At 35.9% G+C, this 144,179-nt stretch overlaps 1 protein-coding gene across 2 annotated transcripts; it reads right to left on the bottom strand.

Moving 5' to 3' along the window:
• Window positions 1-50,350: 50,350 nt before the first annotated feature.
• CDH7 (cadherin 7) lies at window positions 50,351-140,600 on the bottom strand. 2 transcript variants are annotated; one of them, XM_064657502.1, is made up of 12 exons: window positions 140,515-140,600; window positions 131,307-131,702; window positions 100,243-100,537; window positions 92,823-92,942; window positions 90,062-90,229; window positions 88,642-88,829; window positions 75,215-75,468; window positions 71,357-71,493; window positions 69,337-69,458; window positions 67,852-67,969; window positions 65,585-65,836; window positions 50,351-57,096 (listed from the first exon to the last, which is right to left on the bottom strand). In XM_064657502.1, the coding sequence occupies exons 2-12, from the start codon at window positions 131,514-131,516 to the stop codon at window positions 56,603-56,605; spliced, it is 2,358 nt and encodes a 785-aa protein (XP_064513572.1). In that variant the 5' UTR covers window positions 131,517-131,702; window positions 140,515-140,600; the 3' UTR covers window positions 50,351-56,602. The 2 variants fall into 2 exon arrangements, with proteins under 2 accessions (XP_064513572.1, XP_064513581.1); XM_064657511.1 differs by lacking the exon at window positions 65,585-65,836.
• Window positions 140,601-144,179: the final 3,579 nt, after the last annotated feature.

Here is a 144,179-nt window from a genome sequence, read left to right as displayed (position 1 = left end):
GACATAGGTCAGCATACTATAAATATACAGTCCATTTATATCAGCTGATGAATGATGTGGCTTGTTCACTGGAGTTGTGACATTTTATGCCAGTTAGGTAAAACAATCTAAAAGCAAAGAGTGTCTATAAACAGCTCTGCCAGTTAGCTGAGCTGGAATATATAAAGTAGGCAAACAGGAAAATTGTGAGACCCTCAGGTTTTTTTTAAAAAATGAAAATATCCCATAGCTCACAATAGAACAGCAAAAATGAAATCTTTCTTGGGGAAATCCAGTGGACATTATCTTAATTTTCTTCCTTAGATTCTAATAGTAGAAGCATTTTCTCAAGGCTTTGGCTTTTGCAAACCAAGAGCTAAATACAGAGGCAGAGTTATACTCAGTTCAATTGTAGAATGATAGAGTATGCCTGACCTAAGTCAAAATTCATTTCATTTCTGTTGACAATACTCAATTCAAAATGTCTAAAGAGTAAAAAATAATGAAAATAGAAATAAAAATATTTGCAAAGCATTTGGCCAAAATTATATCAAACGTCCCCTTTTAATTGCCTGGCAATTTGGGCTTTTAGTGTACTTTAGAATGGAAAATTACTTCATTCAAGACCAATATGAATAATTCTTTTTCACATAATTGATTAAACTTGTTCTAACTTGTGCTTCAACCTTTCATCTGCCATCAAAATCCTATCCAAGATATTCTAAAAAAGGACATTAATTTGCATAGATGTTCTCTGAGTTGTTCTCTGACTAAGATGAATTTGAATGCCATTCAGGAGAATTTGGTGCTTTGTAAATTCTGGATCATATAGGATTTTATGTTATAAAATCGGAGTAATCTCAGGTAATTTAGACTGATATAGGCTCTCCAAATAGAATTTGAAGTAACTACATATTTTTAATGTATGCTGTATATAGAAAGTTATACAAGGGAATTCTGGTATATGCTGTGTGACTTAAAGCAAAGAAGAATGTTTAATGTACATTTAGCGATCCCTTATTTTCTAGCCCAGCCTCAGAGACACTGGAATATTTGAATTATCATATGACTGGCATCACAAATAGGCACAGAGAAATTGTTTTGTTTTGGGCCTAATAGCTGAATTTTCTGGGCTTGGGATGCTCACCTCACTGTCTGGGACTAACAGAGTCTCAGGCCTGTTCCCTCTGTCAAGCATTATATATTATATACCACTCACAAGAGTATTAGGACATATTCTTGTAACTGCCTATATTAACGTCCCTTGTGTGGTAATATATATTTTAAATACACTTTAAAGGAGCACTGGTATTAAAGTATATCCATTATTTCATATTTTTTAAAATGCATTGCTCTTACTACTGTTTTAATGTCCAGGATTAATTAAATTTTCACTACACAGTAGTTCTCCTCCAACAGGAAGAGCACAACTCCCTTTGCTAGATATTTGCTGGATCTTATTAGTTGTTATGTTATGCTAACATTTCTTCCTCATTTAGTTTCCTTTTTTTGCCTGATTTTTTGTAGGTATGGTCTGGATTTTTTTGGTTTTGTTTGATTTATTCTCACTGATTAATTTCCAACTGTTTCCATATTTCATATGTCATCGATATTTCTGATAGTTGCCTTCAGAGATTACATTTTTTGTATTTTTTCTTATTAATGCCTCTCTCCTAGATATTGCTATGCTTTTTTCTCCTTCTTTTTGCAAAAGTTTAAACTTTTTAATCCTTAATTTAGAGACCATTTGAAATACAAGTATGTCTAAAACTTAGTTAAAACATAAAAAGTATAGGAATTTTATTTCCTTTCTCCCAAATCTCAAAAATAATTTTAATTTTTTGAGAATATCCTGCTGAGTTTATATGTGTTAATTTTTCCTTAATAGCTTTTAAAAATCAAAAAGAGGGTTTTTTATATGGATTTCATATAAATTCTGTACTTCTGGGTTTTACTTGATTTTCCCCTTAAATTCACACTATATAAATGCGGAGAATGTTGAAATTAATGCTACAATGAAATGCACTGTGGTGTTTTCCTAAGAAAGATAATTTAAAATTTGAATTAATATTTTAATGTTTTATACCAACACCTTACTGTCTATGAAAACCAAAAGTAAGCCATCGTTATCAAAGAAATTTTCCTGATATTTTGGAAGAATTTAGCACTAAGTTTGTATCCCTCTTTAGCCCTTCTATTTTAGGAATCGGAGTGCAATCTTCAACTATTGTTAAGTGGTAAAGATACTCTATTACCATAGAAACAAAACAAAAGGAAAGAGCACCAACATCAGCAACAAAAACTGGCATCAGTTTTAAAATATTACTGCTTATATGTACTCTGAAATAATCAGATGACCCAGTGCTTGAAATCCTGCTGGAGTTATCTCATGTATCTGCTACTTTTCCATGTACTTTTACCTTTCGCAGGGAACAAAAAGAACAATAAATTTTCTTACTCTGCTACACATTCCAGTCTAATGATGAACATCTCTATGGAGGGAAAGGAGGTGAAAAGTGGCCTGAAAAATTGAAGGCAGAGAGAAAACTTATGAAACTGTAAACAAAATAGAGGGGGGAAAAGAGACTTAGCAGTGGTTTCATAGTCTGAAAAAAAAATTAAGCACCAAAACCCCACCTACAGTTATAGAGAGAGAGAGGAAAAAAAGGATAAAGGCATGACTGCTTTTTTTCAGTAGACCTCTACAAACAGGGCGATCCTTTTAACATTTGAATCTTTCTTCTTCTGCCTTTATATTTCAACCAAAGTTGCAATAGCCTAACAAGCTCCCCACACAAACTGAGCCAAATACTTAGGCTGACTTTTCAAAAAATCTCCAAACAGGAATAAATTCTTGTTGTCACCAGAAGGTACAGTTTTGCATCCTCCACTTGCATAGATTGCACAGATCTGGTGATCAGCTGATCCCTTTTTCAGTTGCTTTAGGCTATGTTGTACCAGAAAGTTAGTTTAATGATAATTGGGTTTTTTTGGAATTACTTGGCTGGGTCATTTTTTACTGCAGGGTCAGATAAGCAAAACCATCTGACTGGGAAAGTCAAATGGAACAAGAGAGAGAAGGGGTTATGATGTAAGTTTTGAGCCATTATGTCATCTTAGCCATCTCAAAGATGCTTGTATTTCCACATTTTCCCTGTTCCATGAAAGTAATAACAGCTTTGAAACAAATGAGGATGCAAAAGCTTATAGTGTATGTATGTTGACCACTGAGTTACGAGGAGCAAGGCTTTTAAATCTGTGATCTTCCCAGTTGTCAGGTCATCGTGTCAAACAGAACGTGGCACTGCCTTTTACCCTGCTGCCACCTGCGCTGGACCTTCTCTGGGTGAAGGCTAGCAGAGGGGTGGTACCTACTGCTTGAACAATGATAATCATGCCAATTAGAGCACTTAAATGAATTCCTGATAATCATTAAGAGGACCGTATAAGAAGAATGTGCTAAAAGTATGTCAGTAGACAGATACAAGGGTAATAGGCCTATAATAAAAGAAGGTAAAATGTAAATATTATGTAGGCCAAATCTGTGATTTTGATTGTAAAGGGGGAGAAAATTCCCTCTAAAACACAGAGGTGGGAGAATGTTAAGACACTGTAAGCAGTATTCTGCAATTGCTCAGTCTTTGAGTACAGACTGAATCAAGCAATCAGTGGGAGTTTAGAATGAACATGCATCTTTGCACAAAATCTGAATGAACGAGAGACTTGAGATTTGGGAAATATGATCAACTGAATGACACTTGCTGAACTGGGATTCTACACATTTTTCCTGAAGACAACACTGCTGAGCTATTCTCAGGGATAAAATGATTTTATTTATATCCAGCCCGAACCCCTTTTTTTTTAATTTATGCTCATTGTCTCTTCAGCCTACCTAGGTCCCTCTAAATAGCAGCCCTGCCTCTGAGTATTTTGACATATCCCTTGAGACCCTCAATAATTTTCTCTATTATAGGTACATATCATCCCAGTCAGGCAGAATTTGGATTCATGTTTCCTGTCCATAATTTTCAGATGTTTCACACAACATGAATATAGATATTTCTCTAATCTGTAAAATATTCAAATCTCTGTTAACATCACCACCACCTTTCCCTTGAATGAGACCTTCCCTCACAAATGTGTTAAGATTTAATTATTTTTTTCTTTATCTGTAGATTCCATCAACAGGGTGACAACCTGAAAGTTGGAGGACCAATGCAGGAGCCCAGTATTAAAAGTTATTGACTTTCTGAAGTAACCAACTCTCTTCCAGCTGTTTTGGGCCAACTTGTCAGGTTTGCAAAGTTCTAATTAGGACATGACTTCAAATTTCACCTCAATCATTGTTTGCAAACACTTCTTTCTCTCTGGTATATTTACACAAATTATAAAGCCTTAGTTGAACAAAAATCTTTTGTTCCCCCCACCAACAAAGGGAGAGTCATGCTTGCAATTTTTTCTCCATGCTTTAAACTCAAAGGTTAAAATACAATGTTTAAATGGTGACAGAAAAGTCTCAATGAAGAAATTGGGGTCTTTGACCTCAATCTCTGCTGCTTGGAGTGGGAGGGGGAAGAATCACTCTGTGTTTGCTAGCTGAACTACAGTAACCTGCACCTGACAATTTAACCTATTAGGTTTTGAGCATTTTTCAGATCAGACCAAAAACATCAAAGTCTGAGTAAATAACATTGCAGTAAATAGTATCTCATTTAAAACTAAAACCAAGAAAAAACCCAAATATTTAATTACATAATGAAGCACATTGGCTGTGCAAGATTACATATAATGTACATTTTTAATAATTTACTCTCCTACCGCCTAGATGAGTCTCATATTATTTCCATATTAGATTTGGGTTCAGCTTGTAGGTGGTCATAGGAGATCAGGCAGGGTAGTTATTGATATCAGAGGAGTAGACAAGTTAGAACAAGATGAGAGGAAGAAATGATTACGTCAGAGTCAAGAGTAAAATAAAAGTAAAATTCATTGCCTTTGACATTTAAAATTCCATTAAAAATGTGGAAAGGGTTTGACTTTTTTAATACTATCGTTCAGTCTTTGTTTTCTGAAGTATAAGTGACAAAGACCCTGAAGTAAATTCATAACCATAAGACAAGTTTTCTTTACTAATATACTAAATTATGTATTTCTAGAAAGAAAATTGCATAATCTATGCCTAGTTTTGCAGCTCAACTTGATAAATTATGAATCAGAAAAAGGGGAAGAAGGACAGGTATTTATTAATAGCTAGCTTTTCTTCCAGATACACTGAAATACATCAAAATATATGTGTATTTTTTTTTCCAGAAAAAAATGTTAATTTAAAGATGGTTATTTCAACAAACAGCTTCTAAGTTTTTTGAATCCTTGGTTTAGATACATTTCCTTTATAAACCTTCATGGCACCTTTAAAATGAAATTTGGCTACTGAGTTAGACAAACAGTAATTCCTATAGCAAACCTGTTGAAATTCTGCTGTGCATCTACAAGAAGTAAAGGTAAATCTGTAAAAAAGACAATTATGTAATTTAGTCTCTTTTGTGCAGCTTTTCTTAGTAAGGGCAAAATAAAACACATATTATGATACCATAAGAAGTTATATTTGATCACTACTAAATCATGCTTCAAGGCTTTCTATGGGTCTAGGTAAGAATTTGTACATATATGGAAGGGATGTCTTTTTTCATTCTAGCATTTCTTCAAAATTGTAACTGAAGTTTTCTGTTACAAGTCTCTTTGCAGGGAATTCAAGTTTCACCATTTTTGTTTCCAACAGTTCATTTGTGCTTCCTGCACAGCTGGAGGTCAATAGGAGGAGACACAACAGATTATGAGACAAGAAAGAACTGTTGGAACTTGTTGGAGGAGGGCACCTTAAGAAAGTTCTGTTACTGAAGTAACTGGAAAATCAATACCACCGGCAAAAATTAATTTTTTTTAATGTTGTACGGCTATTGGTTGTGTAAGTTAGTATTTTTCATTACGTTTCCAAATTAAAACTTGCTTGAAGTATTGGTACATTAGGAATAACATTCCTCACTCTTGTGCCTTAAAAATGCTTTCACTGTTCTGCTTATCTCCTTTGCTTATATAAAAGAGTTATTTTGCACTTTCAATGTCTTTATGCCATCCTGGAAATAGATCTTTTGGAGTCATCCTCTTAAAAAAAAAAAAAAAAAAGCAAAACCAGTGCATTACATTTTTTAATTATTTTCTAGCTTCAATCATAATTAGCAAGTAATCTGCATGAACGCTTCCTTTACTCTAAAATTCTTTTATAATGCAGTCACATATTCTTCAAGGTTATATATGGGACTTGCAAAATGTGGTATCATGGGTTTTATTTAACAAATGAAAACAGAGAGGGGTCACAGTTCAAATAAAGTTAGACAAATATTAATATGATCACCATTTGTTTCATTGTACTGTTTTTCAGGAAGGGAGAAGCAGAAAGGACAGCACAAAGAGGACTAGAATAGAGTTGAAGATGACCAAAATAGGTAAGGTAGGCAAAGTTTTAAAACAATGTTTTGAGAGAGAAGGGAAATGGAACACATCAATTGGAAGAATATGAAAACAGAATGAAAGAGTTATGCAACATATAGGAAAAACATGTGAGAAGGAGGAAAGCAAATATGAAAGGCAGAAAGAAAGGGAAGAAAGGAGAAACTTTAAAATAAGACTAGGATGGTAGAAGAGGTCTGTAAAAGGACTATAAAAAATACATTGAAAAACAGTTCTTTTACTTCTAGACTGTACACTGTATAGGATCATAGGATCATATTTTTCAGTCAAAATTCCCCAAAATTCTTGTTTTTTTTTTACAAATTACTTTTTTTTCATTTCCCAAAACTCACTTATGAGCACTAATGTGGTTCATCTAATTAATCATGTTAGTCACTGACGATAGTAATATGTCTTAGAAGGTATGACAATACGCCTTTCCATTGAGTAAAAGGCAAAAAGAAAATAATCTATTCTGTATTACAGGCAGCAACATATGAGATATAGGTTGTTCTACAAGGAGTCATTCAAGATATGAAATGCAAATTCAAAAGTTCACACCTCAGGGCTTATCTGTGGCATGATTTTACTTTAGCTGTGCTATTAGACTATAGAAATGAGTATAATTTGAAGCTTAGCATCCTAGAACATTTAGGAGAGATGGGTTTGTTTGCATCATTTTTTACTGTTAGACAAATCTGTCTTCAAAGAGATAGGATTTCCTCAAATTTAAAAATTAAAAAAACAAACAACCCAAACCAGAATTTGAATATGAAGGGGCAATCTGAGATGTAAAGAGTAGTACTATAATATTGTATGATTACTACCTGTACTAGTGTATGATTACTGAGTAATCTATGCTTCAATATCTCATTTTTTTAAGTATTGTGAACCTTTGCTTATACCAACAGTGGTCAATGTTTTCTCACTAGTTAAATGCTTACTTATATTTTAATACGTTCTACCCACCACCAATGGAGATATTTTTTCATGGTTTCTTTTCCTGTGCTTTTGTATGATGAATGATGATTTACATATATAGGTGAAGGTAGGAGGAATAAAATAGCTAGACAAAAACACTGAGACTATGAATCACACATATTAACAAAAGAATTGATTAACCCAGTCAAATTCTCTGTAGGCATCTTTTATTTCACCAGGTGCAATATACTGTCTAAGCAACTGATGAAGACTGTCAGCTCTATAGAGAGTAGCCAGCATTGTCTGTTTTACACAGTATAATCCCTCAAAGGTTGGCAGAGAGAATTATTTGATGAAGCCAGGTAAGTTCATCAGAATCCTTGCATGCATTCCAGATGGCATAAACCATCACACTGATACGTAATTTGTTCTTCTCATGTTCCTCTTTGACAAAAGAAGCTCAAAAAAAAGGACATTTTTTGCACCACAAGATTTCCCCAATGAGTAAAGATCTATGGATTGCACTCATGTACTAATTAAAGATGTTTAATTAACAATGAGAATCTGGAAATAAGAAGCAACCAAACTGAACTTAAATAAATGCCAACGGCTTGATAAATAAATAGAGGTTTTTAAACTAGGTGCACAGGAAATTAAATTTGGGGATTAAACTAAGGACTTCGCTTTAAACAGAAGTTTAATTCAGGAGGTGAAGGAAATAACAGTGAACTTGGCTGAGCATTTCGAAGACCAGAAGAGAAGTAAAAATTTGACAGTCTCAAGACCTTAATGAACTACTACTAGATCATGAAGGATTCAGTTATGGGGGAGACTGAGAAATGCTGGGATACAAAGTTTTATGTATCTCTACTTAAAAGAAGATAAAAGTATTATATGAAGAACCTCTGAATGAATAATTGTTACAGAAAAGAATGATTCAATCATTGTCACAGAAAAAAAAACTTTAAAAGACACAGCAAAATAAAAAGAACTGATTAGCAGAGCCTGTTTAGAAGCCTCCCTCATAAAAAAAAAAGTGAGACTGAAAACATGAGTTCAAAAACTATAGAAGCAAGTAAAAAGTGTTTGAGACATAAATATAAAAAAAATAAGAAAAGAACAAATAGGATCACGAAAAAAATTAAGTAAAATAAAGGATTAAAAATACTTATATTAAAGATAATAGAATATAATTCGAAGAGTCAGAATCAAATGATACTTTGTATTCAGTATTCAGAAGAAATATATACAAAATATAAAACTTATTGCAAGTATTTAACATAAATCTGTCCAATTGTGGTCGAGGTCTGTTAGGGGGACTGTTCCAAATTTATAAAATGTGAAAAGTAATCCATGAAACTAAAGGCACATTAGTTTAACATTAACCATATATCAAGCTTTAGAAAGGATTTCAAAGACTAGAATAATTAAAGACACAGATGTAAATGGAAAGTAGAATAAAATGCAATATGGGTTTATCAAAGAGTGTTACCTCTAGATTAATGGAATAATTTTTCTTTTGTAAGACAATCATATTTTAAGCTAAGAGCTCCATTTACATGGAATTAAAAACTCTGCCATATAGGAAGATAACATGCAACAGATCTCAAGAACTCAAAAAATTCATAAGGTCAAGAGGTAACATTAAGAAAGAAAGTTACAGATTGCTATAAAATCCTAATGAATATTTCTTAATATATTGTTTTTAATATGATATAAATAAGTAGAATGAGTAGATGAAATGCAATCAAGAAACAGCAACAACAGGGGTGTTTATCTAATACAAAAAGAAGTCTGGGATACCATCAGGGAAAAGCAATGTAAGAAAAAATCTTGAAATGGAATAGAATGAAAATTAATTTTAACAGTATAAAGCAACCCTGGGGAATAACAGAAGTTTTATCTTTAAACTCTTCATCCGGAAAGGACCATAGAAGAAAAAGGTACAGCCTTGCTAGCTGAATATACATGTCTAAAATACACTAACCTGATGCATGCAATATATGTTTGTTTTTTTACATGCAAAACATGTTTGTAGGTTGCTGAATTAATTTTCATGGAGATAGAAACTGTCTAGTTATATGATATTATGTGATGTGCTATAGAAGACTCCTTCTGGACTCTTTTACATAGTACAGGTTATCTAAGACAGATGTTCAAGAAAGTTGATTTTCCAGAACTGTTAAGCAAAGGGCTGTACTGTCATAAGAACAAAGTACACCCATAAAAAAGGTCTGAAGAAAATTAGGCTGGGAATCAGAAGGTTTACAGCTTATTGAGACTGTGGACAAAAGTATTTTCAGCAAGGTTGGCAATACTCTGATATTTAAAATTTAATCTAGAAAAACAAACATATATGAAACAATACTTGATTTAAAGAAGAAATGGAACTGGAAGATCAGAAGATCCCCTGCAGTCCTATGGTCTTGTTTGCTCAATAGTTTCACATGAGGCTTTTCTCCAACTGTTTGTCTTGCTAAAACTTTTACCGGTGTTAACTCCGAATCATCTCTTTCCTATATTTCTTATATCTGTTTTATAAGCAAAGTGAGTGGGTTATTAAAGGGTATAATCCTCTACCATAATTCTGTTTTCCAAGACATGTTCTAAATTAAATTCATTATTTCATGTGAGCATCCTCATGGGATTACTGAATGCAGTGAAACACATCCATTTTTATCTATTCGAAGCGCTGGCAGTGTGTCTGCAATGAAGTAAAGAACTCCAATATTATACTCTTGACCTGAGTGGTAATATACTTACTGGATGAAATATTCAGAAATTTTATTATTCAACTTGAATTTAGCATTGCAAATGAAATGTAGCAGTTAAAAGTTTTCAAACTCATCATTTCTGAATGCAAGTTAACAGTTGTTCCTTACCAGTGTCACTCTAAAATACAGAGAATGAGTCTACTGAATATTGACTATTCTCAATCAGAAATCAATCTTATTCCAGTTTTACTCATTGATTCCTGACCCATGCCTGTGTTTGCATTATTCTGAATACATTAAATGTCCCTCTTATCTAACAAATTAATATTACTTATAGAAAATTATCTAGATGTGCTTGAATATAGTGGTATTGGCCTGATAACCTTCAGTTACTAACCATCTAAGATGTAATTCTTCCCTGTCATAGCAGAGCAATCTATAATTTAAAAGAATTTTTTTTCTCTTTCAGGAGTTGCAACTTCCAGTCATTGTATCCTCCAAAACAAAGCTCATAGGGACAGAGACGCGTAGCTAACAAATCAAGTTATAGGAATCATTGGTTCAAACCTTCTCTGGCGCTGCTAAAATACATCATGAAGTCACATCTGTTCAGATAGCTAAACAAGACTTTTACTGGACAGAAATCAAGAAGGAGACAATAAAGAGATCAAAGGAAGAAATTGCATTACTAAAGGCATAAACATGCTGCGAAAAGAAGAGGGGTACTCAAGGCAGGGCAGCAAGGGTAGAACTCAAGGTTCACAACCCATAACACTGATTAAATTAATGATATTGACATTATTTGGATGTCAAAGCAGATGACAAGCAGAGAGAAAGCATTTCCGAGATTTTCCAGAAAAATTTAAATGAGATTATGATTAATTTGTAGTTTTCATCTACAGGGGTGAAAATCATATGTTTTTATGTGTCTGACTGATGATCATACATGAGACAGCTTATGTGGCTTTGTTGCTATTTTTTTTCAATAGAAAAAACTGCAATCAAGTTTGTAGCAGTAAAAAATCTCATAAAAATTATATATAAAATATATATTATATATATATATATATTATGAAACTAGAAATCTGTTTCTTATTATGATTTGGGGTTCCTCAATCTGGAAGCCCTTATACTCTCTTGGAGAGGATGAAGCAAGCCATTTGCATTGAGAAAGGAATGTGTCACTTCCTTGCTCAATCAATTTTGCTTAAACATTAGCAAAAAAATAGAATTGTTCACTGTACAATGAATATTTGATAGGCAGTTCTACTTTTACTGAACCCTAAGTGGAAATGAACTAGTGAGGAAGAAAATGATCAGATTTTACATATCTAAATTATATCATCAAAGTGCCCCTTTCTGCACAACCCATTTGATTCTAAGTTTGAAAAAAAAAAAAAGTTAATGAGCTTAAGTACTATCTGAAATATGTGAACATTATGAAAAGTGTCTTAAATTTATATCCGGAATTTCACAGTCATTTGGTATTTTCTTTCCAAAACAATCACATTGACATTAAGAACTTCTTTCCTTATTTAATAGACTAAAAGTTAATAATAAAAGTTAGTTACCATGCAGAGGCTGTCATGTTACTACCTAACACACTGCTGGGATTTCAGCAAGCCAATACATCTCCCACTGAATATATCAAGAACAGGAAATTTTTATATATTCAAATGCATCATTCCCTCTCACTGCCATAAATTGCTTTGTAGGGTTTTGTTATTTTTACAAAATTAAAATTCCCAACTCTCTTAGCACAAATGTTTACTTTTTTTTCTTTATTAAAATGCTTTACGAGAATGACAGAATGATACAGTTAATTATTTTATATCAATAAGCCAGAACAAAACATATGACAACATCATGTGCAAGTGAATATTCATCCGGAAACAGGGAAAATCTCTTGTGTTCTTTGGTTACAGTGAGGGTGCTGTTTCCCAACTTATTTTCATATAAAATCAAAATTAATAAATAAGTGTAGAATATAGTGCAACTATATATAGATTTTTATTGGGAAAAGGATTGTCAATCCCTCCTCAGTATATAATTTTATTTTTTAAAAATAACTCAAATATTTTTCCTTTCTACGTTGAGTTAAATTGTATTTTCCAGTACACGTTCTTCCAGTATGAAAATCACTTCCAGTGATATGACTCAGAATGATATTAACCATGTTTCTACTATATTTTGAATAGATGACAGTGTGAAAACTTAAATGATGTCAGAGAAATTAGTTCATTCTACTTTCAAGATATGTAAAATATCCAAGGTTACGATTTTATTTCTAACAGGAGACTTGTCTGCATATATTCAGTGTCACAAGGCAAGAACCATTTCCATGAAATAACAAAATAATTCTCAAAATAGATATGGGAATAAATCTCTAGATCGTGCAAGAGGAAGCAAGAGATCATTGCAACATCCACAGTAACACGTGGGAACTAACATTGCAATCTAGTTATCACAAACAACAGCTCAAGACAATATTGCCTTCCAGAAGGAGATCACCCCTGTTTAGCTAAGATGAGGTAATTAAAAAATTCCTATCTACAAATGAATAAGGCCCTTTTGACAGTGTTTTCAAATATATTTTGCATCTTAAAACTGCTAATACAGTTGAAGGCTACTTGGGAATTTTAATGAGCATTTGTTCTACTGTCAAGCATTAATCCAATCCTGGTTTAAGGAAAAACATTTTATTTATATTACAATAAAGTAAAAATGTCTATACTACTAGTTACAGGGCTCAGCATGAAACTTTAAAATGGAGAAAACAGTAGTTTCCATCTAAAACTTCTTTAAATATTTCTAATGAATCGCCAAGAATATGTTTAACGTTTCATGGGACTTTTTTTCCCCAAATCCAAATTACTAGAAATAATAATAATGGAACTAATTAAAACATTTCAGAATCATCATTGAGATTAATCAATTTGTCAAACCTATGTTTTCCACATGAAGTTTGTTTTAATATGACTAAATATTTATATTTTTAAATAATATTTATTTGATAATTTTATATTTAGTTTCCAACATTCAATTTCAAAGTTTATTGTAAATAAAATACAGTCATTAATACAAAGGGGAATAAAATTTAAAAAATTTTAAAAACAATGTCGTAACAAAACTGAATTACTGAGTTTAAATTGCAGTTATTTGAATTTGAATTTTTTATTTTGATTATGGACCCACACAATAATACAAAATAATCACCAAAACTACAAACAAATTGTAAGGGTAGGAAAAAGAACTTTCCAAGAGCAACTGTGTATACTCCAACAAATTTACTATGCTACTCAAATTCTTCCTACACTTCCTTTCATTAAAAAATTGATACATTTTTAGCTTATGTTCAGCAACATATTTTGTCACAAAATATATGACCAGAAGTGAGGAGTCTCCATATTGAAACATAATAATCAACATCTCTATAGCAGTCATTAATTTTCGTTAATCTATAAGAAACAGTACAAACCCTCTCACATCAGAAGTCACAAATAATTTTTACAGCATACTGAAGCCTCAAACACAGTAGCATGGGAGACAGAACTCACAAAAACATGTGTCATGCTATAGAAATCACAAAATTTGTCAGGAATGCATTAAAGCCAATTTTTCCACATGTTTGAAGCTATTGCCGAATACTATGTCAGTTATTTCAAAACTAATAAATAATATAGATGGAGAAGAATACTTTCAACAGTACTTATTCCATCCAGAAAAAATTCTTGCTGTTCCTAAATAAAGCTCAGTTCTGGCTGTCTAAGCAAAATATAGAAATGAAAGGTCCCAAATATTTTTAATGTAATATAACTTGCATCCTTGATGTTCCACTTTAGCTATGAGGAAGATATGATGTTCCTGGATAAATGAAAAAAAAAAGAAGTAGAGAGAAGGAATAGCCTTGGGGGAAAAAGATTATTAAGTGTTGTCTTAAATGCAAACAGTTGTAGCCCTGAAGCAGCCTTAAGAAATTCCATGCATACCATGTAACTGTTTTGCTGTTTTATGAGTAACTATAAAATTTTTTTAATTTTTAAAATGTCATATTGTAGTAGTTTGCAGTTCTTCTTCTTCTTAAAGAACAAGTTTAATATTCCACTCTGGTGGTGTTTTAACTTTGCTTAAGCAGAAAATCACTTGTGCAAAAATCCATTCTTTCTTATTTCTTATAGAAAATGAATGTTGGTTGTCCTTTAATATGTACCTCGGGTGTTGAAAGCCATGGATGTATAGTTCATAACACACAAGTAACACTCTTCATGTAATTAAATGTATAAATAATTAATGGCTTTATACCAATTAGCTTGAGATTTCGTGACTGGAGATGGCCTCATTATTTATGAATGCAATGGGTATTAAATATTTCTAGGAGACAGCAATTTGTTTAAATATTTTTGTATGTTTTTTAAATCTGAGCATTTTAATGATACCTTTTTTTGCGGTGACAAATCTGAAGTCATTTAGAAGACATTGAAGAGGTTGGTGCTTCTGGGCAGAATTTTTAAGTTGGAGTAGGATGGAATAGACTTCATCATGTCTATTAGCCTGTCATGGGGAGAAATGTCACAGCCCACTCTCCCTTACAGAGCTAGTGCTTTGTGCATACATAACTAAAGTATAAAAACATTTCAACTGTTATAATTGCAGTTGTGAAATGCAGTCCTCTGATGCATGGCCACCTCTCTCAATGGTGGGAAGCAGGACATCTGTGGATATAGGTTCAGAGTAGAATAACAGACCTGAGGATCAGTGACATTAAAAAAACTGAGATGTTATTTTAATTTCAAAATATTTAGTTTAACTTAATCTACCTTGACTTTATACAGGTTTTAAAAATTTCACATTCACCCCCTACTTAATAACATGACTCATAATATGTAATTATTGTTTTCCTTCAACATCCCACTTTAGGAAAGCCTCATAGCAATCACTGACTTTACATAACAGTCTGATTTGATTTTGTAATCTCATTACAGGAGACATTCCTTCTTTATGTTCTCTTATGTTCCGTATTTCTTCATGCATAGCACAGTGCCACGCTGTGCATTGAAAGATACTAGGTAAACTATAATTACATTTCAGAATTTCATTTTTGGCAACAAATGTGGTTGGAGCTACATTTTGTCATGCTTTTAAACATATCTGGATGAAATCCCTGGAAAACACTTGTGACTGAAGCTGATTAAGAACATAATTTTCCAAATGTTGGAATTAAAAGCAAAAAATGAAAAGTGGAAGATAGTATGTTTCTTTTTATTGCATTCCTAAGTATAAAATCAGCATGTAATATGTAGCAGTTGTCATAATTTTGCCACATCTCTGAGCAGGAGATATAACAAACAGCAAATAGCAAATATAACTTGTAGATATTAGAAATGGTATCTGCATTTTTTTGAAGGGCGTGAAGACTGCTGCTAGGCTTAAAAAAATGGTACTTTTTATGTCTATTACATTACAAATAAGGTAATTTGGTCACTAGAAAAAGTGAGTAATGTCAGCCACTAAATTTTATCCCATTTACTCAGCCTTGGAGTCAATTGTCTTAACTACAATAATTGCCTTGCATATATCAGCAAATGTTGACTTTATTAATAGTAATTATTAAAAAAACCCAAACCAAAATTCTCATTCACTTTGTATAATAACTTCCTTAACTTTGTGTTATCAGTAGAAGATGAGCCTAAAGCAAATGTAAAATGCTACTGAAACAAGAAGTTAGTGTTTTATGTTCACTTCTCAATAATTTGCCATAGTGCAACACAAATGTCACAAGATAAAATACGAAGATGAAACAAAAGCAAACAGGAAAATCCCAATTCTTTACAAACTCACTATGATCGACCCTTCCACTCTGTATGAACTCCATTCTAAAGCCTTCCCTCTAGCAAAAGCTATAGTACCTTAAAATAAGGGAGTTTTAGAAATAGCTGGGAAATTAATGGCACATCCTTCTGTTCTCCTGCAACACTGAGAAGGAGCCTGCATTGGGCACACAGTTGGAACCTCTGTGATCTCAGCCATACCAGTTGCAGCAGCTCCTGCTAGCTGACTTCAACCCATAGCTGACAATTTGGATTGTCCAAGTCACAGCTTTTGATTCAGATATTATTCCAGAAGCAAAGGCTGGAGGTGTCATTCCTTCCCCATTTTTTTACGACCTTTGCTACCCAGGAAGTGACACAAAGTTGCTCTCATCAAGCTTTATATTTCATTTATTTTCTCTCTCTACCACTAATTCAAGTAATTTTTGTTGTTTCACTCCACTTACTCCCCTGGATGTTACAAGTACAAATGAAAGAAATCTTCTGATCTCATACTGTTGTGAAAAGCTAGTTGATTCAAACAGAAAGTAGAGAAAAATAACAATACCCAGTACAGTATGAAACATGCTACAAATGAATACAATTATTACAAATCATAGGCGTCTGAGAGCGCAGAATACATTTAGTAAAATCACAGAACAATTCGGTCAGAAAGGGCTTCTGGAAGTCATCTACTCTGATTCTTTGCTTAAAGCAAATATATTCAGGTTTCTCAGACTTCTGTCCAGCTGAGCTCTGAACATCCCCAAAGTTGGAGACAAAAACTGTATAGGTCCCTGTTTCAAAATTTGACTTCCCTAAAAGTAAAATAAACAAGGAAACTAATAAATAAATTCTTTCTAATACACACTTGGAATTTCCCACATTTCAGTTTCTGTCCATGATCTTTTGTCCTATCATTTTGCACTTTGAGAAGAGTTTGCCCTGCTTCTGTCTGTGCCCATAGCTGAAGTAGTTGCTGCCTATAACCATCTCCCAAAACTATCTGTTTTTCTGGCTAAACAGGCACTTCTCTCAGAGTTTCCTTACATGCCACATGTTTCAGCTCTCTGACCAGCTTTGTGGCACTCCACTGGGCTCATTTCAGTACATAAATGTCTTTTTCCTAGTGGGGAGCCCAAAACTGGAGAGAGTTTCTCAGATAACATTCCCAAATGAAACATTATGTACATTTAATTAATTTAATAATTCAAATTCATGGAACTAAAAATAATCTTGAAATGCTTTCACTTTGGATTTGAAAAGTGTAATGTTTCCAGCATTGTAGACGTCAAAGCAATTTCACTGGCTGATTCAGCTTCAATTTTGGCACAATCAGCAGACTGGCATCTTGAGCACTTAGAACTCAACCAGCATATGAAGAAAGAACAGCTTGTTAAGCAAAGAGAATTCAAGGGCAAACAAGGTCTGGTGAGGCAAGAAACATTTTAAGATTGATACTGAACCTTCATGGATAACACTAGAGTGAGCTGAAAAAGCTAAAAAATGTGCTGAGCCATCTCAATTCTAATGTTTATGTATGTGGAAAATAATTTGTCCTTAGTGGCACTAGAAGACCAATAAGAAACTTATAATTAAAGATATTCCTGGTCTAGCAAAATTACATTTTTGATTTAGACACATAAAAACATATATACAGAAAAACTCACATGGCTAAATGTACAGGCACAATGATCAGAGGGCTGGAACACTTCTCCCATGAAGACAGGTCAAAAGTTGGAATTGTTCAGTCTGACGAGACCTTACTTCAGCCTTTCAATATATAAAGGAAGATTATAAGAAAGCTGAAGAAAGACTTTTTAACAGGGTCTGTACTGACAGGAGAAGGGGCAATGGTTTTAAACTAAAAGAGGGTAAATTTAGATTGTACATAAGGAAAAAATTTTTTACGATAAAGGGTGATGAGACACTGAAACACGTCACCCAGAGAAGTTGTGGATGTCCCCTCATTGGAAGCACATGAGGTCAGCCTGGATGGAGCTTTCAGCAATCTGGTCTAGTAGAAGAGGTCCCTGCCCATGGCAGGAGCATTGGAATTCAATGATGTTTAAGGTCCCTTTAAAACCAAACCATTCTATGATTTTATAAAATGCCGGTATCTTGTTTGAATTTAAATCATGGCAGATATAGCAGGGAACAAGTATACTAGGCAAGTATAATAATTAGTGTTAAACATTTATTATATATTACTGCTCATTGTCATATATATATCAGGTGTTCTTTGTCCTTGTCATCAGCGTGTTCCTAATCCTGGGTATTGTTAGTTCACCACTAATTAAAAACTTTTTGATAAAGTGCCAACATCAGTGGAATAATTTGATTTCTTTCAGTGTTGTTTTTATTTAGCTAATCCATCTAGTGCTACTGGACATATGAAAGACAGTAGGACAATAATGAGTTTATATGATATTTAAAAAGACAAAGAAATCAGTTTTTGTTTGTTTTTTTCTTTTTTTTTTGGATAGCAATGAAAGCCTGGAGTACTCAGTTAAACCAGAGTGGCTAAAGGCAGCAGACAACCAAAAAAGAATGGAAGACTTATAACAAAACCCCTGGGATACCTGAATACATGTTGGACATTGCGCAGAAAGGCAAAATACAAACTCTTGTTGTATACCAAGATTTAAACCACTGTGAATCACTGAATCTGAGAAAAATCACCTCCAATGACAACCTCTAAAACTGGCCTGGAAATCCTGTTGTTAAATAGCTAGAAAAGATGGGACTTGAAAACGTGCCTTGTTTTATTGGGGATTGTATTAGATAATTTCAGTTCCTTTCAAATGATTATTTTCTTCAGTAGGATTGCCCAAAAATAAAGTAGCATATACAAGTCAGATGATTAAATATGCTTAACAATCCTAACAATACAAGCAAAGCAAAATAAAACACACCTTCAAAAGTCATACTGAATTAAAAAAAAAAATTGACACTTGTTTAAATTCCTTCCATAATACTGCTAGCGTGAAATATCTTAACCAAACATTTTGCTACCTATCAAATATGTCAGTGAAAATATATTTTGAAATAGTAATAACATGACAGGGCAGGGGATTTTTAATGCATCATTTTTCTTTTCAAGTTTAAGAAAAGTGACAAACAAATAATTTTGAACTGTGGGAGCAAAGGGAAGAATAAACTGGATGCTAAACAAAAGGAAACATTATATTACAGTCTTTGTAAAGATTAGATCTGTAGAGTTAGAGATTATGAAATTTTTTGGTTTTGGAGTGAAATAAAAGTGAAATTGTTCAATAAAAAACTGTCTCAGCAAACGGAGAATGCCTATCCACAAAAAACCCACAATTCAAGCCCAGTAAATTCTGTTGTGCGTCTACGGATGTACAGATGTAGGTATCCTTTGAGAAGAAAGACCTCATACCTCCTCTATTTCTGATTTTGTTCTACATTCAGGGTAAAATTATCAAGATTTCTTAGAATTAAAGGAGATGTTTCTGGTGGTACACAGAAATATCCAAATCATGAGAGCAGGTGGAACTGTATGGTTTGTCTCTTTTTAGTCTTAGACTTTAAACTGTCACTGTGGTTAACATGCAGGTAGCTCCAGACAGTTTTACCTCATTCAGTGATTACAAAGTGGTTTGAAAAAAAGGAAAATGACCCAACAGAAAGGCTATGTAGAAAGCAATCTTTGAAAACATAAAAAGGTTCTGCCTGATTCATAAAGGTCATTTAGATTCAAGTGCTTTAAATAAATGGATTAGCATAAATGGATTAGTTAGTCAAGTTTTGCACACTACTTTGAAGATATATAGGCTTCATACTTGTTCCTAAATAGACTTCATAAGTCATACAGAAAATATTGTTCTCTGAGTCTGTTGACTAATTCCATTCCTGGGTACTGAATAATTTGATTTAGGTATAATGTGAATTGTGTGTCTGTGTGCCTAACTGCACGTGTTTGTTTGTATGTTATGACCATATATTTATATAAATCTTGTGATTTATTCTTAACATCTTTAGTTATTGTTTTCTTCATCTGCTTAAGCTTTCTAACATATAACACTACATAAATATTTAAATTAATAAACACATCTTTAGTAATTGTAAGATTCATTTTTATGATGCTTTCAATTTGCATGAATCAACTGGTTAGCTGGAAACATCCAATTCCTTGCACATAGTGGAATTGTTTTGTATTAGTCAAAGATACTGTACTAATGTAATAACGTAATGAAAAAGGATGAGACACTTCAATAAGATTATAGATATACTTGTAGAATTCTGATTACCTCAATGTCTTCTGCATAAAAGGAGCAGAGTTCCCAAGTTCCTAAAACTGAGACCAAATGAGGACTATTTACTACCTCATGTGTTGTGAAGTTTCTTAGAAGATGTTCTTGCAAAATTTTTTAGCTTATTTGATCCTCCTCTGTAGTAAAGCTTTTCAATAGCAAGAGCATATTTAGTAGACAATCTTTAAGCAATTCATTCTCTGTGTATCCAATTTTCATTTCACGCTTTGTATGCCATTTACTTTGACCTTGTAAACTAATGGTAATAAATGCCACAGTCCTCTTTGAAAGCATCATATTTCAGGACATACTCTCTAAGAGCATTTCTCAGAACATTACCAGTACATTATGAGACATATTCTTATGCCTCTATTAGCCATAACAGAGAAGGGAGTGAAATTGGACCCTGGGGAACAATTTAACCATTGTCTTGTGCCAAGACAAACCAGAGTTATAATGGTGAGCTAACACCTCACATGTCCGTAGAACTTCAGGGTTCATGCTGAAGGGACAAGGTATCTTGGAGACAATAATGTGACACTCTGCAAGAATGCAAATACTGTTACATCAGTGACAATGGCTGAAGATTTATAAGTTATACCTTCATTCTGTTACCTGAATTGAATTCACTTCTGCATAATACCCCTGTAGATATTTTTTAATCATATATTATGAGTGTGCCTCATTCTGATGATATGCTACAGCGATCAATCATCAGTGTGCTGCTGCTCTGATGAGCAGTTGCTTCAGCATGCCATTGAATCTGTCATGCAAATGATGTATTAATAAGGCATACTGATGGTGTGCTCTGCAAAAGATGGCACTGGCTGGAAAACAAAGGGTTCAGGAATATATTCAGTAAGATTGCAAGGTAAAAAGTCAGTCAGCACATAGCATGCTAGGAGCTGCTTTCCCAACCACATTATAGAATCTTATTTTTCCAAACTATTTGTGGTGTTACTTTTTTGTAAGCCTAACTTGCAGGAAAGATGCAGGAGAAATCACTTTGGAAAAGTACTATTTCAGCTGAGATAAGACAATCAGTATAGAAACAACTGCTCGCCTTTTATCAAGCATGAGGTTTTAATTTCACTTTACAAAGAACGGGGCACAAGAGAAAGTACAGAAACACATGAATTTTGTTCTATGATATAGCTAAAGAAAAAGGAGTAGAAAGCTACTTTGATAGATATGAATTTTACAAACAGATTTAACGTTTTACATGAGTAATAATCACAAGAGCAAATCTGTTACTGTGACCCTAAAATTGTGCCCATGATATAAGTAATACCATAAGAAATCTTATAAAGAGTGATCACATCTCCATCCATATCCTTTATTTTAATCTAGATGGAATAGAAGAAAATAGTGCAACAATAAGAGAAATCTGTGATCTTTCTAAGCACTTTGCTAAGTATTAAATTGTGATGACAGTTTGAAGGCCATAGAATTTTTCCATTTTTATCTTCTCTCAGCTTTCTTACTTGAAAAAGTAAATCTTTGAATAAGAGATACATTTGAATTCTAAACATTTTGGAATATTTTCCAAGAGACCATACCAGTAAAATCATACCTTAAAGCAATAAACCAAATTTAAAGAAATCATAAATATTCCTCCAAAATTCCTGAAACTTAAATTAGAAGTATTTTATTTGATTTGGTTTAGAACTATGCAGGAATTTTAAGTAACCAAAGATTATGTGAAAGAATATTTCATCAGTCTAGACTTTGCAATTCAGTTTTCCAGCAGACAATGAAACAGACGTTAACTTAGAGTGGACACAAATCTGGTATTTTGTCAAAAAAGTATTTAGTATTATACAGGTGTAACATATTATGGGTAAAAAGCACTTATTTTGGATTACATATAATACAGGATTGAAAAATGGTGCTAAGATTTGTTCATAATTTTACATCTAATAGTACAAGAATTGTACTATACTATGTAGTTGCAAATACGATAATTTTTTTTCCAACTGCCAGCATTTGAAATGCATTTAGTAACTCATATGTAAAAATAATTGTCATTATTTTCTCCAATGAATATTGCCTGCTAGTGAAAGCTATATGTTTGTTCTGGTACTTACCTTCCTTTTTTCTTATATTGTTTATTTTGTTTCTTGATTAATTTTTCTGCCAATTTGACCATTTATAGAAAAGACAGATGACTAACAGTCTAACATGAAAAACCTGTGTGTCCAGCTGTTGTTGTTGTTTATAGCTTCAAATTACATCTTTTCAGTGCAGCAGCAGAACTAAATACAGACAAAATTAAAAAGAGAAAAAAGTAAACTAAAACAAATCCTTGACCCCAAACACTAATGTGCTAACGTAATGTTTGCAACATGTTTAGATTATTAAAATAATTGTTTTTTCTGTTGTTGGAATGCGCTTTCCTAAAAATTTTAAACACACTCTGTCTGAATGCTGAACACATTTTTTTGGAAGTAACTAAGTTTGACTATTTTTAAGTTTCTCTGAAAGAAATCAATATCAAGGTACAACAAAGAAAAGCCTGAAGGAAAAATTGGCTTTGCCTGGCCGTAGGCTAGGTAGGTCACTGGTGAATATTTAAAAATGAAAACTACCTTTGTAATGTATGATTCCATGGAAAACTTATTAATTCATAATACTGATCTTCAGCCAATTCTTTTAAAGACCTCTCTGTCATTTTACCTTTTTTTCCCTGACAAGTAACACTTAAAATATTTTATTGACATTATAGCACAAAAACTAGAATATGCATGACAATTTCTTCCCAATGCAAATATTTACTATTTCCATCAAATCTAATACAGTAAATCAAAAGGAATATTAATTATCAGAGGCAACAGAATACCAGCACTGAGAATAATTTAAAATCTAAAATATAGAGAGAATCTGAAACCAGCTTTATAAGGAAATGGTCTTGTACAAATTAAAATGTGAATTTCTTACTTGAAGGATGTAAAAGAATGCTTTGTCAATTTTAAATTTTTGTTCAATTTTTTTTTACTGAGTTTTTAATCTAGGCAATAATTTTCTGGGAATAATTTCACTTTTGACAAATCGTTTACTGTCAGAAACATTTCAGTGAAAAATTTCCAGTCAATCAATCAATCAATCAGTCACTTCATAAGCTCTCTTCTAAATGCTAGCATCTAATTTCCCCATAATACTGTGACCGTCAAAAAAGTGTCTGGTTTCTCTCTTTAGATAAAGAGCATTTTTTTTTAAGAAAATTTTCAAGATTAGATGAAGAATCTCTGAAAGAAGATCATTTGCTCATTTTTCGCAACTTTCAGACTCCATCTAAGATTTGGATTGTTCTTGTCCTTGTGACAAGATCCCCATGAAATTTCTGCGTAAAAAAATTCTACTGTCAGTGATATTTGCCTCTTAACATAATTTCTGGATGGATGCCTACGAATTCTTTCTAATTCCTGAAGGTTTATGTAGTAGTTCTGAGAGCACTCTGATTTCCCAGTCCCTGAAACAGAATTCCCAAAACTCCCTCTTCAAAAAGACCTGATGTCTTTGTCCCATCTCTCCTTCCTGTACAAGAAAGTAGGAAAAAAGATCAAAAAGTACAAGTTGTAAACATTGCCTTAGTGATGTAATCATCAGCAGAGAGTTGATCTTTTTCTAAAACTGAATTCAGTGTGAATATTTCTATTTTCCTGTAAGCCGATGAAACGAGTACTTGAAGGATCAGAACTAGTGTGTAGCCTTGTTCCAACTGTAACAAGAAGTACAAAAACATTTTGGAAAAGATCAACAGCTTCTCACCACCAAATGTATACTCATGTAGGCATTAAATGCTTCTCCAGCTTTCCTACTCACTCTTGAAAGCATTCTGAGTCACTGTTAAGATTTTTTTTACGAGTTTTGCACTCGAGAAAAAGTACAACTATGAAGGAAAAAAAAAAAGGAAATATTTTTCAATAGTATTTTAGGAAGTAATTAAAATATTTGGAATTGTTCAGATCAGTACATAAAGAAAGCAGAGCGAGAACTACAAAATCACTGAGTTCATTTTCTTACAATATTCCGAAGTATGGGGAGAAAAATGCCTAATTTCTTAGAGTCAAGTTCAAAAATACTCCTAAAAAGGACATTGAAAATTATGTCTGAAAAAATAGTGTCATTTTGAACACTGTTGGCATAAAATTCTTTATATAGCTTAAACTCTGAGACTCTTGACTATTTTTTTTCTTCATTGATATGTTTGGAGGCACAGTGGATCTGGATAATATTCTGTAAACAGCTTAGACATCAGGACTGTTTACCTATAACTGTCAATGCAAGCCACAGCTATCCAAATCAAAGGCATTTCCTAAGTGTAGCAGAAACTGGTGGCTGTTACTGAAGTCTGTTTGTGGCTAATTAAAAATGTCACCAAATCAGACAAACCCACAGACACTTTCAGTTATGATCAACTTATATTTTCTAACAGAAAATTTGACATTTGAATAATTTCAAAGATTCTCATATTTTGCCACTGATTTTATCCCTAAGATTCATGTTTTCTCATACAGTAGAAAGTATTTTGGGAAAACAAACAAACAAAAAGTAAAAGATAATAACTAAAGAGTCTGATGCAGTGAATGATTAGGAAGTGTAAATCATACACAAAGGTCCTGCACAAAACTCCCAGAAATTAGTCAGGGGATACTTCCCATCTTCTCTTTGCAAAACTCAGGCCAACATAGAAAACATGTCATGCCTTCATTATAAATACTAGTTCATCAACAGTTAATATCACACTGAATGGAACAGTTTGCTCCTCATCTTACCCCGGAAATTTCACTAGTATCTATTCAAACACAATGAAGATAAACCATTTCCTATACAGTGAAGAAAGGGACACTAATCTTAAGAAATTATGTCTCTGAGTTCCTTATTTGAAGGATTTGACCTAATCATTCTTTCCTGTTTAGCCACCCTATATATGTGATTTGTAATGTATATTTAAGACAGTTTCCCCACAGGTAATTTCCATTTGATATAAATTAAGATATATACAGCAGATTATGTACTTTCAAATGCAATGGAATGTGATGTCTGTATGTGAGGTGTGATGACATTGGGGTTATATAGAAGATGCAAGCAATGTGGACACAAACTGAAAGCTAAATTAAAAGAAAATATCTTGTTTCCAACAAGTTTGTTGAAGAAGTCCTTGTGTTCAGATTGGCTAGTCTTTTTTAAAGGGCTTGAGTGGCTTCCATTCAATAGTCATTCTCAGCATATATATGAGTCAAGAATATGTGGGAAAGATTTTTAAATAGATTATTTTTTAATATAGATGAGACCAAAACATATTTGATAGGAGAAGCATTTCTTATTTGAAGGGGAAATAAAAAGACTTTCTCTGCTCAGTATTGTTTTAGTAAAATTTCTTATGTACATTAAAATTTTCAGCAGTTTTGATAAATGTAATAGTGACAATATTGAAGAAAGTTTTTAGAATGTCAGTTAACTGTAAAAGTCTCAAAAAAGTCAATCCATGGTCAAGCAGACTAACCTAGATACTCAGAAAGATTTATTCTTTGAATGAAAGCTTCCAAAATTAGAAAAATATTTTTTTATATTTATGAAACTAAACGATATTTATGAGTAATCACCGTGATACCATTTCAAGAAATCTTCAATTATTTTTTTCATGTTCTGCAAACCAAAAAATGTAAATATATGTGGATGAACACTTTTTCTCTATAATTGACATAACAAGGCAACAATAACTGTTAAAATATTTTTAAAGAACAACACAAATCAGCCTCCAATGAGCAAGATTCATATTTATTGAATGACCCCTTTACAGTATTAAATGAAACTAATCTTTGTATTATCTTAGAATGTGTGTCTTATGTACTCCTAAGAATATTTTAGATGTTGCTTCAATATAAAGTGGTTTCCATTTGGAGTGCACAAAGGAAGAGAAAAGGTTGCTGGAGACTGCTGATTCTATGGCAAACAATTTGTCTGTTTATTAAAATGTTTGTACTTATCTTTTAAAAAATACTTTACACAGAGAAAATATGAGAGGCATGGATTGCATGTCTGCAGAAAGAATATGTATAAATGCATTTTATAAGTGTAAAGGAATACGTAGGAATTTATTTTAAAGTTATATTACTCTTTCCTATACAATTATTCTCCTAATTTGAACCTAACTAAAACCAGAATCAAAACCTGATAATTCACATGCAGTCTCTTTGTCTCTCTCTCTTCATTCCTTCCTCTGTCTGTGTGTTTCCCCCTCCTCACTCTATTTCTCATAATTGGAACATGTTTGGCAATATTATGCTAATTAGTAGGCAATGAGACACTATAAGGCGCCTCCATGATAATCTGTAGTTCACATTTTATACTAAGTTTTCTATGAATATTCCCTGAAGTATAAACATATGATTCTATTTATCATACAATAAAATATTAATTTAAAAAAACCCCAAATCTCTTTAGCCTGCTCATATCCTCAGTGAAAAATACATTTCCTTTGATTGATCGCTACTGCAAGGCTGGAATTCAGGTTTCATTCTCTCTGTCTATGCTGATCTCCTTCCTTTTATACTCAGGTGAAGTTCAAACTATTAGCATGACACTGACAGAGATGCTGACACGAGGTGTTTGAAACAAAAGTTTTTGAATTATTAACGAAACTACAAGGACAAAATCAGATGATTCAATGGAAGTTGGGATCTTAAAAAGACCAATAATGGGTACTAAATTTTAATGAAGTTCCTAAGTAACACCAAAATGCACCATTTCATTTGCCATTAACCTTTTTGATATGCTGCTCTTTGGACTTCAACATCTTTTATACAGGGTGCCTCTTAATGACAAGGACAAGTGACTGTTCCATTCAAGCAAACATTCTTAACTGGAACATGGCAGAGGAGTTAAAATCAGTGTGGGCTAAATATGAAAGGTTATAGCAGCTTGAGAAGATATCACCAAGACAGAAAGAGTGAGGAGCTGTGCAGAAATAGATGGCGCTGGGCACCCCGGAAAAAAAAAATATCAAAAAAAATCACTGAAACAGAACAAATGCAACTTGAGAGATAATAAAAAGGTCTAAATGTCTTCTGGGAAGGAGTGCTGAGGAGGATCATTCTTAGAGCTTTTCATGCACAAATACACCTTATCCTGACAAGGAAGAGACCACACAATCTAACGTCTCTTGAAGCCTCGAGGCTGGGCACTAATCTCGCGCTGTGATGCAGGGCATGGGATATAGTATTGGTGGACTGCTCTCCTATTGAATGAGCCCAACTTGTTTAAATTTTTAAAGCAAAACTGTAGGCATTTTTATGAAATTTCATAAATGAAATTATAAAGGGTATTTCAACAGTTGGCATAAAAATGAAGAGGCTTCACTGACTGAAGTTTTTCTGAACAAAAAACACTTAAAGTTTCACCTGCTCTCAAAGAGATGTTTCATAGTCCTCTGAATCCTGGGAATTTTGTTGAGTTTATGATTTGGGGAACTTTTGGGATGTTACTTTTCTTCATGGGAAAGGCAAGAAAAAATAATGACAGACTAGTTAGAAATGTCTTACCTGATACTAACCTTTACTCTTCAAAAATGTATCCATTACAGGATAATTGCTTCTGTTCCTTCAAACTGTGGGCACATATATATACATATATTTTTCTCTACAATCAGCAGCCCCAGAAGCAGCTTATTTTCACTTCCTAATCACTGGATTCAAAAAATACCGTATCATCATATTAGGTTATCTTGTCCTTCAAAGAAGAACATTTTGTATTCATTCATTTTATATGTAGGTCACCAGCTCCCAAACCTTTTTATCTGTGGTCTTTGGGGAAAACTTGTAATGCTTACACCATTTTTTTAATACCCTCCAACTTGACAATTGTTATCATCATTCCTTTTTTATTCACCAATGGGGGTTGTAGGGTTTTTTTGTTATTTTGTTTGCTTTTTGGGTGATTTTGTGTGTGTGTGCAGGTGGGGGTATTCCCTTTTTCCGTTTTCTTAGATACAGATAAAGAAGAAAGCTATATTGGAACACTCTCTCAATAAACTGCTAAGAAATTATGTTCAATGTTTATTTTCTCTATTTCATTCAATAACTCCAGCTTTTCTGCCTTTGGAGAATCATAAACTTTTGACCTATACTGTTTATACACTTCATAGTCTTGTTGAGGGGTTTGAAAAACCGAGTAACTCAAAAGGAGAAAAGAAAATTTTCTACAGTACATGTGATTAAGAAGGATCTCAGTTATGACATGGATATAGATTCTTAATATGAATGAGGAGAAAAAAGACTAGCTAGGAAGAGAATCTCTGCTGGAGCTGTGTGGGGTCATTGAAAGTTAAATGACTATGAGACGCATTTGGAAACAGAAGGAATGATCAAAGTGTGTATTTCCTGAGGTCTCCTCTCCTCTGATTCCTTTTTTAATAGTAGATCCCATAGTGCACCTGGAGATGAGAAGCTGTCTACTTTGTATTAGTGTACATATGAATTAGTTTAAAATGTATGTATAAAATCAATGAAATAATCAACAATTAAAGGTTTTTTAAAGTTTTTTTTTTTCTTTCAGGAACACTGAATCAAAGGATTTACAATTTCTGACTAGAAAACTGAGTAAGCAATAAAGAAAGGGAATATGCTAAATGAGGAGAGGTTATGAGTCCAGAGGTTGAATAGAGGAGGGATTCAATCACAAATATGGATTTATCTCAGCTTATAATTATTACCCACTCTGTTCAAGATATCTCTTGAAAATGGTTTTAAAAAATTAATATCAACACTTGTTAAGTAGGGGAAATTTGATAGAAAATATGTAAAATTTTCTGCAGCAGACCTACCACTGTTAACACTTAAAGAAGGTGCTTTTAATCAATAGTCACTTATATAAATATCCCTTGCTGGAATTTACTACAGCACCTAGACACAGGAAATTTTATTACTATATTAAAAGCTGATGCTGTCTAATAACAACATTCATCTACCTCACATCACTTTCACAAGACATCAATATTTAAATCTCTGCATAGTGTTCCTTCTAATGTATATCATATGAGCCTTATCCCTTCAAGATCATAAGAAACCCTTCAATTTTGGTTCAGTGACTATGAGCATGAGAACTTCAAGGTGCTGTTAAGAAACAATGTGTCATTCACAGCTTCCACACATTTGGAAGGAACTGTTTTGCAAGACTAGAAATCTAAGCAAATATAACAACAAATATAAAAAAACCCTCTCTAAAACATGTCTCTAGTCAAATACAAGCTTCTATACTTTATAAAAATATATCTAATACTTTATAGATATATCAAATGAATAGTGATTTTCTAATGGTCTTAACAGGAGATCGGAATAGAAATAAATAAAATGTGATTTTTAAGAAGTCCAAGAGATGGTACTCTCTGCTCTCCGCATGTACATGCTACATCTTGAAATTGGAAAGTGAAAGTTATTGATAAAATTACTTGCAACACTTCCATTCAGCTTTATCATATTATTATTTTTTATTGCTTGCATCTAGAAAAAACAATAACCTTTCTTGTAACCCTCAGTAATTTAAAATATTTGTTTATTTTTTGAACCAAAAATGTCTCATTGTCGATACAATTATTTCATGTGATCATGTAGGAGGATGGTTATTTGGTAAAAGGATGGACACTTGCAAAAATAATGAAGGAATAAGGCAGTGCAAAAAAATAAGAGCATTTACAGTTTTGGGCTCCTACCTGTATTTACTCTCCCAAACAAGCAGCCTTCTTTGCAAAATCTTTGAATTCCAAAGATTTTACTGGGAAGTACAAGAAACTTATTAATCTTCATATTCACTGAAGATTAACATTAATCCCATACCTCTTACTGAAAACTAAACATGACATTGATGTCTACTAATTCCATATACAACAAGGGTTTCTTCATACTCAGCTCATCTGTAAGAACCTCTTCAATATTTATCTCTAAAAAAGGAAATGCCTTTTTTTCTTACATAGCTTTAGGAGTGCACCAACACATTCAATAGTTACCTGCCTTGTGTGATAGAATATGAAAACATACAAAATGAGATTACCTAACAGTCTTGTCTGAGGAAATTAATTAATGAGCTCTTTATGTCTTTATTTCCTCCTAACCTAATTCTGCCATATATTTTCTCCAATTTTAATACAAATTCAGAAAATAATCTTAAACTGATTTATTGGTGTGTCCCAAGAGCAGAAGTCAGTAATGTTCTTTCAGTATTGCTAGGGCTTCTAAGGACTTATGCGTTCAAGAGACACTTGATTGCTTGGCAAAGATAACTTTAAAAAGGACTTGAAAAGCTTGCAGATACATAAAGATGATGTGATGAAAGAGGAAATCTGGTGCAAAGCATACCTACTTCACTGCCTTCCTAGTTGCAATATCTTCAAAAGTATGAAGTTTCTACATCTAATGTGAAGTGAAAAGCACAAGAAAATGAATAGTTTGTTAAGAAAATTGTTGAGATGTCAGTTAGTTTCCAGAAGGATAACTTTTTGTGAAAGATTTAGTAAATAACAGCTCTCACTAGTAACTGATGAAACAGAGGTGACTGCTTACAGAACAGTAATGGCAGTATGAGGGGCAAAGGAAGAAATGTGGCAAAATGTACAAATAATACTGTTACTGGCAATCAGAAGAAGAAAAAAGTGGTAAATATACTAATTGTTGCTCAACTTCTCATACTCTTATATTACTTTAATAAGCAAATTAAACAATGTATCAGATTAAATACCAAATATAGGATGTAGTAGAATTTCAGTGAGTGATTTAAAACTTGAGATAAAAACAAATTAAAATGAACAAAGGTTATGAGGTTTTGAGAATGAACAGTAAAGTCACTACTGAAGAGAGATATGTCCTTACCAAGTTCATTATGATTCATAGAAGCATAGATAACTTTGGATTCAAAGGAAACTCTGAAGCTGACCTAGTCAAACCTTCTGCTGAAAGCAGGGCTAAATTCAAATTGAGATCAGGTTGCTCAGAATCTTGTCCCAATGAGTCTTGAAAAACTGTCAATAATGATAGCAGACAGACTGGGAAATTCCAAACATATAAACATGAATTTTGACAGCTTGAGCTAAAAAGCCAATATTTTAGCAAGTCTTATGTACTTATATATATTTATATTTTTTGTGAATTGAGGAAGGTTGAGTGCTTAGCCCACATTCACCAATCTGCTATACCTGTAATTCATCTTTAAAAGGGATTAGGTTAGCTTCAGCCTATACTGTGAAATAAAAAGTCTTGTGCCGTACAACTAGGTCTTGTAATGCTCAGAGTTATGCTGACAAGAGCAACTTTAAATGTGTCTGTACCTGGCACAATATACAAAAGAAATAGAAGCCCAGCAGCATACCAGCTGATTGGAGGAAATGCTCTGACTCAGAATGAAATTTCAAAAATAAATTAAAGGAATCAAAGGACAGGAGAAAGTAGTTTGCATTTTAAAAGTGAGGAAGACTTGATGATACAGCAAATATCCACTCGAGAAAATTCATTGCTCAAACATCTCAAAAAAGTAAGACGTAGAGGATAATCTATTGCTAAGGAACACTCCATGTTCTGATTCCAACACAGGCATAACATTAAAAATAGCAGCTGGAGAAGCTGGAGAAAGATACTGGCTATAGAAAAAAACCGAAAAAGAAAGAAATCTAAAAAAAAAAATAAAAATAAAAAAAAAAGTAAATTAGTGAATGAGGTGGTAGGATGAGCCCTGGCTGCCAGACTCTGCTGTTTCATGGCCCCCAGCTCCTACGGAGCCCTGACACCCTTCTGCAAAGAATCAGGAACGAAACTACAGATAATTTTCAACATGTTTTCAGCCCGTGTATGAACTTACTATAGTAATGTTATCAAAATTAAATAAACACTGAAGAGGAATAAGAAGATTAGAGTTCTTAATTGTTTTCAATTAATTTTAATTGCTGACATTTTAAGCAGCAATTCAGTTTCCCGAGTTCTCCCCTTCCCCCTCACTGGATGACATTGTGATTTCTGCTAGTTTTTTATTGCTTTAGGTTCCCTTAGTGCTGTTTGAAAAAGAAGAGCTTTAATAGGTGAAAAGCTTAAAATCCATTTTAGTCAAGTGGCTACATGGAGACAGGATAGCATTTGAAAGCTTAGCAGTTTATTTCGAGGAGAGAAGAGGGATAAAGGGAGGCAGCTCATCAGCAGTAGACTGAAATCCACCTTGCCAGTGTTGTGTATTTCTGATATATACAGCCGCTGACACCACATACACATCATGCACTATACAAAAACAGCCTTTGGAAGCATTTGGACTAATAAAAAAAAAGATGTTTTTCTGCCATAAAAAGGGGGTTAGTTGTTTTTCTTCTCTTTGGCTGCTGCTGTTGTTAAAATAGGACAAACATTTTAAGGTAAATCTTATTAGACAAGATGGAAGAAGACCAGCATCCAGAACTGACAATAAAAGGCATGTGGAGTTTTAGATATCATAATCCATTTATAAATATAGTCGTTTTCAGATGAATATTTCTTAAGATGCCTCTTGCAAACATTTGCAAAACTCCCTGCAGTTGTCAGCTAGATTGGTCCCACATACGTTTCTAAGTAAATGCTGACACCTTGCTCTTTTCTTAAATCCACAAGCCATTAATTACCGACAACTTGCCTTCTGCCTCTGAGGTAGCTTGGTGACTATAAGATCTATTCCAAGTTCAAAGTTAACCATCTTATGCTATGTCAGGGGTTTGCTGCTGCTTCTGCAGTTGTTTGCAGATAAATAATTGAAATGTTCCACCTATCTCATCTGAATCAATGTCTCTGTTTCATTCTACCTGTGCAGCTCCACACCACTGACAGACTTGTTGGTGCCACTGTTTCCAGCAATATAGTCTGCATAGGCATTTATTATGCACATTAGTCATCATGATCGAAAACTTTGATAATCTGTTTGTTTCCTGCCAAGATATACTGCTAAAAAAATTCCCTCTGTAACCCTCATGGTCAAAAATCACTAAATGATCAGGGATGGGTTCACTGAAAATGGCAATGAGTCATATTGATTTTCCTGAAAGGCAGAATTTTCCTGTATTATAAATAAATAATTAAACATTCCCATAACTTAATCCAGCATTTTAACAAATAAAAAATGTAATTCTTCTTCAACCAAATGTCCATATTTATAGAAAATGGTCACATATTGTACTTAGAGAAAAGTGCAGCTGGATATTCATGAGGCACCAGTTTTCTATAAATATAGAAATTTGATAATTATCACTGTTGTGCAGTACTAATGAGCACAGCTGGAGAATGCTGCTGCAGTTGTTTCTTTGGCTACAAAGCTAAATTTCAGATTTGCAGGTCCTCTCTAGTTTTCATCTGCTTCTTTATTCTACATGGAAAAAACCAGGTTAAGGACATCACACTAAATGTGTACCTGGTCCATACATCTGGCTGTCAATGGCAGGTTCCAAGGCAGTGGAAACGGAGTCAGTACGACTGCTTCTGTGCCTTTGGATCAAGCCATGGACATTATTCAGAACTGAATCACAGAAGTATCTAAGCAAAAGCTGAAACTGAAAGCAACAGCACTTCTCTCCCTCTCACCCCTCCACTGCCTCAAATTTCCTAGTTGTTACAATAAAAAACTGGAATTATCTGTTTAGCCTTGCATGCCTTCTTCCTACCTTTTTGTCTCTTTCCCTCTTTTTTATTGAGCAAATACCAGTGGTGTTTAAACTAATGGGCACTATGGAAGAATCCTAACTATGCAGTGATAAACAGCTAACCTGAACTAATATTTAGGAGGCTTTAATTACTTTGAAATTATTTAGACCCATGGGCACCAGGTGGCTAACAGTCCTAACTAAATGTGAGACATTCATATACAGACTTCATTTATAGCTTGTAGAGTTTGAACTACCTGACTCATTAGAAATTGTGTGGGGTTTTTTAACAAAAGAAAGTATTTAATTATTTTATTTTTACATCCTCTCACTTTACACTCCCAGAACTAGCATGGAACTTTTGTCTTTTGTCTACTTCCTCCAGCATGTTGCAATGTTCAAGAGGATCAGATAGCCCTCTTTTGGAGTCAAGCCTTCATGAGCTGATACAATTACCCCTAATATCAGAATTTACATTATCTATGCATCCCTCTTTAGAAACCAGATGTCCCCAAAAGCTGATTGGAAGAGTGACCTTTGTTGCCCCTTTGCACTGGCCTTCCAACCTGGCTTACTGTGCAGAGAAGAGCTGCATTTCACACTCTGAAAGCCACTGTACATGTATTTTATCTCACATATTTTTCTGGTTTTATAACAAAAAGGTAATTTTTTTCTCTCAAATCTATGCCTTTGATAATACACTTTCAGTTTTTCAGTTTTTCATTGATGGAGAAATCATGTAACCACCAAGTAAAACTAACCACTGAACCTCTACTTAATTCCACACGATTTTCAGGAGTTCTGCAAGATTTACGAAGTACCAAGAGCCAGACTGAATTGTATACTCCTGACAGAAGGCATCTTGTTTAATTTCTGTTAAGTGAGACATTTTTGAAACTTGTTCATAATCTGGCTGTGCTTCAGTTTTTGGCATTCTTTCTTCTAAACTTTTATATCTGCAAAGTACTATCCGTGAAACACATTTTAGGAACTACATCTTGATGAGTTATTTGGGTTGCTTGGGTATTTTTTTTGTTTTGTCTTATTTTGTTTTCAGTTCATGCAGAAGGAGAATATATGATGAAGTAGAAAATAAGAACAAAACAGAAATAGACAAAGTAGGAAGTAATGTCAGAACATGGTAGCAAAAGTGCAGAAAAACTTAGTGCAGGCCTTCTAGAAAGGAAAAGGATTTTATTAAAAACCAAACCAAATGAAAATAAATAAATAAATAAAAACTTTAAACAAAAAACCCCAACTATTTTTACTCACATTAATACTCAGACTCACATACTCACAGTCACCAAGATTTTTGTGCTTTACCATCCTCTTCAGCATGACCAATGTGCTTGCACAACAGTAGTTGGTCCCAGGATGACACAGATTCTAATGAACATGAGAAACTCATCACTACCTCAGTTTTTCTTAGGTTGATGACTACATGCCCATTTTGCCTATGTCTGTTGGAGTCTTCAGAGATTAATCTCTCCATCCTGGTTAACCCTATGAGCCTTCAGAATTTACTCAGTTATTTGCCTATTGATACGGATGTTCTGAAAATCAACACATAAGTGTGTGTGGGTCTTGATGTTCACCTGACAATCTATGTGCTGTCAGCACATGCTATTCTTCTGCTTTTTTTTCCATTGATTCTATAGCAGAAAAATCTTGTTCATTCTCCATTCACACCAATCTTAATGATTTTACTGCAGTTCCATACAAATGAAAGTGGTAGAACCAATTTCCTCTGTTTCTCTTGTGTCAACCAATACATTAAAGTCTTTTCTCAACATGTAACAGGATGGTTTTTGCAGTTTTTAAGCAAACTGTGCAAATCAGTAAGCACTACTGCCTGGTCAAATGTGGTAGCTGAGGAATAGGCATAAACTTGTAATGGTCCCTGGTTCTCTGATGAATAAACTAATCATTACCAAACAATATGAAGTCTCTGAAGTGCAGTATCTTTATACAGCAATAGGCAGATTGTTTTGAGGAAAACAAAGTCTGTCTGGGATAAAAGGCAAGAACAACATATATGCCTAGAGATGTGAAAGCACTTTCCATTCTCAATTTTCATCTGGGTAGTACAGACAAGGACGTGTCAGCTGCTGTCCTGGAACAGCAATTCTCAACTCAAGGCTGGGAAAGTTTTTTGAGAACCTTTCAGCACATCCCATACTTGCTAGGTTTCTTATATATGAATTTTTCACTTTTTATTACAGCACCTTTTATTACAGGGCCTGAACTATAGCCATTCTTAACATTCTTGTGAATATTAACTTCTTTATCTCATCTATGTCCTGACATCTCTCCAGATTTTCAAGGTTTCTTTGAATGACATCATCATCTTCTTACATAAAATGCTGATGTAGTATTAGAAATTCTTCACAAAAATATGCTGTCATTTCTCAAAAATATTAGCAAAACATGGATATTTTATATTTGCTGCAGTTTCATGTGAAATATGAGTAAAATGGGGGGGGAGGGGATAGGAGAAGATAAGTGATGGATGACTACTCTCCATTATAGTGCTGAAAAGTAGTTAGTATCTTCCTTACCTGTAGACTTCTACTTTTAATCTATGAATGAAAAATATAAGGATGAATGAGAAACAAAGAGTTAATCACATCTTCTAAAAACTTTTCCGGGACCACATACAATAACAAGCACACAAACCCCATTAAAATTGCAAACCTGCATTCCTTCACTGTAAACCTCCCTTTGAGTATGTGACAAATTGCCTAAGGTGCAGCAAGATGTACTCAAAGATTATAAAAGATTAACAAGTAGATGTTTCATATTAATTCCATGCATTGTTAGATATTTTATTGCACTAGTACTCTGAGCAAAGTACTACTAATAGGTACATTACAGCACCGAAAATTTATACAGAGGGAATCTAGTTTTCTAAAACTGTGTATAGGTTTTAGATAGGTCTTCTGCAGAGATGATCAAGTAGCAGTTTTTACAGGTATGCTACAAAAGTGTAATTTTAAATGGGTTTGAATGCACTGGTAATCCATTGGAAAATTTTATGCAGTTTGAATATTTTAACACTTGTCGGAATTAATAATTAAAAATTTATTAATGCTATTGCAAACACCGGGGAGAAAAGTGAAAACTCATATAAATGCTTGTGTTACTTATTATTCTGTATTTTCTCCCTTATATATTGAGCATAAGAAAAGAATCCTGGTCACTGTCTTTCTTGGTCTGATCCCACATTGCCTTAAGTAATCACTATCTTGTGTGCAAAGAAGTGTGAATATGATTAGAATAGTAGCATTTTACATGCAAACTGAAAAGCTATAAGAAATTACACAGGCTTCAGGCAGTAAAGATTTGGATTCCCTGCCTACATTTCATTGTACACTACTGGCTAGTACCCAGTTTTGCAAAGGTAAAAGATGCACAGAAGATTTATAGATGGTTGTTCTGTCAGGCAGTGAAACTTTAATCCCATTCTCCCTCTTGCTTCTCTTGTCTTTCTTATCAACTTATTTTTGTTCTTGTTTTTACTAACATACAGAAGGACAGATCAGTCTACAAGAAGCAGACATAGAGATTGCCTGAAGACTGCATTTATTTTCCTGGCAAACTTTCGCTAGTAATTATTAAAAAAACCTGTGTCAATGCAAAAAATCACCTAAAATAACTAACTCTTAGTGGTAGAAATGTTGTGGTTCTGAATGTCTTTCTGCACTGACTCATCCCTTGAAAGTTACACCTGCTTTGGGGAATTACTGTTCGGAAAGGCACATTGTGTTACCTCGGAAACAGCTGCGACTGCATGTGTATATTTAGATAGAAGGTATTTCACTTCCTTCACATTTCTGTCTGATATACCATTTACTTTTTATTTAAGCTGTTAATGCAGTCAGTCCTTTCTATCACATCTGCTCTCTTTTACTCTGAAGTCTACCCAGCTGCAGAAGATGGTCCTGTAAGGGTGCACCTTTGCTGACACTGCCACATTTCTGTTATATCCAAAATTTCTACAGGAGAAAGAGTAAAAGAATACTATTAACATATTTAGGACCAGAAAGATAAATTCTATGCACCATCTTTAGAGGATTCAATATTTCATTAAGACAGGTCAGCTAATAAAATCACACAAGGTGACTTCATTTCCTTTCATTTCACTTCCCAATTGAGAACAAGAGTATTTGTCTGTAAGACAGATGCTTGGCAGGAATGAGGTATAGCTAGGTAAGAAGGAGACTTAAATTATGGAATCTTATTTTTGTTACTGGAATTGAATTGTTGTGTGGCCTTGGGTAAGTCACTTAAATTTTCTGTGCCCTGATTCTTAGCTTCCCCTGTGCCAATACAGCTCTAATAGTTGGTTAAATGCTACTGAGCTTCAAAAAATACTTTGAATTCTTCACACACACCACACGATATAAATGTGAAATTTTAACACTGTGATTATTATTTTTGTTTTACACTGACCTTTCCCTAATTAGGGGAAAAAGTTGCATTACTGATTTAAAGGCAGTATGATTCTGCTGTCAGTGAACCTAGTATTATAAGGCATTCTGCTTTCTGTATATGAATTATATGTATTTTGTCAAGCTCTTATGTAAAAATTAGTGCTTCAAAACAGATAACAAAATAACCGAGAAGATATAACGTATAATTTTCTGCTACTTTTTTATCATGATAGAGTAGAGAAAGCAGTGAAGAAGAAAAAGATTAGGAAGAAAAAATAAATATGGTCATACCAGTCTGTTTCCATACTGGTCTACACTTGTTTATTTTTGCATATAAAAATAGTAAAACTGTTGATTGAAATTAGATTTACTCCTTCAGTAGTAAAATATGAACTTCTCTTTCCTTAATCTCAATTTACCATTTTTTTTCTATCTAACAAAACCTCTTTTTCTTTTTTCCCCGTTTCTCTTATGGAGTGCTGCACAGAAAAATACTGGAGGTGTCTTCTGAATTTCTTGCTCTTTTCTGTACAGTGATATATATAGAGCAGCATCATAGTCATGATAACCTAGTGATAAAGACTCCTGTGTGCAAATATCATGAGGCTATTCCTGCCAGGGTGAGCTGTCTTTTCCCTATTAACTACTGGAAAAATAGTCTGAGTGACATACAGTAGGGGAATGATAACAAGTAGTTTCAGACATTTAGTTCAGAAATGAGAGAAACTGGGAAAGGTGAGATAGTGTCAGTAAAGGGGAAAAAAACCCAAAACAAGTCAGTCAGAGTAACCTAACTAAAACCAGTGATTTTTTAGCTATATGCATTTGCAGTGTTTAAGACACTAACATCTAGAATTTTGTTCTTTACAATATCAAATTTATAAATTTCAGACTCAGAATTTCAGATCTCAAAGAACAAGAGTAAACAAAATGTGATATTACTTCTGCTATGAGGTAGGAAAAAAGAGTCAATAATAAATCTTAAACTCATAAATAAATGCAATTAAATAAAGAAATAGAGCTTGCAGGGGGAAAAAATCTATAGTAATAGAAGCCAGTGTTCACTAGTTATAGATTGAAAAGCATCTTCTTGGATAGGCACCAGAAAACCTTAACTCAAAGAACAACACTATGTTCTTTCAACCAACCAAAGACTTCAGTATTTCAACATCAGATCAAAAGCTACTAAAATGTACAGAAATATAGCTGAGAATATCAAGGACATTGACACTGTTCTAGATTACAGGAAGAATGTGAGCATTTGTTAGATGAAACCATATAAGTAAGGACACTGATAACACAAAAACAAATTTCAAATGCTTTCTGCAGGTCAGTCTGCAATGACTTCTTGACATTTAACTTCTGTATATTACCAAAAAACAGGGTTTGCATTTTTGATCAATGAATCATTTAAGTTTATTTTAACAGACTTCAAAAATTTAAATGAGTTGAATAGATATAATCTTTTATCACGAGAAATAGGATTGATGTATTTTTGTCTTACGTGATCTGTTTTTCTCTAATCTTTTCAATTTCAGTATTAAAGCCAAAATATTAGAAAGGCTACTCAAGGACTTATTTAGAAACATCTAATGGATTGTGATGACAGCATTATTCACGACCATCTCATATCCATACGGTGATGCATAGCATTGTCTCCTAAAGCAGATAATTTTTGTCCTTCTTATATTTTCACACTTATAAAGTAATCTTTCCTCAGCATCTGTTTTACTTTCTTTTCTAATGATTTCGTAGGGATTTGTCCATTGTCAGTCATCCGTATTGTCTTCTTGTGCATCTAATTCAGGTAAATTTCATCCTATCAGTTAAGTAATAGTATATAGAATATTTCGAGTAAGATCCTGACAATATGTTACAAAATGGGAGCAATATTTTCCTGTCTGTACTGAGAATTCCTTGCTTGATGCATTCCAGGATACCATTAGCATTTTCACAGCCATGTCACAGTCATCCTATTACTCACCAATTGTATTGGGTCTGGCTGAGTTGGAATTCATCTCCCCATAGTAGGCCTCACAGTGCTGCACTTTGCATTAGTAGCTAGAAGGGTGTTGATAACATACCAGTGTTTTGGCTACTGCTGAGCACAGCATCATCACTGTAACATTCCTTCCTCAATCGAGGGCAAGATCCTGGGAGGGGACACAAGTAGGCCAGCTGACCCAAACGGACCAAAGTGATATTCCATACCATATGACGTCAGTTCAGATACAAAAGCTGAGGCAAGGAGCAGGAAGGCAGGCATTCATTGTCTCCAATGGTTGCCTGCTGAGGAACCATCACACGTGCTGAAGCCCCGCTTCTCGGGAGTGGCCAACCATCACTGCTGCTGGGAAGTAGAGAATAAACCCTGCTATCTTTCGCTTCACTTCTGTGTGCTCAAGCTTTCCTTTGCTTTAATAAACTGCCTCATCTGTACCCACGAGTTGTTTTTCACCTTACTCTCTCCCCTGTCCAGCTGGGAAGGAGAGTGATAAAGTGGCTGGGTGGGCACCTGACATCGAGCCAAGGTCAACCCACCACACCAATGTATTCAAATTTTCCTTTCTTTTGCTGCACACAATGGATATGGTTTACATTTATAGGCTTAAATTCTCATTAATCATGTAATATATATACTTAGAATTTTTATTATTTAATTTAAATTTTTTTTCTTCTCTTCAGTTCACAAGTTCATCCACTCTTCCACTTACTGATCAGGTCTTCTTGAGTACGGATAATACTTTCCACTTTTTAACACCTGCACATCTCAGGCTACCCATTTATTTCCTGTGTAAAAGTCTCTAATGAAAATATTAAGCATATCTACCCCAAGAAAAATGACTGAGGAAAATCACTGTCTAATCTCGTCCCAGTCTGATCTGTTCAATGCAACTTTTGTCATGTTTCTGTTGCCTAGCTATTAATAATTTCTAATAAATGTAAGTCCACTTGAAATATAACTGAAAGGGAACTGTATGAAGTGCTTTTGTAGGTCTAGATATATTGGAATTGACTTGACTATGATGATTTATTGGATTAAATGCCAGAAAATACCCATACACATGTATTTACAAAAAAATATATATGGAGTGAACTTAGTGTGATAGATAATAATTTTGTAACTTACTAAAAGGTCTACAGAGTTCCATGGATTTGGTAATTTTTTCTCTGAAATGAAACAAGGCCATTATGCAGCACAGAGCCCTATTATGTACATAGATCTGATGTACATACAATGCTGTATTTTATTCTCTTCATTCAGAGAGTATTGCCATCATTCATTCATAGTACTGGACTTTCAATTTCAAGTGATGATTCTTTTAAGGAATAGATTCTTCAGGACAGAGACTAATGGAGTATCCTGATTATTTTAGAATATGAATTCTAAGTTTTGGTTCCATTTCAGATATCCTGGTTTCCGTTACCTACTTCCTTTTTATTGTTGTTTTTTGGGGTATTTTATTATCATAGGTTACCTTTACTTTCTGTATAGCAGTCACAGTAAAAAAAGGAATCTGAGGCAAAAATATTCCTTTGTAAACTGGAATAGACTAACCTTGATCTTTTCTCCTTTCTGAGCATGTCTCACTTTTCTTCTGTTTCCTATCATTGCTGACCCTTTTCTATTTTTATCTCTGTCACTGACAGTTGTAATTTTCTTTAAAAGACTCAGCTTAACTGTATTTTGACTATTTTCACTTTGTTTCTGTACTTCCTTGCAATTTCATGCTAGGCAAATTTATTATACAGTCTTTTTCCATACTTTATGCTTGTTTTCCTAATAATCTTTTGGATATATTTGAGGTTGTTTTGTGTTGGTTTTCTTTTCATTCAATAAGTCTTGTACTTCTTCCATATGAGTTATTGTGCCCTCCTGCTTTAAATTAAAGATCATGCTCAAATTTACCCTTTTTACAGAAAATAATTCTTTACCTGTTCCATTCAAATACTTCTGTTTCTCATTCAAGCCAATCAACACCATGAGTTAGAAGTAAGAAACTAAAAAGTCAGAGGCTAATTTTTGTCTTACATTTCAATACATCGGATTACTTTCTGTGGCTGACTATTATAAATATTCTTTCGGATCTAAAAGAAGGAATTTCCCTGTTTCATTTCAGTACTTCATAGATATATCTGCCCTCTCCCTGTACAAAAATATCTTGTCCCCCAGTTTTTATGATATCTATTTCACAGTACATGCCTAGAAAACTGTAGTGTTTCAGAATTATGTTACTTGTTACTTTCAGGATTTTACTGAGATTATTACATAGAGAACATCTACAATTTCTTACAGGTTAAAAGAAAAGAAAAATATGCAAGAAAAAAGGAAGACATTGGAACTTTGTCAAAAACTGGATTTAAATTCTATCTAAGTACATACCTCGTTTAATGATTCCTTATGACCTGATTTGAACATAACTGCTAGAAGTTTGAAAGTTGAGCATGGTAGCATATGAAATATAAGAATTTTTTTATGACTGACCTTAACTTGAATTATCTTTGCTTAGTCAACTATTTTCTTTTGTTTCCAGTGCTATAATAAAAATGCTGAATTAACAGTCCATTAACATCTAAAGCTTTCTTGATCTTGTTCTGTGATGGCTAATACAGCTTTTCTTCACTGGTGTGACTCAAAAAAATGTCCTGAAGGGAACATTTTGAAATCAGATGGAAAGAGAGAAGGTATTTTACTGTGTATGTTAATTCAGTACTTTTTGCCTTTATTGAGACTGCTGAAAAAGATGTTAAATTAATGGTCAGCAGTTATCTGAAGACTTATACTCTACAACCTAGTTTCAAAACACAATTCATTTGACATAGGCTCCCTGATGTAATGTCTTTCAAATATCATTGACCAGTAACGCCTTCCCACTCACAACTCAGTTTATATAGGCATGGGGTCTTACTAATTCGCTATTAACTTCCTGAGACATGAAGTCCAACATTTTACTCTACCCTTACCACAGTTTCTTGAATTTTTTTTCTTTTAGAATTCATAGAATACACAGGTAAAAGAAGAAAACATCAGTGTATTGCTTTTAAGTCTTTTGCCTGCCTTTTATAAAAATAGGAAAAATTCTGACCAGATGTAAACACTGGTAGAGAATTTTGTTGCAGGTTGCGCCTGGAAGGCATCACTACTAGAAACACTGATTATAAAACCCATTCCTGCAATCTAATTTTGCAACCCAAGTAGTGGGACTACCTGCTATATCTTAAGATAGATCTTTTAGAGACTGAGAGTTTGTATAACAAAATACATTTATTAAAGGAAGGAAGAATTAAAGGGGAATGAGGAGAAAAAAAATAACAGAAACATGGAAGGAGTATGATTGCAACAGAAGTCCATAAAATCATGTGACTAGTCATTTATTTTTCAAGCTACCATCATGGCTAACCTCCATAATACCAATGTACTACCACTACTAACTGACCTTTAAATTGTATGCTAATCTTATACTTTATGCATATTTTAGAAATAGGAGTAGCTTACATTTATTTTCTTGCAGACTATAATTTGTATTTTTAGTCTTACATTCAATTACATTTCCTGAAGTGCACTAAGTTTAATAATTCATACTTAACAGCTCTCTGATGAATACACTCAATTGTAAACATGATGTCTTGTTTCTAAACTGGTTAAAAGTTACATCCTTTTAGTCATGTACATCCTTTTAGTCAAGTTACATCATGTCATCTTGCACATACTCACACTTCTGCCTGTTGACTGTAAATAACACATCTCTATGTCCTTGGACAATATGTTTAAAAACCATTACATTTGCTCTCTGTCTTGTAATGTAAAGATCAGTAGGCTCTTCTTTATAGAAAAAAAATAATAAAAAAATAAAAAGAATAGAATGTGTCAGGAGCTATTACAATTTTGTCCTAAGCCCAGATAAATTGTTATTCTTCTAAAAACAAGGTACTCTGATTTCATACTTCAACTCATATTGTCAAAAGATTAGATATTATAAAGGAATAAATAGTAAAAAAAGCAGCTTTATTGATGTATGGTTCTTCAGTCAGCAGGTGGAGTGTGGTGGTTTAACCCTGGCGGGATGCCCACCAAAGGCACTCTATCACTCCGTAACTGGACAGGGGAGAGAAAATATAGCAAAAGGTTCATGAGTTGAGATTAAGGACAGGGATTCACTCACCAATTACTGCCGTGGGCAAAACAGACTTGACTTAGGTATATTAATTGAATTTATTACCAACAAAATCAGAGCAGGATAATGAGAAGTAAAACAAATCTTTAAAACACCTTCCCTGCACCCCTCCTTCCTTCCTGGGCTCTACCTCCTCCCCACAGTAGTGCAGGGAGAAAAGCAATGGGGATCCCTCTCACAGGAGAGAGTTCTCCATGAACTTCTCCAGTGTGAGTCCATTCCACAGGTAACAGTTCTTCACAAACTGCTCCAACTTTGGTCCCTTTCCACAGGACGTAATCCTTCAAGAACACGCTGCTTCAGACTGGGTCACTCACAGGATCATAAGTCCTATCAGGAAACCTGCTCTAGTGTGGGCTCCTCTTTCGATGGGTCTGCAGGTCCCTGCCAGGAGTCTGCTCCAGAACAGGCTTCCCATGGGTTCACAGCCCTCCTTTGGGCATCTGCCTGTTCTAGTGTGAGTCTCCTCCATGGGCTACACATAGATCTCTGCACCCATGTTGACTTCAATGGGTTGCAAGGGAACAGCCTTCCTTACCATGGTCTTCACCACGGGCTGCAGGGGAACCTCTGTTCCAGCACCTAGAGCACCTTCTAACCTTTCATCTTCACTGTCCTTGGTGTCTGCACAGTTGTTCCTGTCACATATTCTCACTCGTTCTTCTCAGAGCTCAGTTATATATGTGCAATAACTTTTTTCCTTCTTAAATATGTTATCACAGAGGTGTTGCTGCCATCTCTAAATGGCTCAGCCTTGGCCAGCAGCAGGTCTGTCTTGGAGCCAGCTGGCATTGGCTCTGCTGGACATGGAGGAAGCTTCCAGCAGATCCTCACAGAAGCCACCCCTCAAGTCACACCCCTGGCCTCAAAACCTGACCACATAAATCCAATACATGGGGGAAGAAGGCATGGATAATTAGAAATTTTAAAATACTTCATTTTGAACTACCAAAGATTCCCAAGAAAAATTAAGGAGGTTACCTAAAGAATTTAGCTTACACAGTTTTAATGGGAATTTTGCAGATAAAGTTTCATACAATGCTTTGGTTATCTGTAGATAAAAGACTCAATAAAATAAGTTGAAAAAAAACTTATGACCTTCCGTTCTGTTTCTAGGCCTTTAGAGTCCTTTAGCTGTCATTGGTCATGTGCCTAAATACCTTTGAAGATCTGAACCTGGTCTCATTCACTGAATATGATACTGTTCTCTGGGTCAATTCACTGCTGTACTAGGACAAAATAATTGCCATGATATTACACGAATTCTGAGCTACTGCAAGACGAATAAAACAGCTATTATAGTTACAAAGAGGTCGTCTTTGAGCTCTTTGAACTCACGTCTTCTCTTTCTCTGTGGTTGTTTTTTTTCTCTTAAATGTGGAAAGAAAACAATAGAACACATGTTCTGTGATATCCTATTTACTTTATAAAATAATTTTGCTGTCAGAGTATTGGCATCCTTTTCAACCCACTCAGTAAAAATATGAGCAGTCCAGATTTATTTGCCTGAATTTTGATGAATCATCTCACACAGATTACTTTTGGACAGCATGGTCACTTTTACAATGAATAATGTATTAATTTTTTTCCTGTATCAACTGGTTTATATTATTTCCATCTACCATCAAATTAAAGAGATAAAGTGATAGAGCAAAACCTGATTTTCTACTGAGGTTGATGAGAGCTTACCAGAGCTGCCTTCACTTCGATTTTCTAATAGAGCAGTGATTTTTGTTTTCTAACCTGATGATTCCTTAAACACATGGCAGATTAACTTTAGATATCATTAGGAGGTAGCCTGTTCAAGGCCATTAGCTTCTCCCACACTTTGCTTTGCCAATCAACTTGCTAGTGAGGGTCTTTAATTTCATGTTTCCAAAGGGAGGACAGATTTTTGAATTTACAAAGCCATTGTATTTTCTTATGATTGAATGGAAAACAGGATGAATTAATTATCCTTTCACAGATGGATCTTCCATGTCAACAAAGTTTTTGTTTATTAGCCTCAGTTTACCCATAAGGTTTTAAAGATACATGTTTTAGTTTAGGAGCAGATCTTAACCAGCTTTTGCTGTTGAAATAAGTTAGCTGAGGAGAAGGTACATTCTCAAAACCTCTCTGGTTACTTGCAAATACGACTTCTTTCATATTAAAATATCAATCAAGTATTTGTCTCTATCTACTTGCATACTCAATGGAAGGATGTTAAGTTTTCTGTTACCCCAGAGCAAAGTTTACTAGCCCTCCAATATATTTGTATGCCACTGTTTCACTGTGGATTTGCTAGAACACTTACTTCAGAGGCAGAATAACTAAGCTAATTAATTCAGTCTCTCTTTCTTTGAAACTCTATGGAACATAAAATGTATGAAACTAAAGAATGGGAAGCCTTTTAGTGTGCTTTTTTCCCCCTAGAATATTCCATCCCACTGGTATGAATATCATATTGCATTTGTATACCTTTCTAATGCAAAATCATTTTCAGACTTCGTTGTTGTTTCCTGATACTTCCTTGCAATCTCATATGCAGCACTGAAATTACATTGTTGATGTCATTGCCTCGGTAATGGTTTACTCCAGACTTATGCCAGGACTGAATTAAACAAACAAAAACCAAACACTAATTACATAAATGTTGCCGTACTATTTTCATTTTCCAAAATATTGAAAGTGCTCTGTTCCTCTTCAGGCATTTATACCAATAGATGACAAAGAGAGATAGATCAACTGGTGTCACAGAGTATATCACCAACAAAGCTGGGCAGATAACTTGATAGTCTCTTTGGTCTTGGAGTATCATTGCTTTTTGTAGTAAGAGTAACACTAGTACTGCGGCTCTGTTTATAAGCTTAATCAACATCCGTGACCATAGGTATGAAGCACCATATAGAGAGAATTCACAAGGATAAAATGTTCCTCAAGGAAATACCAACTAGAGAAAGAGATGAGTAGTGGATATACACAGGAAAGAACGAAGAATGAGACAGCAAGACATTGACATTCAGTGTAGGAAAAAGACTGGGTGTAAAGAGAAAACTGGAAAGTTATAGACACAGTTATAAAAGTATAGGAATTATAGGAGGAAACACAGCTGCTGCTCCCTGGATGGAATGCAGTCAATATGCCCAACTTCCCGCACACAATACATGATAAAGGGGGATGAAATGGAGAGTGGAGCAGAGTGGAGACACAGCAGCCAGGCTCTGTTGAAATCCTTGCAGAGGAGGGAACTCAGTCGTACTTTTTATCTGATAAGCCACATAGCAGCTTTTAACCAAGGGAGATAAAAGAAGATGTCTTGCTGTTGAACCAGAAACTGGTGAAATCACTCTCTTCAGAGGTAATACTGACACCCATCTCCATCCCATGGTTATCTCAGATGTAATCCTGATGTGCACCTCCAACCCAAAGTTACCTGCCTCCAAGGTACAATCACCCCTCATTGAGCATAATATATAGGTAGAGTCACTCAAGCTCTACCTAAACAAAAAGAAACATTATAAAAGTAAGTTAAGAATGAGGAGAAGTTAGGGAAGACTCCATTGTAACTTTTGGGATCAGCTGATCAGTCTGAACCAGTCTTCTCCCCCACAGGGATGCCTGTTGGGTAAGAACCATACTCTATGCATACTGAATTATTATTTCCAGTTAGCTTTTGTTAGGGATTAGAGCTTATCTGTATATTGCTTTGAATAAGTTTTTGCAGTCAGGTAGTATCACTCACAAACTTTGAACATTAACCTGTAACAGTTTTCTATTATATTAACAAACGGCTAATTCTGTAAACTGTTATTTGTGAGTCCTTCAAGGGCAGTAGCAGTCCCTGGTAGTGGGTAACATACTCACCTGTGGGGACCCGGAAGGGGTCACCCTTATACTATTGGTGTGCAAACAAGGTAGTTGAACTGCTCTCCAATCCAGTGGACTGCTCACTGGAGTGTCCCCATAACGGGACACTGACAGACTGATCAAGCACAAGGGTCGTAGCCTTCCTGAGGTGCTGACAGACTAACCAAGAACAAAGAGTCTGAGAAAATATCCCCTTTCCCGGGACATTCAGCATGGTCTACACATACCATCAGTCTTATCTATATTGTAGGTGAGGCCAAACTGCCAGACAGACTCAGCTTCGGTCTGTTATTTGCTTTACCTCTTCATGAATGCAAAATTCACCAGAAGGCAACATGAATCTCATGTTTTTTGTAGTTAACAAAGGCCAGACCAAAATAAGACAACTGTTAATACAGATTACAACAATTGGCTAAATTAGACCAATTGGAATGAATGCCAGTGAAAGATGCCTCCTGTGCTTTTATCTTGCTTTCAGTTGTAGTCAACTGGATTTTCATACACATTCACTACAGGTGTTAAATTTTAAAAGCTTGCCCTTTCCGTCTTCTCTGTGTATATCTACTTGTTCTCAGAAGGACAAGAAGTCTGGGTGCTGGTTACCTGCATTTATTTCCAAGGAACGGTGGTTTTTGAATATTGAAATAACCCCACATTTTACAGTAGCAATTTGAACTAAAAATCCCTTCATGAAAGTGCTTTGTCCAACAGCCAAGCTGTTCTACATCATTAATCTCTGAGTCCCAATATACCATATTGACCTGTGCTAAGCCACAGTTAAAAACATTTGTCATACATATTAATCTCCTTTTCATGATCAGCTGTTACTAAGTATCAATTTTTCCTATTATTTTATTTTGTTATCATAGAATAACTTACACTGAAAGATAAATCACAGTTCTACCTCAAAGCTAGTTTGTCAAAAATCTCTTTCCTAATTCTCAAGTTTTGACTTTGACACTGGCTTGTTCTCCATTCATCTTCTACATGTAGCTACTTCAAAAGATGTTGAATGTGTACCCAAAACATTAGCAAAAGCTTTAGAGTCATATATTACCTTTCAGAGGATAGAAGATAGAAGGGGAGACAAGAAGAGAAAGGGGAAGACAAAAATGATTATGTTTTTACTAACCTGTTATAAAAAATATTTTTTTTTTTATACTAGCTGAATTTTCACAATATCCTTGGAGCTAAATACGCCACACTTACTCATGTCTGTAGTTGTGTTTGATATGTCACAAACCACCAGAAACTGAAGGGGAAAAGACACAAATTTCTTATTAAGCTTATCACTTAGGTGTCTAATCTCTCCCCTTATTGCTTCTTTCTTTATACTTGAATAAGATGAGACCAGGTCAAGCACTGCAGACTGTCGGAAGATATTGTTCCACAGGATGGAAACATTATCAGCTCAGAGGAAATTGTATTCCAGTAGCATCTGGTAAAACATTATTTTTCACATGATTAGATCATGTATGAAACAATAAAAACACCTGAAAAAGCTTAATACTCTTACTCTCTCTGTCAGTTTGTTGCTACTGCCCCTCTCTATGTTAACAAAATCTCAAGCATCAGCATGACATTTTCCAAAACAAGATGATTATGGTTAATTTGGATTGTACCTACAGTCACAGAAATCGGTAAAGCTACACATAGTCACACAGTCTGAGGAAAGGTATAATAATTTAATTTTCACATCTTGGAAATTCTGTATGTTAATTTTAAGGAGAAACAGTTGTTTGTGTTTTGGTTTTGTTCTTTTTTTTCTCCAGAGAGTATTTTACCATATGTACTTCATCAAATGTAAATACACTCTCTGTATTTAGTGTGTGCACAGAAATGACCTTTACGTGCAAGAATACTATTTGTTACAGCAAGGTTATGGGGACTATGCTGATACTAAGTAAGTAGTTTATGCCAATAAAAACATCTTATTAAGCTACTTGCATTACCATTAAAAGAAGCAGATTGTGACTTCCAAAAAGGGAAAGTCGGTAGAAGAGATTGTGTAAAAAGAAAGGGTATCCAGTTCAAAGCAACAATCTCTCATCTTGATGCTGTAAGTGATCATTTATTTGTCTCTCCCAACAATGCATAAATCTTGACACCTCTTGAAAACCAGAGGGAGATCTGCCAAGTACTACAATATGATCAAAATTTCACCAAGTATTTTGTAGGTGCGTCAATAAACACTTCTTTCTCCACATAATTTCAAGAGTGTGATGATAATAATAAAGGCTGTTTTGATCATTAAGGAAATAGGGCATTGAAATTCAGACTGTCCATTCTTGTCAGACTCAAAAGGTCTAATGTGGTTTGAATATCTGGCTCAATATCACACTTATCTTAATTTACTAGCAGTCTCAAAGAGATGAAAAGCTATCAGTGTATTGAAAATAATAAGGTAGAGTAATAATTAAAACACTGCATAGAGGCATTTTGTACTTCTTCTGTTTTGCTGTTGTAATTTTTCCTTCTTTTTCTGTGCATCAAGACCATGATATAAATAAAAATGATGAAACTGAGTTACAGGTAAAAACCTTGATAATCCTATCTAATGTGATTTCATTAAATGTGTAAAAATTGCTGTAGTAGTGCCAGAAAAGGACCATATATTTTAAAGTTGTAAGATTAGATCCATGCCATGATTTGAATGGTGTTAATGGCAGCTTAACTATGGTGTTTGGGAGCTTGTGTTGAGAGAAAATGACAGATTAATTTCATTGCAGTATGTTGATCCTATGTTTATCTTTTTCTCCATAGCTTCTTGACATCAAAGAGAGAGAGCACCTCAGGACTTTCTTTTGTGCTATTAACAGTAAAGAAAAAGGGGTGGCTGGTACGGTTTTGACAAAAGAAAAACAAACGCAAAAAAAATCAATGAAAAAGGTCAACTCATTCAAACATAAGCATTTCAACAAGAATGACAATTTTAAAAATAACCAAACCCACAAACAAACAATATCCTCTCTCCTCCTCCCAAAAAAAAAAAAAAAAATTCCAAACCCCAACAACTTCACAGGTTTCAGGTAGCATGACCTAGGAGTCCAGACATAATCAGACAAGAATATTTGAATGGAATGACCTAGTAAATAGTCTTTTAGCCTTTGTGAAGAGGAGGAAAGATTCTAATTCCCTGCTGTGGCCAACTTAGACTCAACATGATTTTGCTTTGCTGTACAATGAAAAGAAATTCTGACATTGGCCACGATGGTGGTGAGTAGAAGGAGAAAATAAAATCCTTGACCTTTTTTCTAGTACCGATTCAGCATTCAGCTTGCTGTTATGCTGCACAATAGGTTTATGACCGTAGTTAATCAATCAAATATTAAACTCTATTTAACTTGACACCATTTCTAGGAATAGGAATTTCAATCTGATACCATTTATTATGACATAACACGTGGCTTTAAAAAATCATGGAAGTAACAGTCCTTGCAACGCTTCTAACAGCTTTTAAACTATTTTGGGTCATAATTTGAAACCAATTTCCTTTCATTGTGGGGGCAATCTTAAAAGTTTTGCCTGAGTCTAAACTATATTCTTCTATATCAGACATGGATGAAGATGGAAAAAGTTTTTGAAAGTAGGATTACTTTTTGTAGATATTTTCTGATTAAAAAAAGGTATTTTAAAAGAAATACTGTGGGGGTGGTATATTTAAATATACATATAATTTTAGGAAATATGTGTTAACATGAGATAAGATTTGTCTCTGTGAGACACCACTGTGGCTTCAAATGAGATTTTTTTCTGATTTCCAGAAAATTCTTATGCTATTTTTTCTTTTATTGTGTTTGATTAGATATATAAAGATTCACATAAAGATTTCAAGACAATCTTGTATCATGTAATGCTTCGGTAAATCAAGTTTTTTCAACCAATATATTTCTATATGCAATTCTATATGGTCTAACGTTTTGCAGATTTTATGTACCACATGGGAACATTTTTTCTTTCTTTTGTGAGAAAAGATATATTATCATAACAAGGCAAAGCATAGCCTACCATATTCCCTTCATCTAGAAAATAGATTATACCTGTTGTGTATTGTGAATCTCCTAGTTCAAAGAACAAAAGTTCAGGCAGATATCCATAAAAAAACCTTCAGTAAACAACAAAATGCGTTTTTACCCGCACTGAAAATGAGCAGAGGATGAGTTCTTGGTTTGGAAGGAATGATTCTGGGGTGAAAATATATCTTAGGATGTATCTGGAAAACTTAGATATAGATCTGGTAAACTTAGTGATGCTATAGTAAGGACAGCAACTTGTAGAGCTCTGGTTATTTTGTAGACTTTCCTGCTTCTGTCAAACAAATAAAGTGATGTTCCTATCTTTTGCAATTAATTTTTAGAGCCACGGACCAATAAATATATACTTGACCCCATATATCACAAATGAGGTGAATACAAGGATGTCTCAAACCATTATTATTCTACATAGATTTCAAAGTAGAGGAAAAAAATCTACATACAAAAAATTTAAATCAGCTACATGACAGACTGTGACCAAGAATTTAATACTAGATTTGATATAGGTAATTGTGTTTCTCTTTCAACTCTTTAATGATCTTTAAAGTCAATGTGATTATATGCTTTATAGTACATTTATTTCCTTTTCAGAATGACAAACTACCACTTTTCTTTGTATCATACAAGAGTATTTGCCCATAAAAAATAAGATGCTGCTATTTTGTATTTCATAACATGCTTTCATCCAAAATCTCTAAAGAAAAAAAGGACAGGAAATATTTATCGATTACTGCCAGCACCTGAAAGGTAAACAGGAAAAAATAATTGCGAAAAGACCCCAACTTTAAAGGAAATTACAATGAATCCTCCTGCTCCCTTTCAAAATAACATATAAAAGCAGCAGTAAAAGGCAAGGTTTTTTTTTTTTTATTCTCCCTAAATTTTTAGGGAGAAGGAGAACTTTCAGTTTGTAGCATCAAATATCTTGAGTCCTACAGTGATTGTATTAACCCAGCCATCAGAATTAGTAAGCTTAGGAAGGCTCATGCTATGTCTTAGTGGGATATAACTTAAAGTAAGTACACTAAGTTTATTCTTTTGAATCGAAAATGTAAGCCAGAATGTCCAATGTTGAATTCAGTGGATTTCACACTGGTCAAAGCAGAGTAAGGAGTCTTTACCATAAATCTTAATCAAACAGATTAATTTTATGTTGATTTTTTTTAATAAGACTCTTAAAACTGTGCACTTTTCAAAGTGCTTGGAAATATCAATTTGAAATAACCCTATTCAACTGGCATATGGTAGAAGGAAAGAGATGTTTCAATATATAAGATGGGAGTGACTGCAATGTTTGATATACTTTTTAATTAGGATTTCTGGCCTCTAATTAGATACTGAAACTCTTCGGAAAGTTAAATAAGATTGTAAATCTTTTTAAAGGGCTATTCTAATTAAATTGCACAAATAATTTCATTACCTTTCTAGGACAGAGAAAATATTTCTTACATTTTACACTATTTAGTCAGTAGAATATACTTTACGACTTCAGGCTGTGCAATATAAAGAAAGAATTCGAATCAGATTCTGAACAATGAAAGCCTGTAGTCATGGTAACTTATACAGAGCATTATCTATTACGTGTACTATGCATACCTTATATATATACTATAGTAACATCTGTCATCAAACATAACGGATTTCCACCTTTCTTTCTTACTGCGACAATACAATCAGTAGGTAAGAATATAGAATGTAACAGCAAGCTTATTCAATTATTTTAGAACTGTGCAACAAAAAACTTATATAGGCAATGAGTTTTCATGACATCAGAATAAAGAGCATCTTTTCCATAGAAAGTACACAAAAAAACCCCCTCTAATATAGTTTCCTCGTAGTGGAGGTTTTTGTGTTTTTTAAAGACATAGAAGGTGGAAAAGCAAGGGAATTTGGATGTTTACTCTAAACCACATTTAAATCTCCTTTGAGTATTATGTGCTAAAATCAGCATTTTGGGCATCTTAATCCAGATGCATGAATTATCTTCTGAAAAACAAGGAGATTAATAAAAAACTGTTCTCTTAAAAACTTGTTGATTTAATACCTGCTTAAATTCTGCAGCATATCTCGTTCTCATTAAACTGTATACACATGGTTCTTTTTTTTTTTTTTTTAATCTTTTTATTGAAAATCTTACATGTGTGACTAAAAGTCATGGACGATATCTTTCAGTTCCATTACAAAATCTGTCATATATATATATATATATACCTATATATATATATTTAATACAACTAGAAGCAGATCTACTGAATTATGAAACAATGATTGTCTATTAAAATGTAACTCAAATTGAATGTGTTGCAGATGCTTAAAATTATTTTTCTTTTTTTGATGGAGCTGAAGGCCACTTCCACATAGTTAATTGATAATGCTGGGCTGCAAAAATTACAAAGCCTTAATGATACTTTCCCATCCCCCAGCCTCATGTCACTCATACATTAGGATTTCAGTACAAGGATCCTTCTTTCAGAAAGAAAGGCTTTTAGAGTGAGCATCATTCTCTATGGAGTACCTTCTATTCACAAAGACAGTTCTGCAAACAATTCTGTATACCTCTCAGTAATTGCAGGCAAGTCAAGTAATTTCAAGTTAGGTACAAGCAAAAAAGTTTGCAGGAGCAGACTCTAATTTAGGAACTCATCTACATTTTATCCAAAACAAAAAAATCTGAAGTAATATACCTAAAACCACTATTTAACTTGAATATATGCCTTATTATCTAGTAATAAATCATGAAAGATGAAGTATAAATATTGTCAGAATCATAAAAAAGCTGTCAGATTATTCTAAGAAATCCTACTTCAAAACCATACAGTATTTTAACCAACAGCAGTTGTCCTTCTGTTTTGGCACTCCTGAACCAGTGTAGAAATTATGTGTAGAGAGGTTACACCTTTGGGGAAAAAATACTTATGAGCAGCAGGATATAAAGACAACTTTTGAAGTTAATAGTATTACATTGCTTGTCTTATGTTAAGCAATGCAATGTTTTCAAGAAATTGAAAACTCTTTTACTGTGACTCATCGGCAGCAAAAGAGAAGGGAAAGGAGAAAAGCAAGGTGTTTACAGTCTTTGAAGCATACAGTATGTTTAACCTTGAAAATGAAATCTTGGATTAAAGACACTCCCAGCTACCTCTGTAGTCTTCTGTCAAAAAAATTCCATGTACAAATATTTTATTTAAATGTCCCAGACTTTGTAATGGCTCAGAAGAACAACTGTACATCCTTGTAGCTGCTCTCCTTTCTGAGGGATGAATGGTGGGTGGCATTGCTTTACTGTAATTTTTCCATTTCCATGCTTCATTTCCTACATTTATCTGAGACTGGAGAAAAATCAGCATGTTCTGACAAGTCTAATACCATGAGGCAGTAAAATGGACCTGAATTTAGAGGAGATTGGAGCTCCAAAATAAATATAACACTTTATGTCAAACAATAATAAAAAAGGATAAATTCTCCTGTACAAATCAGAAGAGAGAATAAAAAAATAGCAAATAGATAGCAACATCTTTTCTATACTTACATGGGCATCACAAAACTCTTCAACCATAAGACTACACCTAAATCGTTCTCATTTTATGTGGTTTATAAGCTATTTCATAAATTGATGACAAATACTGTGGAATTTCTTAGTACAAACAATAATTTCTCAAAAACTACCCAGAAAATTACAGAGACTTCTAATTAAATAGCTCTGAGAACAAACACAGAAAAACCCAAAAATAGTATCTCGTGGGCTTTTGTTTGTTTTCATGTCAGTCCTTCTGCTTTTGTTCTAGCAAGCTTCATGCCCACTGTAAAGAAAATCTGCTGAAAAAACTCTGCATATGTAAATACCATATATTGTTATGTTGTTCTGAATTATATATTTGCAAATTTGTTTCTTCTTATATGGGAGACTGTATTCTAGATATAGCAATACTGTGAAGGCATCTACAGTGTACCCCTAGCTCATTGATGTGACAGTACATAACATACTCTTGAAAGTGAAATGCCTCTGTAGGTATTTGAGTGTTGCTATCTATTTGAACGTGGCTGAGCATTTCATTTTATCAAAAATGCCACCAAATGCTCATATTCTGTGTGGTCAGTGCAGTCCCTGGGACAAGTCTAATGAAGATATGTTCCACCAAGGCCAAAAAAAAAAAACCAAACAACTGAAAAGTTTAAAAATGGAGAAATATTTACAACTTTCCTCAGTCCAAAAGGTTGAGTTTTCTATTTTAATATTCTTCAGTGCATTTTCAGAGAAAGGTTCCAAGGCTATGAGTATAAGCAGTCTGGTCCAGTCCCATACATATCTGCAAGCCTTTTAAAACGAGGGCCCCAGTCACTGAGGTAATCGTAGTTCTGGTCAGAGTTTGAGCTGATGGAATCTAAAGAACTGAGCGACTCTGCCACTGAGCCATTCCCCTCGAACGCGTATGTCTGCAGGGAGTCGTAGGGTGGTGCGCAGGGATCCACATCAGCTTCTTTTAGTCTTTCCCAGATAAATTCCCTAAAAATTACATTATCTGGGATACTTTTAAAAGTTGGTCTGCTCAAGAACTGAATCTCAGGCGTCACATCCCTTCTGGTCTTGGTGTCTCGCATGATGTTGAGGTTCCTCAAGGCAGCCATGTCAAAAGCCTCTGTGTCCTCTTCTCCACCACCCTCATCATCATACCTGACAATGTTCTCTCTGATATCTCTCTCTTCATCAAAAATAAGGGGCTCTTTTTTCCGTCGCCTCATGGTGACAATCAGCAAGACAAGAACTGGAACAAAGAAAGACCGAAGTTTTAGCAGTGCTGAAGTTCCCTCATATTTTTACTAGGGGTGGAAGTACTCATTAATTTATATGGCAAAGACTGAAGGAAATAGCAGGCAATTTATGCAGTTAGATATGAAACCTAGCATGTTCTGAAACAGCTTTTAAACCATAAACTTTTTACACATTAAAGAATCTATTTCCCAAATCATTCCAGATTATCATCTTCATCTCTAACACTATATCCTATGCTGTCTGCTAAACATAAATTTTAAGACTGGTTCAGTCTGACTATGACAATCAGCCATGAAATAATTACCAAAAAAAAAAAAAAGACTTTTTCCTGGACTCTTAATTGCCCAAGTGATAAAAACACGTTCATAAACTAATGGAACAGAATTCGACAACCATAGTTTGGGAAGAGACTGAATTAAAGTATATGACCAATCTCTGCTGAACAAAAATGAAGTCGAAAAATTATAGATTGGAAAAAACTGTGCAGCAATGTATAAAATGAGATTGTCTTAGCTCATGGATTAAAAGCACATCTATAAAAGATCTCGCTTTCCTGAAAAGTGCAAAGTTCGGCACTTGAGGTTTATGAATTACATCTAATGAGAATTGCTAGGGCTGGAGTTTATTGGATGAACCAGTGCTAGAAATGTAAATGGTTATTTAATTTTAATCCTTAAAGTTTCTTTCAACTTGCAAGCTCATGCTAAACTGCAGTGACAGCCAAAAGCACTGGGAGAAACTAGCTCAAGGCTCCTCATGTTCAAATACAGTTTTGGTAAAGAAACATCAGAAGTTCTTGGTAAGGAAACGTGCTGACACACAAAACATGGAACCAATAATATGAATATTGCACCCATCTGTGGGACATGATGGAGTGTGAATCATCCTCCTAGAAAATAATTATACTATATTGTAGCATCTGGATAACATTTGCTGAGTTAATGATACTCCTAGAAAATAGCAGGCATCACTATGACTGTAAAAATAACAGTACATTGAAAAGTGTCATTCCACATTCAATTAATCTGTTCTGCTTTTATGTTTATTTTTAATGTTAAGATTATGTTATTATATGCATTCATAAGGTTTTCAATCTTTACGTACAGCTTTTTGATATGCCAATTAAATGCTGTAGAAACATCTGGAAAAGCAAAAACTAAAAGGTAATATAGATAAAATTGAGCCTGAGATTCCCTAGGTAGTCTCAAGAGTGGCCTCCATAAATTGCATGATCACACAGAATCATGTAATATGCCAAGGTGGAAGGGACCCACAAGGATCATCGAGTCCAACCCTTAACCCTGTACAGGACTATTCCCTTGTGCCCAAGAGTATTGTTGAAGGGCTTCTTGAACTCTGTCAGGCTTGGTACTGTGACCACTTCCCTGAGGAGCCTGTTCCAGTGCCCAAACACCCTCTGCTTGAAGAACCTTTTATCTAATACTGAACCTTAACCTCCCCTGACACAACTTCAGGCCATTCCCCCAGGTCCTGCCACTGGTCACCACAGAGAAGAGATGAGTGTCTGCCCCTCCTCTTCCCCTCAAGAGGAAGTTGTAGACTGTGATGAAGTCTCCTCTCAGTGTTTTCTTTTCTCCAGGCTGAACAGACCAAGTGATCTCAGCTGCTCCTCATATAGCTTCCCTTCAAGGTCCTTCACTATCTTTGTTGCCCTTCTTTGGACACTCTCTAAGAGTTTAATATCTTTCTTATATTGTGGTCCCCCAAACTGCACACAATATTTAAGGTGAGGTTGCACCAGTGCAGAGCAGAGCAGGACAATCCCCTCCCTTGACCGGCTGGTGATGCTTTGCCTGATGCCCCCAGGACACAGTCGGCCCTCCTGGCTGCCAGAGCGCTGCTGACTCATATTCAACTTGCCATTGACCAGGACCCACAGGTCCCTTTCTGTGGCACTGTTTTCCAGCATCTCATTTCCCAGTCTGTACGAACACCCAGGGTTGCTCCATCCCAGGTGCAGAATGAGGCACTTTCCCCTATTGAACTTCATATGGTTGGTGAGTGCCCAGTCCTGTAATTTGTCGAGGTCTCTCTGCAGGGCCTCTCTGCCATTGAGGGAGTCAACAACTCCTGCCAATTTTGTATCATCTCCAAACTTGCTTAGTATCCCTTCCAGTCCTGTGTCCAAGTCATTTATGAAGATGTTGAAGAGAACAGAGTCTAAGACGGAGCCCTGTGGAACCCCACTAGTGACAGGTCACCAATCTGATGTTATTCCATTCACTATTGCCCTCTGTGCTCAACCTGTGAGCCAACTGCTCTACCACCATATGATGTGTTTATTCAGCTGTGTGATGGACATTTTGTCCAGAAGGATCTTGTGAGAGACAGTATTGAAATCTTTACTGAAATCCAAAAACAGGCTTCCCTTGATCAACTAGGTGGGTTATCTTGTCATAAAAGAAAATCAGGTTCAATAAGCAGGACTTTCCTCTCATGAAGCTGTGCTGTCTGTGACCAACGGCTGTGCTATCTTTCAAGTTGGACTACCTTTCTTGAAAGCCTTTCTTTTCATGGAGGAATTTTTAAAATCAGTACCAATCCAGTCATTTTGAGGAATGATTTAATACTAGGATCACTCGGCTAGAATGAACCAGTCATTTGTACACGTAAAAAAGCTGTATCTCGTAAGTGTACAGATATCATGGTACTACTCGGAATTGGTTAAAGTTGGAAATGATTTTCTGTATTATTTTTATTTTCCTTTAGAGCAACACGCCTAAAAATAGAATTGAACAAGGTGGGTTTTTTCCCTAAACTTTTTGACAAATATATTGACAGCAATCTTTTGTTTTTTCAGTAGCTACCAGGTGCACACCTAATGATCCATCTACTAAGAGATTTGTTGTGACTATATTACTGCATAATCAGCATCTTTCACTTTTTTTGCCACTGGCAACTACCTGATTCATGCTTTATGTATTTAATTCAGAAGTCAGTAGTTTGGGGCATTTTACTTTGAACAATATTTACATAAGCAGTCTAATAATATAAGATATTGACCTTTAAAGTGGCTTTTATGAAATTTCAAAACATTCTGATATTTGTATAATACAAATTAAACTGTAAATTATACAGCAGAGAACATAAAAGTGTTATCAGAGACAACTGCACTCCACTCTTAATGCTTTTCCTTATTGTAAAAGATATATTTTAAAGTTCGAGATAAATTAGCTTCCTCACAATAAAAATATATATTTAAACCAAGATTTCTATTGACATAACTTATTATTATTTTTAACATTTATTGGCAAAATTATACTGCCATATAATTAAACAGCTAATCATTTATTTTACTCAAGTGTAAATACATTTTCACTCCATTGTCCCTCTTAACATACTTTATGCTGAAACTTAAAGACCTGCTAATAAGTGTAAAATATGAAACTTAGTAGGAAAGTCTGCCTAAAGGTACAGTAAAAATCAAGATTCAATGAATTTTTTATATAGTATTCTTTCTACCTCTCACACTTGCTTGAAGCCAAGAAAAATATGGAGTCTTTCTAAAGGTTAAATATTTTAGCATTTAGATGACTATACAAAATCATTAATTTCTAGCCTTTCCAACAGCTATGAACAATAAAGTTTAACCTCTAAATGAACAAAGCTTTAGCTGCATTGCAGGAGCTGCAGAGATGAAAACAAGCCCTAAACGATTTTCACTAATATCTAAATCAAATGCAAATGTTTTTAAAGTTTATTCATCTCTCATTAAGTCATAGTAGGAGTTTTTACCTACATGTATGACAAAAGCAGAGATTAGGTCAGTAATTAGTGACTGGCTGAACTTCTAAAAACCTAATTTCATGATTTTTAGAGAAAAAATAGTTAAGTGGAAAAGCTTTAGGCACACTGAGGGCACTAATTTGGCTCCATACTGGTACAACAAACTCATGCTAAAGAGATGAAATGACAATACTGATTTCATATGTGATACAACAAATAAACAGCAATCGATATTAGAAACAACTAAAGACTTAATAACCAGAATTAGCAAAGATAGATCTCAACTAACCTTTTATTTCTTCTGATATACCTGAATTGTTGGAAATATTGATTTTGTTTAACAGGTACGATAGCCAAGAAAAAAAAGTAATTTGTCTTTATATTAGCTGTGGTAATACACAGTTTTATCCTTATGTCAGTATAAACTTAACTCTAATATTGGTAGTTTCAGTTCACCTAAATCAGTCTTTAACAAACACCTTTGAATACAGGAGTGGATTTTTGCTTTGCCATTTTGCAGTGTGATTTATGGAATAATCATTGAATTTCCACTTTGGCATGATCTGGTAAAAAGTCAGGTTTAGGTCACCTGAACATATTTCTCTATTTTAGTGTTAATCTTTCCTCTTGTACTCAAGGCAACTGCAACATAATTGTAAGGAAGCCATAAAAGTCATGAGACAACCTGAGGGAGAAGACGACATGCAGAGCTATACAGTAAGGAATAGAGCTAAATCACAAGTGTTACTACGCTTTGTATACACTACACCCCTAAGCCTGGCATTTACTATAGCAGTAAGATACATCAGCTGCAAATAGATGTGCACATTGGTTTATGCCTTAGGTGTGCCACGATTCATAAAGCTCATGATTGGAGATCCTCAGCCATCTAAGCAGCACACTAATAAACTATTTAGTTATACCTTGCAGTTGCCACTACAGTCAGATGAGATTTGAGGATTACTGAGGCCAAGACTCAGGAAACCTGAATTTAATTCCCAGTTAACAAGCTTCGTCCGTAACTGTTGTTTAATCAGTTTGGACTGATATTTGCAAAGTGACTGTGACCTTTAAATGCCCACACTCAGTGACCCTAATCAGCTTCATAACTTTCAGAAAACAGCTTCTGCATCGCATACTCAACCACCTTCTGAATATATTGCTTTGGGTACCACCAATTATACATTTATCCTGAGTTATACATTTATCACTTTTACAACTGCAAGACCAAAACCCACACATACTACATAGTCACATTTTGTACAGATTTTACCTATTTAGAGAATAAGATACTTATGACTAGTACTGTTTCTTCTTGTTTACAAATCACACAGTTATGTGTGCTGATTTAATTCAGCTCTTGTAGGTATTGTGATAATAATAAAAAATTTGTTGTCTTCAACTAAAAAAAATTATTTAAAGCTGTATTTTGAAGTCAAATCAACATATAATTTAATTATAAACTCTAGTACCACACCAACAGGAGGCTTTCTTCAGTCTTTACAAGTAAATGGATGGTACCAATACATTATATTCAGAAATATGAAAGAAAAAATCATGACAAAGTATTATGCCAATCTAGCTTTCCACTGCTTCCATGCAAAACAAATATTTAACCTCTCAAATACAATTAGGTTATCTACAGGTGAGTATTCTTTTTTTTGTGTGTGATTTTATGTAAGCATTTTATTACAAACACTTGTTTCAAAAGCATTTATTGTGTCCGGAAGATGCTAACTGAAAAACAAATTATCTTGAATTAAATTACCATGTAATTTCCAGAGCAGTCAAAAGATTTGTACTTACTTCTCTAAAAATTGTGTACAGTCCAGAATTAATCAAACTACCTCTTCATATGCTTTTTACAGAACAAATTGCAAGCATATTTTTTTTAGGATTTGGGTTTAATTTTTTTTTTTAATTTTTTTTTCTGCACCACATAGCCTTACTGCATAATTGCAAAGCTGTTTTGAATAATTAAAAAAGTACTGAAACTTTCTTGTGAAATAAAATTTACAATTAAATGTCGATCAGTCAGCATGAGGATAGAAAAAGATTTTGGTAAAATGTTTATAACTTTTTAAAATTATCCTAGTTTGAAAAAGTAGTCTATACCATGTTATACGCAATTATAATGGTGGCTTAAGTAAAAAGAGTAACTCTAAGAAATCCCACTGAGAGAATCTGAGCCTTGGTCAAGACAAACGGTTATTTATTAGACGAACTCATGTATGGGGCAAGAAAACATCACTTATCAAAGTATATCATACTAACTTTAAGAAAATAAGAGCTAGTTGAGAATTCAAGATACTGCTGGCAGAGTGCATGTACTCATTCATTTCATGCAAATATCGTGCCTCCTCTGCTTTACAACCGGCACTCACATTAAGATGACATTGATGAATGTGACTGGATTTGCACTGCATGTTAATCTTGAGTCAGAAAAAGATATTGATCCAGTAGCCTATATCCACTTCTCACTGATAAACTCTTACAAAATACATGCATCCCTTGGTCCCAGTCCTGTAACCACCTGGCAACAGCTGAAGCCTGTTTTTTATGCTGTGCTGGTGGATCTTCAGGATTTTTCTCAGGAATGAATGTGAAGAGCAAAAGGGAAAAAGTAAATTCCTAGCAGTACTAACATGCAGTTGGTTCCAGAAAACATCTTCTAGGAACAAATGATAGAAGAAGAAAGGCTCTGGGACCAGACAAGTAGCAACACTTGACTGTGGTTTCACTGGGCAGCAGTGATGTTTAGGCACTGGCACGTGGCTGGGAACAAAACAGTAGCAGGATACAGTACCAAAATGCAGGACTAAAAGGCATGGTTATCATAGAAATGCAGCCTAAACTGTGCCTGCATCTTTGAACTGTACCCAAAAGGAACAGTTTAGGTTGGAAGTGATAGCGCAGCCCATTATTCAAACACTGTGTTCAGAGAACTTACTCTCAGTTCTTCTTCAAACACTTGTTCAGCACACTCTAAAAATGACTGGAACAAAAGCTCCCATTTCTTCATTTATTGGTTGTATTTGAACCGTGGTGTACTGAGTAGAACCAGCAAGTTATCCACTGGTAACATGCTGTGTCTCCATTCAATGGTCTTCTTTAAGTCATATTCCTTCTATTTAAGGAAAGCTTACAACCAAGACAGGCTGTGTAGTATCTACAGTAGTTTCTTATGTAACCTTCAGAAAGTCCCTTCTTACATATAAGATATGGTGACATTTCATTTTGGGATCAAATGAATTGCTATTCTTACCAAACTTTGGAAAAAAGTTGGACTAAAGATTAAAATAGGTGTTTTTCCACTGATGCTAATGCCAGTTGATAGGAGAGATATTTTCATATCTTTTTGAACTCTACCATTTAGCTTCATGTCCAAATAAAGTTCACATGTGTATATAAATTGCCTAGAAATACTACTAGAAAAATGGCATTTAAAAATGTTCAGTAAAACTTTTGGCAATCAATCCTTTCCATTTCTCCTTAAACCTAAGCCTAACCATGTGTTGAGTGAGATTTAACAGTCTTATGGAGTTAGTGTTTTTTTGCCACACAGATCGAAAACTTTAGAAATGCCACCTCCTATATATAGCTACTGAGTAAGTTGGTCGGGTTCATTGCAGAGGTGGTGATTTTTCTTACTCTGTAAGAAAATATGCAACAGGTTTTTATTTTTGGAGTCCTATAGAAATATTTTTAGCAGAGGGAACATTTCCTTCTAGTGGTTTACAGTGATGTGAATCAGAGTGTGAAGGAAGAGATATCTACACATGGTGGAAATACTGCCATGAACAGAAGTATGGAAAAAAGTTTCTTGATTTGACCTATCCAAATTACTTGGATAATTGGATAATTATCCAGTGACAGATAAAGCATCACTGGGATTATATCAACATAAGGAGACTGTGGTCTTCTCCCTTTCCTTAGGTTGATATGTACAGCCAGGGAATAGAAAAATCTCTTAATGATAACAACATTTAAAAAAAATAATCTTGTGCGTTGGATCGGTACCATTGTTAACACACGAATTTTCAGACAATAAGCAAAACTGCACTTTTGCTCACCTGATCCTTCATCTTTACTCCTTGATTCAACCCTTTACTCTCCCATGTAGTCATTCCATTTAATGACTAGGCAGTAAATGAGTAATGCTAACTAAACTAGGATGTTGACACTGTTCCACTACTTTCCACTCTTTTATGTAGTTGCAGTTCCACTGCTCAACATAAAATTCAACAGTGTTAGCATTTATGGAAGTAACAAAAGATCATTCTGTAGAAGTCAATTAATTATGTTTCTCATCAGTAAATTACATCTGTTGCATGTCTTTTGTTCCACGCAAATCAATAAATGTTTAAAAACAGTTATGCCTATGCAAAAGGGACACACACTGATACTGGTGATAGGGTGAATATGCTAAACCAAGTGCTTCCATACACTGCATTGAGTATCTCTTAAATATTGCATTTGATACAAGTGCTATCTTTTACTATTATTTCTTATATATGTCTGGAGGCTTGACATTGAAAGAAAGTATCTGAAACTGAAAGTCCCAATATAAAGGATTTTTTTGTGGGTCATGGTACAAAATGCTGTTCTTCCTAGAATGTTATCTGTGCTTGTTTACAGAAATCAAGGTGAAGGGACATGTTGAAGCTTATATGCACATATATTTTGCTACTATGGATTGAATGGAAAATAAGGGTAACAGGAAGAAGACGTACCTAGCAGTGTCAAGACACAAGCCAATATTGCTATCAGGGCTCCAGTGCTCAGTCCTGCAGGCAAGATATATGCTTCTGCGTTGCACGTCTGAGCAATACCATCTGCATCACAATCACAGACCCTGATGGTGAGGGTATTAGTGCTACTAAGGGAAGGTGATCCACTGTCCACTATGAATATTGGCAAGTAGAAAACAGACTGTTCCTGTCTTCGAAACCCATTCCTTTTGGTTAATACTGTTGCAGTGTTATCTAGATAAAGGAATAAAAAGACAAATTGTAAAATATGTGACTTTTCTAAAACACAAGCCTATAAATACTATAGTCTTTCACATAAAAACTTTATTGACATATTTATATTATTTCAGCAAGTTTGTCTTTCATGGTCATATATTTTTTGAAGGTGTAGAGGTAGGATCAACTGAGAAATGATATTCGACAAACCAAAAAGATTTCTATTTTCCATGAAAGACTGTTTCAAAATAACAGAGGCCAATCTGGTTTTAGTTAAGCTCACAGTTTCCCACTCTTGATAGACAGCTGAAGATGAAATCATCATAAAAAAGAAAAAAATTATCCTTCAGTGATCAGATTAAATATCTACATACATATTTCAGGTTAATTTACACACATCTATATTAATTATTTAAAGATATAGATATATTAATGAAAGCGATGAAAATCCTAATAGAACAGGTTCTGAAGATCATTAAAATATTTTTTGAATGCAAAAAAAAATCCAGTAAGAGTGCAAATAGAGGTAATAGCGCATGTAGCAAAGATATGCAGTTGTTTTCAGTTTCTTCTAAGAATCAAGATGACTAACACAATCAGCCTAAAATGTACGGTTTGATGCTGCTCTGGGCTGTGTGATTAAAAAGTCCATATATTTAGAAGATATGTGCAAAACTCACTGTGTTCAATATGTATTGACAGTTCCTGCAAGGTATGCAGTTATATCTCCTAGGATGTACCAAAAAGTTTGTTCGTTTGGTCTGTCTATCTATCTGCTTACCTATCAATTTATGGCAAAATACGCAATCACCTCTTCCTATAGCATCATATGAGATATGCATAGAATTAAGTATCATCATTCAATAATATCTAATTATATTAACTATATCTAATATCAAAAGAGGCAACTGCTGTTCTGTCTTGCAACTCCACTGATTTTACTGGCATTGCCCAAATCTATTATTACTTTTTCAAATTATAAATTCTCTGTAAGAGAACTTTCATTAAGTACTTTACAGTACTTGTAATGTCAGATTTCTGAATAGTCTTATTCTAATGCAATTCTATTATTTTGATCATTATTACTATTAGAGTCTTCAGTTTCTAACTGCAAGCAGCTTATATGAAGAAAATTAAGCATTTCAGTAACTACATTGTAAGGTGAGGCAATGAAGACCTGCATGAGAGAACTTTATTAGTTCACGTTATACTTTGTGAATATTATTCAGTCTGGCTCTACAGTGTCCTTTACTCCACCACATCTGTTTTTTCTTATTTTACTAATAGGATGACTTTGTAGCTCTGGTTTAGTACTGATCTATAAAAGAGCAGTGCAAGAGCAATATTGTGTCTATTTAGTTCTATTTGCTTCGGCTAATAGCTAAACTTACTGACACATGCCCAGCTGCTGTACTATGCAGTGAAACTAATGAGGGCACTAATTAGAAATGCGTTCTCAGATATTTTAACTAACTGAAATGTGATGTCAATGGGAGTCTTTGAGGAAACTGTCATAAGAAGTCTGTGCAAATATTGCAGGCAGCATTCATTACCAAAAACATTCTTCAAAAGGGGTTATACTTACTGAAAAGATGTGTTTTTCTTAAAAAAAAAAACCTAAACCAAATCACAAAACCTCTCCATTGACTGTGCACTCCTGTTTTATGCCCTGAGTTATATTAATAAAACATGAATTCCTGGACATTTTTCAGTCACTGCCCCAAGGTAAAATCTAATTTAGATAAAGACCTATAAATACAGGGAAAAAAATGTGAAGAGTGACTGATGAAAAAAAAAAAGAAAGAAAGATTTAAAGATTTGAAGCCACTCTGTTTGGCTCAAGGCTTTAAATGATTCAAAACACAGCTTAATTCCCTTGACAAATAGTCTACAGATAAAATTATTTTCCAGGCTGACTGTAGTTTAATTTATGTCCTTACTAGAACAGAAGTTTATGTAGGTCATAATGAGCATGCTGCATTGAAAATGAAAGGTGTTACTGTTGAATACTTACCGAAATGAAATTTTCTTACCTTTGTTGTCCTGCAGTGTAAAATTGTGGTTATTTGCTGCCTCTGCCGTTAAACTGAAGTAGAACTGATGGCCATTTGGTGGGTCATCTTTATCGATTGCACTAATTTTCTGGATCACCTGTTTTGAAATACATCAGGGTTTCACTGTACATATACATTGAATAACCCCTCTATTACCTATTAAAGTATCAATACTCCCCTGAGTCCCGATCATCTCCATTTTGGTTTTCCAACCTCCTAAGCATGTATAAACAGTACTAAAATTAAAATATGACCTGACTTTTTACTTTATCTGTACCAAATTTATGGGCCAAAGTAATGATCCACAGGGCCTGAGGGAAAGTTAGGTCCTGTCATTCACCAGAGCTACATAGAAGTGAAAGAAGTGTATCTTCTGGATGGCTCTTAATGTAGTTATCTGTGGCTGCAACCAATGCTGTAAACTTTTGCAAGGAAACCATTATGCTTTTGAGCATTTAAATTAATATATATACTTTTTAATATAATGAAAAACAAAAAGGTACATAATAAGTATATTCATATTTTCTGGAATTTCGTTTTTATTATCATTATTTTTTTTTCAATTTTATTTTTTAAAATTCTTACAAAATTTCTAAAACAAATTTCACCATTGCTTAAAATCCATAAAAAATTAATACTCCAATCTAACTGTTCTGACCAGAGCACAGGGAAAACAAACAAGTATAAGAGCACACATACTCTGTGTTTCTCATGAACACAATCTAGTAATTGTAGTGTTTTCCATTAAGAATTTAAATTATAATGTGATCTTGAACTGTTCAATAAACAACACCTGACACAGGAAGGCCAATACATTGGAAGAAGGCACAAAAGTGCAAAGTCTTCCAGGGAATATGTGGGATCTGTGCAGGCACAACATCTACTAGTTTTCTGGGAGAATGAGAGAGAGATAATGAAAATATATATATATTTTGTGAGGTCTTACAAAGTAGAGAGGAAAGCCCAAATATGAGAGACATCAAGGAAAAATAACAACATATAGCTTTAGTTGAATTTAAGACTATTTGGAATATATTTGGGTAACTAAAAACACTAGGAATACACCCCCCTTGCGCAACTGCGTCCTTAAGGTCCCTACTTCCTAAGGGGAATAAAAGTGTATACTCATTTTTGAGGGTAGGCCTTTAGTCTCAAAATAACCTCTGTTATTCTCTCTGCTTTTCACAACAAAATTAGGAGGAAGTATGTGTTTTTAATGTTATTCAAAATTAGGTGACTTCAGCAAAATCTGTCAGTTATACCCGTAAAAAAGACAGAGATTTTAAAAGTGCCTTCAACTAGTAATTTTTACACCTGCATCTTTCTTGCTATTTGCTTGTACTGTGTATATCAGTCTCATTTTTACTGTCAAAAGCTGATTTTTCTTTATCTTAAAGCTGGCAGACTTTCATAATGATTGGCTGCCTATCTGTAAAAATAAACATTAAACCTATCAAGCCATACCTGACCAGGTTGAGCATTTTCACAGACAGTTGTCTCATAGTCCATGGCAAATTCAGGGGCATTGTCATTGATGTCAAGGATAGTAATGGCTACATAACCTCTCCCAATCTGTGCTGGATTCTCTATAGGAAAAACATCCAACAAAACAATCAAGAAGAGCTCTTTGCAAGTTATTCTTTGGGTAAGTATCCTTTTCATTTGCATTCTTCGTTTGTATATACATGTCAAATCAATTATAATCTCCCCATCAAAGACAAAGGAAGCTCTTGGCTTGGTCTTCTGGACCTAGTGGAAACAATGTTTATGTGTTCCTACAACTGCAATTAAACTAAGGTTTTACTCCCAGGGATAAACTGAAAATCTAACTCACTAATCACAGCATTGAATCACATCGTACGGACAGATAACAACAAAATTATGTAAAAGCATCGCCAAGGCATACAGCCAGCCAGAACATCACTATTTATACTGGGAATAGCATGATTATTATGGGTTAAATATTTTTATTTTGCTGCAATTCAGATGGATCAGGCTATTATGAAGTTTTAAACAAGAATTTTATCAGCTATGTGTAACAGAAAAAAAGAGAAGGCTTCATTGCCAAGCAAATCCCAAAACATTTAAAGTGTACAAACAATAAAGTATTTCACTACTGTCATTAACAAGTTTAACACCTTAAATATGAATAATTCATAAACTGATGCACATCTCTAGCTAAAATATGAATACATTCAGGGTCTAAAGTCAAAATTTAAACAGTATATGTGTTTTGAGCTAAGCATAAAGGGCATCAGGGAGTGCAATACTTATTTTGCTTCTCTTGTACCAGAAGTGGTGATGACAGTGTTAGAGCAGGGCAAATTAAAACCTGTACAAAACTTCTACTATGTATCTGTCTCTTTATAGGGTATTGCAAGCACATTTTAGTAAATATTTTAAGTATTTAAAGCAATGCATCCAAATGTAAATCACAAAGTGTTTTTGTCGTTTGTTTTTCTTTTTTATTTCACATGTGAAATACAATTTTGATATCAACGTCTTCCTCTGCTGATCTAAGCTTATTGAAAACCAAGCAGGATATGAACATACATTAAAGCAGTGTAAGGTTTTGCTTTTGCTCTTAGACTCTTGCTTGTGTCAGGTATGTCCCTTGTCTAACTCATCAGTTTTGTTACTACTCAGAAATATTTTTGTTTTCCATTTTGTGCTCCTCGACCCAAATTCTACTGATAGTACAAGAGAAATTCATACAGACACTAAATGATAAATGTAAGTTCTCAGGTTAAACTTAAATTAAGCTCACTGAAAGCAAGAAGAGAAGATTTTTAAAATAGCAGGCCAGAGAACTTATTATCACAGTCCAACAGAGTACTAATAAGGATGAAATTTGAAGAAATAAATTCTTTGAATATAAAGGGAAAAATATATTGTTCTCCACTGAATGTATTCAAAGCTGAACAAGTTTAGATTTAAACTTGCATTAGCAGAATTCTTGTATGCATTTGAAGGGCTATATTCTCTAACACTTCATCTTACACCAGAAAAAATACCGAGTCCAAAATAACCTCTGCAGTGGTACTTTAGAGTCAGGAAAATTAAACCACATAAGCATTCACATCCCCTTTCCTTCATGCCTTCTAAGAATGCTGTGGTTGACCAACAGTAATCAGCTCTGAGTGCCCTCACTAAGATTGGGTAACTGCTGTCCTCTATATTCCATATCACCTTTCCTGTAATGACACTTGGTCTGAGACTGCTGACTTAACATATTTCATCTTCCTTTGTACTTGTTTTTCAGAAGTCAAAAGAATACACAAGGTGTGAAGCACAAGAATGAGCAAATCCCTAAAGTGTTATATTTTTCAATTTTTACCATATAGATTTCTTTTGCATTGAGTAATTAGCTATTTTTATCTGCCATGGTTTGAAACTCTCAGAATTTCTCTCAATGCAGCTCATCACAACGAAGCCTAAAGTTTTACACATAAACAGTCAATAAAATCTTTCAATTGATACTTACGACTTTCCATGGCCAAAACTGTGATGTTATGAATAGCATTAGTTTCCCTGTCCAAAGATTTAGCAGTCGTAATGACTCCACTGTTGGCATCAATATTGAAATACCTCTCCAGGTCTGTGTTTCGATCTATCGAATACCTAGGTAAAGGATAAAAGAAAACCTTTTATTTATGTTCAAGTAGAGCTTGTAAAAATATTTCACTGATTTTTTATTTGAGGGAAAGTGTTTCTCCTGTTTCCCTAGTTTGACATTGTTCACTCCAGTTTCTCTGGGGCATTGAGGGAAGCAAAGCCATCTGCAAAGGTGAGAGTTCCACAGTGACCTGTGCTGACAGTGGCAGGCTCCACTCCCACAGTGTCCTATTAAGTGAGGTGAGACGTACTCCTCTGTCTTTTCTTTCTTCCTCTACTGTAAGGCAAACTCAGGAATTAATGAAATAGCATCCTCCTGAAAACCAGATTAGGAGAAAGTGAGTTGGAAGTTTGCTACAAGGCTGTACCAGCTGAACACTAATCCCATGGGAACTGGTAGTCTGAGCACAGAGCTTTCTGTCACCAGCAGAAGAGCCCCTGAGTCACCCAGAGCTGAACGGGCAGAGGGAAAAAAGAAAGATGATGCAGAACAGGGTCAAGGGATTACATGTCATCACTGTCAGCTCCCGATGCTTTACTGTCATTAGACAAACACAGGCTCATGCCCTTAACTCTTTGGTTCAACATATCTTTACTTCCCAATTTGTTTTAGGAAGGGCAAATGAGATCCTTAGCAAACAGAATATAGCATAAGAGAAAAGGTCAAAAAATGCCTGTGGGTGATTTGCTTACAAACTTTTTGAGAGAAAGGGACAGTTATTAGGCAGATTTAGATTTACAACTGGAATACTCTCAACATTCGATTTAATATTTGGTCAGATTCTTGCACTCTCATTTAGGTTAAGTATGTACTCCAGAGCACTTCCCTACACTCAAGATGAGTTAAAATGTCTGAATCAGATCAAGTGTGATCATTACAATTACTGTCACACTGATGATATATTAAATTATTGATATAACAGTAACCAAATCATTTGAATGACGTGGCAAGGAAGAATTATGGACGACAGATAAAAAACGGGACTTCCTAGATATAATGATCTCATGAAACTATTTGTTTTGTTCTGTGTTGTAATATACTAGCTTTTTCTTTGTTGTGCTACTGTTGAGCAGAGACTTGTTACACAATTAGAATTGTTTTACTGTATTATATCTCAGTAAAAGAGAGAATAAAGAGAGGAACCATAACAGCAGGTTTTGTGGATCACGGCTTTCCCTCTTTCACTATTTTTTCTTCTTTCATTTTACATTAACTGCAGGTCGTTTTCACTTAATTTCGTGCCAGCACTGTTGTTTATTTGGTCAGCACTGCTCTACAGCTGTTTTGTGGCTGGCAAGTTTCCCCATGAGACTGTGCCTGTCATCTCTGCTATGTAGTCACTCTTGGCAGCTGGGACTCAATCTCCTGCCAGCCCTTAGATTTTACAATTATTGACACTATCACTGTGCAACTTGAAGAGTCAAAGACTTTTCTTTAAAAAATAGTAAAGAAAGGGAAGGAGAAGGAGGAGAATGAGGAGATGGAGAGGTGAGAAAGACAAAAATAGAAAATAAAGGAAGAAAGCAATAAAAAGGAGGGAGGGAGAGGGAAAGCAAACAAGTTACATAAATTGGATGACAGATTCTTATGAAACAAGAAGAAAAATAATTTTTATGCATCAGAAGCAAGTGGTTTTCCTTAACTTATTTACAAGTATTGTATCCATGCTCAAATTCTAAAAAAAATATTTTAAATACTTTTAATCCTTTAATTCCTTGCAGCCATTAATACTTGAAAATCTTTGAGCTTCAGGAGTTTTAAATCCTTTATCTAAGCTAGTTCAAACATCAATAGTTCTCTGGTCCATACGAGATAACCTCTTATTTCCAAAACATGTATTATGTTTCCCAACCCCCAGTATTGTCAAGGTTTTGTATCTGATTTTGTAATTTCAACATTTTCTGAATTATAACAAATCTAATTTTTAATCAGTATGAATATAGTCAAACATGTGGAAGTTGGAATAGTTATTTATAGATTATAATTTAAACTTCTTAAACAGATCCTGAAAAGTTTTATGCATTAATCCTCCTTAACACATTCCAATTTTAGGTGAATCTGGCTCTGATGTATCATAGCAGATGCAGAACAGCTTTAAATTATGTGGTCTTTCAGAACCTTCAACAATGTATGTAGCAGGTTCACAAGCATATAGATAAATCCTCACTACTTTTCTTTTCCCTCCCCTTCAAATGCCAAAAAACTTTGAAGTAGAAGAAATCTTCAGGATGTTAGTTACACTGATGATGTAACAATTTTTTATGCTGGAATTGTAAAAATTAACCAGATCAAGACAAATAAACTCATTTTTATGTTTACACAGGAGTCAAAAGTATTCTGAGCACGGCCTGCATTAATGGAACTATGTTTAATCCTATTCTAAATGACTCTGCTAAATCATACTATACATCAGATGATAACATCAGTGCCAGAAAACAGTGTCACAGCAAAGGAAGAGCTCAGCAAAGATAAATTTCACAAGTAAAAACATGCCAAGCATCCATCTAGGACTTGTTTATACATTATAGGAATCAGCTATTTTCAATATGTTGCAAGTATATAATGAAATAGAGAGAACATGTGCATCATCTCTAGGAGTGAAACATATGCTTTATTTTTGCAACTTAAAATGCTACTGTAGAAATTAGAGAGCTCCTCTAAAGTCCCAAGTTCATTTTCAATGCATGAAAGTAAAAACCAAAATAGGTGACACTCAAACAAGTACTGTACCTGCAAAGGCCTCTCCTATGTATGCCCTAAGCGAACAACAATAACAAATGAAACTAAGTACTAACTTCTAATTGTGTATGCATTTCTCCTCCTCCTGCAGATGTTTAAATTAACAAAACTCCTGAGTCATAACCACTACTCTTGAGACCCTTTGCATGTTCCTTTGAGAATTAATATTATTACTCTGCATAAGAAAAATAACAAGTAGCTCATTAGTGATTTAACTTAGGTGGTGAGTCTTTATCCTTGAGCTTTGACCTTAGATACAAGAAAACATGATCCTGGACATTATATTGTGGAAAACTTGCAGGTTCTTCACACACTGAAGACAAAGAAAGAGGGCCTTGACAGTTCATGCATCTCTAATGATTGTATCTCTTCCCATTCGAATGGAAGATATTTGGCTCCAGTAAAATTAACAAACGAAAATATTATTGTCTTTAGCCATCCTGACTAGCACAACATGCATCTTGTCCTATCCACTTCTCTAATGGAAAGAGTTTTTACTAATGTTTCCTTCTGTGGGACCTCAGCTCCAGTTTACCATGTGGGAGTCTATGTCCTATTATGTTCTTATTTCTAGTGCACGCACAATCATTATTCACACACACATGCGCACACATATAGACATACATGTGTATCATAATTTTTGATCTTGGTTGATTTAAGAGAACATTACTCCTTAAAGATAATAATAGGCTTTTCCTAACTTTAGGGAAAAATAAATATGAGCAATATTTTGAGGGTTTTTTCCCTTGGAATCCTGAAACTATATCTTCTCTTCTTTGTTTCACAAAGATTTAAATACATATTTTTTTCAAAGGTTCTGTAGTTCAGAATATAAAAGTCCAAACCATGCAAACTCGCAGAAAACCTCAATCTCCCTCTCTAAGGGAACAAAGTTTACTAATTGATTCAGTGTAACCAAAGACCCTCCCACCACAAAATGAACAACTTCAATACAAAGGCTAAATAAATAAGACATCTTACAATTACCTGACAGGACTATTTGAGGCATCTGGATCATGGGCTGCTACAGTTCCAATGATAGTGCCAACCTTTGCTGCTTCAGACACCACCATGGAGTACAAACGTGAAGTAAACACAGGTGGCTCATCAACATCTTCTACAATTATCTTCACTGTTGTCATGTCACTGAAGGGTCCCAGACTCAGGAAACGAGGATCAATATGCATATTGGCTGCTTCTATCCTCAGGGTATAGCTTGTCTTAGCTTCAAAATCCAGCTCCTACGCAGGTAAAGTTGTTTGGAAATTTTATTATCCAGTGAAGTTGACACAAAACTGTTTCACTTACAATTTTAATAAGTACAAAATGAACTTTGCCATTTGTAGACAACCAGCAGTTTCAACTGACAGAGCACAGTTGCTGGCTCATTTTTTAGTTTTCTCAAAACACAATTTGCAGTGTCTCACTAATGAATATTCCCCAATGACTTTACTAACTGTAAAGATAGTTTACCTTGTGAATGAAATAATTCTCTGAAATAATGCCAAACTTTCTATGACTTCTTTGAGGACCAAATTCTCACCTTTATTTCACCAGTGTGAATGAACACTTTGTTTTGTCTTTTTAATATTTTATCTAAGATCATGGTAAATACTACGTGCCACAGTACCCAGACATAAGAACTCAATATAATATTCACAGGTTATTTACAGGTGAAAGCATCTTGTTCAGAAAACTGTAGGTAAGATTTTTTTTGGTTTTGGGGTTTTGGGGTTTTTTTTTGCATAGTATTGGGATTAACTAAATAATTGTTACTCCAAGCTCTGTATAAATTTGTGTAGAAAATATGGCAATTGCTTAAATGACATTGCTTATAAACTTTTTATATAAGCTAATAATACTTTGTATTGAGATGCATCCTGAAGATTGTTCTCTTTTGTTTTGCTTCTTAAGCAAAATGCACATTATTTTTTTACACCTTCCTTCTGCATTAATTTTCTTTAATTAAATTTGTCCTAGTTAGAACAGCTGGGACCAGTTCATCACTGTATGGGTGTAACCCAAAACTGTGTATTCTATAGCCTTCCATGCCATTTCCCAGAAAGTGTTATCAATAGACTATTTACACCCTCTGCCCAGAGCAGCCTGACTCCTCAGGCTATAAACTGGGTGTTAAGAGGCCTGCGAGATAGGAGGATGTTCCTGTCCTCACATCCATTGTGGAACTCCCCACCCTGAGGGAGGTACTGGGCATTCCTGCCTGAACTGGAGAATATGTAATCTTGGGGTCTTGGGACTTTTTTAACCACTCGTGGGATCCAGAGGAAGACTGCAGACCACCACTCTCAACCAGACTGCAACCACCACTCTTGACTGGACTGCAAACACCACTCTCCACCAGACTGCAACAGCACTCTCACCAACAGGTTTTCCCCTCTCCTTTTACTTTGGACTCAGGGGGGCCAAAGAACACCACTCTGTTCATGCCCCAGGGTGCTGGGTTATACATTTGGGTTTTGTGGGTTAAAACCAATTGTTTGTCTGTATAATCGTACCTATTGCATTATTTTATTAAATTGTTATTCTGACTTACAATCTCTCTTTTGAGTTCATTTCTCCTGCCGGTTTACCTTTAAACCAGCAAAAAATTACAGTTTCTTTTCAAATAAATACTGCATTAGAATCAAAAATTACCCTAAAACTAGAGAGATATCTGCAATCTGGAGGACAGTCTCATAAAGAAAATTATTTTAGAGGCAAAAAATCATCTTAGCTCACAAGCAATTACTGAAAGAAAGCATCAAGTTAATGTTACAACCATTTACCCTATATCTATACTCTTAGTTTGTCAGCTTGCACCAATATTCAGCTAACTGTTCCTTTTCAATTCCAAGTTTAATCATTAAGAACAGCAGCAAAAGACCCAAACACTTCTAAAGCTGCAGTCTGGTTACTCAACTATAATTCCAAGTCTATAAAACAGATTAAAAATGGTTTTCTGCAGTTCTGCTACTGAATACATCAGAGGGATCTGAGATGTGCTTGCAAATTAATCTGCCAGCATCTGCAAAACATTCCAGTATTCACTCAAAGGAGCAGCAGAGGTGAAACATACATCTGTTGACCTACAAGGACCTACATTCTCCATCAAGTTACAGTAGGATAAATCCCAAATGAGCATCCTAAAGTCAGAGATAATGCTGATGCTATAATACAGCTGTAAACAGTCTAGATTTAAATATGAAAAATGAACTGCAGCACATCATACTCAGAAAGGCACTGAACTTTTACAAACTCTGTGTGGCAGCAAAAGGCTTCTCTGAATGGGAATACATGTGATCCTCACATTATGCAACTGCTTACTTCTTGCATTGAATCACATCTGTAGTATCCATAGCTCTCTAAAACAGATATGCCATAAAAGAAAGTTTGTCTGCATACTGGTCACTATACTGGATACAATTAGTATTTATTACTAAAGCGTGTTTAATATTTTTTTATTTTCACTCTGGTTTTGTATTTAAAGTACAATATATATGTTATGAAACAAACCCCATTGCCAAATGTAATGTGATGTTAGGATGATGAAAAATGTCTCAGAAACTATATTCTGTAGTGATAACAATTGATAACTGATATGACCAGACGAGCAGCGAGGTTAAAGAGAAGATGACCAAGCAGACAAATATCTTAAGACTCCACGTTTTCCCATAAAAGCAAACTATTAACTAAAGAAATGATAACCTGAAAAATGTCAAAGACAAAAGGCCAATATTTAAAAGGCCAAGATTTAAAAAAGAAACCACTCATCCCTCAAAAAACCCCCAAACCGCCAAGCCTTTAGCAAACAGTATATTTTCAGTCAGAAAGTACAAAAGTATGTAGTGGAGAAGGGAAAGCTAATTTATTCTCATTAATCAGTGATATCTGCTGAAATTGAGTGATTGAGATTACAGTGATACGTAATTAAACACATGGAAACACATCCTGAGACTGCAGACAAGATATCTCCTTCCGATATACTAATGTCAACAGCACAGTCATTCTAAGTAAAAAAGAATAAGAAAATTCTGTTTTAATAGACAAAGTCATACAGCACAATATAGGTAGCTGGACAAATTATATAACTTCTAATTTTCATAGACTAGCAAAATAATGAAGAAATATTATTTTACTTAATTTTAGATACTTCTATGTTTCTATAATGACTAAAGAAGACTAAATTAGAACTTTATTAACTGAAATAATAAAAATGTAGTTTTTATGTGAATGTTTATCATGAGGGTTGAGATGCACTTTTAAATAATCATATTTCATTCTTGTAATAAAAAAAGAGAACACTCTTCATTTGACTGGATTACAGGAGTTTTAGACAAGTAGGGAATACATGAAAAATACAATTTGATTAGAAAAGTATTTCCTCACAGAGAAGGATGCAAAACTACCAATGGTGTAGATTCATATTCTAAACAGCCTTCCTTAATAAGAGCAGGTTTAATCTTAAACTTAGCTGTATACATCTAAGAAATACACCATGATGTCCTTAGTGTGATTGTACCAAAATTCTTCCAGGAAAAAAATCAACTGGTCTAATTATGAATGCCTGTTTTTCACCAGTCATTAGTAATGGAATATCAGTAATTGGAAGAAGTAAACATCTGCTCTCAGCAACATGTATCCTGCCCTAGGATTTACTCAGATATCTTCTGGTACCCAATGCTGCTGACAATATCCAAAAGCTATAAGGATCCTTGTTAATGAAACATGAATAAAGAAATTAAAAAAATCTAACTTATGTATATACACAGTGGAGAACAGTTGGTGTTTAGAAAAAGGTAAGTATGGATTGGCAAAGGAATTTTACAATATCTAGTGTTATTGTGTTATGCAGTGGCAGTGATATTGTTTTACTTCAGTTCTTTGTAGCAGAACCTGTCTCTTGTGGGGTGTGGCAATGTCTACAAAAGCTACAGTCATCATCTTCAATCTATTTCTACAAGATACACAACCTCAGATCCTGTGGTGAATACAGAGGTATCAGGTTTTAAGGCAGAATATACTCTGGAAAACAAACAGAACCCCTAAGGTATGATTAATATGCAAGAGCTCTTGACCTGGTGGAAATGTTTCAACATTTCTTACATAATATAATTAAGACATTACATGCTACAAACACTAATGAAAGACTGAGAAAGTGAACTGAAAAGATTTTTAATTCTTCTTATCTAATTATCACTGACATCTGTTAACAGACAGCATTATTTAACTGGCCTTCGGATCATGCCTTTATTATTTCCTGCTATAAAAAAAGGCACAGGATTCCAATAATGGAACACCAGCTTAACTGACTGCAAATCACTACATCAGTGCTGAAGGTTAAATGGACGATGTATACTTCAGTCCTTCAGTACAGTGAATAGAGCTTGACGGCTTCATTAATATCTGTGCATTAATATTATCTGATTGGATCTTGTGCAGGATCCATTAATCTTTCCCTTTGTGAACTCTGTTGGTTTTATTAGTTTTTCCTTTTAAGGGGTAAGAATTTTATACTCTCTAAAGAAAATTACAAAACAAGTCTTCTATATTACAGAGGCTGAATATGAAGTTATAAGTCATGGAAAGCTCATTTTTGTAATTTTCATTTTTATTTAATGGTAACTTTGTAATAAGGTACTTTTTAGGGGTGAAAATCACATTTTTAAGCTCAGTTGAAGTTTTATATTGAAAACTGCAGTACATCAAACAAATGCACACCATCTCTCAAAGGAACCATGGAAGCCTCATGTTCTTACATTGTAAACTCTGATACAGAATTGAAAGAAAAATTTCCAGCAGGAAAAAATGTTAACAGTAATGGAAAGATAGCTTTTCACTCAAAAGCTTATGCACAAACCCTCTCCCCTCCCATTTTATAATTGCCAGTATTGCTTTTAGAATGAACTCAGGTTTTAAAATAATCTCTTAGCAGTCACTGTCTATCAGAAAGTACTTTGCAACACTATTTTCACATCTTTTCCTTTAACATTCAAATTGGTTGGTGATATTGGTGGTTGGGCTGTGCACTGGGGGGAGAAATGAAGGCAAAGTGAGCAAGAACTGTACCATGGGAAATCTTAATGCTTGTCACTTGCTGCAGCAAGACATTACATTCCTCTCTCTACAGAGTCTTCAGGCTTTTTTTGATCTTTTTTTTCCTCTTAAGTCCACTAAAATCTCTCCATAGACTTCCAAATGACTTGAATCAGGTTTCATAACATTTCAAAAAGTCACATATGATACATAAAATAAAAATATATCTTACAGCCTATTTTATTACTAAATTACCATTGCTACTTTAAGCACCAAGTATTTGATAAAGTTGTAGGTGGATAAAGAGCATCAGGTTTTTTATCTTAAGATGCTTTGCTACTAAGCTATTTCTATTACTGAAGTCTAACCATAGCCTGCAACTTTGCGAATAAAGGGAAATCTGTACTTATATGACGTCCTTTTTAGTATACTATTCTTAGGAACAGTGCTTTGGAAACCACAAAAAATAAGGTTTTGTGTATGCAGTTTGCTTAGAAAGTGAAACCAAGACTCCATTCATGTGTATTACGATCAGAATTCTGTGAACAGTCAAATTCACTTCAAAATTGTACACACGTAGGTTTGCATGGATACTTCAGAATTTGTTGTATTGAATGACTGAATCATCATTCACTTCCATAAATGTTTCTTCAATTCTAAGATTGCTACTGCAGAGACAAATCTAACACATTTTTTGAAACTCCAATATATGCAGAAAAATTACACATTTTCTCCAAACAGCCTCACCACTGTGAAATCGAGCTATGCAAATTATGTGAGTCCTTTACTAGCAGAGCACTGATAGCAGAGTGTAAATTACAAATGAAACCACAGGAAGGAATTGATCCTACTCTACAGATGGAGAACTGAGTCACAGTGTGAACCGAGAAAAAATTTTCAAACACTTCTAAGAAATACAAATGCCCGATTCCTTTTCAAAACCTGTACAATACTTCTTTTGGGATATTTTGTTTCTTGATCTTTTTCTGCAAAGGTCACTTAAGATGGATATTTTCCTTAATCAAGCTTGAAGGTAACTTACACATCTAGTTTAGTTTAACTTCTGAATTGGCAGTCCATGGCTTTCACAGGTGCACTGTTCACTGGGTTCAAAACTGGCTGGCTCGTCAGGCCCAGACAGTGGCAGTGAATGGTGCTACATCCACTTGGTCTCCAGTCACTAGTGGGGTTCCCCAGGGCTCAGTGTTGTGGCCAATCCTGTTTAATATCTTTATAAATAATTTGAATGAGGAGATCGAATGCACCCACAGTAAGTTCATGGATGACACTAAGTTGGGTGGCAGTGTTGATCTACTGGAGGGTAAGGCGACTCTGCAGAGGGACCTGGACAGGGTGGATCAGTGGGCTGAGGTCAATTGTGTGAGGTTCAACAAAGCCAAGTCCTGCACTTGGGTCACAACAACCCCATGCAGCACTACAAGCTTGGGAAAGAATGGCTGGAAAGTGGTCTGGCTTTCCCAAAAATGACCTGGGGTGCTGGTTGACAGCCAGCTGAACATGATCCAGCAGTGTGTCCAGGTGACCTAGAAGGTCACCTGGAGTGGCATCCTGGCTTGTATGAAAAACAGTGTGGCCAGCAGGACCAGGGAAGGGATTGCTGATTGCTCCCCTTTACTCACCACCGGGGTCTGCACCTCAAGTACTGTGTTCAATTTTGGGCATCTCACTATAAGAAAAACATTGAGGTGCTCTCTGGAGCATGTCCAGAGAATGGCAGTGGAGCTGGTGAAGGGTCTAGAGAGTAAGTCATATGAGTACTGGCTAAAGGAGTGGCTGGGGTTGTTCAGCCAGGAGAAGAGGAGGCTCAGAGGAGAACTTATCATTCTCTACAACTACCACAAGCTTGTGACAAGAGAGATTCAGGTTGGACATCATGAAAAGGCTGAGGCTGGACATCATCATCACTGAAAGGGTGGTTAAGCATTGAAACAGGCTGCCCAGGGAGGTTGTAGAGTCACGATCCCTGGAGATGTTCAAGAAACAACTGGATGTGGCACTAGCTGACATGGCTGTGTTTGGTCAAAGGCTGGACTTGATGATCTTTCCCAAGGTTAAGGTCTTTTCCAACCTTAATTATTCTAATGTATGATCTCTATTCTATTCTATTCTATTCTATTCTATTCTATTCTATTCTATTCTATTCTATTCTATTCTATTCTATTCTGTTCTGTTCTGTTCTATTCTGTGATTCATTACAGAGACTGCCTACAGTTTGGAGAATAGCCAAACTCTCACATTATTTCCAACATCAGAATTGTAGCACAAAGTTTGAGTAGATGGCATCTTTAGACTGCTCTGTAAAGGATAAAAATAGAGTTTTCCTCTGTTTCATTTGACAAGTGAAAACTTTTCATTTATTTATTAGTATTTTTAACAAAAGAGAAAGTGAGTAAATAAAATATGGGAAGAATTCCACAGGAACTTGAAACTACTGGGCAACAAATTGTTTGAATATAGTAGGCTACAGGAAAAAAAAAAATTAGCTTTCCCACCACTTTCCCACTCTTCCTTTAAGCTGAAAATATCTCTTATGGGTCCCATTCACTTGTTTATACCAAATTCTGAAGAAAGAAGAAGAAAGACAAGGAAGAAGAAACACAAAGTTTGTCTTCTAGCATTTTTGATATCCTACTGCACCTTGGAAATAGAGTATAGCATCCCAAAAACAACTTAAACCCTTTTATATATTGTCCTAGACACATGCTGGATACATTTTTTTGCATATGAATTCAGTTCATGTATTGCAGAAGAGGGTAGGTTTTGGTTTTTAGTGCAAATAACCAAGTAAATGGTTCAGTAGTGTTTCTGTCATTAGCTTCACTGATCTCACAAAATAAAAATTCTACCCAGACATAACCTGCTGTTATTATATAAGTCATAAATTCATGAAAAAATTAGCCCTTGTCCCAAATATTTTGAAAAAGTTGTATGGGTTTGTTTCTTTGGGAGTTTTATTGTTTTGTTTAGTTTAGAGTGAACTTCAGCAACTTCCTGGAATATGTGAATTTCACATCTCATTCATTTTATCCTAATTCAAAAATCATAACCAGGACAAATGGAAGTAAGGTGTGATGACCATGTGAAAAACAATATAGAAGCAAACACTGTAATGATACAGCATGCATGCTTCTTCGTTGTGCTGCATAAAATAGTACAATCCAATTCTTTACTCCTTGGAAGGATAAAGATCAAGGAGAAAAACACACAGAGAAAGTATTCCTCCCTTGTCTGATTCCATGTGGTCAAGGGAGTTATTGCAAGAGTACCAGACTACAATCAAAAAGTTACTTTGAACTGAGGTTTAGATCAGTAGCTAATATATACTGACACGAGGTAAGAACAGTACTAGCATGTTGAGGAACCTGGAATCCCCAGTTCTTTCATGGCTATAAAAACTATGAGCAGAACTACCAGTACTCTCCAGAAAACAACACTGTAGAAAACAACACTTTTCTCAAAGTGTTGAGAAAAACCCGTTCTCAATAGACTGTGCAAGCCAAAGAGATATCTGGATTTAGCAATGCAGAAGAGATATAAATAAGGAAAGAATACTCTCCTTATATTTCTATGAATATCACTGTGTAGTAGTTTGGTCTAGGCCTTCCTTGGTGACCAATTGGCAACCAAGGAAGGGTCCAGATTTACCCAGTATTCCCTACGATTTTTACGTAAGCCAGGCTATAAGAAGAAAGCAGGAGAGGCCTTCGCTCTCTTTCCTTCCAGTGGCTTGGAGGTGCAGGTTCCCTGCTGTTGAGTCTGTCGTGTTGGGGAGCGAGGCCTGGTAAGGCCTTGTCGACCTTGGGAGACAGAGGTTGCCGGCGATCGTTCCAGAGCGACTCTCGGTTGTCCCAAGGAGAGTAGTGAGATATTTCTTTGCTAACTCTTTTAGTTGCTAGATATTGGGCTACTAATCAGGATATATGTATATATTTTATTCTGGTTTTGTTCCTTTTCCCTTCCCCCTTCCCATTCCCTTGTGAAATTGTATATATATTTCAATTGTATATAACTGTAACATAAGTGTAAATATATTTATATATATATTGCTTTAGCTGTCTCCCTCTCGTTTCGGTTTTTCTTGGTTGGTTTTTTCCCTCTTCTCCCTGAGGTTTTGGGGGGACTTCTTGTGGTAAGGTTTGGAGACTTGGCAGGGAGCCAGCTTCAAACCATATCACCCTGTTAGAGTAAAATCACAATTTTTTTTTTCTGCTGACTTTCGATGTTTTGAAGTCTCTGTGTCATAGGGTGCAGAGAAGAAATGTGTTTATACGTGCATAGAAAACAATCCAAACCAATCCAAAAATTAAACACACCCAAATGTTATTCACCAATTTTGTCACCTTTCAAACCAATACATGTGTAAGTCCATCATAAACAAGTAATCTTGAGATATACTTAATCATGTAACATTTTTATCTTTCTAATGTCACGAAACCTGGTATATCTCTGTTTAAAACCAAATAATTTTCCTACAATTTTTGCTCATTCTTGGGCATTGTCTTTCATATTCCATCCACTTGGAGCGTAAAAAACCTGCTTTGCTCAGTGAATTCTTAAATATCACTTCTCACAATTTTTTTTCTTTCTTACAAAAACTCTTTTTATTTAATGCTACTTATGTGTTAAAAGAAGTGTTAGTTTTTAGTGAGGAAGTCAACTTTTCAAAAGCGGTTATCCTTCTAAAAGCAGAATGAAAAATCCTCAGTTCATGTGGAACTCGGATAACCAGGTGCCAAACTTTATCCACAACACCCAGCACAAAAATGAATGGAGCAGTGCTTTCAGCTGCTCACAGTTACTGCTGGTGATTTTCATGCCCAGCCTGCTGAGCTTTATGTACAATTGCAGCAAAAGTATGCAAAGCTAGCGCATCCATTTGCATTTAGAACCAAAGCGTGCCTTTTCAGAAGTCTTTGCCTTGGCATTTTACTGCTTGATGTGTACACAGACATGTCATCTGAGCATATAAATACAAGTTGAAAAGGATGGGCATGCATTTTGAGGCTGAGCTGTTTCTCAATACCTCAGCTAATTTCAGGGCATGAAAAGGAGAGAGGTAATTGCACTCAGAGGAGTACAGAACATCATGTGCTGGACAGTAAAATGTTTAGGCAGATTTCAGGCTACAGACTTAATTTCTTCTCCGATTTCCTACCAACGAGCACACATTACCATGCAGGGATAACCCTTGCCTGGCTCCATAGTGATCTGGGAGGTAAGACTCAGTAGTTGAAGCCCATTTAACCTGCATACACTGTTATCAATGGTCTTCTATGTATTTGTTCTCCAGAGAAGAACAAGTTGCCCGGTAGCCACCGTGCTTGAGCTCTTCACTTACTTCTCTCCTAGACAATATTTTCTGTAGGGTTGGCAGGGAGAGTCCTTCAGCCCTGGGCAAGACACTCAGTTCTCTGGAGTCAAAATGAAGAGCTAAGGACATCCAAAGGTTTGAGAGGTGCCCCTCAGCATGAGGACTTGCTTTTGGGTATGGCAGAGTGTATCGAGTCTGGATGCAGTGCAGTTAATTTTCCACACAGCAGCCCCCCACAGTGCTGCACTTTGTATTGGTAGCTGGGAAGGTGTTGACAACACACCAGTTTTTTGGCCACTGCCAAGCAGCGCTGGCACAGCACCAGCACTGTCTCTCCAACATTCCCCACACACACCAGTAGGCTGGGTGTGGGCAAGATCGTGGGAGGAGAAACAGTCAGGACAGCTGATCCAAACTGACCAAAGGGATACTCCATGCCATAGGCTGTCTGCTCAGATATAAAAACTAAGGGAAATGGGGGAGGGAGGGAAGGGGCATTCATTATTTACAGCATTTGCCTTCTGAAGCAACTGATACACGAAGTGAAGCCCTACTTCCCTGTAAGTGGCTGGACATCACCGTAAGGAATAAGATCTTCTGTGTTTTTTCCCTTGTTTGGTGTGCATGTGACCGTCACTTTTGCTTTTGTAAACTGCCCTTATCTCGACCCACAATGTCTTTTCCACCTTATTTTCTACCCCCCCTCCCCAAGTGGGGCGTGATAGAGTGACTGGGTGGGCACCTAGCACCCAACCAAGGTCAATCCACTGCACAGAGTAAAGTGAATTAATAATAGCAGGAAAATTGGTGAAAAGTTCTAATGATGGACAGAAAAAAATCTCAATTCTTATGTCAAAATATAGCAGCATCTAGGTTTAAAGATTATTAACAAATTGGATCATTTCATCAGGTCAACAACTTTTAACCTTTTTAATGTAGTTCAATAGCTATTTCACAGAGCATTTCTTAGGACAAATGTTCAGTACTGAAAAGTCCAGTTCGGCTCCCCAGCTAAAGTTATTACAGAAATAATAACTGGCAATTATTTGGTCCACTGTACAGCACTGCAATCAGGATGTGCCAGGAACAAAAGTATACTAAAAATTAAAGTGAACTCACCAGTTCTCAAATTAGATCACTGACGAACCTGACTGATTCAGTGTTGGTCACTGAGGCACTAGTAAATGCTCTCCCTCTAGGATAGGCAAATTTCTCTCAAATCTTTGGTCAAAAATCTTAAATGAGCAAACTGAAGATGCCACATTGAATTTGGCTGTTGAACAGAGACTACTAACTTTTCATTCAAAGGTAGTACAGTTTACAAGAAGCCTAAGATGGGTGTTTTTGCCTTGAAAAAAGATAATTCACATTACACATATTAGAGCCTGATCTAATATGCATGTTCACGGTGCTGAACATACTCCATTTGTTGTGACGTGTGGATTCTTACTAGTTCTCAAGAGTTATTAAAGGCATCAGAGAACTAGCCCATTGCTTTGCAACATCATGCAGTTTTAGCTTCTTTCAAAGGAGATATGTTACTGAAGTTTTGTTTTAGAAAGGAATTGATGCACCAGAGAAGGGGGAAAAAAACCCAATAAAACAAAACAAAAAATTCCACAACTGATAGGTGAAGGTTACAAAAATTAAGGAGTATATAGGGAAGAAAAATTCATTACAGAATCATATCAAGTACAAACGTTAAGTCCTTGTTTAGGAACATAATCACATATATTCTAAAACGCCAAGTGATTCCCACATTTTAGGGGTATTAAATTGCTGAGGAATACATCCAGTACAGGTAGCTGAGTTGCAGTGGCAGCTGCAGATTTAGCTGTAGGTGGCTGGAGCCCCAGGCAAGAGGCCGTGAAATGCGGACCCTTTGCAGAACAAAGGTCACAGGGGCCTGTGGCCCAGCAGGGGACCGAACACTCAGAAACATGGCAGGGGCTGAGAACCCCGGACCTTACTGGGCTTAGACTTGTGAGCGGATAAAAGCCCGGGCGTGCCTTTGTTCCCAGTCTCTCCTCGGAGGCACCAGCTCGAGCTGCTATTTTGTTACTGTTATTGCACCAAAATGAAATAATTTTAAAGATCTGGATGCCTGACACACTGCTGAGGTCGAGCTAGTAAGGAAACCCAGTCTGACTGTGTGAGCATGGGGTGTGTAGCTGTGAATGGGCTTTGGTCCCAGCTCAGGTGGTGCAAGTGTGATGGCCTGAGTGGCTCCTGGATGGCGAGACAGGGAATTTTCCTTAAAATTGCCCTACCAGAGTTTGTCCACAGATTTGGTATTGTCATTGCCAAGCACTCACACATTCAGAGTAGGAAATTATTTAAGAGATTCTTCTACGGTGTTGCATTTTTTTTCCTGTTTGCAAAAATTAAATTTTCTTGAAAAATATTTCAACACGTTTTTATTTTTTTTAGAGGGTAGTCTAAAATGTGCTGCAGGAAGGTAAGAAAGCTGGTTTAATATTTTTATATAAACATGATTTTTCCATTTTAAAAGGTTACTTTTTTAACTGTACATACAGAGAGCTTTGAAGAAAAAACATTTATTTAATTTTTTCAGTTTTTTAAAAATAATATTTTTAATAATATATGAACCTGTAAAACAACTATTTTCACTGTTACATAATTTAAAAGTTAGATGTGGTTCTGAATAGAACCACATCAACCAAAGACAATTGGATAATTATTTTTAAAATTAATTTTGGGATCCGTTTCTTATTTGGAGCTTGCATTTTCACTGTGAAATATATTTTTGTATTTTCTCTTTAATACAAAGATAAATAAGACTAAAGCTTATATTCCCATCCAAATACAGGCGCTTTAAAAAAATCCTCATCAAAAAATAAAAAGCACAATATTTTTCAATGTAACTCATTAAAACACTCAAAATCATACAGTGAAGCCAAGATGAAATATACCAATGGAAAAAACCTTTACAGCAGACAAGACTCTTAAAAAGAAAAACCCATATTTTCATTACCTGCCCTCATCTTGCAGAGATCCAAATAGAATTGGTGGATAAAATCAGACTCACCTTCTGAATTGTTATGATTCCCTCTTGAGTGTCTTTGTCGACAGAAATTTTGAATACTCCCAAACCATCACCATCCACAATCTTATACTCCATTTCAGTATTAGGTCCCACATCTGCATCTGCAGCTTTTATTCTGGCCACCACAGAAGCCACTGGCAAAGACTCTGGGACATTATATTGATATGATCCTGTGAAATTTAAAAATTTAGTGAATTCAGAGTCTTCTGGGGCTGAAGGCAAAACCCAAAAATCTAGCTTTCTTAAATTTACTTTGCTTTAAATCATGTGCCTGAATATTTACTCAGGCTACAAGAATATATGCTTCAGTTTTGAAACTGAATTGCCCTTTTTGCTAGGTTCTCTGTGATAGACTCTTCCTTAAGTACTAGAGGCATAATTTCTTCATGTGACAAGAGAGGTATCACATAAAGATGCAAAAATGATAATGCAGAGAATGTTTTACTTTGTTTTCTAGAGAAGAGGAAAGTAAACTAATATCAATATAAAATCTTATTATTTTATACCTGTGTATCTTGGTTAGGTAGTTTGCAATCTGAACATCACTAGAAACTGATACATATTCATTTCTTTAACAGCAAGTGCATCAACTTGAAAATTGCAGCTTCTTTATTCAAGTACCAAATGATATATATGCTGTCAAAAGGGTATCTGAGTGCAGTCTGTAGCCAATAACACCCTCACCTTCAAAAATAACTTCACTTATTCTCTTATTATTTCAAGCAGTTGGTGGCTTGAAATAGCAGGAAATCTATTACGTACAGATCTATTTTTTTCATTTTTGGAGGTGAGGTTCGAGTTGACGTGAATGTATTCCTCACATTATTTTAATTCTACTTTAAGAATTATGGGTTTTTTATTTAAAAAAAGAACCCTAGACAGAATGCTATGAATAAACTGTGCTCTTCAGATTTGAGTGTACGACTGTGTGCTCCTTTCTTTGGTTAGGAGGAGAGACACCTTAGTCAAAGAAAGCAAATAGAGGGAAGGTGACTTTCCAGCTCTTTTGTGATTAACTCTTTAGGAAACACTGTAAGCATATGAGAAATCCTGTTAAAATGTCAAAGGAATATGAAGGATTAAGAGTCAAATTAAAGAATCCTGAAGTCTAACTGGCAAGAGCTCAATATCGATTAAGAGATCTATTTTTTGCTCTTCTTTTTCATAGAGAGGAATGTCCCTGCTGTACACCACTTCTTTTCAACTGATCCAATACACATTAGGGAAAGAAAAATGATGTAATAATGATAATAATAATAATTATTATAACTTGTGATCAGTGATTCTCAAAGTACTTAACATGGAAACTAAGCACTTTTTGTTTAGAAATAGCAAGGTGTGTAAAGAAAATAGCAATGTTCAGGAATAATATTACAAGTTATGTATTTACAAAGCAACTTACTGCGTGGAAAGCGGGGTGGGTTGTCATTAACATCAGTCAGGGTGACAGTTACAGATGTGGTCCCTGATAATCCACCATTCTGCCCAACCATGTCCTTTGCTTGAATAACTAACAGGTATTGGTCCTTGGCTTCTCTATCCATATTCGGAAGGGCAGTCTTGATAACACCTGCAGTAAGACAAGGTGTCAATGGCTGCACAAGCAAACATGCTACTGTGAAAGCTGAGTTTGCCTTTAGAAGGTAACAGCAGATCAATGATAGCAACAAGAGTGGAATGAATTAATTTCAACACTAATATCACAGGGTTTGACTAGGAGTCGAACTGACATACTACAAGCTTATTTTAAGCAGTCACCAAAACCCACCATTTTTTATTTAGCATTAGATTCACTGTGTAATGCTGTGCATAACTGTGTTTTCCAAATAACATCTCCCTGAACTAGACTTCATAATGTCTTGGGTAACACTCCCTTCCTTGGAAGATGTCCTTTCCCGTATTTGATTTCCTACTCTTTTAGAGATAGGAAGAACAGAATATTCTGCATTAATTTTTAACATTCCAAGGTAAAGATTCATTTAATGATGTTTTGAATAGTCGTTCACCACATTAGCTCATACTAATACTGATATCATGCCACACTTTGCAGATATATGAAATTGTCTTATTTTTCCATATATTTGATTTAACAATATCCACTTCTAAATCATTAGCATAATCAAGAGAATTTTTATTTATTAATGGAATATTGTGATATCTGAAGTAGTTTTTGTTATATCCATTTGATGATCTGCACACAATTTGTAATTAATTGATTTGAAATGAAAACTGGAAGAAAATTCCATGTTTCATCCTTTCAGTTATGCTGATATAGAGCAAAAAATAAATATGCCCTCTCAAAATATGATGATTTTATGAATATTTCATGCTCAGTACACAGTACAGCTGCTAACTCTGATTTCCAGAGAGGCAGCCGTTTACTCCACCAGCACTTAGTGTCAGCAGTGAAGGAAACATAAACAAACTAAATAAAGAAGAGGCACATTGGGACACATATCTCTTCATCTGCTATTTGTTGAATGTTTAGTTAGAGTTTTATTTCTTCCCTTACGAATGCAGGACTTGCCATTAATCACCTCTGTGTTGAAACATTTATGTCACAAGCAGAACTGTCTGGCACTATTTCACCCATTTTACAAGACATGTTAAAATACAATTAATATACAATTTCATAGTGTTATTGTTTCTACATTGCTTTTCCTGGCCTGCTTGTTTTTCTATCATAGTTAAATTACCAGGCAATATTACCCAATCATTTGGAAGATACCTGTCAAGAACAAAGGAAATTGGAGTATTACATCAAAGAGAAATGTATGCAAACATTTCAGTCTGAATTCATCAAGATTTTGATTTAGCAGAAACTACCATATTACTGTTCAAGGGCTGACTGCATTCACTGTGGCAATACACATTGTACATGCATATACATGGAGACAGAGAGAGAGAAACAGAGAGAAAACCACTATAAATCATACTCATTGGAGGGAGAAAGGCAGTGCTAAGTATACCTGCTGAGCATGGACCTGTTGCAATATGAAGATAACTATAGTACTTATTTCTGCAAACTTAGATGTTGCTAAATTGAGTGTGGCTTTTTGGTCATAGCATTGGGATACAGGTCTGATTCACACCAAAGACTATTTATAATAAAAAGGGTAAATGCTTTTTTTCTCCTTTGTCTCAATTTGGCTATTTCCAAAATGAAGATTGTAATTCTTCTCCTTGCTGGTGTAAGTGAAGGCTCAGGCACTAAACTGAATTGAGCAGAGCGAGGACCTATTTTCCTGCTTTATGAAATGATACAGCAGAATGGGCAATGTTTACTAAAGCAACAAAGGATTAAAAATTGCATCTTGTCGTGACTTAAAAATATTCAAAAAATTTCATGAAAATTGTAAAAGCAAAATTTCACCAGTAATATATTTTGAAAGTGGCAGCAAAATGTTGTATCAGATAAAGATAGGAAGCACAGTGTTTTCTTCTTCAAATTAATATATAGATTCATTTCCCACAACAAAACTTCAGTTTAAAAAGTAGAATGAAGAGGTAATCATGCCGTAAATCTGTAATGGAAATCTGACTGTGTGACATTTAGATATTTCTAAGACAAACATCTGCAAAAAAACTGTTCACAGAATCACCGAATATGCTGACTCAGAAGAGACTCACAAGGATCATTAAGGCCAACTCTTAACCTTGCACAGGACTATCCCCACGAGTCACACCATGTGCCTGAGAGTATTGTCCAAATGCTTCTTGAACTCTGTCAGTGTTGGTGCTGTGACCACTTCCCCAGGGAGCCTGTTCCAGTGCCTGACCACCCTCTGGGTGAAGAACCTCTTTCTAATATCCAAACTAAAACTCCCCTGAGAAAACTTCAACCATTCCCTTCGGTCCTGTCACTGGTTATCACAGTTCACAGTATCTTGAAATTTTCATTGATCAGAGAGATGGCAACAGGCAGCAGACCAGGCAGCTGGTAGATTGACAAGATAAGAAATTCCATTCCAGCAAAGTCTGTTTATTACATAGCTCAGATGTATGGTTTTCATAATCTATTCTAAAGAATAAGAGATTAAAAGATCAACAAAATCCAAATGTATTCAATTAACCAAGAGGTCATATTAGTAAGTTCCTAGCAAGTTTTAATGCACATTTTCTTTTTTTCTAAGCATTTCTGCAAAGAGTTTATGGAAAGTTACCTGTTTTTGGCTCCACAGAGAAGTAAGGTTGTCCTTGCAATATACTGTATACCACCCGAGCACTGTTGCCGTAAGTAGGATCATCCGCATCAGTGGCTGTCACTTGAACCACAGAGGTCCCTGTAAAATGTTCAAAGGACCATTGTACATGAACGATCAAAAAATATGAACTTCAGTTACTCAATATGCTGTTCCAATATATATCTGGAACAGTGTGAGGTGGTTTTTTCACAACTGTTCATCATTTCCATGCTGACTCAGCTTGGCGTATAAAGTTCTCTTTGCAAACTAGTATTATCAGCTATTACAGAATTCTATCTTCCCAAATAATCTCAGCCTTTGACTCACAACAATAAAAAAACATCTCACACAGTAGCTCCCCCTCTCTATCTCTGCCTTTGGTTGATGGAGGATATGAGAGCAATATTTCTGTAATGATGGTGATGCCTGAAATCTGTTTGAGTATGAAATATAGTAATAATTTCCCTTTTAAGAGAAGTCTGCATGCTGAAATTGTAATGAATCATTAGAAATTCAAACATACATACATACACATGTTTTATACATTTTGATAACTGTACACAAAATTAATGTTAGCCTACAAAATTATTTACTGCTTCATAAAGAGATGGATGAAGAGTTTCTATTTCAGCTCAGAGAAAAACTGGTGAAAAGTCCTTTAAAAGGTACTAATTTCCTTTAATAATATGAAATACTTGATTATCAGCTGTGGTAATAACCTAGTGCATAAAGATTCCTTAAGCAAGAAATGTCTCTATGTCGACAGGAATAAGAAGGCAAAATGTCTAACTGGCTAGCAAGTAGGGTATATTTTGTGAAAACCTCATTCTGCACCCAGCTTCTATTCATATGTTTTCCACATCAGTTCCCATTTGTTTTGTTCTATACAACAGCTTCCATGATGTATGCTGAGAGCAGAATAAAACAACACCTGGGAGCCAGGGCCTTGGCCATGGTCACCACCCTTTGATAGCCAGAAAGGATTATTTTTTCTTACTGACAGATTGTTTGGAACATTCAGACCTTCCATTCAACAGCCCAGGGACCCATTTGGAGGTTAGATTGCAAATTAATATTGTAGCAATTTGGCAGATGGTCAGTAAAGGTCTTCAAGACAGGATCAGATTGCTTCACAGACTGGATTTAGACACAAGATTAGAGAGAAGTGTTTGTTAAAGACAGTGTTCATTTTCTGAAAGAACACATTTTTGACATGTGAAAATGAGAGTAGCAAGTCTTGAAACCTCTTTTTAAGAACAAACTGCAATAGCAAGTGTCCAGGGTGAACTTAACCTAAGTTGTATTCTGGTCAGTTTTATTTGGATTTTTTCAGGAAATAGTGGGAGAAAGTCTGAAATTCTTCCTATCTGATCCCCCAACCATTTACCTCAGCTTTTCAGTTCTCAGTTCAGTAGAGTATCATAAATGGATCCTGGGACTAGGCTGAAGGTTTGGAGAGAGGATTAAGTGCAGCTCTCCATAAAATGGAACAGGATGGGACCTACTTGAAAGAATTCTGACCAGAAATGGTCAGTCATAAGATAACTTTATTCACTTAGGTTATGGCCTAGCTAACCTGCATTCCTGATCTCTATTCCTGAAGTATCCATGACAAAGTAGTATGATTGCAATTCTATTTAAATGCAATTTTTCTCTCTTGTGGCCTGTCTGATATTTTCTGACAGGGAAAAGGTTATTCTGAACCTGAAATTTCACATGCAACTATTAAGTAGATGGAAAGTTTAAAAAGAAAATTGGTAGTTAATCCATCAAGTCATTTATCAGTTATGGGACTTAAAATGCATCAATTTTCTGTTCACCAGTAACTAAGAGCTTTGATTCAGTATGTCAAACTGATTTTACAGATTACTCTATAATGTAATTTCATACAGGGACCTATTTTAAACTTGCCAGAGTCTTTCCAGCTTTTGAGAACGAGGGTATCATAATGACTATTTGACATCCTGTGTTCTTTGTGAAAGCCAGGATTACCACATTTACACAGACCCTAAGCCCTGCCAATGAAGCTTACAACATCTGCAAATATTGGCAAAAGTGCTTATAAACCTCACACAAGTTACGTCTTTGCTCCCTGCTCTTGCTGCTTTCAAGGACTCCAGACCAATACAAGATCAAAGAAATTACAAGCTCTGCAATCTCAGCACAGACATTTTGGAAATCCTGCAAGCTTAGAAGTGCTTGTTTGCTGTAAAAATATATTGATGTAGCAAACAAACCCTCTACATTCCATGAGATGAATAAAGCCATTATCTGAATCTAATTGTCTCTCTTCTAAAACACATGGATCCTTTAGAAAAGGGTGGTTTTAAGGTAGAAATTCTAACACCAAGTCTTTCTGCTATAATTCCACTTGAGTGTAATCAGTAACTAAAAAACAATGACATTTTTCTAGTCCCTTTATGCTAATCAACTTCTCTTAAATCTCAATGGGTGAAAGATCTTAAAAAAAACCCAAAGAACAAAAAAACTGTTGTTGTCATTATTTCTTTACTAATTGCACACAAAAAAATTTGAGCTTCTAAGAGGCTGAGAGTCCCATGCTGAGAGGAAGATTTCTGCACAATATATTTTTTAAAAAGAATATGAAAGATAACAGAAGGTATTATTACTACGTGAAAAGTCCTATGTGTAGGAAATCAGTTCCAAGGAAACCTAATGCACAGAAAGATCTGTATGTGAAGATTTCAAGAGATTTTTCCAGAGGAAGCAGACTGGAAGAACAGGAATTCCTTCAGAGGATGATCATTGCAACACACAGTTGTCCTAATCTTTCTGCAGTGGATTGATATCAAATTCAAATACTTACTTTCTTTTGAAAAAAAATGACCCTGAAAGCTGTAGGGATACTCATGGACAGTAATTAATCCTATAGTTTGAGTAAAAATGGGTAGTTGCATCATAGTGCCAACTACACCATCTTAGAAGAGTTTGTGCTCCTGCACTGAAATTGTCTTCCTTTTATTAGTGAAAAGTTTGCCGTACCTTTTAACACAGACAGTCAGCTGCCATTTATGCATCCAAGATTAGGACTCACAGGTCACATGGGCAGTCAACAAATGACACCACTCCATCTAATAAAACTAGTGTGCCAGTAAATCTTATTTATGTCACCATTGTTCAGAGCCCTAGAGTGCAAGTGTAGACAGGACACTAATGCCACCCCACACACTCATTAGTGACCTATTATAAATTGCAACTTCACAAGTAGAACTTTAAATATTACTTACAGTTTGTGTATCTGACATGGGTTGAAAAAATAAATAGGGGTTATTTATTTAAAAACTGTCTTTTCCTCTTAGATGTGGATTCCTCTACATGTATGTTTCTAATGAAGCTTGAATAAAAGTTCATTAAAAAGAATTCTACATGTAGTAACTTCAAAATTTTTTTCAGCAATTGTAGCAAATACTGAGGAAAAATCTGTGCTGCTTAAAAGTGTTTCCCGTATTTCTTCTTTTGATACTAGCTAGTAACACACTGAATTCCATATGGGTGGCACAGATTTCTGATTTTATTTTCCAGAATGCTTAAGACAATTTTTAACCTACACTTTAATATATATTGATAGATATTACAAAATCACAGTAATCTCAGAATGTGACTTATTTATTCTGATATTAGGGCAAAAGGAAGGGAGGATATTTGCAGAGAGGACCTTGAATTTAGAATGTTATCTGTAGTTTAATTTACCGAAGTCAAGACTAACAAATGTTCCTGACCTGGTGCAGAGATCAACCTTTCCAGGGATAGTATCAGATAAAGCTAGTTGCTGAAGTTCATTTTGAGTTGGCGATCCTTCAAAGGGATTTCTGAATCTCTGAATGTATTGTTTTAGAAACCTCTGCAGGGTTTTTCAAAAAGCTTGCTAACACCTTGTGTGTATTTTATCAAACTTTAAAAAGATTTTTTATAAGAAATGCTTGTATGACTTCTGTTTTAACATTGGTGGGAAAATTTATGGGAAAAATGGTTCCTAAAACTAGATGCATATTAACAGATGCGTAATTTTGAAACAGCCTAAACTCTTATCAATTGAATTTTAGCCACACTAACAAATAAAAAATAGACCTTTAAAGGAAGTCAGTTATTAAAGGTAATAACTGATATCAATTAATGATGTGTAATACGTATAACACAAACCAAAGGCATCACACTTCTACATGGTATCAGCTGCTAACAGGAACATTAAACACCTTTACTATAAAGTTATCCGTAATTCCTGCTTAATCCTTACATACAACAATCCAGCCTGGTTCTACTCAATACCATCTGGTATTTCTGTGCTTCTGCCACTGGCCCTAACCCACCACTGATGCAGCAACACCTCCACAGCCTTTCCCCTCCAGGAGTGTGAAGGGGGACAGACAGAATCCTCTTCACCTCCTCTTTTCCCTCCCAGAGCCTCATTAGGTCGCCTTCACTCTGGGACAAAGATCAAGTCGGGTCTCAGACAAGCAGCAAGGTCTCCAAATGCACTACATACTTGTATCAAAAATTTAAGCATGACACAATGTTTTTGCTTTCTTTTCCTTTTCTTTGTTATAAAATTCAAATGTTTCTATCCATCTCAATCAGGGATAATAAACGTGGCATGTTGTGCTGGGTAACAAGCAAAGCTGCTGATATGGCTGGAGAGTAGAAAATATTAAACAACCAAAACTATGTTGGGTATTAGAATTTTCATCCCCACTTCTCTTGGCTGTAAGTCAAACAGATCAGTATCTCACATCAGCTATTTTTCTGGTGAACACCACAGAAACATACTTTGAACTATAATTTGCAATCTTTTTGTTTAAAATATAATATTGCTGGATTTAACTAAGAGATACAGTTAAAAAAAAAAAGGTTTTATGATTTTCAGATAAGCCATATCTTTAGGGTTTTTGCTATGAATAGATTTACAAGCCATCAAGATATTTACCCTATCCAGGATAATCAATATAATTGAGCCTGACCCAAATATAATTTGAACCCAACCCAAAGTCATTTCAAATAACAGAAAAGATTGACTTCAATTAGCCTTAGATAATGTCCTAAAATATTTGTCAAGTAAAATACAGAATCATTATACTTGCATAACCAGCCTGTAGGTTAAAGGTTATAGTTTTCATAGCTTTATAGTTAATTTGGGTTTATAATCCTGTGATCTCTTTCATTTCCTTTAATATCCAATTAAAAATCCTTGTCATGGATATAATTTTAAGCAAAATAGGAGAGAGATACTTTGTATCTCCTTAATATTTAATGAATGCTCTAGGTGATTAATTAAAAATTATGTTATATGAATAAACTATGAATTGCTATAACTATGTAAGACAAGTGCAACAAAGGCATTTCATGGTAATCCTTAATTCTGTAACAATGCAATATTCAGTAGTTGTGTGATACTAACCATGAAGATGTTTAAAATGTGCAGTTTCAGGAAGGTCATGAACATGAGCAAGAAACTGCTCTTAGCTGACACAAATCTCACAGAGTGCACAATCTGAGTTCATAATTTTGCACAACATTTCACCTATTTTGGAAATATATTTGGTGTTGTATGGTCCATATGGGAGATAATTCTTTTTACTCATTTATAAGGCAAAGATTCAACAAAATATGCAAAAGCAGCTTATTTTGAAGAACAGTCCTTATGTTTTCCCCTGCACACAGTGCACTCCTCACAGATAGATTTCCAATATATTTTTGGAACAAATGGAGCATGGGTAGGGACAGAGGCATGGATTTGTATGTGTAGGTAAATCTCATATATCTGTAAGAGTTGTCCATACATCAGTATGCCAGTGTAAGAAAGGACAGAAGAACTCATGCAAAAGAGAAATATGGAGATAATTGCTTTTCAGGGCATAAGACAAAAATGAAAAATAATCTAACAACTGCTGCATGCTACATCTTAAATAATCTAATTTCAAAATAAAACTGCAACTTCATTTAAAAAAACAAAGATATATCTTAACACAACATATTTTTGAAGTGCTGACTATTTAGGTTTTACAGGCTTAGATTCTCTCTGTTTTTTCAAAGTTCAGAAATAAAAAGTTCTCAGCAAAGTATGATGACTTCAGGTACTTCCTGTTACTCCACAGAAGCTGTGGTGTCTATGTCTTTCTTTCAAGGCTGCTATTGCCTCTTCAGCCATCCACACAGCGTTTGAGCGACAATGAATACCAAGCATCAATGAGAAACAGTGTCAAAGCTCACTGCTTAGTAGAATAAATGTATAGGAAACTTATTAGCAATATTTTACTTATCTCCCATTGACTCCTAAGCTGAGTTTTGAATACAAACCAATGTTGACTACTAATTGCTGCAGGGCACTAAGGTAGGGAATATTCTTTTTCTCTCTCTAGATCCAATTTAGATGCATTGTTTAACGTTCAAAAACACAGGAGATCATATTGAGGAAACTACAGAAAAATTTATATGCGCAGACTTACTGTAAGAGTATCAAACTTTAATATGGTTTAAAATCAGTCAAGCAAAGAAAATCTTTATTTCAGTCACCATATAAATCCCTTAATCTAAAGTGAGCCTTCACATGTACATATTTCCAGTGAATTTTTTGATTAAGTTCTGCTTTTTTTTTCTTTTCTTCATACTTGCATTTATAATTTCATGTTAAGGTAAAATTTACCAAAATATCTCTAGGCCAAGCCTTAATCTGGTTTGAAAGAGTCAGCTTTCAAAGGAACAGTGGCACCTGACAACCAATGAGCATTGGGTCTCTTTAAAGTGGATTTGATGCTGAAATTCTTCCCTAATTCAAACTCAGGAAAAATCAGTATTTCTCATTTTCCAACAGAGGGTCTGAAGTCTCTAAAACCCATTCTTCTCTCACTCCATTGGAACTTTGAAACTATCTCAAGTTGTACCCCAATACCTGCTGCTTGCATATATTTCCCAGAAAATGGGATTTCAGCATTAGAAAAAAATATTCAGTAAGCTATTACTGATACATGCAACACTTTCCAAAAAAATAATGCAAAGCACTAGCAGGAATTTTAAGAGTTTGTTATGAACAGCCCTTATCTGAACAAAATTATATATTATCACCTCTGAGTACCATAACATAGGTGTGAAACTTATTACTGTTAATGGGAAGTATAAAACAAAGCCTCTGGGCACTGGAAGGGGAAAGACACCATAAAACGGTTATCTGAATCCTTACATAGCAATTTGAGTTTCACAACATTTTTGAAAGGCTAAATACTTAATCTAGCATGTTATTTCCAGTTATGTCTTGAAATATCTAACTGTTGCAGGTGCCTCATAGATAATTAAGTAGCTGAGTGCGATACAGTAAAAAATAATGAAACTTTTAAAAAGGCAATAGGAACAAATTTCCCACAACACCAACAGTGTATTTTGCACTTACCCACAGGAGACATCTCAGGAACTCCAGCAGTGTAGGGACCATCCAGAAATTTTGGTTCATTGTCATTGATGTCCTGAATCTTAATGACGAACTCAGACTCTGGTTCCACAGGTTTATTAGTCAGCCTATCTAGTGCTTGTGCTCGGAGCGTATAGTAGGCCTGCTCTTCTCGATCCAGCCTCTTTGTAGCATGAATATCCCCCGTGTTCTCATCAATAATGAAAATGGAACTTGCCCCTTCGCCTGACAAGATGTATTTGATGGAACCATCTCCTTTATCAACATCAGAGTGAAGCTGGTGAAAAATTGATGAGAGATGAGATTAACTTACAAGAGGTTCAGTGGCATGGAGATATGTAAAAATAATTCTTATGTTGAGCAGCAGTACATGAAATTTCCTTGTTCTTGGAAAGATAAGCTGAATGTTTATCATGCACAGTCTGTGAGGGACCATTAGAACCTGTCAATTTGATCATTTAAGCAAGAAAATTTCATTCTTTCCTGCAAACAGTCTCATTTCCTTACAACCTTCTCATGCCAGAGTATTATATAGCCACATGCATGCACAGATATGATCATAACCGGGACTTTATTCCTCTCTGAATTTAACTATGTTGTTTGTTTCAGCTTATTATCTTACCGAAGGGTGAGACTTCAAACAAATGTCACTATAAACCTAATGTCAGTGTGTGTTTGCTGCTGTGTGTGTTTACAATTTTCTCAGTGTTTACTGTGTTGAGCAGTAAAACATATCAAATGTTCCTCATAAGGGAAGCAGAGGGGCAGTGACCAGTGACAGGACTCAAGGAAATGGCATGAAGTGGAGTTGGACGATGTTTAGGTTGGATATCAGGAAAACATTTTTCACCCAGAGGGTGGTTGAGTGCAGAAACAGACTCCCCAGGGAAGTGATCACAGCATCAAGCCAGTCTGAGACCAAGAAGCATTTGAACAATGCTCTCAGGCACATGGTGTGACTCTTGGGGATGGTCCTGTGCAGGACCAGGATGGTCTTGATGGGTTCCTTCCAACTCAGTATATTCTATGAATCTACAAAATGAAGTTAAATGCATTGGTTGATAAATTGCTCACTGCTATCTGATGGGCCGGTAACTTCACTTCCATATCTTGCTTTTCACTATCTAATTTCAGAAAATGCAGAGTCTGAGAAACACCAAGCTGTCCTGGCACTGCCTGAATTACACAGCATTGAAAGCTAGGTGTAGTTTCCCTGGGACTACTTAGAGCAGGCACATAACAAATATACCTCAGTAGGTCAAAACATACCTTCCATTAGAATGGCAAGACCGATTTACAGAAAGAAAATTTCTTCCTCATCACTCAAGCTATTTTAACTTACAGAGCAATATTCCACAGGTTTTCCAACTCTTTTATATCCACTGAGTTTCACCTTCCTTTTACACAACACAGACTCAAACACTTCTCACATACTTCTCAAACTTGTATCAGCAATGTAATTCATCTGGACACCATGTTAAAGTAGCACACACATTTGATATATTTGATACAAGTGAAAAGAATATCAGTTGAAAAGAATATCAGTAAAATTTAAAGTACCTTCTCGCTTTTTAAAAGTAGATTAATACCTACACATAGCTGAAGACAATATTAAAAATGTTTGGATTCTTTCTATCTCATATCTACTTTGTACCTGTCCTAACTCCATGTCAGTGTTGAACTCCACTATAATAATCATCACAATTTCTCCCACTAACATTTTTTTTTCTCTCAGTTAGGAGTATCGCCAAGATAGTAATCACTTCCAGAATGCATGCAGAAAATTGCTATCTCAGGCATACCTTAGCACAGCTGCAAAACCTTTTCCTATTTCAACAGGGAAGTATTTGTGATCAGTTTTGAATTTTTCAGTTGGATAAAAAGCTGCTTATTTCTTACACATTATTTCACTTACACTGTTTGGGTATCTCATACCATATGCAATTACAGTACTCTCCCTCTCTCTTTTAAGACAGAAACGGAATCTGGAGCTTTGGACTAGATTGGAAAAACAGAACTAGGGTGTCTAAGATTAGCTACATTATTTAAAAATAGGGCTTATCTTCATACTCCTACTACCTAACTCCAGAGATACCTAAACAAGCCTGAGATTTCTTTAGTAGAGTTCCCCAAGCATTTAAAACCCTATTTCTCTGCACACTCAGGAATAGTCAATGCTGACACTGTGAGCAAGTCACAGTAAAATATATCTCACATTCAGGCTCTTTCAATTTCCACAGCACTACATATTCCTCAGCCCTAATGGCTGGGGGGTTATTGAACAAACCATACCTCTGTTCATCTGACAAATCTGGCCACTAGGGCCCTCAGTGCTTTTTCAAACTTGACTGGAGGAAGTATCCATCTTCCCTACAGAGAAGCAGTGGCTTGTGTAAGTTAAGAATCTGTCTGGCTTGTGTTTGATTTTCTCTGAGACATACTTCAGGGTGCATAAGTCTCCGATGTGCTACAGAGGTACTGTGTGGGTTTCCCTACATAGCCATAATCCTACAGTCTAGACTGAAATGCTGAGCATCACATTACTCAAGAACTGAAGCTACAGGATACAAAGATTCACTGCCTTTGTGATTGCCTTAAGTGATTCAATTTTCTCCATATCCCACATTCTGGCAGGGCACTGGTCTTTCTGTGTTGGCTGAGACTCTCACATTCTCCCCGTAAAAGTTATTCTACCTTTTGTGACATACTTGAAGATATGCTGGATGAGAGAAAAGCAGATGACACGAGCACACCCAGCACTTTATCAGGCAGAGCCGTTTTCTGAAGGTTAGAGAAATACAAGTAGATCTCTTTAGGCAGAGAAAGGCTTCCATGCCTCAACTTGCTGAGATTAACATAGCACTGCCTCATGGGGATGAAGCTGAGCACACTACAGTAGTCTCATGCTGCAGAGTTGCACAGCTTACCTTTCCCCTAGTATTTAGGTCCACCCCTATCCTGAATAACTAACTAGCAGTGCTTGGAAAGAAAAGAGACCTTCAAGTGAGAGGCCAGAAGTGTAAATCCTTGAAGATTCACTGAGTAAGGCTTTCAAATCCCAGGGAAAAAAAACAAATCTGTAGCTTCAGCATTTCCCATTTGCTCCCTTAGTGGCTTGCTGATTAACACCACATTGTTCTTTAAGGAGTCCCACTCTGAGGTCCATAAATCTCCTCATGGATTACACTACAGTGGCTGGTGACCTGGAGTGAAATGCTGAACAGAGAACGATTTTTTTTTTGAATGATGCCTTGGTAAGAAAACTGCTACTGCATGGATTAGTAAAGTGATTAGCGAGGATCTTTGTTATTCCAAGGTTAAGGCTCTGGAAATGCAAAACTTCTTTGAATCTTTTATTAAAACTTTGTTCTACTAAACTTTTAAAAACTCTGCTGGCCCATGCTCAAATTAGTAATGTACCATTCTCTACCTACTTAACCCCAGGAAGGTGATATATCTTGAGATTTAGTTTATCTTTGGCACTATAGTACTGTCAATTCAGTGTAAAGCATTCTGAAGAGCTTTTTTCAACATTTTTGTATGTATTTTAAGCAAATCTGATATAAGTTAAAAGTACAATACAATAGAACAATGCAAAAAAATACCAGCTGAAAAAATTGTGAAGTTTGGTGCAGTTTTCAGATCACCTATATTCTGGTTTCACATCATATAATTCTTCCAGTGATCTTCAAAGTCACTACTGTAGAGGCATCAATTATTTGCAACTATGAAAAAAATTTCTGAATGTACTGTACCATATTTACAGCTCTGCTACTATTAAATGTGATTTCAAACTACCTGTGGTTCCAGCTATTGAAATGAACATCCTAGGAAGTGAGAAGTGCTATTTTCCTTATAAGGTTGGCTTTAGAAAACACTTTGTACATTTTTGTTATTGTTGGATATTCTTGTTTCATTCTGTTGTTGTTATTTGGGGGGGTTGGGGTGGTTGTGCCCCTTTTTTAATAGAAGAAATACATTGAAGAATAAGACGTGGGGTTTTTATTTGTTCTTGTTATTGATTTGATGACAATTATATGGAATGATGATAGTCCCCAGGACAGTTGTACTTGACAGGAAGATTCCAGAAAGCATCTATATGATGGTGCCATCTGCTACCTTGTCTATCACTCCTCCCACTTTCTACAGTGACATTCATGCAGGAGACAGACCTGCAGCTCAGTCTGTAGCTGCACGTGGGGACTATGACTTTTGAAGTAGAGAGGATCAAGACAAAAGCAGTTTCAAATTCTTATTTCAAGAAACAAAGAATTCACTGGGTAAATCTCATCTGATCCCATTCTGATCCCATTCCAGACAAATTTTCTTTCAGAGTCAGTTTGCAATAGATACTGTAAATAAAACTCCCTTTTTTCAGAAAGAGGAGTGATAAGAGACTGTTGCATGTTTCCAATTCATCTCATCCATTGCCACCTCCACACAATATCCATGATTGTAACACTCCAGTTTACTTTGGCTATCAAGTAACCTTATTTACAGTATAAGATTCATGATCCAATTATTATACACTGATCCTGTTGCTTCTTTGTTATATTCCACATACATTTAACACAAAGATTTTAAAAATTCTGGGGTTGGGTGTTCCCAGAATTACACCATGTACAAGAAGGAGTACATGAGAACAGGAAAAGGAAACAGCAATTTTCTACAAAGAGATGATGTATCTTTTAACAAGATGATAGTGCTGGGAAAGAGTAGAGAGGGAACAGATCTAGCAAGAAGCCTTGTGGAGGCAGAGAGGGACAGTGATTATAAGAAGTGAATCTTTTTTTGTTGTTTTTTAGAAGATAATTTATTGAATGCCCTATATTGTCTCTGAACTCAACCTAAAAAAGAGGGCACTTAATTTTAGGTCCAACTCCTAAAACTCCATCTCAGTTTGGATATGTGTGAGAGAAGGAAGCAGTCAGCTTCACTCAACAGCAAAGACATTATTATCCTAACTCTTTTAATAAACCAAATTTTGTTATCACATTTTTTTGGCACTGAAGTAATATAGCTTAGTATAGGGTCTACCCTAATGCATTTATGTATATGTTGACCTTTAGGGTGAGGATTATTCTACAGAAACCTAAATAAAACATTTCCTTCAAAATTCCTAATACTCAATAGTTTGTGGATATTGTTCATTTGTATGTTAAAATCTGTAGAACCAAAGATGACATAATTTTGTATCACTTGCCAATAGAGTATGGTAATGCAGTATTTCCAATAAAGGACATTCATTTTTATCAGTAAGCAGAGATACTGCACTGCATTATTAAAAACATTTAAAGTATTAAAAGCAGTTTATCTGGCTACGATTGATCTTTTTTATGTCTGAATGAAAGGTTTGCTGTTTTTCAGATTTTCAGTTCAGGCTTCTTTAAAGCAGGTGCAGTGTTCATATGCCTCTCTTCTCTGCTTTTCCTTTCCCAAAGATCTATCTCTTTAGTTGTTCCTCCCCCTGTCAGCATGGTTAATTGCAAAGTTTATAGATTCTTGGTCAAGAAGAAAATGAAATTGAAAACATGAGGACCGGATGGTTTTTTGACACCATTAGGATCACAAAGGTAATGGAGAGAAAGAGATGGACAGGGCATGAACATTAGATGCTTCAATAAAACCTAGCTTCATAGTTCCCTGAGATCATAGGAAATGTGCGCTCCTTTGCAGAACTGAAGAGTTTTCTCAAGGAGGAGTTACCTTGCATGCACCTCTTCGTTTCTCGCTATGAAAGTAACTAGAAAGGGAGGAGAGGAATGAAAAATGCCTCCTCATGCCTGTGCAGGCACCCATAGTTATTGGTGATATGCAGCTTTATTCCTGCCTTCTCACTAGAAGCAAGGCAGCACTAGGAAGCCAAAAAACCACCAATAAGAACACCAAGACAGGAGCAATATTCCTGTCCCTTTTATAACCAAAATTTACTATCACAAAACAACCAAGAATTGATTGTGGGAGGAAGATGCTCTTGTATTCATGCCGCCTCCTCCCCTTCCTGCTTTCTGGGAAAACTTAAGAAGGTTGTATAGAGATTTAACATGTAATTTCCAGAAGATGAAAGAAAACTGGTGATTTGAAACAAAAATGTAGTTTGGTCACTTCTATTAAATGTTGGTCATTAAAACAGCCTTGTTCTTAAAATTTCTGTTCTTGTATTCATCATTTACTCTGTTCTTGGATTCAGTATTTACTGTGGTTGGACAAAGAAGTTTTGAAACTCCCTTTCCTCTCAGATTACCACTCATAGTATGTATTTTGACTTGTAATAACTCATAAAGTACTCGATATTTACAGGGTTGATTGGTTGGTTGTTTAAAATACACCATTATGTTTCTCAACCACCAGGATAAGTAAGGGTTCAATGTTGCTGATTTGGAACAATTTCAATGTAAAAAATAACTAATACTAAAAATTCAGCATAGACAATGGAGTTAACATTTAAGTAAAATCCAGTGTGCACACATACCACATTTCAGCTGTGTCTAAGGGCTTCGCGAACACATTAGTTATTAATGTGATTGTTGTTTTCAGAGGGAGCCATGAAACTCTCACTCTTGTAAACTGAAACCATATTTCAATATCAACAGCTTAAGACGTCATTTTAGATTTCTTTTTCAGTCTCAGTACAAAAGTCATGTGGGAAAGAAACAGGTTTCGCAATATTTTATTGATGTCAGTAAAGGTTTGTGATTCATATAATTGTCTTCATACTCAGGCACCAATGAAAGTATTATTCAGTAGGTAATGATTTTCTTATAAAAGTCTATTTTCCAAGAAATGTTGAGAAAGTGATAAATGAGCTTCTGGAGGGCGTTTGTTTGCTTTTCGTTTTATTAATTTATGTAAAACTATAGTACAGGCTCAGAAAGAAATATGCTGGTCTACATTCTGTGCTTTCAGCATAACAGATAATAGTGAGGACAAGAGATCCAGTCAATACAAATGGCTATACCCAAACCCCCAGCATATTTAATTAGAGTTTGAAGAGAAGGAATATGCTTATAATGCTGCCAGAGTTTCCTTGTCTCAGCAGTGTTGTCAGTATAGTAGGGAACCAGCACAGACATCTGTGTCACAGTGGCACAATTTGCCACGCTGACGTACTAGCAATTTCATGCACTGTTTTGTTGCCTCCAGACTTTCTCTTTGTCAGGCAAGTGCAGAGATAGTCATGTGGGAATATAACAAGGTCTCATGCTGTAGACCACAGTATAACCACGTTATATTTATCAAACACAAGCAGTGGCTGACAGGCTTACTAAAAACCCAGTCAGCCTAGACAAGACTTCTGTGTTGATTTAAAATATCCAAAATAGTATCTGGAGTGCTCAGAGATGACCAAAGGCCTAAGAGCTTCTGAAACTGAGGTCCAAGACATTCCTGAGATCTCTTCACATCCAGCACTGACCTCATAGGCTGCCTGAACTCAAGACTGTCTCTGAATTATCTTTTGTCTTGCTACAGGTAATATTAAACCCCTACGAATGACCACAAGCCATATATATATATTTATGTATGTATGTGTGTATATATATGTACCCAGGATCACCCAAAATGCAATGGCATAATGAGAAGTTACCTATCAAATGACCACATTTCACATTCAAGGTAAAACCAAGGCATACCCCTTTGGGAGTATACCAGCTGTGTCATCTCACAACTTATCCTCAATAGGCCTCCTGCAGGCAAAATATATGACATTTGGTAAAATTTGACCTCCAAGACCTTCATATTCAACAGTATATAAAGCCAGTGAGAACAAAGCTCCATCTACAATCAAGGTATTCATGCAGATGCATGATTAAGAAAGCATAGGATAAAAGATAAAATAAATAATAATGATCATCAGGGAAACAAGTTTTAAAAAAAAACAAAAGATAAAAATATCCACAAATCAAAATCAATGTGAATGGGAACACAGATAAGTCTGAAGGACCAGGAGAGAACTGGAATGAGAAGTTGACTAATAAAGAACCTCTAATTAATATGGAAATGGGACAAAAGGAGACAGGGAAAAGGAAGAATGACAAGTTGAGATGGGAGGAAACAGCAAGGAAAAAATAAAAAATAGAAATGAAAGAAAATACTGCAGTTCTATGTGGAGCTGATCTCAAGTGATGGGTGTTAGGAGAGAACAGTATTTGAGAGTAACTCTGTATAACTTTATCAGCATCTTCTTTTCATACTCCACTTAATGCAACAGGAATTAAAAGAGCTGATAACCTGAATCTAGTCAGGTATCATTTTACTGAGGATGTGTAATACTATTCCAAGTGTACAAAAAAAAAAGATTACTCTGGAGGAGGTGGGGGGGTTTAGGGGAAAGGTACGATTTAAATTGTCATTGATTTTAAAGTCCTGGGACCAGAGGAGCAAACATAACAAACATGACTGATGGGCAGGAAGAGTAGCATAACTATCAGCTTTCTTCGAATAAGCTAGGCATCTTACTTTAAAAAAGAGAAAAATCCTTATTTCCCCTGTTAATGTAGTTTCTGAACTTTTTTTTATGTTACAGAATGCATGTTTCAGTGCCTAAGAAATTGAAATAGTAAGAATTTGTATTCATTTACTCATACTTATTCTCTCCCATCATCACACTTGGAATAAGCAGTTAGGTTTTACTCTTCTCTCCTTCCTCCATGTTGTTTCCCCAGTAAAAGGTTCAGAAGTATTGGTGGAAGAGTTTAGTGAAAGCCTTTATACTTTATACCTTATACTTTAGTTATGCAGCCCTGACGGATCAGTGCTCCAGGAGGATAACAACCTTATCACCTCAGCCACATGACGTGAATATTAAATTTTGCCAACCTTTCGAAAAAAGGGGTTAAACAGTAAAGAGAAACTTCTTTATTTCCTTGATGGTTATTGTGCAAACAAAATTGAAAACAGAAGTACTAAAATTCTAAAACTTACGCTTCATAACATTTCAGTTAGTATCTAAGTAAGTCCTCAAGGCTTTTAAGTCAAAGACAAAGTTCAGATGAAAAGCTCCTCTAGGAATAACAGATATTGTCATCTAAAGGCTAGTGAGTTGAATAATTAATAGGAAATACTGGAAACTTGATGTGATAAGAGCAACTATGTCACATTTTAATTTTTTTTTTCCCTTAATAATACTCAATTGTGCCTATGGTGTTCTCTCTCCCTGTGCATACTTACACTGTAGCTCTTTACATAAACAGTGCCTGTATATATGTATACATTTAAGTCCATGTATGTATACATGCATATGCATGCAAAGACACACACACACATATTCTTCCTTAGTCTGTCCTCTTCTTTTCCGATCTCTGCAGATTCTGTACTCACAAATCTGTGCCTTCTCCCCCCTCCCCAGTTTTAATAAGAACATGAAATGCCCTGTGGCGACAGGGAATTGTGCAACCAGCCCATTAAGTTTAGTGCAGCTACAGGAGGAACTCAGAAGCAGCTGCTGCTGTAGATGGAGCTGAGTGGGCATATGTAGAGGGCTGAGTATTCTTCAGGAGTTTTAATGGGCCATCATCATGACATGTCACTCTCCAAAATGACTATTTGTCATTCAGACTCTTAAAAAGACAGTTTGGCAGCTTTGGGAGGTAAAAACCATCTGTATACTGTGCATCATCATGTACTAATTGCATAGTATTTATTGGGGGTGGGGGGACAACAATACTGTATTGTAGCACCACCAAGAGCCTACAGGCAACATAACACATCCATTCCAGAAAAAAAAGACCTACTTTCCCCTCACATTCAGGCTTCAAGCTTTTCAGAAATCAGCTTCTTAGAATGGGGAAACAGACCACAGTGTTTGTAAACAATATGCACACTGGAATCCTTATAGACCTGTTCAATATTCAGCTTTAGGCCTTTTTTCTTTTTTTTTTTTTTGGGGTGGTGATGGTGTGGTTTTGTTTTGTTTCTATTTTTCCCCATACCATTCTTAGTCTATAAGTATTTATTCCTTGGAGTACTCATTCTGAGTATCTCAGTAACAAAACTGCATCACTAACAAATCAAGCCATAGAGTAGTGGATTTGCTATCTGACTTACAGAAGCAGAAAAACTGCTTCTGCTTTTACCTGGTAGATTTAATTTTTGATTCAAGAAACCAATAACTCAAACCTCATTTATACAAGTGCCTAAAACAATTAAATCATGTGAAAACACCACTGGAGTGAAATTCTACTTACAAATTCCTGAATGTTTATTCTTACCAGCTCTACTTTGGGTCTTACTTATTCTCTAGGAAAGGGACTAAGTTCCCTTCCATATATACCAACAGTATTTTCACATGATCCATATCTATTCATAATTCACCATGCAGCTTGTCATTATATACTAAACCAATGTATTTACTGGTCCAGTGATTTGATTTATTTTGTTGCCAAGAATCACTGAAGCTGTAAGAAAAAATTCTCTTAAAGTCACTACACTCTATTTCAGCAGTGTAACAGAACTATGTGAGGATGCTTTCTGCCTGCATTCCCCACGTATGGCTTCTATGAAAGTGTTCAGACTTAAAGAATACAGCACAGCAAATAAATACCGAAGACCCTAGTATACTTCATAGAAGAGTATCTCTGGGCTAGCAGATGTCCACGGACTTGAAAAGTTTATGTATGTGTAGCAGCTTGCAGAAACAGAACCTCCAAGAAACTTCACTCATTCTTTTTCTCAAATTTCTTCCCCACTACACATGAAACAGTCTCTGCTTGCTCAATATTGATACACATATAGTAAAGAACTGTTTCTTGAGCATACATTTTTCTTGAACAGAACACATATATAGATGCATGATTATATATATTTACAGTAATATATTTTCTCTTCTGTGCATATTTCTATTAATTATTTATTATTTCAGTACTATTTATTTATTTATTTATTTATTCATTTGTTTAGGACCAGACAATGTATGAATGTACCTTCCCTTATGGCACAGAAAGAAGGGAAAGGGTGGAGATGAAACAAGAAAGGCAGTAACAGTATTTATCTACCTGCAATAATGCAAAATGAATGTTTTTACTTTTTTACCTGATCTCGAAAATAGAAATAATAAATTAGAATACAAATATGGTGATTGGAAAGTTATGTCTTCCTTATAGCCTCTTCTACTTAGTCAAAATAATTTGGGCCTAGGATTTCAACCATGGAAAAAGAGAGCATTTAGAGGATCTATTTTTTCATCTCTAACTCTCTAATCTAATGAATTATCTGCAACAGCACTGAGCAGGAAAAATAATCATACACACTTCTGGTTTGACTACCATATCAATAATACCAAATCTATAAACAAAAATGACATGTACTTACACTGAATGTATTTATTTTAGAGTGGAAATTATACCTCCAATATTGTCTCTTCTTTGCCAAACTACTGATCTATAGTTTAGAGTGATTATCCTCTTTCTGCTTCAACTATCCAAAATAGCTTGCAGCATTGCTTGGTTGATAATGATTTTTCTCATAGGAACCTGCTTCCAAAGAACATTAGTACCAAGGAAATATTCACCCAGAGGGTGTAGAGCTTTTCTCTTTTCGTTCTGGTTTTATGTTGTATCAATTCCTCACATTTAATTTGCTTTTGAAAGTTTAATGCTACTAAAGATGCACCCATAATCTTATGTTGTATGTTTGTAGTGCTGAAATCCTAACAGACTAGAAGACAATGGTAAAATACATAACTGTAAAGCAGTTTAAGTAATTACTAATTGTGCCTGTAGAAGCCTATAAAGTACTGCACTACAGAAGAGAGTATGATCTGATAATTTTAGTGATGAAAGACTTACAATACATAAAAAAATTTAATTATCTGGGTTCACATCCTCACTAACCTATAATGTCCTGAAAACAGTTAATTAATATTTATGAAACTGGTGAAACAAAGCAAAATTCCCATGCTGGTCGAAATCTTAACTTTTAACAAAAATGATAATACAGAAGTCAGTATAAGGTGTTTATTACTGTGTTTTGCTTCTTAAAAAATGAATTCCTACTGTTTTTCTTTATAAAGTTTAAAATGTTTGGAATAATGCAATACTTGGTGGTGACTTTCCTGAAAGATATACAGTTAACTTGAAATTGAAAATTCTTCATATGAACAAACTGGTTATATTTCATACCACCCATTTCCACAAATTTAATCCCATAAGTCTTCCCACTAATATCAATGGGATTACTCCTAGACTTCAAGTGCAATATTAAGATTTTGACACATGCCCACATCAGACATAGTCAGTACCTTGGAAGGCATGTTGGGAAGAAAGTCACAACTTCTCAGAGCTGACAGTGGGTCAAGGAAATAAGAACAGATAATTTGAACACAAAATTTTACTATAACATTTTAATATGAGTAAATTATTTCATATGAAAAGGGCAGCAATGAATATCTATAGTAAAGCATCACAGTTTCATTGCTAGTATGACAATATAACATGAAATACAGCACGATCAAGTAAAGTGAAGTATTAGATATCTTCCTGTGGACACTTACCTTGTGCCTTAAAATGATTTCTCTTAAAAAAGAGCAGAAGAATCCCTTGGTTAGCCTATTATCTTAAAGCACAAGTTACTGTTGTTACTGTGTTTACATTTCATTTAGTACCTCTTTTTTCAGTCTGGCTTAACTAAACACCCTAACATTTCTGTAGTGCTTTCTATTAACTACTATGAACAATTTCTAACACTTGAATTCAGCAAAGGTAAAACACTGAATGACAAATAAGATGTTCTTTTTTCAGCAGGCTATAGGACGAATACTTTTTTTTTCTCCTTTTCCCCCTACTATTATGTATTTCTCTCAAGATAGTTTGTCACATTGATTTTTACCCAAAAGTGTTTCACAAATGCATCCATCCATATATACTGGTTAGTTAATTCACAGCCCATTTTTCAAAATTCACTTCAAAACCTAGGGAAATTTAACCGTGTGCTACATAAAACTACATCTTTGTTTCAGAATTTTCTAAGTTAGGAAGTCATCCTTATCCATGTATATCACTTAACAGGCATGAAAGCTGGTACTAAACATATGCCTAAGTACCTTTCTAAAATAAAGCCTTAACTCCTGTTCAAAGAGGAAGGTTGCTTTAATGAACTTGTGCATCACACAGACTAATTGTAAGAAGCAACGCTGAAAGATTAAGTGATTCCACCATATACATTCACACTGTAGCTGTTCAGCATTCAGAACAAGCCGAAGCAGAGTATGCACAGTAAGTATGGACACTTGAAAGTCTGCTTTAAACTGTTCGGATCATTTAAAATGATCCTTTTGAATAAATACTTTAAAAAGTTTGATTTTTCCTTAACTTTTTTTAAGCATTCAAACTTGCAGGTCTGCCAGGGCTTTCATACCAGGCTGATCTCAAGACAGTAATTCATATTTTGATAGGCATTTTAACTCCACAGGATTAAAGGCTGGGAAATAAATGCTTTTAATGTCCATGTTTTGTGCTGATTATCTGAAAATATTTGAAGGGGAGGATAATGTGTTAGTATTTCAAACCCATAAAAACCCCCTGAACAATACTAGTTAATTGTAAAGCCTTTCAGCCTAGAAGGATTTTAACAGCTTTATCAAAAGGGCAATGCCCTCCTAGTGCCTTTTTCTATGTTGGTGTGTACAATGCATGTTTAACAAAGACAATCTCATCAAATTCCTATGCAGTCATTATGCTTTGTTTCCTTAAATTTCAAATTATGTGAGAAGCTATTTATGAGTTAAGATTGAAATTCATTCTTTTAAAAAAAAAAATAAAAATCCATGGATATGAGATTGCCACGTACAATGCTGATGCCAACCCAGGATGTTTTCATCTGTTCTTCATGTTTTCACCATTACATATTCTTTCTGTGTTTCTTACTCACTGTCATTAAATGCTGGAAATACAGTCAATTTATGTGCAATTGATAAAAAAATTATTAGAAAATAGTGAAATGGCAGGTGTTATTTTACACTGGTCATGTATACTTGCTAAATCTACATTAAAATTCAAATTGTGCAGACCTGTTTCTCATTCTGAAAGCTATCTGGATTCCATTGAAAATTTCAAAGTCTGTCTTCAGAAACTTATTTCTGAAGGTTCCAGTACTTCACATGTATTGAAAATTTTCAATTTACTTAAAGACCCCCTTGATTATGTGAAACAACATGTCCATTTGACACAAAAAAGACATTGAAAAGGGTACATAATTCAAACTCTTAGGTGGTTCCCAATGAAATTAGAGCACTCTTATCCAGTGATCATTTTTATGTTCATTTGTTCCCCTTCTGAGTGAGCTCTGGTTCAGTAAAAACAGTGCACACAATGGGTTCCTTATGAGAACACGCCCTCCCTCTGAAGCACTGTGGTGAACATGAAGGTACAGGAGTTGTTAGTATTGTGCATTCCGTTAGTTGCAAACAAGATTAATCATCTGAATTTACTTTCATCTACTTCAAATATTTCAATTCAAACGACTGTTACTAATTTGTCTGTCACACTTCTTGTGTATACACCATCAAATAACTCCTTAAGGGATCTTTTATTATAGTATCTGATTGTTATATTAGAGTATCTGATCCATTTTATAACTAAATCTCAAAACAATGAATTACTCTTGGAGATTAGAGTTTAAATCACTATAATGCTTGCCCCCAGCATTCAAGACTGATCTTTGCTAAGTTTCACTTGACACAGCATGTAAACTTCTCCACCAGATTGTCTGAGCACTCTCAAAGCCTAATTGATCCAATTTGCATGTCTCATCCTGGCAGAATTGTGCATCATTTCTATCCTCTTGGACTAAGTGATCACAATCTAATCACTTTGTATACAAAGCAGATGGAAAGTTTCCAGCTCCTTTACTATCCCTTTGCATACATCCATATTAAAGCAATTATAATTCGACAAGCAATCTGATCTTTCTGTATTTTTACAGGATTACTGTCTCATTGATAGGCCTTCTGTCACTAGTTGTAACATTCAGAACTTTAAACTCAAGGCATTTTCACTTTTGTCTCACACCTTCTGTGTGGTCCATTAAAATGATCACTTAATTTAACAAACTTCCCTTAGGGAAGTTCTATACAGCTTGGTGTAAACCAGCACAGCTCTGTGTACTACAAGGGTACAATTTCTATTAATTGAGGACACGGTATTTTTAAGGGAAGACAAATAATTAATTATATCTCCATTCATAAAGTTCTGAGCCTCTTACATTAACAGATAGTGCCAAAGCTTTTATGTATTATAAAAGGAAAATCTTATTTTAAGTTTTAAATTAATATTTTCCAAACAGTAACTGCTTCTGCACATGAACCACAAATCTCTTATTTATGTTCTTTTGCTGTACATTTTCCGCTCAAAAATGTGCAAATTGTCATTTAAACATGATGACAGTTTAGTAAAAAGTTATATTGTTTACAAATAGATTAAATCTACCTTGTGAAAATAACACAAATAATTAAGAGCTTCTGCAAAGAAAAGTCACAAATAAATTAGTTAAATGAATGAAGGATCTAGAAATTTCAAAAATCACTAAAATCAAACTTTCTGAAGAGAACTGAAAGTTCTGCTCTCTAATCGCACTTGTAGTTCACAGGTAGAATTTATATCCCCCACCTGCCTCTAGCTTATATAAATCTTCAAAGGACATTGCATTTCTTCAACCATACTCCTTCCATGCATTCCTAACTGATGAATCCATTGTCCCACGGTACCTCTGCTCTTCTGGGAATCTGTAGTTGGCTAATATTGGCTTATTTTTTTGCTACATACATCCCTTTTATCACTTCTTCCACTTTTGTTCTCTCCATTAATGTCTATTCTTATTTGCTCAACAAAAGTTATGAGAAAGTGAAAAGATTGTTTGGGGTTTTTTTAAATTTGTTTTCAGTGAAAAATACATGAGAAACTCTAAAGCATGTTGTGCACAGAAGTGATCAGTCACTGGTGGTCACTGTTCCTGACAGCAAAAGATAAGGAATACCCTTCAGTCTGCTCTGCTCTGCAGCTGCTTCCCAGTGGAAGACGGGAAGATAAAACCAGTGGCTTTATAAGAGAATAAAGGAACCAGAATATACTATAAATTCTGTCATTTTCTTCAAAGGTAAAGCATGCCAATTCAGTAATATAACCATGCTTTTATGTCCATATGTACCCAAAAATAGTGGTGCAAGTGGAAGGACAGTAGCTGTTCAATAGCAAATCTAGTGAATTCAATGTTAACTGGCAAAGAAAAAATTGAATTAACCAACTAAACAAATTTAATCATATGAAAGGCATTAGGACAGTAAACAGACTTTCTATTAATGTGCTGCACAATTAAAGTAGTAGCATAAAACCAGCAATGCCTTTCTTTGACTTGCATTTCAAACAGACTCAGTGGACAAGTCATATGTTAAGCTGTTCATACCACAATCTTGGCTGAGCCTTGTAAAGACAAGCTTTCGAGGACATGCCTCTAGTTACATAAGGAAGTAAAACTCCTGCTATCTTCAGATTCTGTTCTCATTTTAAAAATGTATGGTCCAATAGCTTACAACTGGGTTTTGCAGGTGTAAGTCAGTGGAACATAAGAAACACATCTGTGGATAACACTCAGTTTGCTCTCTCAGCTGTCTTCACTCAGCAGGACTAATAGAAGTAATAAGTAGAAATAAATTATCACCAGAACAGGCAGGTGTGACTCACACACAGAACTAACTCATCTACTGAGTAACACAGTATAATTTTATGCAGTCACTTTTCAGAGCAAATTTTCTGCTAGTCTGTAAACAATCAGACACTTATTACACCATCGCATTGTTTTTAGTGAAGACGCACAGTTCCTAAGCCAATGTGAAGGCTCATGGCCCTGAGTGGCCTTCCCCATGAGACAACCTGCTGCTGCTTCTGACAGTTCCACACTTCACCCTGAAGGCATTTAAACACTGAGATAAAAATTTAACAACATTTAATGTTTGAGCCCAACCTTACACCAAAACATCAGAGAGGGTCTATTGATTACTGAGACACACAACTTCAGGAATATGAACAGAACAACTCTTACTTTGCCTTCCAAAACATCAATCGTAAAGTAATATTATTCTCTGCCAAACATTATCAAACAGTGCCTTAATGTTTTAAAAAAAACCTATCTTATTTTTTTGCATTAGTTCTGTTGCCACCAACAAAACCAAAAATGTGCTTTGAGTTTTAGACTAAATGTAATGTTCATCCTCAGTTGTATTTATATTTTCACCAGATGCAAGTTATTATGTGGGGGGAAAAAAAAATCTGGTTTCATCCCATCGTTCTCAACAATGGCACTTGTATAGATTCTGTTGGAGTTCTGTTATCAGTAAAGGTTATTTACAGGTACAAGAGTGTTTGACTGCAGGAAAATTTGCAATATTGTAGATCATTTTCTTCACTGTAATAAACTTAAGGAAAATTTGCAATATTGTAGATCATTTTCTTCACTGTAATAAACTTAACCCTTCTAACCTTGATGGTTAAGTTGCAGTGCCTTTCCCCTTTATCTTGCTAATTATTTGATGAAGTAATTTTCCAAAGAATTTAATCTGATCCACTGTTAGCACATCCAGCTACAGTTCAAAACAGTATTCTGAATTGGTATTTCCAGTTTAAGTACAGTACAAAGCAGGCATCAAATAGTCAGAACTAAAAGGTGGGCCACTATCTAATACACAGATGATAATACAATTTCAGAAGCAAAGGTATCTTTAATTTTTAGTGTAGTATGAAGACACAGACCCTTATATCTCCAGATATCAGAAGGACTTGTCATCAAAGTGGACATCTTAATCTCTCCATCTTCCTCACAGCCTCATTGCTTGCTTGGCATGTATTTTGGAAGCATGACAAAGCACCTGGGGCCCTCAGTCTGTATCATCCCACATGAGAAGCAGTCATTGACTTCATTTTGTGCTATTAGAAGTAAAATTGGAAAAAAAAAATCTGGAAAGATGATTTTGCCATCAGACTAGCAGAATGGACCATCATCTTCTACCCATCTCTACTTACCAAAATAACAGATGAATGGAAATTCTTGAATGTGATACTGTGACTTACATGGTACGGAGCAATGTCTAATTTTGACAGGACATTGAAATTAGTCTGCAGGAAAAAATTCTCGTGCACTCTTCAAAAAGATGGCATGAAATATATTTACATGAAATGATGAATGTCAAAATACCGGTCTAGAAAGAAAGGTGTCTACTGACGTTCTGAAAATCATGTGTCATTATTTCATCCTTTTAACTCCCAAGAAAAATTTGCTTTGTAAGGCAAATTGTAAAGCTGCCTTCTTTAGTGGTAGACCAGAAAATTCATAATTTTCTTATTTTTAAACAGTTTGGACATGGTCCATTTGCTGCCCTGACAGCTGCACATATTTGCATCCTTCCATCCGTCTGCTGAGAGTTCAGACTTGCTTGGACTCCCCCAGATCTGCATGTTGCTTTTTTGCTATTGCATGCTTTACCTTGACACAACAATTCTTGGAACCTCTATGTATGGAATGCTATTCTGTCTTGTCCTATGCTGTTTGGCACTATGCTGCTTGTGTTTTAGGCTTTTTTTGAACAAATTCCGAATTCTCTAGCCCTCTCAAGTAACATTTTATAAGAAATATTTACATCTTTCATTTTCTATCCATTGCTTCCCTATTCCCATAAAAGAAACATAAACCTAGTTATACTAGTTTTCCTCTCGATAATATTTGGTTTTGCTGCTGTCTTATGTCACAGATTACCTTGCTGCACATGGTATCTTCCTCTTTCGATTACAAATGAGCTTTATTTACCTTTTTGTCCCTTTTAAATGCATCTAGTTAACAGACCTAGTCCCCTGCACATTTCTCAAACCTGGGTGTTACTGGATGTCTGGCCAGCTGCCCTCCTCTTCCATCTGTGCTAACATAAACAACTTAAACCAATGTGTGAGCCATATAGGTGCATATAGCTTCCTTAGCAAAGAGCAAAGGGGTCAAGATGTACACATAAGGTAAGCGTCACCCCAATCCCTGGAAAGGTGATGCAGTTCCTCGTTCTGGACACCATCTCTACCCATGTGGATGACAAGAAGGTGATCAGGAATAGTCAGCATGGGTTCACTAATGGTAAATCACACTCGAAAAACTTGATTCCTTCTACAGTGAAACGACTATCTGGATGGCTGAGGCGAGAGCAGTGCATATTGTCTACCCTGCTTGACTTCAGCAAGGCTTTTGACACTGTCTCTCACAGCATCCTCATAGGCAAACTCAGGAAGCGTGGACTGGATGAGTGGACAGTGAGGTGGATTGAGAACTGGCTAAACTGCAGATGCCAGAGGGTCATAATCAATGAGACATGGTCTAGTTGGAGGCCTGACACTAGTGGTGTCCCACAAGGTTCAATACTGAGCCCAGTATTGTTTAACTTATCCATCAATGGCTTGGACGAAAGGGCAGAGGCCTCCTCAGCGAGTTTGCTGATGACACAAAACTTCAGGAGTGGCCAATATGCTGGAGTGCTGTGCAGCCCTCCAGAAGGACCTCGACAGGTTGGAGAGGTGGGCAGATAAGAACAGTCTGAAATTCAACAAAGGCAAGTGCAGGGTCCTGCACCTGGGGAAGAATAATCCCATGTACCAGGACAGGCTGGGGACTGACCTGCTGGAAAGCAGCTCTGTGGAGAAGGACCTGGGGGTCCTGGTGGGAAAACAAGCTGTCCATGAGCCAGCAGTGTGCCCTTGGGGCCCAAAAGGCCAACGGGATCCTGGACTACATTATGAAAAGCATTGTCAGCAGGCTGAGGGAAGTGATCCTGCCCCTCCACACAACCCTCGTGAGGCCACTTTTGGAGTCCTGTGTCCAGTTCTGAGCTCCTCAATAAAGAGAGACATGGAGTTCCTGAAGCATGTCCAACAGAGAGCAACAATGATGATTAAGGGACTGGGGCATCTCTCTTATGAGGAAAAGCTGAGCAGGCTGGGTCTGTTTGCCTCAAGAAGAGTTGACTGAGAGGGGACCTCATAAATGTGTATAAGTATCCAAAGGGAGGATGCTAAGAGGATGGAGCCAGGCTCCTTTTTGTAGTGCCAAGCAATAGGACAAGAGGCAACAGGCAGAAACTGGTGCACAGGAAGCTGCACCTGAACATGAGGAACAACTTCTTTACTGTAAGTGTGACTGTGCACTGGAACAGACTGCCCAGAGAGGTTGTGCAGTCTCTCTCACTGGAGATATTACAGAACCATCTGGATGCAATTCTGTGCAATGTGCTCTGGGATGACCAGGCTTGAGGAGGAAGGCTAAACCAGATGACCCACTGTGGTCCCTTCCAACCTTACCCATTCTGTGATTGGATTTTTATACCTTAATCTAACTTAATGTTTTCACTGATTGCTTTGGTATGATCTTTTCAGTTTTACATGAACCTCCAGAGTGAGAAAAACACAGTAAAATGCTTCATCCTTCCCTTCTTACACTTCCCTTCTCACGCTGACTCTCTGAGATACTTTTTCTTCTCTTTAACTTTTTTCAATGTCTATTTTCCTGTACTAAAAGCATTAAGACTAGAATTTTTACATTTTCTTTGAACCTTAAGATAAATCTGAATTGATTACATGTGTCTGTACAAGCAGCAATTATTCCTCAATGTGAGGTCCTTCCATTGTTTCCTACACATATATACCTATGGGCACATTTATGCATATGCTTCATCACTGCTATTGTTCTAATTCCCACATGTTTGTTCCTTAAAACCTCATTGGACATGGCTTCATTCAGTTTATCAGTCAGATAAACTGAAACAACTTTTCAAACAACTAATATTTCCTTTGTTTTGGGACTGACACTCACTCGGAATTCAGCATAAAAGAAAAAAACAAAAAGCAATACGACTTTAAGATCCTCAGAGTGGTTGTGGACAAGAACTTGCAAAGAAAGAAACAAACATGAATAGTGGAATTGGAATCATACAATGAGAAAGGAAGTAATAGTTGGCTTATTTCCTGTTTAGAAGAAGGTATAATAGAGTGCTTTTGTTCACAGCTCTGTATTGTCAAGAACATACTCAAAAAAGAAAGGGAACAAATAAAATAGCAGTATGGATAAAAACAAGATTGCAGTGCTGACTGAAAAGGGAAACCTTTTAAAAGTCTCGCTTGGCTAAGCAACAGTTAAATGGTAAAGGGTAAAAGATGGGTGGGGAGGATAATGGTCTACATACGCATGAAATTATGAACATCCAGGAGCAAGTGGGATTATTTAACAGTTTTTAATATAAACACTATGCAACATTATAGCTCTGCAAGCTAAAAAAGAAGCATAAAAATATGCCAAGCACTTTTCCAAATGCCTACTCTGCCCGTATAATGTGTATAAATTGTATAAGAAAGACAAGTTAAGCATTTTGCTAGTTTATGGCATCCCATTTATATACCATGATTATGGAAACTTAAGAAATGACCATCTGCTTTTCCCAGCTGTGTCTGAAAACTTTTCATTGTTACAGGATAACAAGCTAAACTTTGCCTCATACAGCACCTGCCTACCTTGTAAGGAAAATGAATTGCTTCATTGCCTAGTCAGCAGGGTTACGATTTGGTACCTCAGTATGAAATGTTTAAGCAGCTTATCATCCTTACACATGTATCCAAGTATCAGATTTTCCATATTTTGGAAACATTTCAAAAGGAAAATAACTTTGTGGGTTCAATTCTTCTCACACATACTCCACGGCAACAGAATTGCATGTCTCTGTAATCCTTAAGGTAATTACTCATGATTTACAGAAACAGGAAAACTAAATGAGACAGTATGACTATGGCAGCATTTTGTGGAATTCATGCAGCAAAATCTCCTCATATCACATGGAAAATAACATTAAATGTATTTCTACTCAGAGAGGGACAAAGAATCATCTATGATGTAGGTAGAACATTATGTCAGACCACTCTTAGTTGCAACAGTTCTTAGCATACACCCTATTCACGCATGTGAAACACCACAATGCAGGCCTTCAGTGCTTTAAGAATACTATATGACTATTTGAAAGGAAGGCACTATTTTTTCACTGTCAAAATGTGGAATATGTTAATACTTGTTGCAAATCATTCCTCCGTATTCCTCTTTCACTAATCTATAGAATAAAATAGCCATTAAAATTCAATTTTAAAATGGCCAGATAATCATATTCCAACATTAATATTCTCAAATGGTCTCCTAGGGTCAATAAAACTGATTTCAAAATTCTGGATTAAATCTTCAGTTACTCTATAAATAGCATAACTTAATAATCAAAACATATTAAAAAACTTTTGCCTTCTTCTTGAATGTTTAAAATTACATTCTTCTCCCAGGGGAGCACTCTGAAAAAGACAGCTTAAGACTAAGCCAGTAAGGCATATTTTGTATTTTCTGGTACATGAGTGATTGCACATGAAATGCTGTGTGCAAAAGAGCTATATTTGTCCTGGTATTCCTATTTATCTAAAAAAAAGTAGTTTATTATTTTCTATGTTTATGACTTGAAGAGCGCTTCTACCATACTATGTGACTTACACCCACATAAATAACAATCTTACTTTTGCAACAGCACAAGACTGTAACACCAGCAAATACTTGTACATGGACAGAACTATTAATGGTAGTAACTTTTTAGTGGAGTCAAAAACATCTGCAAGAATTAATAATAAATATATTCTACAATTTTATGAGCACATTTATTGATTTGAGTGATCAGTTTCATTTCATTATGTATTCTTCTGTTGTCAATGGAGTTTCTTTATTGGCTAAGTTTACACTTAGCCTGGAAATGCGAAGGTGGTTCCCATTTACAGATTGAGGTAAAGTGATCTATAGTTAGGTGTTCACAGCATTTATTTATATTAACAACCCCGTCCCTATTTTTAACTAGCTGATCCTCCTTTTACAGCCTTGAAGTCAGGAGAGATTAAACACTCTGGCATCCCCAAACTTCTGCTCCTGGTATAGGCTGGTATTCATAGCATGACCATAGTTTGGACAGCTGGGACAGAATTAGAGTTCTCTCAACAGCATGAACTTCACTTTCTTTTCTAAGAGCTACTTGTCTCTAATTTACATGACAGTAAGTGTCTCTTCCAGTGCAAAAGTGACAGAGAAGATTCTCTTAGTATAAGGTAGCTAATAGTTATTTTGAAAGAACTGAGCAACCTAGTGTATTAACATCTTTCTTCTCTCAGCAGTTCCACCATTAGTACTTAGCTCAGCTATCTCTTCCAAGGAAATGCATAATGCTGAAAGAAAAAGATTATACTGCAGAGATTTTCCAGGACTTATTACCAGTATATTTATGTAAAAGCCAAGTAACTGCATGTGAAGGAACCATTCCCTGATTTTTTCAGAATCTCTAAATATGTTGTCCCGGGTACTTCCTTTAACTGGTTCAAGTTAGCACTGAGGCACTGACATTATGTACACAGGTACTAGTGATTACTTGAAGAAAAGAAAAAAAAGGAAAACGAACTTAGGATGTGCAGTATAATATTTAAAAAACAATGTGGAGCAAAGAAGAAATTCAAGAAATTCAGCAAAAGAATTATAACAAGGCAGCAATAGTCCTGGCAGCACTTTTAGATTATGACACATGGAAAATACTTAATACATTGAATGAATGTCCAATGAGTCTGTGGACAGACACTTATGGCTAACATAAGGAGCATAAGAAAGGCAACATGAAAAAGGTAGTGTGACAGCAGGCTACAAGATATGAACCTTTAAAGCTCATGCAGTTCAATATTTTGAAAGCAATTGAAAAATACCCTTTATCTTCACTGGTCTGAAAGGAGATGCAGCCTTGTACTGACATAGATATTGAATAGGTCTGTACTTAGGAATTTCAACTGACTTGTCATCCAGTAAAGGCTGGCAAGTAAAGGCAGGAAAGAACTCTCTATTATCTGTTCATAATGTTTTAAAATGTTGGATGAATCTCATTTTCAGAAAAAATAATATTCTATCTCCATGGCAAAGAACAAGAGTGACCTATTGTTCTCAAACTATTTTCAGATGTTGACTAAGATTAGATTTCTCTGAATTCTGTCATTGCTTCTTACCCTGCTATTGCTTCTTGCCTTACAAGACCACTGCCTCAGAGCAGGGGATGCGTTTGCTTGAATTTTACCTAGCACAATAATTCATGAATGGATTTCCTTAGCAAATACTCAGTTCTTGCAAGCCGTAGTTTTATAGCACTTTATCTCCAATGTTGTTAATACACAACTCTGAGACTAGACGATGGAGGTAAAACTGGATGTTGAATGACAGCCAATAGCAAGAACTAGAGGACCAAGAACAACCTCAGGAGATGAAAAGGAGAAGGAATGTCACAACATTACCAAAAAAATTCAGCTGAAGCAGCATCAGCTTGACTGACATCAAAACTGTACATCTCATGCTCTCATGAAAATAAGGCATTTTCTGATAACCAGCCAAGCATACAGGAGACTTGCATCTACATATTCTTGTAAAATTAGCTTTTACTCTTTCTTTTCTATTTTGTCAGAGACCCATAAAATATAGTTTTCAATAATGCCCAAAAGAAATTCAGAGCAGAGCACTGCAGGTAGAGCCCATTAGTCTACTGAAATACAGAAGTGGTATTACAGGATTATATAAATAGCACGTCTGCTCCATTGAATGAAACACTGCGATGAGGGTTACTTCATCTACGGATGTTGTCATCACCTTCACTAACCTTCCTCTTCTGTAATAGCACATGTTAAGGATCAATGTTCTATATTATATTAAGAGATCAAAAAGCTGCATGTTCTGGTTCAGTATCCTACTGTAAGGCTCTCAACTCTATTTTCACTTCTAATAATGAAATTACATACAAACTGTCTTTTAGTGCTTGAGCATGTGAAATTGTCATCATTTTAAATCCCCGGCATAAAACCCTTTTCTGTATCCATGCAGCTATGTGAGGACTTCCTGTAAAGAGGGAAAGAAGAAATTACACAATAGCTGCACAGGCTAATGAAATCAACCAGGAAAAAGCAGTAGATTTTAAGTTATCCTTTTGGATAATTCTTCCTGTGAGCCTTAATCTCACCATTCTCCCCAGAGACACTTTAGCCCTGCATGGTAAGTAGGAAAAATTCAGATTGTCAGTCAGCTCTCAGTTATTCGGGGTAATCCACATAAAGTATAGCATGGAATAATGCAAAGCCCCCAGTAACTATCCAGTGAAGAAAAGTGTGTGCTACTAGTGACTGGATAGAACAAGTTGAGATGGTAAATTCATACCACTGCTGTAAAACTGAAGCATCTCTTCACCACGACCTATTCAATCCACAAAGCAAGTAAGCAGGACTTGACTATTTTGTCATTTGTTCATTTATTTCATTTGCAGCACTTGTGGTATAAAAACATTTGCCAGGAATGGCATGTCCCATTTTACTTAAAAGGTCAACTGTTATCAGTTTTCATAGCACAGAAAAGCAAAGAGTTCCTGAGATGGATAAATATCAGAAATACAGCAGATTTGCTTCTTCCCTTTCATAAGCGGCCTTTGGGGAGTATATAAAACAACAGTGCTTCAAAGATTATGATAAAAGTAAAGATAACACAAATAGAAAATGAGAAAAAAAATATAACAAAGAGGAAGTTTCTTTCGGAGTTATTATGCCGTCTTCGTTTTCCACAGAGAGGTCACAAAGACAGATAAAAAATAGTTGGCTTGAGTTTGATTTGTCTGGAATTTTTTTTTTCCAAAACTGCTTGGGGTGGGAAAAAAAAAAGGAAAAGCTGTAGCTACTCTCAACCAGGAGCTGACTTGCAGAGTAGACATGAACAGGACATTTGTGCAGGATGTTTGGAGGGACAAGACCCCAGGGCTGAAGTTGAGCAGAGTCCAGGTTCCTGTGGCTGCCTCCAGAAGCAGCAAGAGGGACAAATCCCTCCAGGGAATTGCACCCAACCCACCTTCTTTGCTATCTGCAAATGGGGCAGCCCAGCCTCTTTTTACCTACATTTAGCCTTTGTAATATCACCTTATTTCCTCTCCATTTCCCAAAGTGTCAGTAAAACTGCTGTAGAGAGATGAAAAGCTGTCTGGGCTAATTCTATGCAAAAATTCTCAGCTCTTTCATCACAGATGAAATTCCCTCAGTTTCTCAGCAGCTGATACTCCTGCAGATTGGTCTGAGTTTGACTGAGGGGCCAGCACTTCCACAGCACTCACTGACTTCAAGTGTTTTAGCAAAGGCACCCATTATCCAAGTCAGTCAAAATTCATCAGCAACATCTCAAATTGTCAGGCTACGGTTCTGTGAAAAGAACTCTACTGCTGACTATATCGATATGGCTTGATATAAGGTCACAGCACAGACAAATATAGTATGTGAATAATTATGTCGCCCTATTGACACATTCGCCAACACCTTTGAAAAACAAAAAATAAATACAAAAACCCAGTATCCTCCCCTGTCTGTCCTCCTTCCCTCCAAAATGATGAGACTGAAAAAAACCCCACCCACTCTCCATGCCAACAATAACATACATTTCTTGGTATTTTTTCTGCTTTAAAAACCTTTACCCCATCCTGCCTTGAAGTTCTCTTAAAACTTGTAAAACCTGCAAATTCTCTTAAATGACCCAATTTTATAGAAAAAGTTTAAGTTCACTGCATTTTTTTCATGCTTCACTCATTCTGCACTATATATCTTATATATATATAATAATACAAATATTAGCTTCTATGCACGTCCATCGACATTTGAAAATTGAATCCAACAAGCTTTTTTATCTTAAAACAGTTAGAGTAAAAACAAAAAGGCAGGTAAAATTGTACTGGAAGGCAGTGACTGGAAGTTCTAGGAAACTATACCCTCAGTTTAGTCGTTCAACCTTTTTTCTTGAATTTACAATCTAGAAAATGCAAATTAGAATTTACCTTTTCCTTTCCCATACATAATAAATAATACTACATGCAGGACATCTTACAAGTTCCAAGTGTTATTTTTGAGAATTCCCAGTGAGCCTCTCAAAGCTACATATCAGCTTAATGGGTTTGTGCTCAACCAAAAGTCTGTGTCTTTTATTTCCAGTCCTTCATATGTTAGTGAGATCTCAGGGGAAAAGAAGAGTTCAACTCAGCAAAAAGCCTGAAACTGCATTTTAACTATACCTAAATTTAGAGCCATTGGAAAAAGAGTGTTGGTTTGGATCCAAAAGAAAACAGAGAAGTCAGCCATCAATCAGCATCTCACATGGAGTTCACAGCCTTGTTTAATTTCCTCAGGTTTATTTGTGGCTTCTTTTGATTTTTTTTTAACTTTTTAACAAGAAAAATGAAAGTATTGTTGGTTGAGACTTTGTGTCATAATGCTTTTGAGGACACTTACACTCTTGCAGCAGAACACATTACAAGAAATGAACCCCCCTCAAATACAAAACAAAAACCCCAAACAAAAAACCCCACAACACAACCACTCCAAAACCAAATCAACCAAACCAAACCAAACAAAACTGGATGTCTGATTGTTATATAACAAGAACCAAAAAAGATATCAATAAAATTTTCAAGTTCTACTTTAACTGCATCCCTTTTTGCCAATGTGTACCCACAGAAACTTCAATTACAAGACTGTATACAGCTTTTCAAATATTCAGTGTAATAGAATACAATTTTTCCTAAATTTAAATGGAATCATTTAAAACTGCTCTATACTATTACTTTTTTGCCCAATAGATTGTATTAAAGCCATTTATATGGAAAATACAGAATAAGGCATTTCACAAAACATATTACCAAGCAGTAGTAAACATTTTCCAGAAATCAGAAGCCAGCTATGCTTCTAGCTCAATTAGCACCACAGTTAACTGCCTCATTTCCTACAGAGAATGTCTGGAAGAGAATAGTGCTTATCCAAACAGGTAAATGGGCTAAACAGTGAAACGCTTTAACCCTTCAAGCGAACATAACATATGCTGTGCTGATGGACAGAAAGAAATTGTATATGGTTCAGTCCACAACGTGATTACATGCCAAGCACCTCCCAAGAGGTGCTCAGAATTACATCCAAGATGATTAAAATTTGTATCATGGAGAGGAAAGACCTACAATAAAAAGAAAACAAAACAAAAAGCAAAGGCACAAAATTTCTGCCACCTCTGGCTCCTATTAGTGTAAAACTAAAGGAACTCCTCCAAAGGTTTCTGCAGAGTGACATGAGAAACAGGCCCTGCTGCCTTAAGAAAAGAAATACATATGCACTTAGGAAAAAAAATAAAAAATTCTACCAATAAATGGATGTCCAGAAGGAAGGCTGCAATATACCTCAGGTATGGATCTGAAACCTTGTTAAAAAAACATGAAATCACTGAAAAATTAAGTGAAAGACTCGTCTTACTGAGGTGAAGAGGAATCCTGCTACATTGTTTACAAGGAATAGGATTTTACCCTGCATGATCAGGTAATTAAAGTGTCAGAATGCAGACACCCACGACCACAGAGTTAATGCTGAACATGGAATTAACATTGGTATTTCACAAATCTTGAATGATTTGCTGTGTAACCCTAATATTCTCCAAATGTTGCCTTCCAACCAGAATTGCCTAATGCTTTATAAAATTGAATAGTGGTGGGGAGACAATATTCCCTATTGCAGTTCCATTTGCTTGAGCATTTCTGAAGCCTTTTTGTTTCACAGCCCTTAAAAGCTGGAAAAAGGTCCCTCCTTCCTGGATGTGCAGTTAGATTGGCACCCTGCAAAGCATCGTAAGGCAGTGCAGAACTGCCTTCCCTGGGAGTAGAGCACTCTGCAGAGCATGAGGCAGAGTCTGGTTGCTGCTTCCACTTCACTTGACGAGAGAAGTGAGTTATGCCAGCTTTTTGCTTCCTCTAGCTTTCTCACCAAGGGGGAAAAAAAAATCAAAAAATAAACCAAAAAAACCCAACCTTCCTACCTAAATCTCAGTCTTCTCAGTCCCTATGTAGCTGCAAAGGATTTGAAACAAGAACAGCAATATTTTTAAGGGGAGAAGAGGGGGAGGAAGGCAACTGCTGCTCACTTCAGAGTGGTGATACACATATTATGTTGACACAGAAAAGAAAATCACCTTTTTGCTTCCATGTGTGGGAATGCAGCTTCGGTCATGATTGCACCTCAGGAGCCACACAGTGAAAAGCCTCTCCAGTGAGAGGGTTAGGAACTGGGCATGTCATCTTATAAGATGCTCAGCAAGGACTCTGTTTCCAGGAAGATGGGCTTCCTCTTGTAAGTGCAAATTTTTATCTGCTTTTCCTACAAAATGGATTGCTGGTACAAGTGTGAGTTCCTGAGCCAACAACTCATACTGCTGATACAAAAACAGGCTGGGCACAGACGGTTTCAGAAAAAAAAAAAAAGGTTTGCATTTCAAAAGATATCTGCTTATGAATGCTAGGACTCTCGTAAAGGACAGGAAAGAGCAGACTGTGAAGCTAAAAATAACGACATACATGCAAATATCATGTACTGTAGCGCTACCACAGCATTTTTGGCCATAATACAGCATTTGACTGAATATGAGAATTACTACAGATCAAAACCAGCCTTCACTTGAATATTTGGAGACACTTCTCTTCTAGGGAGGAATTCAAATTTGCAAGCCACATTTTCTATTTTATAAGTGGGCAAGAATGCCAAAAAGGCCATTTTCAAAAGCAGAAGATAAGTTCCAACCTGAGAACAAATTTGCCTAAAAGACAAACTCACACAGACAACCAGCAGCCGCATGGCATCAGAATGGAAACTGCTACATAACCTAAAACTTTACCAAAACTTTCAGGACTGCTGTAATTTCAGATCATATTTGTGATTCTAATACACCTTTCTTGAGAGCTCAGTTGTGCAAAGTATCAGTCCCAGTTCAGAAAAGCACCTAAATGCAACCATAGCTGCAATCACGAAAGCAATTCAACATTTAACTTGATTATTCAGTTGGCATGATTAAATTCTAAATGCTTATTGTATTAACACAAACATCAAGGTTTTGTCTCAGTAGGATGCATTAAGTAAGCTGAAATTCATTGCAGTTGCATATTTGAAGCGGTGAATTTCAGATTACTTCATTTCCTTTTCTGCAGGCATGCTGTTGTGCCAAAAGCTGTCACTCCCTAGTTTTCTATGCATTTGCTATATTTTAACAAGAAACTCTATTTATTGATTCTGATATTACAGAGAAAAATGGGGTTTCCTTTCAGTAAGATGATTACACATAAATGTTACACAGAAACACCAGAGGGGGTTTTGTTTTTTGTTTTGTGGGTTTTTTTCCCTTCATCATTGCTGAAGGAAGCATATTACCTAGTAGCACAAGGCAGTGAATGAGCTAAGTCCCAGATTCACAGCTGTGCTCACAGTGCTCCATGTGCAGCAACGGGCGCTCAGAATGAACCATTTGGGATGCCCTGATGTAAAGGCTTGCTCTGTACTGGACCTGTGCCCATCAGAGGTAAAGCCACAAAGCTGTCCTATGTGCAGAGGACAGCAAGGTCTCCAAGGTGCCAATATGCCAGCCAAGCAAAGTCAAAGCAAAGCAGTAGTACAGACATGCCCTCCTTTTTACTCATCATACCCATAGATGCCTGATTCTTTCTCTCTTGCCTTCAGTCATGTCGAATTTAGGGAGCAAACAAAATAATATATAACTTCTGTTTTCTGGGACTAGCTGTTAGCTCTCAAAAAAGAATATTCATCATTACGTTTCTCTATTTCTATGTAAAAGAAATAAAATCTAATATAAGTAATAAATATTTTCTTTCTGTCAGTGGTGGTAAAACACTTTCATTACTGTATTCCATTAAAGAAGTAGTGCTAATATGTAGAGCTCTTAAAGAAAAATGTGAGAGGAATCTTGCATTCTTATAGGAATGTAGCATGTTGCTGTTTTGAAGTATTAAACCTTTTTTTCTTTTTCAAACTACAAAACTTTGTCCCATCCTGGCTTAAGTCAACCATGCTGACGGAATTAAAATTTTCAGTTTGCACCATATAAACACATGAAAAAGTAAGCATTTGTACCCTCCAAAGTTTGTTTAAATCCCCTACCTTTCCTACATAGAGTGGGTCTGTACCCATGTATTCTTCCAGCACAAAGAACTGATTCCACACCCAGCTGCGTTTGGTTCTCGTCCTCCCTGATTGAAAGTAGGGCTTTGATCTGGACCTTGTGAGCTCTGCTTGATTCATCCCAGAAAGACAAAGGAAAAGAGCTAGTATCTGCAGAAAATGGCAGAACTCCACTTTGCCCAACTTCATCTTTTTTTTTTCCTCCGTGAAAGAAAAAACCTTGACCAAAGCGGGCACAATTCCAGTTGTCTCAGTAGCTCTAGCGTCTGGCAGGGTGTCAGCTGGGAGTCCAGAGATAATAATTTGCAGAGTGGTCGATTGGAAGATGTCACCACTGCTGAATAGCCTTCACCAAAGAAATGTTGTAACAGGTACCTATCCAGGAAAAAGATAAGAACCGTTGTCAGAATTTTTTTTTTTTTAAAGAATGCAAATAATTCTTCACAGCATTTACATCACTCATGAAAAATGTTTATTTATTACTTTTCTCATCATCAATACTAATGAGTTTACATAAGAAGTTTCAGAGTTTACAGCAAACTCTTTGGATGGCACTACTACTGCTGATACAGATGTATTTATATTCATAAAGTTTTTTCCTGACTGTTCTCTTAATACACCATTTTTTCCCTGAACAAATGCTAATTTTTTTTCTCTTTAAAATAATCAAAGCAAGTGTAGTTCTTTACAGTCATTTGATTTTATTTTTTTCTCCTCTCTCTGCTATGGTTTGCTTTGCTTGTCATTACTATAATATAATTACAAACTGGCTACAGGCAGGAAGTCGTATTAACAGCAGGGACACATCCTAGCTTAACTCTCTCCCATATAACTCAAAAGTAAAAAAAAGGAGTATAAGATTAATCAGAAAAATTGATTGATTCTTAGTCACAGCACACCAGATGCTATGATTTGTTCTGATCTGAACCTGACCTGCTAAAAAGCCCTGAGTCTCCCCACTCATTTTTACTACATTCCTAAAGCAAATATCAGACATCGTAAGAAACATGTTACACTAGTTTGTATATTTATATAGAAATATGCTGAGAAAGATCAGAAGGTAATGTGATTTTGTGTTTTCAATGAAACCTTGATATAATGACGAATGATTTTTCAGCACTAACAAATACAGTTTTTATCTTTTTGTGCATCTGTTTTTATTTCGAAATTTAATCATTTAATAACTGGTAGAACTCACTAAATATATAAATATATTTTTGAAAGAAACCCCTCAAACTTCAATACTTAAAGGACACTTTTTTCTGCCTTTTACAACTGTGAGCCTTCTCTACTCAAGTAAAAATGTATACTTAGTACAACGTTTTTAAAAGTATAAATTCTGTCAGAGCCAAACATAGCTTTGCCTGTTGGGGAAATCGCCAGGTAAACAATGCTGTCTCTGAAACGGGCATCCTCCTTGTCTGAGTGAGCAATGAGGGAGACAAGAAGCATTTATGTAGGGCCAAACATGAGGTGAAAATAAGGGTGAAATTAAAATAGATAACAAGGCATTAATTTGGAGTGAACTGCTGCTACTTAGGAAGCCATGGAAGAAAGAAGATTTCATCCTTTCTACATTTAATTAATCTAAAAAGGCTAGACATTAAATCACACACACATTAAACGTTCCAGATAGATTACCATTATATCCCTACCCACTACCATTAAAACTGAGTGAAATGTGATATCTGCTATCTGTTTTCAGCATGTCAGGTTCTTTTAGCTGCTGAACGCCTATGCATCGTGCTGCCAAAGGTACCTAGAGGGCAGAAACATGAAACAAATAAAAAGCTCTTCTGATTACAGACTGTATTTAAAGCCTTTTTATAGTAATCCCTTCTGTGGTACTGCCCTGCACCAGAAAGGCTTTGCTTAGAGGCTGGTGGGATAAACCACAAACCCACTGAGCGTGTTTGCTAAGCAGGAGCAATTTGAAAGCTTCCATATGTGAAAATCCAGTGTCTCCCTACAGGCAAACCAAAGAGAATAGGCAATGTCTTACCTAAAGACCCTAATTTTGAAAACAGGATGCTATAGTTATAAAAGACATCATTCCAACATGGACCAAGACACTTTTCACGGCGGGATTAACACGCAGGTGTCATCCTCGCTAGCAGAGCCTAGTTTGAAATGATTAATCCCAACTAGTCATAGCTCAGTTTTGATCTGGCCCTTTGGGTAAATCATGACCATATGACAGTAATTACTGAGAGAGTGTTAAGGAGAGTAGCTATGCTTCCTCTGTGATATGTTAACTTCCCACCGCTCTGTTCAACTACTGTAAGCGTTGTTTGTAGTAGAGGCTGTTTACACACCCTTGATTTCCCCCCTCTGTGTCTAAGCTACATCATGTTAAAGACATCTGATATTGATAAACTGTCAGTTTATTTCAAAGAGGCAGCAGATTGTTATTTAATGGAGATAAAAATACAAAATGGATTTTCTTAAGAAATGTCAGTAAAACATTTACAATATGTTAGAGTCTTTTCACTAAGCAGTTTGAAATGTCTTGTTCTTGCTCTGAACAGACATTCCAAACCTAGAATTGCTCTAACCTTTATCTCAAACAGTGTTCTCTTATATCCTTTCTTTTACACCTGCAGGAAAGTATGAAAGCCACCATATGGAGTGCCATGGTCCCCAGCCACACGCCACAGCACAGAACTGAAAAACGCACCCAAAATACCAACTGAAAAACAGTCCATATGCTAGACAGCACAATCTGATGAAAAGCAGAATACTCACACCTCCTGGAAAAAAAAATTGTTGTGGTTTACTCATTCTCAAATACTTTCACCACACAGACTCCAAAATTCCAATTATTTTTATTCAGCTGTGTGGCAGCACTTTCTGCTCTGAAATGCTCTTCCCTCCCTTCTTCCTCTTCTTCGGGAAAAGTCTTTCTATTCCTCTTAGAGTCCTTTTTTTAGGTTTTTATTTATAGTTCTTTCAGTACATTGCCTTTTGAGTGTGATACCTCCAAAAGCAGAAGTCTCTTTTCTGTTTTGGGAATAACTTTTCATTAAATTGCATTTCATTACCTTTCTTACTTATATATATATATATATATGTGTGTGTGTATGTATATATACACACATACATATTTTTACACACTTTTTTAATTTAAAAAAAATTGGGGTTTTGTCCAAGCGTAACTAACACTTCAACATCACCTGTTCTATGAAGTCTGTAAGTATGAAGTCCACAAGTCCACATTATCAATGTCACAGCCTTCATAAAACTGAAAACTAAGAGGTACTGTTGGTGATTTTTTTCCTCATTAAGGCATAACTTCAGCGTTCAGGGATGCACTTGCCACAGTGGATATGACTAACACTGACAGTGACAGAGGGTATTCAGGGCTCTGATTCTAATGCCTTCACTGCCATCTGTGTTTACACATTTGAGTGTCAAGTGAAGGCAAAACTGACCTGCAACTATTTTGTACTTTTTGTTGAAAGATGCTTTTTTATGAAATGGTATCACTTCTGCACAAGTAAGACTCAGATTACACAGAACTGAGAAATATTTGCACTTTTAATTGATGTCATTAATTACCCTAGGACAAAATTGCACCTTTACACCTTGTTTCTGATCTCCAAAATGCTACTCCCCTCCCCAAATAGGGGCAAAATTCAATTATGTCTCTTCACTCACATGTTGCTAACATTAAAAAGTAATTTAGGCTTTAAAAATAAAATTAATTTGTCTGCTGGTATGTTTAAAGCATTAGGCTCTAGCTTTCACATCTGAGCTTGTATTCCCTACTTTCTTTACATATAGTCCTGGCAATCAAAAATATGAAAAATATAAAGAAAAAAAACTGGTGGGTAATTTGAAGAGTATGTTATGTGATCTGTATAGTGTACATAGCACGTCTTTGCTGAGCAGTAAAATGCTGTCCATGTGAACCGCTGTAAGAATAAAAACTAAAAAATCCACTGGATATCTAAACTCTCATATTTATGTTCTCAAATAGCAGGCTGATACATAAAACATCAGACGGAAAATATACACATTTGAAAAAATAATAATCTCTTTATTCAATATATAGCATAAAACTTACATTTTCTTCCATCTGCTGTACAAAAAATTAAACTACATTTAAGCCACAGTCTAGTAAGAGAAGTGTTCTGGTGTACACTGCTAATCTGAAAAATGTTATTACTTTACTTCACCAAAACAATCTGCTAGTGTCAAAAAGACACTAAGACACTATTATGCACTGTCTCTGAGGGGCAATCTTGATTTGTTGAAAACATTCAGATCATGAATAAGATCCTCAGCTTTAAGGAATAGTCCCCCTCACTGCAAGCAATTAAGGGTAATTTACACCCACTGAAAATCTCTCTGAATATTTTGCTTCGCTCTGTAATTCCTAAAACAACACATCATGACTAGTCTTCCCTGTTTGTGTGTAGCAATGAGCAGCAGTAGATAAGGACAAGTTTTCAGTCTCAGAGATATCCTCTTGGAAGCAAGCCCTCTTTCCCCACCACTGAGATTTCCCCAGCACTGTGGGGCAGTTTGCTGAAGGCTTTTGAGATCATTTTTGCACCACCTAACCTTTGCAGCCAAAATGCAAATTCCTGCAGACTTCTGCTCACACATTGCTACCAGTGTCACAGTGCCAGCTTAATCTATGAACCATATCATTTCCTTGTCAATCTCCTCAACCCAATAGGGAATTTTGCCCTTCAGCGTATTTTGTCCTGATGTCTTTCCAATGCAAAATGCTTCAGGAAGAACTGGAAATCCAAAACCTTTTCCATTACTGAACTCCACCAGTCTGGATTGCATTTCTCTATTCTGAAGTCTTGCTGTCAGCCCAGGGCACTCATTGAAGATGTAACTCAAGAGTTTACCAGTCCTACTCTTCCCTCTTACTTCCCTCTGCACATTATCCTCTTCTCATCAAACTGCTTCAATTTTTGATACCATTGCAAAATTTACTGCATAAATCTGGACCTCGCTGACTCTGAAAGTGCACGCCAGCCATCACCTGCTTGCTTAAATCTTGCTTTCCTTGGTCAACAATGCAAGGTTATCCCACACTTGTTTGTTTTTTCTCTACTTTAGTCATTCAGTAAAATCAGACCCTGGGTGTTCAAATAATTCTGAGGGTGACTGTTCCCACTGGATCCTGAACCACGATGCCTTAAACACAGTGGAATCAGCAGGTGAGCCTCCTGACAGCTGAACTGCCTCACTGAAATATTTATGTTTTGACATTCAATTTTACAATGTCCATTGGACAGGGTGTTACATTCAGTGGCAGAGAAAATTCCCCTTTGTTACAAGCCTGCAGCTCATCCATGTTACACATCCTAAGTATTACAGGAGACTCCTTCATAGGCACAGGAATTATGTGATCCTTGAGACAAAAAGGTTTAGAGAAGATAACGTCTAATTATAGTGTCAGTTCCATTGTTTGGTTATCCCTTCTTTCAGGGAAACCAAAAAAAACCAAACAATGATGGTGCCTTGGAGCAAGTGAAGTGGGGACCCTTCGATGAAATAAAGCTCTGCAAGTCAAGGCAGTACAATGAAACCTATTAATTCCCTGTGCCAGATGACATTACATCTACAGACCACAACCTCCTGCCGCTAACTGGCCTAAATATTCACATGGGAGATCTGTAAATGTAGTGCACATCCTGCAGTCTGCATCTGGTTATCCAGCAAAAAACTATCACTGCTCCAAACATATGGCGCTGTTACACTAAACTGGCTCCAATACCCTCTGACTCAGGTGAAAGGACCTGATGAGGCAACAGAAAAACACTAGGCACACTTCATTAATGATATGGCTTAAAAAAATGCACAAAAAAACCCCAGGCAACAGCTTTCGGTCTTTTTTACAGCTCTGCAGTTGATCACAAGACAGAATGTGGCTAGAGTGTTAAATTGTTTGGGTTGTTGGTAGGTGGTTTTTTTCCCCCAAGAAAAATTCACAAAAGAAAGATATTTTTCTAATATCATTTTCTCCATGTGAAAGTGCTTTGTTGGTTTTTCACCTTGTAACAGTACATTTGAAACATCTAAGTTGCTGAGAAGGATTATGCTAATTTGATCAGTTATTGAAAAGAAACGCCAGCAGTATTTGTGGATCTGGGACCAATCAAGACAAATATTCAAATTTGCACAAGCTCAATTTCTGCAGCCTCATTTCAGCTGAGGAATTTCACATAATGCCTAGGGATGATTTTCTTGCAGAACCACTGAATTCCCAGAGGAGGCACTCCTGCATTACTGCTCAGAGTTAAACCTGGTTTGACAGGAAGAACCGAAGTAACCATCTATTTTATGCACCCTTCCTCAGCTAGAATTTAATGATTTTTATTGTCACAAGAAAACAATACCCAGTAGTAGCATGAAAAAATGTGTGTGATAAACTAAAGGAAACTGAATGCCTCAAGAAAGGCCTTCATTGAAGAACTGCTGAACACATCAGATACTGAAGGCAATAGCCAAAAAACACACACAGAAACTTACCAGCCAACCCATCACTAAAACTGACTCCCAAGCAGTATACTCATCTGTAAACCGTTTGAAGTTTAAAATATTTTCTATTTCCATCACACATCGGAGTCAATTTATGAGTTGAATCCCTTTCAGAAAAGGCTTAGCCAGGTTTATAGTAAAGTAGGAACTTAAGTTGGACTAGAACAACATAAGGTCTTGCATTAATAATGATCTCCTTCAGTCACTCTCTGATTGCTGAAGAAACACAAAAATGTGGACACAGCGTGTACACGTACGCAGTCATACATGAAAAGGATAGGTGAAAATCTACATGGATGCTATATCCATTCTTCACATCAGATAATTCACAGTTAATCTGCAGTTATACAAATGCTTTACTATTACCCTTTTATATGAAAAGATAAGAATTATTTGCTATTAAATCAATAGCAAATAATCAAGAGTGCTTTGCTATCAAATCAATGAAAGTAGACTTAAGAGAGTTGTGAGACTGTCATCTGACTCTTAGCACAATTCTAATGACCTACATCAGCTTTTAATTACAGTAAAGTCTCCCATTATAAGGTTGAAATGCCCCTTGATTAAAACTGCAATCTTTATTGGCTTTTTGCAAGAAAATAGTCTGTATTACTGAAGTTTGTAATTTCATTCACATTAACTGACATGCAATGGTAGATCAGATTATTACTTTTAACATTTTCCTAGTATTCCAGGTAGTTTTAAGTCTTTTTTATGTATTTAAACCCTATATATTGCACATACTTAATATTAAAAGTTGTCAGAGTCAGGTTTTAGCTCCTTCGCTTTTCTTGCCTTGCTGTGGATTTTACTGCAATTGTCTTTTAAATCTCACTTAGCCCTTCTTCATGATTCTAAAAAAAAGTGTCTAGATGCCTAGGTAGATGCCCTGGTTGGTACAGACTGGAAAGCTGTAAAACTGTGTATAGGGACTTTAAACAGGATGACACATGTGGTCCCTGGATAGTTCTTTGGGTTTGTTTTGTGGGTTTTTTGCTCTTTTTTTTTTTTCTCCAAAGATGATAATACACACATTGCCCTGAACTAGCTCTAATGAGGCACAATCATATAATGTCTAAACATCCTCACTTCACGTCTACATCTTTAAAACTTTTATGATACTGCTGAGAGAAAATCAACATGACTTTACAGCTGATCTTTATCTGTTGACCTGTTGTACCTTCAGAAGCTATATTCTAAGCAAACTTAATTTAGTTATGCAACTTTCATGCTACTGCCCATCTCAACAGCTCTGCACCTGGTATTATGTAGACCTATCTTTTTCAGAAAGAGTAAGTACCCAGCTTCTACCAGTAACAATTCCCTGCAAACTTCAAATATAATAACACAGAAAGTATTAGTATATGTAATAAGTATAGAAAAGTCAAGTCACACATCAATGCCAATGAGAGACTTTCAGAAACTGGCATGCTTAAGAGTTTGGCTCTTTTATGTATTTATTTATTTATTTGTCCTGGAAAAGCAATTTATTTTCTGCAAAGCTGCACAATCACCTATGTTTTAGCTGAAAAATGGCAAGGCAGTATGTCTTGTTAAAGAGACTATGAAGCATACTCTGCCCTTTCAAGTCTCTGACTTGAGAAGTTATCTATCAGAACACAAGATTTTTCCTTGCAGTGGGAAAAAAATTAAAGTATCAGCATTTCAGTTTCCAGAATCAGAGCACCTCACTAGTCTCCATCTCCCAGCCCTCCCTAAATCCCGGGGAAGACATCGTTTGCAGAATCCTGGCTTACCCGAACTACCTCATCTTTTGAAAGCATGAGTATAAAAGCTAAATCATATCTCAAAAAGTGGTTTGTTGGGGTTTTTTTGCTCCATTAGCAAGCAGAAGTCTGAGGATCCAGATCACAAACCACTTGCTATCGGTGCACACAGCCTATTGCAGGAAAGCAGGACATCAGGACATGCCCGTGTGTGTGGAGATGTGGATACCGAGAGGGGGGGGCGCGGTGGGGGGGGACGACGGGGCAGAGGGGGAAGGGTCAGTATCACCCAAGCACCGCAGAGCTAGCCTTACCGGCTGAATACTAATCAAAAAAATAGCTCCCATAATTTCAACGTTTGCAAACTCTAGAACATCCTTGACATAAAAGGACGAAAGCTCTGGGAAATAACTCAGGAAATTTCCTTGCCTCAGTAATCTTTTGCACTGTAACATCACTGCCGGACTTCAAGGCCAAGCAAGACAGCCGCTTTGGCTTGGCAGAAAGGACTGAGACAGTCAGGACTTTGTGCTGCCTGTATTTTGCAAAAGTCCGTGGTCCTCCCTTCCCCCACCCCACTTCTCCTCTTGTCTGTGAGACTTCTTCAAAGAGTCAAGAGTGATGCTATTGTTCTCTAATTTCTCACAAGGTGCGCACACGCCTATGGTCCCAGCGCTCTCACTTTCCACGGTCTCCCCGCCACCTCTGGTGCCGGTGGTCCCGCAGCCGGTCCCCGCCGCGCTGCCCGGGCCGCCACCAGCGCGGGAAATGCCAAAATTACCCGCGGCCGCGCCGGCCCCGCGGAGCCGCGGCCCCGCTCCGGGCAGGAGCCGCTCCGGGGCGAGCGGGTGCGGACGAAGAGCGCACAGCCCTTTTCCGCAACTGCTCCGACCGCCCTCTGCCTACACGGGAGGGGAAGGAAGGCAGGGAAAGGCACAGGTGCAGCCGGCACTTACCTGCTCCCTCTCTCCCTCGGCTTCCCGGCGCGGTGAGTATTTTAATCCCAAGGGCCACCGGTTCCTCCGCGGCGAAGTGCTGGCGGGATGCTCCCGGGCGGAAAGGGTCGGGCTGCGGGCGGCGGGGCGCCCGCCTGGCATGAGGGCTGCGCGCCCGCCCGCACACTCGCCCCGCACCCGCGGAGGAAGGAGCGCTGCCGCCGCCGCTCCGGTCCTCCTCCTCCTCCACCACGGCACGGCGCGGCGCGGCCAGCCGCTGGGCACACGGCGGGAGAAGTGGGTGTCTGTGCCAAGCCCAGCTCCGACTGGGTGCGGATCGTGGCTGCGGGAGGAGGAGGAAGAGGAGGGAGGGAGGGAAGGAGCGGGGAGGGAGGGAGAAGGCAGAGGAGGTGGGGATGCTGCTCAGGGCAGGGGATATCACCGCTCGGCGGCCCGAGCCGGCTGCCAGCTCCGTTCGAGGGCGCCCGGAGACGGCACAGGGACTCTTTGTACCTCCCGAAGACCCAGCGGTGGCTATTGAAGAGGGATCCAGGGAGCAAGCAGCCTGCCCGGTTCCAATCCTCCCCCCCACCCCCCCCCCCCCGCCTCTCCTCCTCCTCCTCCTCCTTGACAGGATATACAGATGGAGTCCTTTGGATAAAAATCAGGAGCCGGGCTAGGGGGTGGGGCGGGAACCAATCTCTCTCCCGATTTGCATTTGAAACGCGGAGCTGAAGGGAGAGACTTTTAAGATTTTTTTTATTATTATTATTATTTCTCCCCCCGCAACCCACCACGCAATTTGTCCTAGAAGCGGCAATCGACTGAGCTCCCGAGGCGTAAAGACAAAAGTCGCAAAACTAATCCGAACTTGCGGAGTCCCTGCTTTACAGCTTTGCCCTTTCAGCCTCCACAGCCTGACACTTGCGAACTCCACGCTCCCTGGCCCGGCCCGGCCGCCTGGCTGGCGGGGGGCAGCCGGGGGCACCAGGCCGGACCGGGGTCCCCTCTCCTGGTCTCTTGGCCGCGGGGTGGCTCTCCCGGCGCAAGGGCACGGACCCACCACCGACCTGCTCGGGGGACCTAAAACCTCGCACCCCTGCTGCCCTCCGTCTCCCTGGTGCTGCTGTCACGCCTACCAGGCCACTGTTTAAACCGCGGGGTGGGGGGGGAGCTGGTGGGGAGCTAGGAGAGGAAGGTTAAAAAAAAAAAAAAAAAAGTGGAATAACTAAACCAGGTGCTTTCATAGAATAAAGGGTGGAGAGAGGGGAGTCTGCGCGCCGGCAGCAGGAGAAGGCGCAGTGTCACGCTGGGGCTGGTAGCCGGCAGCAGCCACGCACAGCCCCGCAACTCCGGCGCTGCCGGGGATGCCGCTCTGGGAAGTGAGTACCTGCTTTGTTTGGACGTGGTCCGGCTGGGAAAGCGGCAGCACAAACTTTCTGCCTCATTTCAGAAGTGCTGAAGCCGTTTGGGTCTGCAGAACGAAACAGATCTACAACTGAAACGCGATCATCCAGGAGTCAGGACGCGTCCTGGGGAAAAAAAAAAAAAAGAAAGACAGAGGTTCCAAATGTCGGCGGAGCTGCTGAACTGACATTTTTCACGGACAAAAATATTTTTAACACATACTGTTTTTAGAACAATGGATCGTACCAAGGACAGCTGTAAGAGATGAACCTTGGCCAATGTCTTTTGATTTATATTTATCAGAAAGGCATTCTCAACATGCTGTGAACAAACTAATAACGTGCATATATAATTAATTTTCATTCCTATTATACACTATACTACGAAGTGTGTTGTCAACACTAATAAAGTAATGTTAGGATAAAGACACTTCATTAAAAAAAAAACAAAACAATTGGTTTGGATCAAAAAGGATTTTTAAAAAATAATTTTAATTTCTGAATTTATTTGAATACACAAATGCAGCATGCATGACTATTTTAATAAAGTAATATGTAACTGCTCTGTGTTACTTGTCTTTTAGCTTCGCTTTCAGACGTGATTTTCAATGTCACCCTTCTAATCAGAGGGAGGCAATCCCAACATCATGGCATTTGTGAACTGAAGAAGTGGTTTAAAGAGAGCAACTAGAAGCAATCTTCATTCTCCAAGTTATGGAGCATCTGAGTGCATGGGTACAACTTAATAAGATGTATTCAGGCAAGAAAATCTTGAAACATGATTGCACACAGTTGCTTAAGATTGTAATTAAGGATTCGCCTTTCCTTTGTTCTCCTTTCTCCAATCCCTAATTCATCTTTTACAAGTTAATCAAAAGAAGACTCTGCACTGATCCCTAGAGGACAAGGTTCAAGGACAGATTATCTTTTTTCTTCATCATGAAATATCGCAAACACCTCTGCTTTGTCTTCTTTCAAATTCTCTTTGAGGTGTAACCAGTGCTTGGAAAACTTACCTTTTTCTACTTAATCCAGTAGCAATTATTTCAATGGTGAAAACAGAAGAGTTAAAAACAGAAGAAAAGATCTTTTTTGGGGAATAGGGTGATGTAAAAAAAGTATCTACAAGGGGTCATGACCTTCATAAACTTTGCCTAACATCTTCAAACTTTATTTTTTTTTTCTCTTCAGGTTCAAAATAGGGAATAAATAGTTTTGTGATCACTTAAAATCTTTATAAAGGAAGGACTCTTATTAATTTTGATTCTGATCCAGATATTAGTAATGGAGAACTGGAGCAGTCAATTATCACCCAATTAAAAAGCTTGTAGACCTTCACACAGTATTTCATGATGTTCTTCCTAACTGAACAGACCTCTCTCAAGGATGTGCTTTATGTTCCAAAAATCTAGTCTCAAGCAAAACCTTTCATTAAACTGTATGTCAATGAAAACATTTGAACTTATTTTTACTATGGTGAAAATAGGATAGATATTTTTGTCTTTTTTTTTTTTCTAAATGCTTATGTTGTCATATCAAAAGAAAATGTATTAAACCCTTTGACTTTCGTGGGAGCAAAACAGTGACTCCAAGCAAAATGTGTGACTAAGCAGACCAATTTAATTTCATTGCACAGGCAGAATGAAATATAAAGAAGCAATTATTCTTAGTCACTTATGGCAATCTACCATTTTTAGTAACATAAGCAAATGTATATTTTTTTATTACAATTTGTTCTTGACTATCTCGATTGTGGGCTTTTGCCAATGAATCAATCCATTCCAGTGCATTGACTGGATCATTTTGGCAGTAATCCATACCTACAGTGATGTTGTATTTCTTTCTAATATGTTTTGTAGTGCATTTACTCGTCTTGAGAGGTACAGATGTACTCTTTCTGGAGGAAAGCCTATGTTTTGTACAAACAAACCTCAGGCCATGCTAGGCTTTCTCTTAGCTAGGCTCTGTAAGGACTGACTGCAGGCATCAAAGGGTGCATTGGTACCCTTTCCCATTTTTTGACTTCTGAAAGCATCAAGGATGCCTCTTCACAGTACAAGTTATGTTGCTGTTCTGTATAGCTGATCCAGAGACAGATTTAGGACCATACATACTCTCTCAAAACATACTCTCAAATGCTTCTTAGACAGTGAGAGCTTTGGTAGCCACTGCTTATGGAGGATTTTGACCTGAAGCAGAAAACAAAATAAGTTTCATGCCTGTTTTCAGTCCACCGATCCTCTGACTGTCTCTCGACATTACCATTTCTATCTATACATT

Source organism: Pseudopipra pipra, chromosome 1 (genome assembly GCF_036250125.1).
Source record: "Pseudopipra pipra isolate bDixPip1 chromosome 1, bDixPip1.hap1, whole genome shotgun sequence".
Lineage (NCBI taxonomy): Eukaryota > Metazoa > Chordata > Aves > Passeriformes > Pipridae > Pseudopipra > Pseudopipra pipra.
Note: the sequence above shows the minus strand (reverse complement) of the source record. Positions and strands in the feature narration are given on the sequence as shown.

Bases quoted from the DNA above. Each gene is read 5' to 3' on its own strand.
- CDH7 (XM_064657502.1), bottom strand. From the start codon at position 131,516: ATGAAGTTGGGCAAAGTGGAGTTCTGCCATTTTCTGCAGATACTAGCT. The intron at 92,943-100,242 runs GTAAGTGCAAAA...AACATTTTACAG, and splicing joins TCCTGAGATGTCTCCTGTGG to GGACCTCTGTGGTTCAAGTG. The intron at 88,830-90,061 runs GTAAGTTGCTTT...TAAATTTCACAG, and splicing joins CCCACCCCGCTTTCCACGCA to GATCATATCAATATAATGTC.